Source organism: Bactrocera neohumeralis, chromosome 4 (assembly GCF_024586455.1).
Source record: "Bactrocera neohumeralis isolate Rockhampton chromosome 4, APGP_CSIRO_Bneo_wtdbg2-racon-allhic-juicebox.fasta_v2, whole genome shotgun sequence".
NCBI classification, from domain to species: Eukaryota; Metazoa; Arthropoda; class Insecta; order Diptera; family Tephritidae; genus Bactrocera; species Bactrocera neohumeralis.
Genome location: NC_065921.1, coordinates 32,911,899 through 33,023,808, shown reverse-complemented (window position 1 = coordinate 33,023,808; position 111,910 = coordinate 32,911,899). Strand labels below are relative to the sequence as shown.

The following is a 111,910-nucleotide window of genomic DNA, read 5'->3' as shown; positions in this document are numbered from 1 at the left end:
AAAAATTGTTCAGATCGGCTTACTATAGATATAGCTGCCATACAAACTGAATGATCGGAATCAAGTTCTTGTATGGAAAACTTTGACAAGATATATTTACGAAATTTGGTATAAATTATTTTCTAAGGCACCAATGTAATCTGTGAAGGGTATATTAGCTTCGGTGCAGCCGAAGTTAACGTTTTTTCTTGTTTTAATGGCCTTAAGGATAGGATCGTATTATATTTACATATAACATCACTGATGTTTCACAAATTGATTTCTAAAGTTTGATAAAGCGCTTGGTAGATTCCAAGGACAGTAATATTAAATTTCTTAAAGACACCCTTCAACAGATTTCTTAAAATAAATTGTGTACAAAATTAATTTCAAAAGGCACTTCCAAGATCAAGTGGTACTTGAGAGTTGAATTAGTAACATTAAACTGCTCGAATACGTAAGGTCTAAAAATATTTGTACAGAAAAAAGTTATGTGAATATTGTATACGAGTATTTATCTTTAAGAATCTCTCACTAAAAATTGAATTTGTATTGCTTTATTCTTTTAGTTAATTACTTTATACTTTTATTTTATTTGTCTAATCAGAAATACAATTCTTGAAATCTCCGCCGTTTGCATACTGTTATCATGCTTTTGGCAACTGTAGTACTTTGTTAAAATAGCGACTATGGAAACAGCTAAGTTTCCATTCGATAACGAGTGCGGAATTAAAAATAGAAGACCTTGGCGTCGTTGTGAAAATCCACTTGCTCATTCCTTTATTATAATGTGGCTGGTGATGGTTAACATAAAGTTCTGAAAGATTTGAAAAAGTTTTCGAAATAATCAGTATGGCATAGTAACATAAATGCTGAATGTTGTCCACCAGGCGTAAAAACAACCCTCCCCTGTCGGAGGCACGTTTTATATAAATTAAGCCAACTGATAGTTATTTTCCCAAGGAGTGTTTTCGTCCATGCGAACGTCATGACCTAACCAGCGTAGCCGCTGTCTGTTAATTCGCTGAACTATGTCAATGTCGTCGTATATCTCATACAGCTCATCGTTTCATCGAATGCGATATTCGCCAAGACCAATGCGCAAAGAACCATAAATCTTCCGCTGAACCTTTCTCTCGAAAACTCGTAACGTCGACTCATCAGATGTTATCATCGTCCATGCTTCTGCACCATATAGCAGGACGGGAATAATGAGTGACACAGGTGTTATTCTGCGTAGGATTTCCAGGCTGACGTTATTGTTGCTGTTGATACTGTTTCCAAGATAGGCGAAATTATCTACGACTTCGAAGTTACGACTGTCAACAGTGACGTGAGAGCCAAGTCGCGAGTGCGACGACTGTTTGTTTGATGACAGGGGATATGTGTTTCGTCTTGCCCTCGCTCACTACCAGACCCATTTGCTTGCTTCTTTATCCATTCTGGAGAAAGCAGAGCGCTGTTGTTGAGGCCATGCGGATAGACGAAATTATCTACGTCTTCGAAGTTATGATTTTCAACACTGATGTGGGAGTCTAGTCGCGAGTGTGCACTTTTATAGATGATACTCGTAGTACCTTCCCTATTTAGTTCTGCAGCTCAAATTATTTTCTCCAAGAGCAGATTGAAGAAGTCGCACGATAGGAAGACGCCTTGTCTGAAACCTCGTTTGGTATCGAACAGCACGGAGAGGTTCTTCTCGTTTCTGACGGAGCTTTTGGTATTGCTCAACGTCAGTACACAGCCGTATTCGTTTTACGGGGATACCAAATTCAGATATCGCAGCATAAAGGCAGCTCCTTTTCGTGCTGTCAAAAGCAGCTTTAAAATCGATAAAGAGGTGGTGAATGTCGCTCCTCTTTTCATGGATATTTTCCAAGATTTGTTCCTATCAGTTTGTTGACGGTGGCCTTTAGTCTTTCACACAATACGCTCGATAGAACCTTTCGTGCGATGTTTAGGAGACTTATCCCACGGTAGTTGGCGCAGATTGTGAGGTCTCCCTTTTTGTGGATTTGGCAAAGCACACTTAAATTCCAATCGTTGGGCATGCTTTAGTCCGAGCATATTTTACAAAGAAACTGATGCATGCTGATATCAGTTCTACGCTGCCGTGTTTGAATAGCTCGGCCGGCAATCCATCGGCCCCCGCCACTTTGCTGTTCTTCAGGCGGGTAAATGCTATTCGAACTTTTTCGTGGTCGGGCAATGGAACGTCTGTTCCATAGTCATCGATTGAGGAATCGGGATCGCCTTCTCTTGGCGTTATACTTTCGCTGCCATTCACTAGGCTGGAGAAGTGTTTCTTACATAATTTTAGTAAGCTCTGGGCATCAATCACTAGATCACCAATATGTAAGGAGCTTGAAATGCCGTCAGAAAGCAGAACTGCAAGTCGAGTTGAAAAGATCGTTCCTTGTGTTTGTTGGCGTGCGTTTTTTGCTGCACAGAGGCGGGTGCGTCTCTTGGCTGCAACAAGTTAGTGGTCCGAGTCAATGTTAGAACCTCGGAACGTCGCACGTCTAAAACACTGGAGACGTGACTTCCGTCTATCAAAACATGATCGATCTGGTCGGTGGCTTTTCGATCCGGAGACAGTCAGGTTGCTTGGTGAATTTTTTATTGTGGACAGTGGCGTAGCCATCTAGGAGCTAGACGAGGCAGTGACGCGGGGCCTTCAAGCTCAGGAGGCCCTCGAACATTTACCAGAAGTCTCATAGAACTGAACTTTTAGAAATTTCTCCCATTTTCAAAATAAACATGACAGGTTGCAACCCCACTTTAATCATGACAATGCAGTTGTGAGAATGATAATTTTTCCTGGGATTCCCCAACGACACTTGTATCGTATCATTGTGTTTCTCTTTCTTTTCATTTTACTTTTAACGTCTTCAGTGAACAGTGAGTACCTACCTTCTTGAGCACAATCTAATATTGTATTGTTTAAATAAATTAGAAAATTGAAATTATGGATAAAAAGAAGAAACCCAGTGGTGCATTTAAACGCAAACTACGCCAAGAAAGAGAATATAGTAAACAAAAGTTGTCCAAATTTTATAAGGTTTTTATTCAGTCTTCTGCAAGTATATCTGGTCAAAATATGTCTATTAATAGTGACTTAAATAATGTTATAACTGCAGTGTTGGTTGAGATTCGACATTTATCGCAATTGGAGGTACCTCCGCAGCCGACCATGTGAATGCGGATAATGTTTGCATGACACATGTAAGAGCGGAGGGTTTGGAGCAACCACAGACCTCTTCATTTTTCGAACATGTGTACGGCAAAACTTCTTATGACTTGAGAATCTTACGAACAAAATATCAAGCGATAACGAAAAACGTCAAATTCTTGATATGGGGCCTGTGCAGCCTTTAGGACCTTTTCCAACAGACATCAACCAGAACAATAGGTGTTTTTCTAAATCGTACCACGTTTCGTGTTCTAAATATGGGCGAGGAAATCGTTGGATGTTATTCCAAAATACAAGAAAGCCTTTTGTCAATCCCGCTGGTTATTTTTCACAAAGAAATAATGTTTGGTTGCGGGAATTCGAGATTGGAAGCATTTATTAGAAAGAATTAAACAACACAATTGTTCGAGTGGCCATTCAGAACAATGGGCTGTGTATGAATTTTGGAAAAAAAACGATACTAATACTATCGACAAAGAACTTGAAAATGAAACTCGCAAAGAAGCATTATTTTGGAAAATGGTTCTTCAAAGGTTATTCGACATCAAACTTACCCTAGCAATGTGTTCTTTGGCTTTGAGAGGCCATTAAAACGACCTAAGTCAGGAAGGATACCACGGAAATTTTCTGTCCTTTTAGAGCTTGTCACCCGATATGATCATATTTTGCGGCTAATTCATGCACCGTGTATTGAACAACATCAAAGCAGCCAAAACTTTACAAAAATGCAACCTTCAATTTGGGTGAGGCAAGTAAAGTTTTAGCAGAGACCAAAGCAAAGTTGAAAATTTATAGAAATGATATTGAATTATTCAAGTGCAAAGCCAGTGAATTTGCAAGAAAATTGGGATAAAAGGCAAAGAAAAGTTAAAAACAAAAAACATTTTAATGAATTAGCTGCTGATCACTGTATTCCAAACAGAGAAAAATATATAAATTGATATTTTCAATAATAGTACAGACACAGTAATATCTTAATCGTTTTATTGGTATGACTGCAGTCTGTCATATATTCGATTTTTTAACACTAACATTTTTATTATTATGCATGTTGATGAAGCAACTTTATTACAAAAGTGTGACGAATTCCAAAAAAAAATATTCAGATATAATAGGCCCTAGTTTTTTACTTCAATTTATTAATTTTACCTCAACTAACCACAAAATATGTAAAGAAATATTGAGCAAATACGGAGTGCTAGAATGCGACCTTGCGGAAGTATTTACAGTAATGTTATTATTCTTTACAATTCCTCTCATTTCTGCAGCAACTGAAAGGTAATTTAGCAAATAAAAAATTATTTAAGAAATAATATTAGTCAAACTCGACTCAATGGTTTTGTCTGGGTCAAATGCGACCTCTTTACAGTAATTCGATGCTACTTGACGCCAAGCGATAGCATACAGGAATTCCAAGAAAAGTTCGACAATATTGAGGACATAGCCAGGAGACCTAAATTCAAAAGCCTTAGAGTGGGGTATGCCAAACAAGGACTCGAGAGGAAAGCGCATTCTAGAAATGGCTGCGCGCCTAAGTCTAATAGTGCTCAACACGGGAAATGCAACCACGTTTAGAAGACCGGGATGCGAGGAAACTACACCAGATATTACTATCATAAGAACGCATGGCAGGTTCAATAAAGAAATGGAAAGTCCTGGAGGATTACACTATCGATACTGGAACAAACGCTAACCAGTACAGGAAAAACACTGCAACACCCATCTAGCAGCCCCCCAAAAAATGCAAGAAAAATTGTCGAGCACTCAATGCTTAACATAACGAGAATCTGTCAAAAATCAATGCCCACAGCAAACATAAGGCAGCAGTTTACTGGTGGACTGAAAATATCGCCCAACTCAGACGCACATGCCTCCGACTTACCCGATTACCTCAGGCTGTGGTGTGGTGGTGGTATAAAACTAGAGAAGGGTCACGGCAGATAGCGGTTACGTCAGGAGTAGCACAAGGATCCATTTGAGGCCCAGATTTATGGAACATTAGTTATGACGCTATATTAAAACTAGAAATGCCAGACGAATCACATTTTATTGGCTACGCGGACGACATTGCGGCAGTAATCACAGCAAGGGATGCAGAAGAAGCGCGAAGAAAGCTGAACCAGGTCATGATACAGACACAAGCATGGCTCGACGCACACAACACACAACCTTCAACAAGCCCATACATCTCGAGATAAGCATGCACACAACTACGGATATTATTCACAGAAAGCAGTAAACTACCTAGGCGTAAGACTGGACCCCAGACTAACCTTTTGGGTAAAAATTTTTCATTGGGGCACTTTTTAGGTGGAAGGTCCCAAACCCAACGCAAAACCCTATGAAGGGGATGCTTCGCCTTCTCACTTTAGCTCTCCTTTAAACGGATATTCTTTGGCTACCCAGAGGATATTTGGTCTAGGACCGGAAGTGGTGATCTGCTTGAGCTATATGTAAAATAATCATTTCTGGCCACTCCCAAGTGAATGGCAATCACAGAACTTTCCTCACTTGCGTGAACTTCTACACGTGACTCCATCCCCCATCCTTAGGGTGATTCAGTTTTATTAAAAACACAAGCCTACGAGCGGTACAAAGCCTTCAAAGACGGTCGAGAAATCGTTGAAGGACCACCTTGACCTCTTCAAATGATAAAAATATTAAAAAATTCAAAGATATGGTGCTTGAAAATCGTCAGGCAAGTGTTAGGGAAGAATGATTTTAGTGTATATTTTGAGTATGGAACGCGTTCTAGCTCGACTCGTCCCGATAAAGCTAAATTCTTTTCAAAAAGAGTACGATTGTGACCGAATTTAAAGTCAAAGACGCAATGAATGCTATCGATCAATCGCCGTATGCAGCAGTTTTGGCTGCGTGTGTCGCTGAAGAAGCTAAAGGCCATCACAAAAAGTGCTTCGAGGACTGGAAAAATCGTTGGCATAAGCGTATTACATTCTGGTGGGGATCACTTTGGAGGCGACAAAATCTGTATTGATGAATGATGAAGTAAATATTTGGGGTTTTGTTTATAATTTCCGGGTACTGTTTTGTTACAATGTACAAGGGCTTTCCAAATAAAAAGGACTTTAACTCAAAAGTTTCAATTGAAAAAACAAGTTTATGGCGATGATTGACTATCCCGTAGCAGAGTGCACGAGTGGCTTCAACGTTTTGAAAGTGGTCGTGAGGACATAAATGACGATCAACATGTGGGTCAATCAAAATCCGTGATCACCGGAAATTCCATCGAAACTGTGCGTGAATTCATCAAAAATTAGCCGAAATCATCATTGAAATTCATGGAAATGGAATTGAACACCTCCAAAACATCGATTTATCACATTTTGACCGAACATTTGGGCTTACGAAAGGTGTTTGCACGGTTTGTTCCGCACAAATTGACTGACGACGTTTGTTGCATGATAATGCGCCGTCTCATCGGTGTACCCTTGTGACCGATTATTTGACCAAAAATCACATTTTAATCATTAACCACTCCCCGTATTCACCGGATATGGCACCGTGCGACTTCTTCCTTTTCGGAAAAATGCATTTGCCCATGAAAGGAAAGCGTTACGCAGACGTAGAGGCCATTCAAAAGGCTTGCGGCATACTGGCGGCCATACCGGCCAAGAGCTAAAGCACTCGTTCAACATGCATTTGGACCGTGCAAAAAGCTGTATTGAAGAGAAGCAGACTATTTCGAATAAAATAAATTGATTTTGTCGAAAAAACCATTTGTTCTGTTTTTTTTAAGTCCTGTTTACTTTGGAACCCACCTTGTATATATAAACCTTGTTGTCTGAGCCTTTTTATCTTTCATATCAATGTTGTACTTATTACTAAAATTAATAAATTTCTTAATATCGAGAAAAGAAACTAATGCATTTGATCTTGAATAATCATATCACAAATAACTGGTGATACTGAACACTGCTTTAAATCGCTAATGAAATTTATTTTATTATTTTGATAATTTCGTGATTTGTGAGGATTCGACGCGTATATTAGTACCATTTTGTTCTTCCATAATATTTTTTTTTCTGGACACTATTTTACGATTTCTCTACTAAAATTACTCTAATGAATAAGTTGAATTGATCATAAATCATCACATACTTAATTTAAGCAACTGAATTTATAATCTTCCACTCAAATGACTAGTATATTGAATGTGTTGATAAGAAAACGCAAAATAGTGTCAGGCGTTCAAATACATATATGTATTTATTAGCCGTTAAAAAAATATTACCATAAATATTATAAGTATAGTTAGTTTACAGATATAAAATTTAAATTTATGCTTCATAGATTATAATTAAGAAAAACTGATTTTTGTATGTATTTATCCGAACATTGGCCCGACATGGTTCTATCGTTTTTCTGGTTGCCTTGTTCTTGCAACTGTTTCCTCTCAGGTATCGTTTTCTGTTTTTTCCTGTTAGGCATATTTGGTTGAAAGGCAATACAAACGTTCATTTCGCCGGTATAATTTTTTATACGATTTGTGAACACAGCAGAAGGGCGAGAAAAAAATATTTACGGTTAAGGCTTTATTTCTTGTAGGACAGCACTTATTATGGTCCACACTAATAATGCGCTATTTCTGTTTCTCCATTATTTCTAAATGCATACCTTCTTTACTAAGTTTTTAATTAAATGTTAAATAGTATTTCCTGTGAACTCAATTCCCTTCAGACGATTTCCGTTTCCTCTCAGCAAGTGCGCATGTCCAAAGTGCACATCCAATCGCACAAGTAATTTGAGTGCATTTAATTGAGTGAAATTTTAAACCCTCGGAATTTGAAATGTAAGTAGTAGTGAATATATGTATATAGTACTAAATTATATTGAAAAGTTAAAATAATATGTTATGAACAAAAAATTAAAAGCAAGTAAGGAAGACCTAAGTTCGTTTGGAATCAAACATTTAATAAGATAATTATACAAGATTCACACACATTAATCTAACTAACACATATCGCCATATTCATTATAACAGTGCTTTGTACATACATATCAACATCAATATTTATACCCTGAACAGGGTATATTAAGTTTGTCACGAAGTTTGTAACACCCAGCAGGAAGCGTCGCAGACCCAGTAAGTATATATTTAAATGATCAGTATGTTGTGAATGGTATATTAGCTTCGGTGCAGCCGAATTAACGTTTTTTCTTGTTTCTACTAGCCATGGACATAAAGCTAATAGAAATATTTTCGCTTAAGGGGGGATTCTTGTCTAGGATTTTGAAAAAATCGATTTTTTTTGCATATCTTGAACGTTTAGACTTTCAAAAATATGACCTTGGAAGGATTTTTCAAAATCCGACTTATTTTCGGAAATACAGCCGATTTTGTGACGTGGCGTCCGTGTTCACTAGAATTGTCTCCTAAACTTTAAATGCGTTTTCCTCAAACTGACTTTTTCCGAACGATTCCCTCGATTTCTCAGGTGCTACTGGACGATTTACTTGAAATTTTTATAGAGTCTTCTTTATAGGCTTGCCTATGGTTGGAACTAGCAACATCCCCAAATTTTAATTTTTATTATTCTAGATTAATTATCTTTTTTTTTGGTTTCAGATAACTAAGAGGGTTGAAATCATGGGCATGGTCACGTGGAAATTTTTAGACCCCCACTTCGTCAGCTCATAATTTTTGAAATTTTTTACTTTTTTTAGTTTTTAATTTTTTTCTGTACTCTTCTAAAATTAACAAATAACTAATAAAAAAATGGATACTAAAAATATTAATTGCCTTTTTTTACGACACTTTAAAAATTACCTGAAACTCATGCTTCTAGACCAGAATACCCCTTAAATTTATTGGGATATCTACCAAAGGGACGCCGATGCAGCGCTGCCAGCGCAATTTCAGCATTGAAGGCGTCACGGAAAGCATTCTCCATAATAGCCTTGAGAGCCGAGGTGCATGCTGCTTGGATCCCCTTTCATCGGCCTTTTCAGACAAGGAAACAAAAAAGTCCGGGGGGGAGGGCTCAATTTTTTTAGGAAGAGTAGCCCATTTGAGCGCCTCCCACCAGACGAACACAACGTAGAACATTATTGGCTTGACTACGTTTTCGGTTTTCAGAAGACCGCCTTTGGTCCTTTTCCCTATAGTTCCTCTGTAGCAAAATAAAGTAACCGATGCCTTCATAACTCCTTCCTCAATCGGGGAACATCCTTTGTCGAAAGAGGGGAGAGGCACCTTTGGGATCTTATACGTTCTAAAACCATTTCAGTTTTATTAGGGATGATGGCTATGCCGTTTTTATTTACCTATGTTGAGCTACCCTTTGTTTAGCTCGCAGACGGTATTTAGGAATTTTCCTTTTAACATAAGAACAACATCGTAACGACTTCATTAATAGTATGTCGTTAACCACTTAGATCCAAAGCAGTGGGGAAAGTATTCCACCTTGCGGAGTTCCCCTATTAACCTTTTGGGATATCTTTGCACTGCTCCAACCCACTACGACCGAAGACTCTAACCACCGTCGCTGGTCGTATATCGTTGAAAGCCCCATCGATGTCGAGAACTGTGTCTACAGCAAATTCCTTGTGCATGATTCCCTCCAGCCATGAAGGGCTCCCTCCAGCCATGACATTATATCGTGCAAAGCAGTGTTGACCCACCTTTAAGTAGATTTGCACATTCATCGTTTTCACTCTGTATGATGAAGTGTTAGAGAATTTCTAGCAAGTTAGCTGATATAGCTCCAATAGTTTGTGAGATATGAAGCACACAAGTCCTCAACTTAAGGACCAATGAAGAACGAAGTTAACAGAAATTAATTCGTTTCTCCACACTGATCACTAGTGATGAGTCTTAAATCAAAGATTACGATCCGGAAACAGACGATAAAACGGGTGAATATCGTGGCAAAATTGAGCCAAACTCCGGCGTGGTGAACTCCGAATTCCTTTCGACCGGCCAAGCTGTCAACAAATGTGCTACTATTTGAGTGTTAGGCCGGAATTGTCGACCAACAACTCTTGGATTTTGCCTGATTTAGCTCCTCGTGACTTCTGGCTATTCAGCAAACTCAAGCGACCCCTCCTGACCGTTTTGAATCAGCTGAAGGCATTAAACGTTAATAGCTACGCGCATTGAAAGCTATTCCGGAAACTGACTTTAAGAACTGTTTCGAGGGTTAGAAAAAACGATAGCACAATTGTATTGGGGCCAAGGCAGTTTAATTTGAAGGGGATGGCATATATTTTGAAGAACAAATTAAGAATTTTAAAATGATGATCAAAGTCTTACTATTTCGTGCTCTTAGTACATATGTATATGTATATAGATATATAAATATATTTTTATACTCTTACGACATGTTGATAAAGATTATAAAAATTATGTTCTCCTAACTGTTGGATGGAGTCATGTGTAGAAGTTCACGCAAGTGAGGAAAGCTCTCTGATCGCCATTCACTTGGGAGTGGCCAAAAACGAATCTTTTACATATGGCTCAAGCAGCTCACGACTTCCGGTCTTTGACCAAGTATCCTCTGGGTAGCCTAAGAACATCCGCTTGAAGGAGAGCTAAAGTGAGAAGGCGAAGCATCCCCTACACAGAGTTGTGCTGGGCTTGGGACTCCCCACGTAAAAAATAATATAGCAATGAAAAAGAATAAACAGCCTCGGAAGAGACCCCCCTTTTGATGACGAACATGGCAAACAAAATAAGGACTGCGATTTAACCTGGAATGTCCGGTCCCTTAATTGGGAAGATGCCGCTGCCCAGCTGGTTGATGTCATTCACCCCGGTGGATGAACTTCTGGCCACAATCCGCATCAAAGCGAACTTTTTCAACATATCGCTGATCTGCGCCCACGCCGCGACGGAAGAGAAGGACGATGTGACCAAAGATGCTTTCTATGAGTGTTTGGAGCACACCTATGAGAGCTGCCCTCGCCACGATATCAAAATCGTGCTTGGCGACTTTAACGCCAGGGTGGGCAAAGAAGGTATCTTTGGCACTACGGTCGGTAAATTCAGCCTCCACGACGAAACATCCCCAAATGGGTTGAGGCTGATTGACTTCGCCGGGGCCCGAAATATTTATCTGTGATACTAGATTCCAGCACAAGAAGATACATCAAGCTACCTGGCTGTCTCCGGATCGAAAAACCACCAACCAGATCGATCATGTTGTGATACGGAAGACACGTCTCCAGTGTTTTAGATGTGCGTACACTCCGAGGTCCTAACATCGACTCGGACCACTATCTTGTTGCAGCCAACAAACACAAGGAAGGTTCGACGTCGAAAAGCTGCAATCGCAACAGATAGCTGAACGATTTTCTACTCGACATAAGGGAACTATGGGACGGCATTACAAACTCCTTATGGACAGCTGCAACCGAAACCATTGGTTTTCGGAAAATGCAAAAGAACAGCTGGTACGACGAGGAGTGCCGTGTTGCAACGGAGAGAAAACAGGCTGCCTACCTCGCAACGGTACGACCGACCACAACACGTGGGGGATGGGATAGATACCGAGAGTTGAAGAGGAAAGAGAGACGCATTTGCAGACAGAAAAAGAAAGAGGCCGAAATGCGTGAGTATGAAGAGCTTGACAAGCTGGCCGACAGGGATAATGCTCGAAAATTCTACGAAAAAAGGGCGGCTAACAGAAGGTTTCAAGACAGGAGAATACTCTTGAAGAACCTCCAAAGGTGATCTAGTCACCGATGCCCAGAGCATACTAAAATTATGAATAGAACACTTCTCCAGCCTAATATCATCGGCCTAAACACCCGCGCCGTTAGTTCTGCTTTCTCCAGACTGGACAAGGAAGCAAAGCAAATGGGTCTGGCAGTGAACGAGGGCAAGACGAAGTATCTCCGGTCATCAAACAAACAGTCGTCCCTACTTGGCTCTCCTGTCACTGTTGACAGTCATAACTTTGAAGTCGTAGATAATTTCGTCTATCTTGGAACCAGTGTAAACACCACCAACAATGTCAGCCTGGAAATCCAACGCAGGATTGCTCTTGCCAACTGGTGCTACTTTGGACTGAGTAGGCAATTAAGAATGATGAGTCGACGTTGCGAGATTTCGGGAGAAAAGTTCTGCGAAAGATTTATTATCCTTTGCGCGCCGGCCACGGTGAATATCGCATTCGATGGAACGATGAGCTGTATGAGATATACGACGCCATTGACATAGTTCAGCGAATTAAAAGACAGCGGCTACGCTGGCTAGGTCACGTCCGAATGGATGAAAACACTCCAGCTCTGAAAGTATTCGACGCAGTACCCCCTGAGGGAATCAGAGGAAGAGGAAGACCTCCAGTCCGTTAGAAGGACCAGGTGGAGAAGGACCTGGCTTCGCTTGGAATATCCAATCAGCGCCACGTAGCGAAAAGAAGAAACGACTGGCGCGCTGTTGTTAATTCGGCTATAATCGCGTAGGCGGTGTCTACGCCAATAAAGAAGAAGAACTGTAATTAAGTTAGATAGATTATGTAGATATATATGATCAGACCGATCAGTCGCCGATGAATTTCGCCTGACTATCTGGCCGTCCGTCCGTATAAGTTTAACTTGCGTAAAACTTGAGATGTCGTAATACTCGACCAATATCAACCAAATTAGGTATATAGTATTACTTTAATAGTTCTATCTTACAAGGTGAAAAGACCGAAATCTTTCATTTCCCAATATAAAAATCGAGGAGTAATTAATATAACAGGATAAAATTTTGCACGAATAGGAATTGCCTTTGAAATATGCCACCTTAAGACCAAAAATTGCCCAAATCGAGTCAAAATGCTAAAGCCTTCAGGTACCGAAAAAAAAGCCACCTGCTATTTATCGTAAACATCGGTCAATGTCTGAGTTATATAATTGAAATTCAAGGATAATCTCCTCCTGACAATGGTATGTTTGTGTGTCCAAAATAGGTTAAATCAGGTCAAGTACCCTTATACCCATAAAACTAATACACAGATTTTCGAACATTCGGGGGACTTCACACTACATATGTGGGATAATATGTGAGTTATCTCAATGAAAATGGGAGAGCATGTTTTACCCATAACAGTGTACTGTTGTGCTGAAAAAGAATAACTTTACTCTTTTTTATTGGTGATTGTGTGTGAGGTACCTTAATGAAGCCTGGTAACATTTTATTGGTCTGTGGCATTTTGATTGTATCTCAAAAAGGATTTCCATCTTTTCACCTGTTTACCATAAACCGTTCAAGTTGTTCAAAACTTGTGATATTGTAATGTATCTAAATGGACAAGTTTTCTTAAAAATTATGTGGTTTAACGCTGCATTAGAATGGAACTGGTCTATACCTTGGCCTAAATCTCATATCACTAAGATAACGAATTCCGAACCTATGGTTGACGTCTACCACGTCAACAACATTATGTTAAATTTAGCCTCTTCGGTCGAGTTATTAGCACATATTACACATATCAATTGAAGAGGTTTTTAATATAATTTTAGCTTTCACGAATTTGATTTGATTCTTGCAAGTTGCAAGAGTATAAATGTTCGCACACGAAATGTCCCGTCTCAAGATCTTGTGAGATACATACATACATATACAAGGTCTGCCGCAAAAGAAACAGGCCTGTTAAAAAAACAGCAAAAAAAAATATTTTTCAAAAGTAATGTATATTTTTTTATTCAAAGTAGTTTCCTTGTGCTTCGATACAGCATTTAGCCCGGTCAATTAGCAGTTCAAATGAGTGTTTAAGGTCATTTTTCGGAATGCTCTTGAGAATATCGGTCGTCGCCTTTTGGATAGCTGAAATGTCCTGAAACCAGTGTCCTTTCATGGGCAAATGAAGTTTTCCAAGTAGATAAAATCATAGGGTGCCAGATCAGGTGAGTAGGGTGAGTGATTAATGGTTAATATGGAGTTTTTTGTCAAAAAATCAGTGACAAGCGTCGACCGATGACACGGCGCATTATCGTGCAACAGGCGCCAGGACCCTGCCTCACGGTATTGTGGTCGAGCAAGACGAATGCGTGACAAAAGACCCTTCATAACACCAAGGTAAAACACAGCATTAATCGTTTAGCCAGGTGGGACGAACTCTCGGTGTACAATACCCTCGGAATCGTAAAAACAAATCAGCATTGTCTTTATTTTTGACTTCTAAAGACGATCGACTTCTGGTCGTCACAGAGGTCCTCACGACCTTCTTGGAATCGCTTAAACCACTCATGCACATTACTACGGGATAGGCACTGATCACCATAAACTTTTTTCAACATTTGAAATGTTTCAGTAAACGTTTTCCCAAGTTTAAAACAAAATTTAATATTTGCTCTTTGTTCAAAATGCATTTTACGACCGATGACCAAAAGCTGCTGTCACTTTTTGATCGATAACATCGATTGTAGTTATCCAATTGTCTTAAAATTTTTACGAAATGTCAACAAGAGATCAAACTTTTTATTTCATATACCTACCAATAGGTGGCGCTACCAGAAATAGTTATATTTAAAAAGTTCTGTTTCTTTTGCGACAGACCTTGTATATACACACTTTCCACCAATCTGTATTACTTCTCGAATCACTTATCGCTAAATTACCTAACTATGAGAATTATTTTGCCATATGTACATATGTACACAACACTTGAGCTTATCTAATGTTCACATTCGCTATGCTGATAAAATCATTTCCCTACACATGTTAAGTATGTATGTATGAGTGAATTGTCGTGCACAGAACTTTTTGTCAACTTAAATTGTCGATGGCTTTCTTATCATTTAACATACTGGGGAATGCAAATTGAGTGAAGTCCGCGTTTTAGTGAGGCGCGTTCGAGCATTTCGAGAGAGCACTTGAGTTCTGCTCAATGTCGCTTGGGTGGTGGAATGAAAACTATGTAGTATACATATACAACCATTTCGTGCCTAACTTTACTATCAGCGCGGTAATCAGACATCCCTTGTTCTAATGGAGAATGCCAACTGCTGGGCCAAAGCTTATCACCCAGCCCGGCACTGCTTCATTTCTGTGAGGTTGAATTGGTTTGTTTACTTCACAAAAATTTTAGTATCAAACTCGGCGCCTTGGTAGTACATCGCATCGGTAGTATTTCTGAAATCTAATTGTGTGTTTTAAAGCTTTTTGACTTGTTTCGAAATATTTCGTTGCCATTTGACGCAAACCGTTACCTTTTCATTTTCATTCAAACAGTTATGTAAGTATTAGCAACTTTGCATATAGAATATTTTACGGACGGGTAAGTAGTGTTGACATATTTTGAAGTTTTTACGTTGATGAGTTGTTTGAAATGTTTACTTAAGTGCTACAAAGTGGCAAATTGTGTATGACAAAAGTGACAAATCATCATCCTCCAATTAGCGGTAATGTTTTGAAATATATAATAACTGAAATCATTAAAATGCTTACGTATCTCAGCTCGCAGCTGATAAATTCAAAATATAAGTGCATAAACACACATTTCAAAGTTCGAGGAAGTAAGCAATTTAACGGTAATGATTTACTGGTATAAAACTCACTGATATTATTGGTAATATAAGTGCAAACGCAGATATTGTTTATTTATAAGAATTTATTTAATTTGCGACATGCTCGAAAACCGAAAAATCCAGTGAAAAATCGCAAACTTCAAAATCAGCTGTTCGACCTGCACTTTTGAAAGTGACCCTATTTTCTTAATTAATTTGTTAACATTGATTCGCCCAAATTTAAACGATTTTTTTGCTGTCAACTTTTCAATTAGTCGGCGATCATTACATACATATGTTGCTTTGCTAAAAGGAATTATATTTTTCAGCAGAAGCTTTAACTTCTTTACCATGTCAAGTCTCAATTTGCGCTCCCAACTTCTTTTACTTTGCTGAGTATTTTGCATATTGTCTGATCACCACCTAATTGTCCTCAAAGTGTATTGAAGCGAAACCATTCAATCGGGTCGAACTAAAAAAACTCAATTAAATTAAGAATTAAAGAAAATATAAATAATTTGAACAAATAGTGCCGTTATTACTAAGTTCAGTTGAAATTGCCAATCTAAACAAGAAAAAACGTTAACTTCGGCGGCACCGAAGCTAATATACCCTTCACAGGTGCATTTCTTTTAGTAATTATGTGTTCAGTTTGTATGGAAGCTATATGCTATAGTAATCCGATCTAAACAATTCCTTCGAATATTACATTGTTGCCTCAGAAAATAATCCTTACCAAATTTGGTGAAGATACATTGTCAAATGTGAAAGTTTTCCATACAAGAACTTTATTCCGATCGTTCAGTTTATATGGCAGCTATATGTTATAGTGATCCGATATCGGCCGTTCCGACAAATGAAAACTGTAAAATTTCAAAACGATATCTTAAGAACTGAGGGACTAGTTCGAATATATACAGACGGAGACGGACAGACAGACAGACGGACATGGTTAAATCGACTCAGCTCAACATACTGATCATTTATATATATACTTTATAAGGTCTGCGACGCTTCTTTCTGGGTGTTACAAACATCGTGACAAACTTAATATACCCTGTTCAGGGTATAAAAGTTAAGAATTGACAGATAATTGGGTTGCTAAAACCGAAAATTTAGTAAAAGTTTTATAAAACGTAGAATTTTTTGTGTTGAAATAGTGCAGGGGTATATGTGATAAAAAATTTTGGAACTCAATTCGTAATCAGGACACCTCCAATACCCCACAAGGCCTCTTAGAAATCAGTCGAAAATATTTCCTTCAGATTTGTTGAGTAGTGTAACAGCTGCAAACTTTTAAACGAAAAATTAATTCGATTCAGTTATTGCTCATGAAAAGGTGAATAAATAATAAAATTGAAAAATGTTATAATTTATATTGAAAGAAATCTCGTCAAATGTGTGGAAGGATCGAAAGTACCTCCTAGGGATGTTTATAAAAATTATGCGCAGCTCTACATTTTTTTAGTCGACGGTAGTTATCAATGATGCAGGCGAAATGTTTTTACTTTGGACTAGCGCAACCTAAAAAGTCTATAGTTGCTAAGGACCCAAATGACTGAGGAGGAGCAAAAGCTTAATTTTTTTCAAAAAGTGCATTTCCACGAATTTCGCAAGATTTTCTACCATGCCGAACTGGGGTTTGCGGCAGCAAGGGGCACAGGCGGGCTAAAAATTTCGTTAAAATGGCCGTGGCCGCCGCCCTCTAATAGGTTTAATGTACATATAAACCACATTGCTAAAGTTACAATAGCCGAATTCGTTGAAGATAAATCCTATAAAAACGCCTACTTTTGTTACTACGAAAAGCGTGATAATAAAATCAAGAGTCATAAAATTTTACACCCAGGATGATACAAGAGAGCATAATAGGTCTACTTTCCATATAACACAATTTTAAATTCCATATGATTATTTTACTTTCCGGTACACAAATCAAGCACCAGTGAATATATTCAAATAAAAGTTCGAAAAAATTTTACTTTTGAGGTATGGTATGATCTAAAAATTGTCAAAATCGGATTATTACTCTTAAAGCCCCCACATACGGAATATGGGGACCACAGTGCGTATGGTTCTTTTTGCCGTATATATCGGTTAATGTGTGAGATATGTTATTGAAATTCGGATAAGGTGTTTCTTTGATAATAATGTACCCTTGTTAAAAAAATGGGATGAATCAGCTTGAAACTTCCCTTGGCCCCACATCCTTATATAAAGAACTTCCAGTGACAATTTGATTTAGCCTCCATATAACTGATATTTGGGGTTTTTGCGTCCTTTCAAGTACAATACGTTCTATATGTACTTATAATGTTTTAGGTTGCTCAAAATGTGTGGTTTTTAATGAAATCAGATTTATAGGTTTTCTTTAATGTTATAAAAATATATTAATGGTTTGGCGCTCAATAAAAATCACATTGACTCTATAAATATAGCCTCTTCGGTTGAGTTTATGTCCCAAACATATAATCTCATTTGAGGATGATTTAAGTATAATTTTCGCTGACGAGAAGTAAAATGTGGTAATAAAACTTCCAAAAGTGAGTTTATAACCTTCCAAATAAGCTCATATGATGTTATTGTAATCTATTCATGATTTTGTCAAACAAAGAGCTACGAGTATTTCGCTACATTTTTATACACTTGTAACATTTTGCTACAGAGTATAACAGTTTTGTTCACTTAACAGTTGTTTGTTTCACCTAAATAAAATCGTGTTAGAAATGGGGATATACATACATATATATGTATATATGTATATTGATTATATGATTAGTATGACGAGACGAGTTAAATGTCAAGTGGCTGTCTGTCTGCACCTAATAAATAAACAAAATCTCTTGAAGGTTTTTAGTATTACTCGTAGTAATCCAGGCACTGTGTTGCAAACAAAAAAGTTGACAATGCTTCAACTGATCGTTTTTTGTTGACGGGTTGACTTGATATCGTTAATACCAAGTTTCAAAACTTCAACTTAAATGGAGTTGGCTTGTAAATAGGGAATCGAAGTTTTTTTCTGATAAGCATGTCTGTATGATATTAATAAATGGAAACAGATGATTTGGTTAAATCTTCCTTGGTCAATTTTTAGCCCATTTAATTCAATTATAATGCTTTCAATGTACGCATATGTAGATGTTCATATGCTAAGCATCATAAGTTTACAACTAACAATCTGGGACTTCAACATGCTAGACTCTCAAACGGCTTTTTAAAAATCACCGAGCACTTTCAATGCATTATCGCCGCAAATGTTGCTTTTTGCTGTTTTCGATTCGATTTAACGGACTTTTCCTTAGCATTGACCAGTTACATACACGCCTTTTAGACGTCTTGTCCTCAACCAGGGCAATGACTCCTGGAGTAGAGCCAGACACTGATAAGTATTATGGTGGTATTCAATATTTATGAACGCATCCCCAAATATTTTATTTTGGAAACTTGTTCTTTTTATTATGAAAGAAATTTTACTGAACTTTTACGAAGTCATGAGTGTTGAGTACATCGCAGGCAAGGTGGTATTGGGCAATTCGGAAACCACTAACAACCAACGCGACCACAACAAATATACATACAACTCCATACACCCTCTTGCTATGTCCAAGTCTGGCGATATACTGTCCGAACTACAAGTCATTTCAGTGTGATTGTTTATTTTTATGTGTTGGGGGGAAATTATGTATACAGCAAAAACAGGTAGTGACTGTCAAGAAAACAATTTTAATATTTTTATTAAAAAATATTTATGTTATTACTCTGTTATGCAAGTATTTTTTTTAGAAAAATATCGAAAGCTTGTTTTTTTGGTTTTTGGATTGAGAGAATACTGGCAATGCTTCGAACAGAGTGTTTGCTACAAAGTATCGAACCTTGCGGAGACAATACTTTACCTTCCTTGTGTACCATTACTATTAAGGGTGCCTTTGGTTTTTCCAAATCTTAAATCCTTTTTGACCAGCTGAAGGAACTTTTAATTTTGTACCACTCGTCTGACTTTAATAGCAACATGTCTGATACACATGTTTCACCAATATGATATATGATTACGCTAGCATTTAAACATACATATCAAGTGTTGGTTTTCAATTAATTTGTCGATTTAATGCAAGCACTTCGAATGCCATGTCCTTATACAGATTCAATCAATGCTCTTTTATTTATTAATTCTTTTTCACTCCGTCTTCCTCATCAATCTGCTACATTTCGATCAGCCATGCACGTGATTGCTGACCACATTGCACTCTCCCATACACACACGCATACACGTGCCAAAGTCATACAAGTATTAAAGCCCCTAAGAGAACTGTGACATTCATTGTATCGGTGATTCGACAGCCTCAGCTGAAACAATTTTGCCATTACTTGGAACAAAGTTTCTATCATTTTCTTAAAGGTAGTGTGCCAAAACTGATGTAAAGACACGTATAAATGTGTGACTTTTCATCTCTTTTTAACACATCGATATTTGGAAGGAAGTTAACAATATATCCATACTGCTCGCTCTCAAGCTTTTCGCTCGAACATCGCTGACCATAAATCTATTTTAGCTGAAAATTGTCTGTTATAACTGTACATTTTTCACAAATGAGTGTTTTTCGCTGTATATAATATAAATTTGATTTCTTTAATAAATGTAAAACTTTTGATTAAAATAAGTACATATGTAGATATAAGAAAACAATGCATCAAAAATATAAGGAATTTTGAAATAAAATTGTACCTAATTTCATGCTGACTGCTCCCAACAACCCTGAGTGCATAATACTCCAATTCATGAATATTTCACAATTGAAAAATGCCTTAATAAAAATGAAAATTAACTAAAAATATTATAATTTAATTAAAGCTCCCATCTCACATAACCAATATATGTAGGTGTAATGGTGAACCCATCAGAAGTTTCCTGTAGGGGCTCGACTGACGCAAATATTTCTATTTTCAAATAAGTATACATTCATATATACTGGCTTGTTTGTACTTCATATAGTACATAATTAAATTACATACTCGTGTCCTAGTAGGGAAATTATTAGATTATAATTCTCTCTAATCCAGAAACATTTTCCTATAAAAACTTTTATTTTGAATAAAAATATTAGTCGATATGGAATCTTAGCCTGCACTCACATCCCGTGCGGCATACATACAAGTACATACATACATATGTATAGTCTAGTAGAAGTGGATAGCTAAGATAAGATTAGATTAAGTGTCGAGCTTTTTAGTGCGTCTGACATGGTTACAAATTATGTATAGAACGGTTTCCAATGAGTTATATTGGTCGGCTAATGTTTTTGCTCAAAAAATTTTATCAACATGTTTTTTGAACCGGTATGAGATTTATGGGTTTCTAACTGATAAAAAAAAGTTTTCTAACTATTTGAGCAAGAAAATGTATTTCTACTAGTTGTAAAGTAATCTAAAACTAGTTAATTTTACTGCGGCATATGTATGTATATACATACGTACATACCAGACATACTTATGTATGTATGTAATATCCGTCATTTGAAGTGCCCAATCCTGGATTACAATGTTATTCCAATTATTTCACTTGGATTAATATTGTATCGAATAAAGCAGATTGATCCTTTGGAATGTGAGCTGCCAAGTGTTGAAGCTTTGTATGGGCATGGGTACATACATTTGTATGTATGTGGTTGTGTGATTTTATTTACTCGTACTTACGGTACCATATACATATGTACATATGTATGTGAAAATAGATGGTTGCTTGTACACTTTCTCCACGGTTGGTTGCTTCCAACATACTATGTATATGTACATATATATGTATATGTATTTGATTTTGTGAGTTTGTAAGTTCATGGTCATTTACAGAAATAACCAGGGTCAACGGGATAGAAGAAGCAGTTAACTCTATTTGGATAAGCCTAATGAGTATATGTATGTACATATATATTTTCAATCAGATTGAATACATACATATGTATGTATGTATTGTATGTACATATGTATATCACTAAAATGACTTAAATCTCTGAGGATAACATTTGCTTGAAAAAATAGTTGAAGGTAATGTAAACAAGAAAAAACGTTAACTTCGGCTGCACCGAAGCTAATATACCCTTCATAAGTGCATTTCTTTTAGTAACTAAGTGTTCAGTTTGTATGGAAGCTATATGCTATAGTAATCCGATCTGAACAATTTTTTCGGAGATTACATTGTTGCCTTAGAAAATAATCTATACCAAATTTGGTGAAGATACATTTTCAAATGTGAAAGTTTTCCATACAAGAACTTGATTCCGATCGTTCAGTTTATATGGCAGCTATATGTTATAGTGGTCCGATATCGGCAAGTTGAATTCGCTGAGTGTAACGCTTGGCGAATTAAAAACAGCCATTATCTTTTGGTGCTATGGGATCAAGGAACCATGAAAAATGAAATCATAAAACGTTGGACAAGAAAAAAGAAAAATGGAAACTGGCAAATGAAAGATTCTTGAACAAAACAAAGGAAAAAATAAAATTTAGAAGATTGCTATAATATAGGTTTGTATGTATATTAAAATGAGATATATGTACATATACACTCAACAAGTAAGCAAGGCTAAGTTCGGTTGTGGCCAAAGATTTAAATTATCGCAACTCCAGGAGTAGGACCTTCAGATATTTGTTGAGATTATTGCGCTGATTTCATCCACTTTAGGCAAGAGGATAGACTGTTATTTCAAAGAGGCTCATTTTTGTATTTCATTGAAATTTCCGGAAATTCTGAATAATTTATATTAGGTATATGGGGCTAAGGTAAGTATTGAACCATTAAAGACATAAGGGCATACGTCGTCATAAAAAATATTTTCCCCGAATTTCAATACTGACCGCTATGTTCGGTAGAAATCAGTCATATATGGGCCGCACATATTTGGTGTCTGGGTCCTTGAAAAGTTGTAGGCTGATTTCAACAATTTTTGGGGCGTGATATGATTCATATTTCATTATACGAGTAAGTGGAATACTTTGAAGGCATTATTTATGCATAGTTATATTCTGATAACTTCATATGTATATATACTTATATTTGATTTTCTAGTGGGACACCCACACAATTTTTACACCCGAGTCTATAAAGCTCTTCTGTGCCTCTTGGTTGCGTCCAGTAAGCTATCGCATTTTTAGTAGTTCTCAACAAAACCGTCATATGTATATGCAGAGTGGTCGTGGTTACTATTGTTTTTTACCCATTTTCACAGTGTATGAAGAAACGCTAAAAAAACTCTTTCCAGCAAGTTTGGTTGAGTTGGCTACAGGTAGGGTATACGCTCACTGTAAGATTTTTGACCAACAGTTGTTCCTAGATACATGAATCCCCTCAACTAACGTACCTTAATTTGGAACTTAGTTACGACTCTTTGTAAGTTTTCGTTTTCTGGCATTTAGGTGATACAAAAGAAATCAAATATTATTGGATTGAGGTTCATGCCGTACTAAATAGTTGTAAAATTACCTATAACGGCCTAGACATATGTATGTATATTCTGATTTACAATTTATAATTGTAAATAAGTATATATGTACATACATATATCGCTCATTTGCTGCAAGACCGGCATAAGTCAAAAAAATCGATTTGCCAGAAAACGCGTTAAAAGTTTTCAACTGACTCCAACCTTACACCTCTTCTCAAGCGGAGCATATAAGAGGTATTCATATGAATTTTTCACTCAACATGAAGTATGATATAACGAACAATTCTGCATCCTTAACTCAAAAATCACGTTTTTTGAGTTATGACGACGTTGCAGCAAATGAGCGATATGTTGTAAATGTATATGTTTGTGTGTAATTTACTAAAGTGAGAATACAATATAAAACTCCTGACTTGTATATATTATATAAATGTATAAACAAATAATAAATTAATTTTTTTTTCCTTCCAGATCAGTTAAATAATTTTACTGCATGACAACTTTCACTTTCTAAAAGGAAGTATTGCTAAGAAATTCTTCAACTGAATTATTCAACTAGTTATAGTATGTACTTATGTATGAAAACACCAAATTTGTTTACAATATTTTTTTATAGTTATTGTGTCTCGCTTATATTATATTTATTTACTTATATACATACATACATTCTTAATTATTCTTGGCAAAAAAAGAAACGCTTTTTTGACAAATGTATGTATGTATGTACCTATGTATGTTTACGGAGGTGTGCACATATATTCATAAGTATGTAAGTACTATATGTACTATGTAGATGCAAGTAGTAAGTAAGCATGACTTATGTTAGTATGTATATTCGTAAATAAATTTAATTGTGCGAGAGTGTAAAAAAGGAATAATACATACATATAAATATGTCAGTTTTTGTATGTTATGCTTTTTCCTTCCATTACTATTTAGTTTCTAGAGTATCACTTTGTAATTTATCTTAAATGTATATTTATACCCTGAATAGGGTATATTAAGTTTGCCCCGAAGTTAGTAACACCCAGAAGAAACGGCGATCAGCATGTCGCGCTTAGTCGAATTAGTCCATGTGTCCCTCTGTCTGTATAATCGAACTGATCCCTCAGTTTTTGAGGTATTGAATTGTAATTTTGCATCTTTTCTCTCCAATAAGCTGATAATTTCGGAACCACCGAAATCCAACCACTATAGGGTTTAGCTGACACACAAATTGAACGATCGAGAGCATGTTCTTGTATGACAAACTCTTTTATTTAACGACACATACTCACGAAGTCTGGCACGAATTATTGTTTATAGCAGCAGCCCAATTCCCGATAAAATTGCTCAGATCGAACCACTATAGCAATAGCGTCATATTAAATAATCGATCAAAATCAAGTTACTATATAAAATCATTTGTATTTGTGAAGGGTATAATAGCTCCGCTGCAACCGAAGTTAACGAGTTTTAAGTACTAATAAAATTTCTAGCAAAATCTGATAAATTATGGAAAGATTTGGTGTCTTGCCTTAATATCTCATTAGTTTCACTTATCTTATCTCTCCTTAGATTCTGAACTTTAAGTCAACGGTTTTCGTTCGAAAAGATAGAGTTACTTTTTATTTAATGAAATTGATAAAAACAATTAAAAGTTAAAAATAGCTGTCTTCGATTCGGCAAACCTTACTTTTAGAGAATCGTTCAAATTATAGTACTTGTGGTGCAGGTTTACACTAGCATATTCTCAAACGCATGCGCCATAAACCTATTTCTTTCTCAGTGGAGAAATTATTTTTTCGCGTTAAAAAACATTGCAGTAACCATTTATTTTGGTTTTCTATAAATAATCATAAATGATTGTAAGTCTTATTTTTTAAAAATACAAGAAAAAAATAAACTTTTAGTTTCAATCGTTATTTGAACCATTCACAATAATGAAAGTGAGCTAAAGTATGCAAAAAAAAACTTGGCTACATTGAAAATTGCGAAATATCCGCTTACCCTCTTGCATCAATTCAACTCGATAACTTTGCTTTCACATATAATTTTCTTCACAAGAGAGCAGACAGCAAATATACATACATGAATTGAAATTTAAATCTTTGTATCTCAAGTGCCGAATTAGCTTTACACATAAAGAGTTAGAAATAATATGGGTGAACCGTTAAAGCGACATTTATTTTCAATGTTTGGTTGACATTTTTACTTCTTACATTTGTAACGACTTCTTGTTATACCCTGAACAGGGTATATTAAGTTTGCCACGAAGTTTGTAACACCCAGAATAAGCGTCGGAGACCCTATAAAGTATACATCTAATATATAAAATTCTCGTGTCACGGTGTACGTTATTGAACTCCTCTGAAACCGCTCGACCGATTTTCGTGAATCTTAGCGTGCATATCGGCTAGGGTGGAGAATCGGACAACATCTATTTTTTATCCTCCTAAATGTTAAGAGAAATTGGAAAATTACCAAAAAGTAACATTCCATACAAATTTTTTTTTCAATTTTTGTTTGTTTTGTTTTTCAATATTTTTATTTGTCAAATATTTGAATTATTAAATTTCGGTCGCCTGCTTTTTTTATTCCGGCTATATACATATACATATATAAGAAAGTTGTGTTAGTTACTACCATTTATAGTCAAGAACGGCTGAATCGATTTAACTGAAAATTGGTGGGAAGGTAGCTTAGAACCAGGGTAAGGACATAGGATACATTTTATCTCTTTTTGTCAAAATTTAATTCAACTCATATATGCAAAGATTATATTTCATATCATCCTCCTTTCCTTGAATATATGCGTACAATTTTAAACAGATTCGTCCTCAAAACTAATACAATTGCTAAGTATTTGGAATAGTAGAAAAGAACTGCAACCAAATACGCGTGAAATAGATTATAACTGGCTCAGTAATCCAGCCGATTTTATCGTCTTTCCGCGCCTGAAAACCGGTTCACCATGTGCAGTCCACTAGAATGACTGTCGGTTGAACTCCAGTGAGAAATGATGGAGCTATGTTGCTATTGTCACACACCGACGCAAAAATTCGGTTTTATTTCAAACACATCTCAGAATCAGTTATTCGTTGTTCTGTTGGATTATGAACTTGCGAGGCAACCACTTTGTACAGAGCTTTCTCCTCTTTAGAGCATCATTGTCCTCGGTTCCCCAAAAAGCAATGCTTTATTATTACACGAAATGCTTTATGATCAATTTTTTTGTAAACTAACACAAGTTGCTTCAGAAAAATGCTATATCTTATTAACGAATAGTTATATTGCAACTAATAGAAATCGTATAGATGGTAGTAGTAGTATTATCTATGTATCAGCCACAGCGAAGCGTGAACGGTTGCTCTAGTACAGGCCCGTCCAACACAATTTTGTGAAGGGCCAGGTTTACCTTCAGTTTTGGTATATTTATTTATTTATAAAAAGCAGCATCACATAAATCTTAATATATTATTATTAATGTAACTATGGCCTCAGCATATAAAGATATTCTTATTTTTAAAATCTAATTAATGAGATGTCTGACATTTTTTCTGTTTGCACAGCGCATCTATGTCAGCTGGAGTTTTAGAAGTGGCTATGCGCAAAATGCCTTTAAGATGGCTATCTAATAAAGATGATCTGGTTTTTGATTTGTTAAATTTCATGCGAGAAAACAGCTGCTCGCAAACTTATGTACTACCAAATAAAGAAATATGTTGAATAGCCAGCTTAGTAAGGTTTGGGTATTGACTGGGTGTAATATACTTTTTGTAAAATTCAATTAAGTTTGGAAGACAATTATTATATGCTGTTTTTAGATGAGAGCTGCTTTGCAATTCTATTAACTCCAGCTGTAAATTTAGCGCAGCGCTTTCAATTTCAACATCAAAATGGAGCATGAAAGTGTTTCAATTTCATGCAGGGAGTTTGTGATTTGAAGTCTGCGAATCTGTCGTCAAACTCGTTCCTTAATCTTTGTAACATCAACACGTACTTGTCAAAATCCAAGGTATCTTGCTTTCTTGTAGATAAGGTCTCCCAATGAATCAACTGCTTTTGTTCCAGCTGCTTTTCCAACAACAAAAGATTTTATGTGAAAGCTAGAACGTGTTCGTATAACTGTGTGCATAGTTGGTCTTTCCCTTGCAGTTTCAAGTTAAGATCAGAAAGATATTTAGTTATATCAACCAGGAAAGCCAGATCTTCCAACCACTCCTCATCAGTAAGGAAAGTAATTTCTTGGTCTTTGTTGCCAAGAAAAATCTTTAAGTCGTCCAGCAGGGAATATAATCGTTTTAGTGTAGCTGCTCTGCTGAGCCAGCGAACGCGACTGAAGTATACAATGTCTTCGTGATCTGAACCGACATCAGCCAGAAAAGCCTGGAACTGTCTGTGGTTAAGCCCTCTTGCGCGTATAAAATTAACTGTCTGCACTACTTTATCCATCACGTGTTTTAGGCCTATACAACTGGGATGCCCAAAGACTATAAGAGATGGCGGGCCGGATGAAGGGCCTATGCGGGCCGGATGGTGGCCCGGGGGCCGTATGTTGGACAGGCCTGCTCTAGTATATGTATATAAATGATCAGTATGTTGAGCTTAGCATGAGTATGTTAGTCTTCTAGTCTGTCTGTCCGTCCGTCCGTCTGTATATATACGAACTAGTCCCTCAGTTTTTAAGATATCCTTTTGAAATATTGCAAACGTCATTTTCTCTTCAAGAATCTACTCATTTGTCGGAACTGTCGATATCGGACCACTATAACATATAGCTGCCATAAAAACTGAACGATCGTAATCAAGAGCTTGTATGGAAAACTCTCGCATTTGACGTGGTATCTTCACGAAATTTGGTAAGGATTATTTTCTGAGGCAACAATGTAATATTCGAAGGAATTGTTCAGATCGGATTATTATAGCATATAGCTTCTATACAAACTGAACACATAGTTACTAAAAGAAATGCACCTGTGAAGGGTATATTAGCTTCGGTGCAGCCGAAGTTAACGTTTTTTCTTGTTTTTCTTTATGTTTCCAGTTACTTTATACAAGTGGTATGTGTGCTTTAGTATTCGCTAGCAAAACTTTTTTCGTAAGCATATTCAATCCCCTTTTCCTATTAGGAGAATGCGAAACTTTCGCTCAAAGTTTTCAAATAAACTTTGCGTTTTCGACAAATCGAAGAAAGAATAAAAGAAAGAGCATGTTTCTTCTTTTGCCATTAGGCTAATGACTTCATATGTACATTTATTTGTATATGTTTGTACTTATGTTCATACATACCAATTAGAACTGAAAAATTTAAGAGATTACATTCAGATGTATACAGACACTTTTGTATGTACATATATACATATGTATGTATGTGGTATATAGAATACTATTTGGATGCGAATTTCCGTTTAAAAAGCTTACTTTCCACTCTTACTATTTAAGTAAAATTAAAACGAGCGAATGTTCCCGCAAAAAATTGTCAATTTACATAGAAATACGCTCTTTGTAATACCTGGGCTCATCAGATAAGCATCAGCAAACTCATTACAAAAGCGCATAATGAAATATTGGCAAGAAAGCAATAACGGCTAGAATATAAAAAGTAATGAGCGTAATAATGCTGGGCGAAAGTATATATGGTACACCCCGTGACACAACTTTATCACCACTACAGTTGACTAATTAAAATACGTATTTTTTTTGTTTTCAACCAAATTTATTTTAATCTTAGTATTTAGTTGGATCTCTATTATTTTCCAACAAAGCAGTAATCTTTGAGGAATGCTGTTTTTTAAGTTGTTAAGCGTATCTCTTCTGACTCTATTCAAAGCTCTCAAAAATCCATTCTTGCTCTCTAGGAAGGAAGCATTCTTCTTACGCCAAGTCCTAGCTGCCCTACTTACATGAATAGTGGCGTTGTCCTCCTGGAAAAGCCATCTTTCTTCCCGTTTCTCTTGTAGAAAAAGGTAGGAGATTTTCTTGAAGGACACCCATATACTCTTCATTGTTCATAAATGTCCACTGGAAAACCAGTGGAAGCGTATCTTTACAAGAAAAATCATTCCACACCATAAGGCTGACGCCACCGAAATTTTAGAAAAGTAGGTTAGTTCCTTCCGTAAGTCCCTCCAGTTGCATTGGAACCCATCTGAACCATCTTCGTTAAATTTTTTTCATCAGAAACAATTACCTGTAAAAATTTACTTAGCGAAATCCAAAGCAATAATTTTTTTTGATTACTTACCTGACCCCAGTTAAGCATATGTTTTCTCTACCCTATTCGATACGGGCAACTTTATGACCACTGGTCAACTTTGGAACTGCTTTTAATTTTTCGTTTTTAATGTTGGCTTACATTAGAGATAACCCTATTTCGCGGTACGCTTTTATTTTGCCCATTTCTTCCAAAGATATGTAAGTATTTTCCTCGGAGCATGTTCGCTTTTCTTGTTTCTATAACGCTTCACTTAAACTCGCTTTTTGAACTATTCAACAATTTCAGCATTCCTTTCAATTAAACAGCCAAAAAATCAATGCTCAGATGGTGGTAATACAGTTGCGAAAAAATCAGGAAAAGCATTTTTCTGGGAAATTCTAAAAAAATCGTATTAAGAATGCAAATCAAATGCTGTTTTTCGTTGCTAATTGTGGCGCCACTCATTTTGCAGAACCTTATCTTACCTTGCAACCAGACGTTCTGAACTTGGCTGATGATTATAACCTCGCAACTCGATTTGTAAAAATTCTGAAATTGTTACATTAAATATTTAAGTAGTTGCCTAGTTACAACAATCACTTACTTGAAATCGACTTTAGCGGTTTTCTTGTAAGCACCGGTACGTATGCAAATATATTAATATGTGTAAGAGTATGTACATATACGCATGTATGTACTTATGTATATACATGAGACCTCGTAGAAACAGTCTACCGTGGCAAAAGAAAAACATCAGATGCGCAATCTGACAGCATTTTTTGCGTTTATTCCGCACATCCGTCGTTTTCCTCTTTGCCTTTTGTGTGAAAATTTACATAGCATTTTGTTGTTGGTAGAGAAGGCACGCTTCCCACCGGTGCACCGTTGGAATGAGTTGGTTGACTGTAAAAAAATCAATCTGTCAACATGTTTACAAAATACTTCCTTTTCGAAATTATAAACATCGTAATGGTCCTCCTCTAGCCTCTTTTTAAGCCTTTGTTGTTTTTGCTGGCTGCTCGTCTCGTTGCTGTCGGTTTATTTGATGATGACAGTTTATTTCTCCGGTAAGAGGGCAAAATGCAATTGCTACGTAGCAAAATTCAGCATGCTCTCATGATAGAACTAGCATTTAATGGACCACTCCCGTCTGTAAATATAAAGTGGCAACAGAAAACAAGTAACAAATATCAAAGATGAGATATTCCGAAGATAATTTATTTACAAATGCTAACTTTTCGGTTGTCACAATCGCACGAAGGGGAAAACGACCGCGAATTGCCTTCTCTGTTTTCGAACATAATATGCATTCACTTGTTGATAGAATAGATAGTGATAGATGGTACACGGATCAAAACACTGTGGGGTATTTTTTACCTTTGAATGGAAGAATGTTTGCCTGAGTGTTCAACCCACTGCCAACAGATTTTCACAATAATGTTTCGAATAGGAGAAAAGCCATTTAAATTGAATTGCAGATGGGGCAGAGCGCACTGGAGGTAAAAAATTACTTTATACGAGTTCGTTTATACTTTCTCTGCGTTCGATCTTTAAACAAACTGCCACAGCAAAGTTGAGGTCTTACATACATATACATACATATGTATGTAGTTAAATTGATTTTTAAAATAACCGCCTTTATTACTTAAAGGTTTGAATTTGTGGATTCACATTCAACATGAAATTAGTTTTTTTTAAATTATGAATGACCACAATTATAGCCACTGCATATACAAATATGGACGAAAACATTGTTGCTGCTAAAATAATGCAAGCGATTGCACTTAATTTAATTTTGAAAATGATTAATACAAATATTTTTCAATCGAAAAAATAATCAGTGTTCAATATCTAAATCGAAAATCGATATTTTTGGCTTTAAAACTTAAAACTTATTCATAGACATGGGGAAAGTCAAACTAGTGGGAAGCTGTAGTCTGCGTAGGCCTGGTTTTTTGTAACAAACTCATTTCTCTATTCAAATTGTCAGTCAAAATGGGTGCTTCAAGAATATTTCCCGTGATCCTTTTCATGATCAAAAGTTTTCTTCCACCTGCACCATCGAAAAATTTATCATTGCCATTTAAATCTTGCATTGTTCTATGCAATACTTCGAGCGGTTGTTGATTTTGGCATTTTACTAATTTATTGTATTGACTTTTAAGCGGGTATTCTACTCTAGAAGCATGAATTTCAGGTAATTTTTAAAGTGTCGTAAAAAACAGGCAATTAATATTTTTACTATCCATTTTTTATGGTGTTTTTATTGATATCTTAAGAATACAGAAAACAAATTTTACAAAAAAATATTAAAAATTAAAATAATTAGAGGGGGGGGAGAGACAGGTGTAAAAAAAAATGGCGCATCCTGGTGACATTGATCCTGACTCTCCTGGTGGTCTGAAAAAAAAAAATCAAAAGAAATTCTTAATCACTAAGGATGCTGTTATAGTCCCTACCTCAGGGAATACAAAATTTTTTTTTTTGAAAACTGGCGATTGCCTGAAAATACAAATCATTTTTTACGTTTTTTTGAAATTCCTGAATTTTTTTTAATATTAAAAAGAAAAATTTTGACACGATGCTTATAGGAAAGATAAAGGATTATATAAAGAAGGTTCACACAAAATTTCAAGTAAATCGGTTGCATAGAACTTGAGATGATGCCGGTATCGTGTGGAAAAAAGTAGTTTCGCGAAAAACGCGTTTAAAAAATTCGACACGGCCGAACCGGGCTAGGTACTGCGTCACTAAAGTAACTGTTGCTCTTAAAATAATTTTAATTTTTAAAAATCCTTTGAAGGATATGTTCTTAAGAGTCTAAACTTTAAACATATGGAAAAAAAAATCGATTTTTTTTAAATTCTAGAGTAGAATACCCCCCTTAACATAATTGAGTTGCAAGCTATTTTATCTTTTAAGTTGGATCAAACGGAATACAACGTGCGAAAGTTTACTAAAATCGGTTCAGAAGTTAAAGCATTTACTACAGGCAAAAAGTGACAAGTAAAACCTATAAAGTGCCCCTACTAATCACTAAATCAAAATAAAGAGCTGAAATTTTTCTAACATCTGGATTTTCGAATATACGGCTGACTTTACTCCATATGATTGGTGATGGCATGTATGTGATGTACCTTAATGAAATCGAGGAGCATGTAAATATGTAGTATGTGGTACTAGCAAAAATAGATAATATCAACTCCCATAATAATATAATGATTTTCGTTTTTCTAACACACCTTATGCCGAATGTCGGTCAGTGTATGAATTATACAAGTATAGCATCCTCTGGTTGACGTTTTCGCCCATTTTGCAAGTTGACTTTCTCGTCATCAGCAATAGACAAACGGCTTGGACATATCGAAGGAATCGAAAAGCGAAATTATCTAGTTCTAATAATCTAGTTGTTAAGTAAAAATGAATGTACCTTGAAATAAACCATCTGATCAAATTTGACCCGGACTTGCCTATTTAAACTATGCATGAAAACCTAATTATTAAACTATTTTTCCAACTTTTTCTATGCTAAACTCGAATCAAAATTACGAGTGGAGGTCGTAAAATAGATGCTTGGCAGCGTAGCTGAAGACCCTAAATTCATCAAACATATTATTAGTGGTCACGAGACGTGTGTTTGTAAAGTTGATGTCGAAACTGTCCAACGAAAACGAGAGAAAAGCGAAAAAAAAACATAATTCGTTGAAGGCATTGAAGGCCATTCCAGCCTAGGCTTACAAATATAAGGGAAATTGGACTAAGTCTTGGCATGCATTGGCTTAGGAGCTTATTTCGAAGACGACAATAAAGACTGGTATACAACGTCATAATTAATTTATTTTTGGTTAGTTCAGGTTAAATTCGTATACTTCGCGTATATATCCATATACAATTGGATTCGTTCATACTGCTAAATTACTGTGTGGCACCAACACCTTTAGCTATAAACAGTTTAAAATGGTGTTCTAAAAAAGCCTAAGAACTGATTTCATGAAATCAGTTAAGCCAAATCGATATCAAATTTTTTACAGTGTTTTCAAATTCACTACTATTTTATACACAATAATCTTGATTTAAAAGAATCATATTATACTATATGTATTGTTTTATTTATGCATATCTAGACTTTGATTTTAGCTAAAATTATATATAAAATTATAATACAAATTAATTCAAATATATTTAATTCGATATATTTAGAATTTCATAAAAACTTTAAGACAGTATTCAACATGAAACATTTTTGTTGTTATTTCATTGCTTTGATTTGATTTTGATGAACAAATGGCAAGAATGGAATTTGCGATAAAAATGTATCTCATACCTACATACATTATATTGGGCTTGTAACTGCAAAAGCAAAACGTAGTGCTCGTAATACCTACATACCGCTCATACACAAATAAACTAAATAAAGGGGGCTTGTAATATTTACTAAATGTGACACGATTATGTCGGTCTGGGGCAATGCCATGAGCAGTATCAATTTCAAGTACAACAATAACACCAAACTCAATGTGTTGACTATCATGCCCTCCGCACAAAGTGCACAAACAATCGACTACAAACTTCCTTCCCGGCAATCTGGTGCAATTTTGTTGGCAGCAACAAGCAACAATAAACTTGAGTTGGCTAATCTGTGAGTAGAAGAGATGCTAAAACCAACAATGGCGATGAATTCACCGTAGGCTAGCACATACATACATATGTATGGATTGTGTACACATTCATATATACTTATATATGTACATATGTATGTATGGACGAGTATAAATAAGCACTAACAATATTCGGAAATTTGAACAGGCAATGACGGTTTCAATTTAAAGTATCTGAAATAGCAATAATGGTGCATGCACATCAACGTAAAAAGGGTTTCTGATTTTGTATATTATGTGTGAAAACCGATGTAAAGTTTTGACTAAATCTGACTCGACTTAAGCGGTTATATTGTCTCACTATGAAAATACTCACGGCGAGGTATCCACACAAAGAAACTTCAAGTATAATCTTTTAACTAAATTAATAACGAGAAACCTCATCATGTACTGTCAAGCAGCTTAAGGTTGTTTTATACTCGGAATTCACATTAAAATGAGTCAGACTAAGCCTCAATTCTACTACATGTTTAACTTACCGATAAATTTAATTCCACTTTATTATGCCCTGAACAGGGTAGTTTAAGTTTGTTATAAGGTTTTTTATACAGAAGGAAAAATCGGGGGTACTGTATATATACATATATATACATATGTGTATATAAATGATCAGAGTAACAGGTTGAGCCAATTTAGCCATATCCAGTATATACGTGAACTAGTCGTTCAGTTTTTGAGATATAGATCTGAAATTTTGGACATAAATTCTTTTTCCCTATGCTTTTTTTATTTCTCGGAACAGCCAAGATCGGACCACCACAAACTGATCGATCAAAATCAAGAAAAATATATTTATAAAACCTCTTTTTTATTTATTAAGAAACCGTAATTAGACTTTAAGGTTGTTTTAGAGTATTATATTTTCGGTGTAGCCGTAGTTAACGTTTTTTTGTTTTTATTCCAAATTCAAATGCACACAATATACAAGGTGCGTTCCAAAGTAAACAGGACTTAAAAAAAAAATACAGAACAAATGGTATTTTCAACAAAATCAATTTATTTTTTTTTCAAAATAGTCTCCTTCACCTTCAATACAGCTTTTTGCACGGTCCAAAAGCCTGTCGAACGAGTGTTTTAGCTCGTTGGCCGGTATGGCCGCCAGTATGCCGGTGCAAGCCTTTTGAATGGCCTCTACGTCTGCATAACGCTTTCCTTTCATGGGCAAATACATTTTTCCGAAAAGGAAGAAGTCCCACGGTGCTATATCAAATGAATACGGGGAGTGGTTAGTGGTTAAAATGTGATTTTTGGTTAAATAATCGGTTACAAGCGTCGAACTATGAGACGGCGCATTTTCATGCAACAAACGTCGTCATTCAAATTGTGCGGAACAAACCGTGCACACACCTTTTGTAAGCCCAAAGGGTCGCCATAAACTTGTTTCATCAATTGAAACGTTTCGGTAAAAGTTTTACCAATTTGAAAACAAAATTTAATGTTGGATATTTGTTCGAAGCTCATTTTCGCACCGATAACACAAACATACTGATACTTAAAACGCAATAACTTCACTTCCAATCAATGAAATGTCATGAAATTCTCACTGGACAATCGATAAAAATAGCAGATTCTAACGCACAAGTCGACATATAGATGGCGCCACTAGGGGGCTAGATTCAAAAAGTCCTGTTAACTTTGGAACGCACCTTGTATGTATGTTATTAATAAGGGTGATGGCGTATTTGGATTGGATTGGATCAGTGGCGTAGCTACAACTTCGGGCGCCCGGGGCCAACGATGTTCTGCCGCCCCCCCTTTATCTATCTACCTACAAGTTTCATGAGGTGGTTCGAACAAAAGTGAATTTTTACAAAATATCTTCGATATTAAGTATATAAAATTTAGGAACTGGTGGTGGAACTTAGGTGTAGCTTCACAAACTCTGAAATTCCAAAATTCACACAAAACGGTTTTTGAGGAAATTGATAGTAAATTTACAAGGCATCTTATTAAAAAATTTTGACACAATTTGCAGGAATTTTTGCCCGAATTGGAGTTTTTAAATACCATTTTTGAAAATTTGGAGAAATAAAAGTATTTGTTACATTCAAAGCATAGGGTAACTATGAGAGTGACACGTCGCTAGACAAAGCTAGAAAAGTGCATCTTTAAGTTCTATCACTATTTTTAAGAAAGATATAAGACAAATTCAAAGACTGAAGAGTATTCGACTAAAAATTTATATTTTTCATTGTTATTCAGATTATTACATTGTGAGTGTACAACTCTTTATCTTTTATAATAAATTTTGTAAAAAATTTGTGGAAGTATTTTTCTGAATATTAAAAAACAGCGAAGATCGTTTTGCCGCCCCCCAAGACGTTGCGCCCTTCGTAAAAAAATAAAGTTTCTTGGCGTAAAAACAGCAAAGTAAGAATATATACCTAACATTTAAAATTTGAACATCGTTAAACTGAATTATTATTAAAACCCTCTTCAAAAAATCTACGCTACATTTCTTCATACAGTGAACCATTCCAAATATATTTATAAAGATTTTTACTTAATTTTATTTATTTAAATTTTTTTTGGAAGGCTACAGAAATAAGAAAAAAATGGTTTCCATGTAATTTATATGGCAAATGAAAAGTTAGGAAGGGGCATCCTTTAAAGGGGAAAGGTGGATTTCAGAGGTTCGAAAAAAGGGTATGCTAACAGCAGATCACATATTTAAACAGTATTTTGTGAAAATATTATTTAAGAATTCCGAAAACACAGCCGTTGGTACCTTTTATTTCTTGTGTGCGAAATTTTAACAAAATCGCTTTATAAATTTTCTAAAATTAGTATCCACTGACTTAAAACATTAAGCTGCGAGATTAACTCGACATATGTACCTGCAAAGCGCTACAATGACGTATATCACTTATAATTTTACTCGGATCGTTTGATATTGTAACAGAATATTTAAAACATCTCGTGTAGTACTATTTAATAAGACAAAAAATTGATATTTGAAATCTACCAAACGCCTTATAGTTAGACCAAGAAGTAAGATGAATCCTATTGGAAACGAGTAACAATTTATCTCGATTTCTTGTAAAACTACGAGTCCTATAAAAAGTTTGTATGACAATATTGTAGGTAAAGAAAAGATCTGTAGCTTTTGCATGAAGCCTTTTCGCATAATCAAATATTAAATTTTTTGAGTTTTTTATTTAAACCATCTTTTCCACCAGTTTCATCTCAAAACTATAGAAAAGGGATGCTTTGATGCTATTCCGCTTTTATTCAAAGTTTATTTTCATTTTGTTTATTGAAACTTAAAAGCTTGTAAGTATGGTTTGCATATGTGGAGGGTGATTTATTTAACTTCAATATATGTGAGAGAATATTGAGATCTTTAAAAGAGTTCATGAACGTTCACAAATGTTCCACATGATACTTTACAATTAAAGCCAGGCAAAGCTTATGCCGCCCCTTCCATTGCTGGCCCTGCAAATATCGCAGCTTCGATATCCGAGAATTTTGCATTGTGCTGCCTTAACTGCTGCTTCCGTATGGGGCCTTGGTGATATCACATACGCATGCGCTTCCTTTACTCGTGTATCCACACATTCACACTTTTATGTGTGTGTGTGTGTACACACACAGTTTTCACTTCACTAACTTTAAAGCGCATACGGTGCACTGCAGCCGGTGCCTGTGTGGACGGACAGTACGGAAGAGCGGAAATTCCAATTTAGCCATTGGCGATAGCAAATTCAACTATAACAATAGCAAAAACCACTAAGGCAACAATGGCAGCAGCTGCTATTTTGGTTTTGTTGACACTTTTTTGTTGTTGTTGTTGTGCATGAATTATTGCAGCCCATGTATGTATGTAGAATGTGCATAAATGGTCCACCATCTGCGTGGTTCGCACTCTCGTGCTGTGTTATCACTATTTTGATGCAATGTGGACTGGATGCACGTTGTTACGTTGGGGCCCTGCTGCTTGACGACGTACGGGTAGGTGGTTGAGTGTGTGGATGTGTGACTATATGTTGTGATGTAAACATTTTAATTGGTGACCGTATTCCCATATCCATTCCAACTTGCAAATGCAATTTATTCGACTGTTGGATATTTCAATCCATCTGAGTGCTCTCTGGGACGATGAAATGATATTGAAGCGTACATATGTATGTATGTAAAAAAAACAAGCTCGTACATATGTGTGTACATACATACATACATATATAAATGCGCTTTATGAATATTAATCTACCTGCCGGTGCTATAGTGATAGCAGAAATATATACTTTTGGAACCTAAGTGGGCTACAGTCTACTAGCGAATAAATTTCAAAAGAAAAAAAATTAAACAATTGCGTTTGATATTTCATTTTGTTTTGGTTTAAGGATTCATAATTTGTTCCTTTCGGAAAAGTTTGTACGGCGTACAAGGACATATCGAGGTACAATTCCAGGAATGTTTAATGATTGATGGTTATAAAATTTGATTGAAAAACTTGATGCGAATTAAAATAGTCAAACAGCAACAATTTTTTTTGAAAATTTTAGGGAAGTGACGATAAAAGCGTCCATTTTTATTCATCGAGGAATGAGTCGATGCAAGTATGTATCGAACAAAAACGGATTGACAACAGATTTCCAAAAACAAATTATTAAATTATTTTAATTTTAGTAAAAATTTTTGTTTTTACGAACTGTAACACAGTAATATGTATATGTTTTATACCATTAGAAAGTATGTACTTCCCCGAACATATGTATGTAAATCCTACCGACTTCTTAGGCAACTTTGATATTTTGAAATAGGTTTTTTCGATATTATGTCAATATAAGGAGAACTAAAAAATATTTTAAATAAATATTCGAACATAAGAATATAATTTTACCCCAAATTACATGGAAGAAAACAAATTTTTGTAAAAGAGAAAAATGAAATATCAAAAAACTGGGTTATGTGAATTTTTCACATAAATTTTGAGATTATGTGAAAAAAGTCTATACAAAAGTTATAGATTTTTTCATTATCTTCAATATTGCCATTCAACTTTTTTCTATAGGACTCGTAGTTTCGCCGGAAATTGAGATAAATCACTCCTAGCACATAAAAAATTCAGCCACGCCTCTCCCCTTCCTTTTCCCGATCTCAGATTGCCCGTCAATTTTTTTTGTCAGTTATTTTATCTTTTGTTCCCAATGGGTTTCTATGAATTTCTTTTTTTAATCATTTTAAAAGGTTTCTGCATAAATCTATATACCATATCCTTGTGAATAATTTTTTTTTTATTTAATCGTTTGTGATTAGAAAAATTATACGAGTTCTATGCTTTTACACACAGAAACACTGGTGTATATACTTTTTAACATTATTATTAAAATCTGCAGATATTGATCTAAGCGCTGCACATAATGCTCCGAGTTCATTTAGGAAGAAATGAAACATTTGAATTAGTTTTTCTATAATTTAAGCCTTCCCTTCCTATACTCTAAAGCAAGGATAAAAAATTTTTGTTTGTGGCGCGCTTTCACCAGACGCCAAAGTTGGTTTTTAAGTAGCAGTATTATGGGTATGGCTTCTCTCTCATGTATATATAATAATAACGGCGAATACCGAATTCTTATCGATTATTCATTACATCACATTAGCCTACACCCCCATTTATACAAATACGAGTAAATAAAGACTCATTCACATACAACTTTCCTCGCTTTGCGTGAAAGTTCATACTGAAGCAACGAAATGCAGCAAACAAAGGATATGCCACAATGAACGCTTTACTTCCAGTGTTTCTCTGTAATTAAAAAGGCGATTGTTGCTTGACAAAGCGTATAAAGATGAGAGTTGCCCAACATTTTCTTTGCCATCTCGTCGAAAACTTGCTATGTGTCTGAAGCAAAGCGAAGCCAAAGTTCTGTGTGAATTGACCATAAGAATTTTTTATACTCTTGCAACCAGTTGCTTCTGAGCATTATAGTTTTGTTCACCTAACGGTTGTACGTATCACCTAAAACTAAACGAGATAGATATAGGGTTATATGTATATATATATAAATGATCAGGATGGCGAGAGAAATTGAAATCCGGTTGACTGCCTGTCTGTTCGTCCGTGCAAGCTGTAACTTGAGTAAAAATTTAGATATCATGATGAAACTCGGTGTGCATGTTTCTTAGTACAAAAAAATTTGAGTTCGTAGATGCCGCGCGAACAAATCGCCATTAACCGAAAACCTATTACTGCCATTACTAAAATGCGCTCAGCACGATTATTACAAGAACTCCTAGCAATAGTTTGAAAATGGAAGAAATCGGATGGAAATCCCGTTCCTTCCCCATTTAACGGTACAGTTCAAAACTACAAAAATTGCGAAAAATCGATAATTAAATGCGCCAGAAACATAAAAATTTTCCGCCGGGATAGCATGATAAGGCTTTATAGGAACCGTGGTAAAAATTGGACGATGGGCGTGGCACCGCCTACTTTTTGGTGAAATTCCAAATCTCGGGACCCGACAAACCGATTTCAATAAAATTTGGAATCTGGCATTCTTTTCACATTCCTATGTTACGTTGTGAAAATGAGCGAAATCGGACAATAACCACGCCTACTTCCCATATAGCACAATTTTAAATTCCACTTGATTCTTTTAGTTTCCAGTACAGAAATCAAGAAGCAACTAATATGTATAATGGGATTCAACTTTGCACGAATAATTCCACTTTATGACAAAAAATTGTTCAAACTCAATCAAAACTATTCAAGACTCTATGTATTGAATGTGTGGACCCCAGTGCCTATAGTTGACTTTTGTCCGAAAATATGCAATATATATATACAAATTCAGACAAAATCCTTTTCCTGCAGTAGTAATTCTGTGTATCCAAAATGGGTGGAATCGGGTCAATACTTCCCTGAGCCCCCATATACTTAATATGAAGATTTTCGAACTTCCTGGTGAATTTATGCTGGAAGTATGGGCTAATATTTGAGCTATCTCAATGAAAATTTTAGAACGTATTTGACTCATAACACTATATCTTTGTAAAATGAATACAATTGGGCGAAAATTTCACCTAGCCTAAATATGACCATTACCTGGATATTTGAACATCCGAATACATATTGCATAGGTCAATTTATAAGGTATATATGGTGTATGCACTTGTATATATAAAATTGCTTAGATTCCGATCCTCTGGTTGACTTTTTACATCGTAAGGTATGTATTTCCCTGCCTTTGATTCCAGCAAGTTGCAAGAGTATAAATTGTGCGGTTGCACCCGAACTTAGCGCTTTCTTACTTGTTGTATTTTGATTAGTTGGATTCAGTGTGCGCACACAAACTTTCCAAATAAAATATGCTAATTTCCGCTGTTGTGCACTTGCAAAAGCTTTTGATTTACATTATGTAATTGAATGCAATTCAATTTACGACGTGTTTGCTTTTTAATCCCCACTTTAATTCCATTTGCATATTTATCATTTAATATTAAATGTAGAAATATCATCTGAGGTACGAGAATTAGTAGGAATTTTATTAAAATCGAAATATTTTTATACTGTCACGACAATAAAATATACTTAATAGATATGTTCACCTAACGGTAAAGTTCTGAATTATAAGATGAATTGAAGAAGCATTCTATCTGTCCACGCATCCACGCCCCCGAGACTCTCTTCCTGGAAAACAACAAATAAACATTAAGTACGAATTAAAGGAATGAAAATGTAATGCAAGAAGCTATACCCACGATCATTTCAAATAATATTATATAAAAGGTAAAAACGTGAGTGTTAAAATTAATCCAACTCTTAACATAAAAATCTCATACCAATGCTAGATACTAATTTTTACTCATAATCTTTACTTAACGTTGTATTCCAATGCTGATCACTTTCAACTAGACCTAATCTCAAACACGCTTCCCGATCAGTCTCGCATTCATTCTCATTGATAGTTTTTAACGCGGTAAATGAAGTTTGGCACGTACATAAGTCATAGCATCTTGGGCGTACTCGATCATATGACGAGGACTGCAGGTGTAGTGAAAATATTCCTCGGCGCGTAGCTTTCGTTGATTCAACCGAATAAAGAGAAGACGTTCACTTTCAATTTTTGCGTACATGTCGACCACAAATTGATGTAATAGTACACGTCATTTTACCAAATGATTAAATTCATTTCGTCGGATCATAAGGCGTTTGTCATAAAAGTTCATGCAAGAAACTTTTTTTGTTGACTCATTATTTAAATTCATCTTCGCCACGTGGAAAAATAACTGAATACTGTAATACATCATATGATCGGTGCGTTTCCGCAACGCGTCGAAGGATGATGATATCGCGTCGCTCGAATTCTGTTACGACCATAACCTAATCCATAACCATAACCACTGCAACGTTGTCTTTTACCGGTGCATTAAATCGTCGCTTATGCTCCCCGGGTGGTGTTTTGTCGGCTCTGGTCTAGAGCTGTTTGGAATGAACGTATGCGGCTGTTGTGTTCGTGAAACCTAGTTTGAAGTTCTAAGACGATTTCTCGTCTCACTTCAGTACTGACTGCCCAACGCCGATCAGCTTCATTACGGGTGAAATAAATTTGTAAAAACTTGGGATCTTCATCTTGAACTGGGTGTAATGATCCAATTCTGTGGCAAATTTGACCTTGCACTTTAAAAGTGGGCATGTAACCGGCATTGTTCACTATGTTGGTTGCTCCAAAGGACGTCATTTTCAAGCATGAATTAACTTTCGGATGTTTTTAAAAAAATTTTTGGAAGTTGAAGTGCGCTTAGAAATATAACTTAGAATTGGCTCAGGTAGCTTCATTAATGGTGAGAAAACAACTTTGCCGTTCGAACTGCACATTCCAGGGGATTCTTTAGAGAACTTCAAAGCACCACAATGTGTACAAAGTTTGTTCTTTGCACCGATCACTACGTCCTTGTGATTTCTGTAATCATCATCTTTATGGTAGTTGAACGTCGCAGGATTTAAATCCATTGTTTTTTTCGTAATTGAGCTATTCGGGTGGCATCACAAAGGACTAATTTGTTAGTCTACGTGGGATCTTTGATCAGCCATCTTACCTAACCTAACCTAACCAAACCTATTCGGTTACGATAGACATCAAGTCTTTGCGTAAGTTTTCGGATTGTCTCGGTAGCTCGCGATGAAGATTTTGTTTTCACTATCTTGTTGAGGCCGTGATTCATGCTCTTCTTTAGTTTCTATATTTCTTCTTGTAGATATTTTGTTACGATTTTTCTCAAGGCGTAACTCACGTTCATCTGCTGTTTCATTTGCTCTTTTTTCCTTAACATTCTTTGATTTGGAGGTTTTTTTTACCAATATTTGTTTATTTTTTGGTGCCATTTTTTATTTATTACAATGATTATGTGAAGAAACATGATTGGTGAAGAAAAATACAATTTTCCGTTGCAACAATCAATTGAAAACGCATCAGTAATTCCTAAAAATCCTTAATTATTTACTTTAATATAGTCCATTGTACTTAAATATGTTTCATATTGACATATACATATGTATGTATATCCACAACGCATGTGTCAACACAAGTTTTGGTTATAAAACAATAGAATACTATCATAGTAAATATAAACTGTATTTGACAGTTCAAAAAGTGCTCCGATTGTCACCAAACTTTACAGGATTACTCGTCAGGTCAATCTTAAGATTTCCTGTAAGTTTCATTGAAATTGGTCCAGCCGTTTCGGAGCCTACCCGGAACACACAGACATACTTTCTTTTATATATATGTATATAGATAGATAGATTCTAAATTTGTTGTAGAATTTAATAAGAAAAAAACCGATTTTTTGTAACCCGTAAACCTATGTAACCTCTTAATATTTTCTTACAAAACCAATTCCTATAACCGGGAATGACCGGACACCAACACTATTTAGGTAATATTTCGTTAAATTACCTTTGATAAACGGATAAGATTTCATAAAATGTGTACAGTTTTTGATTTCCGTTTTTTTTATTTCTTATTAATTTGTGGGATTGTACGACAGTTTTTTAAGAATTATACGCAAAATGATCAAAGCAAGAAAAATGACTTGCGCTGGCGCCGTTTAGTTCGTGTTGGCTCAACGGACATTAATGGCATTGGCTCGCATTTACGAGGTTTTCCAATACGGATTATATGACACTCCGCCATGAAATTGGTCAAACCTTTCTTTACACAACTCATTTGCATAGTGTATGGGGGGCATTACGCCCCAAATACCGCATTCGTGTGTGTGGGTTTGTGTTCTAGGTGTCGTTCCGGTCATTTTTAATATGTATGTATGCCAGGATCTGTAATTTTTTTAAATTGAATTCAATAATGTTTACAATTTCATCATGGAAAGATATACGCAAGAACAACGTTTACAAATTATTCAATTTTATTATCAAATTTATTATTCAATTGCAAATTGACAATTTGGCGTGGTTTTTCGACTGGTGGAAACATCAGTCTGTACTTCTTTCGAAATGAATCTGGTGACACCGTTATTGTCAATGGAGAGTGGTATAGATCGATGATAACTAACTTTTTATGGCCACAGTTGGAAGAAGTTGATCCAGACAACATCTGGCTCCAACAAGACGAGGCTTCGAGCCACACAGCAGTTTGGAGTTTCCATTATTTTAAGAAATTGTGATATTAAATGGTCTCCAAGAAGTTGTGATTTAACATCATTAAACTACTTTTTGTGGGGATATTTATTGGTTTTTAGCAAAACTAGCAAACTAGACTTTAGAAGATAAATTGAATGGCATACGATTTGATTTAGTGGAAAAAGTACTCGAAAATTGGGTCGATGAATCTTGTTCCTCTAAAAGAAGTCATAGAGGCCATTTGAATGATGTTATGTACAGAACTTAATTGTATCGATTTTACTTCACATAAAATGAAAAAACATTTGAGTTCCATTAACGATTAACATCATTGGCCGTGTGTGTTATATTGCCTCCGCCAGGTCTAATTACTGGTAGAACATTAGCATCAAGCTTGCAGTGCATTACATGGTGCTCATTTGTTACTGTTAATTATTTACATATATTTGCGAAGCATAAATTTTTATGTCGAACTTCAGCACGCGCAAAAAATTAGTCACAAGCTTGCTCCTAACCCATTTAACGGCACTCGTTCGAATATGTACAACTCGTGAAATTTACGACTTTCGAAATAAATAATGACAATCGAGCGAAAACAAATAAAAAGTGGCATTCAAAATAAGATCAATTTAATTTGTAACGCATTTGACTTTAGTAGATTAGCGTAGTCCGGTGGTCATGCCATTTTAATGGTTATCCAAACGTCACGACTATTTGCAACTGCAAAAACTCGCGTGTGCCCGGCCGTTTTCAAGAAAAGCTGCAAAACTATTTCTTCCGAGAGCGTCGACGTAGACGTGTTGTTATATATGTATGTGTGTGTAACATGCCCTGTAATGCTAGAACGAACTCGGTTGCATGTGTGCGTATGAACATATGCATATGTACTATGTATTACTCTATGGTAAACTCTTATGATTTACCTGAACATGAACATGCATATGGGGTATTCCAGACCAAATCGACCACTTTTCAACCCGACCCCTTTAGATTTTGCTGAAACTTATCCATCCTTTTCTACCCTTTGAAAAACATTTTTGAGAATTTTTTCAAATTTTTTTGTCCAACTTCAAAAAAGTTATGAATTTTTCAAAAAAATGGCTTTTTAATTTTCAAATAGCCATAACTTTTGTAGAAATTGACTTTTGGGGACCTTTTTTTTAAATTTTTGCTTTTGAATGAACTTTTCGAAAATATACACGAAAAAAATTTAACACGATCATTTATATAAAATAATCGGTTTTTTAAGTAAAATCGCAATTTTTTTTTGTAAGTTCGCCATTTTTTTTATTTTTTTTTTCCTCGAAAAAACTTCAATTAATTTGACAACTATCCCTGCTAATCCCGGAGTGAGCCGATTTTTTTAAATATTTTTTTTATACTTTTTTTCATTTTTGAAAATTTGACAATTCTTTTTAAAACAAATTTTTTTGGAAGTTCGCCATTTTTTTTTTTTTCCTCAAAAAAAATTTCAATTAATTTGGCATTGTATTTGTTACACATTTTTTGAGGTAAGGGAGCGGACAATGCATTTTGGTTCATCGATGTTGTTGACACAGCAACGGTATATGCCACTTGAAGATCCCTATTGTTGTAGTCTTAAACAATAAACACTTTTTTCATACTCTTGTAAAAAGTTGCTACAGAGTATTATAGTTTTGTTAACCTAACGGTTGTAAGTATCAACTAAAACTAATCGAGATAGAGATAGGGTTATATGTATATACATACATATATAAATGATCAGAGTAGCAAGAAAAGTTGAAATCCGGTTGACTGACTGTCTGTCCGTCCGTCTTGAGTAAAAATTGAGATATCTTGATGAAACTTGGTATGTAGGTTCCTTAGTACAAAAAAAATTCGAGTTCGTAGATGGGCGTAATCGGACTATTGTCACTCCCATAATTTTTTTTTTGAAAAAATGTGCTTGGCCCCGCCCTCTAATAAGTTTAATATATATCTCTTAAACTACTAAAGCTACAACAACCAAACTCGTCCAACACGAATATTACAAGAGTTTCTATCGACAGTATGAAAATGGATGATAACGGATAAAAAGCCCCATATAACGCTATTATTCAAAACTACTAAAAGCGCGATAAATCAATAACTAAATGCGTCCGAATATGGTATGTCTGTATGTCAAAACTGTTGGTTCGGACCAATATTGCCCTTAGTCTTCATATAACTAATATAAAGATAATCGAACTTCCGGGTGCCTTTGTACCACATATATCGGCCAATTTGTAAGTTATCTCAATGGAAATTACAGAGCAGTTTCACTCATAACATTATATCTTTGTGCCTAAAATAGATACAATTGGGCGAAAACTTGGCTTATCTTATGACTATGTAACAAATATCAAAAGGTTGACGTTTTACATCTTACGACAAACTCCACATAAGTATGTACAAAGCCGATATCTATGCACATATAGAAATGCATGTACATACATAAGTCCATGCCTCTGATTTGTACATATGTAAATAAGGTTTGTACATATACAAGTATACCCGCATATGTATCATTCAGTAACTATGTATGTAGTTACGAAATTAGAACAATTAAAATCAGCAAAAGCAATGATGAATGTGCTCGACTCTCGATATGCAAAGATCGAACGATTGAGTGTAATGGGAGCATGTTTTGAGATTGAAGTTCCGGTAAACCGTTTGACAGTGGCATTGTTGCTGGGAGATCAGACATTAAGACTGCCAACATTTTATTGCATTAGTCGGAACAGTCGGCTGGTTATTGGGATGCTTTGTTGTTTTCGTTGGAGCTGTGTGGAGTCAGTTGCAGTAGAACACCCTCTACAAGTCGTGTACCGGCTTATTCGCTCATTTACTGGTCACGAACTTTTAGTTGCCTTGGCAAACCGGCAGCACTGGCAAGGCAAACGGCACGTCATTACGGACTTTGATTTTATTCTAAACGTTTTACCTTCGTATTCGTACTGCACTCAAAGGCAGACCGTGGAAGGCCAGTGGACAATGTCAGTCTAATGTGACAATACTGCACTGAACGAAGCAGATACTTTTACAGTTTAAATTAAGTTTGACATGTCATAAATTTATCGATGGAGTCATCAAAGAACCATTTGGAAGTTCATGCAAATGTGTGCATGCACATATTATACATAAATCCACATGCATAAAAATATGTATGTTTTCATTTCCGACAGCTTTGGCATACATTTCGAGTTGCATGTATGTAAGTACTAGACTTATTTGCGTCGGCGAAACTATCCACGATTGGAGTTTTGCTTTACCTTATCTACATAAATATTACTTTATAATAATATACTAAGCAAAAAAGTGTGTGTACAAGGTAACAATAACAAATAAGGAAGGCCTATGTTAGCGTGCAACCGAACATGTTATACTCTTGCAACTTGCAAGAATCAAATCCCTACCTTAAGGTGTAAAACGTCAACCAGAGGATCGGAATACAAGGTACGTTCCAAAAAACAAAAGAACAAATGATTTTTTTGGCAAAATCAATTCATTTTATTCAAGATAGTCTCCTTCAGCTTCAATACAGCTTTTTGCACGGTCCAAGAGCATGTCGAACGAGTGTTTTAGCTCGTTGGCCGGTATGGCCGCCAGTATGCCGGTGCAAGCCTTTTGAATGGCCTCTACGTCTGCATAACGCTTTCCTTTCATGGGCAAATACATTTTTCCGAAAAGGAAGAAGTCCCACGGTGCCATATCAAGTGAATACGGAGAGTGGTTAATGGTTAAAATGTGATTTTTGGTCAAATAATCGGTCACAATGTTCGGTCAAAATCGATAAATCGATGAGATGTTCAATTCCATTTCCATGAATTTCAAATGATTTCGTCATTTTTGATGAATTCGCAACATGGAATTTCCGTGATCACACCACATGTTGTTCGTCATTTATGTCCTCACGACCACTTTGAAAACGTTGAAACCACTCGTACACTCTACCTCGGGATAGGCAATCATCGCCATAAACTTGTTTCATCAATTGAAACGTTTCGGTAAAAGTTTTACCAATTTTAAAACAAAATTTAATGTTGGCTCTTTGTTCGAAGCTCATTTTCGCACCGATAACACAAACATACTGACACTTAAAACGCAATAACTTCACTTCCAATCGATGAAATGTCATAAATTCTCACTGGACAATCGATAAAAATAGCAGATTCTAACGCACAAGGCGCCACCAGGGGGCGCTAGATTAAAAAAGTCATGTTTACTTTGGAACGCATTTTGTGCAAGCAACTGACCAAAATATTCGATATAAGGGGGTATTCTACTCTAGAATTTTGAAAAATTCGATTTTTTTTCATATATTTAAAGTTTAGACCCTTAAGAACATATCCTCCAAAGGATTTTTAAAAATTAAAATTATTTTAAGAGCTACATTTACTTTAATAATTTTGATTTCTTGACTAGAATACCCCCATAAGGTACGTTACTTATACATACATATGTATATGCGGTACCTATATGGCAGTTGGGGGCAGTATCGACCCGATTTTAGCCAATACTACATACTATTAACATGTCACATTCTAATAAAATGTTCCTTGAGATTCAGAAAGGTACCTCCCATGCCATCACCAATCATATGGAGTAAAGTCACCCGGATGTTATATATTTGTAATATTAGGGCTAGAACAAGTTTTAGCTTAGGAAGTTCTATAATCGTTGCATTAAGTATATGAGAGTTAAGGAAATTGTGGAACCGATTCAACCCAGTTTTGACATACAGAATACCATTGTCTGGAAAGGATTTTAAATTTTCAATTATATATATAACTTACACATTGACCAATATTTGCGGTAAAAAGTCAACTATAGGTGCAGGGGTATATTCGCTATCTGGAGGCTTGAACGTTTTTTTTTTTTGTGTTTGTATTTAATATATAATTTGGATATTTATATTAATTGCGTCTTTATTTGTAAACTGGAAAGGTAAGAATCAACTGAAATTTAAAATTGTGTCACATGGGAATGTGAGAAGAATGTCCCGTACCAAAATTTGGTTTTGATCAGTCCAGCAAAGTGAGCGGTTTCAATCTTATTGTCCAATTGTCCCCGACTCCTATAAAGCCTTCTCATAACATCTCGGGTGTAAAATTTATGTCTCTTTTAGTAGTTATTAACAGTCCCGTTATGTGCCGAGTGGACGGGGTTATTATCCGATTTCATCCAGTTATAATGTGTGTCGATAGGAGCTCTTAATTGATTTTTTTAACTATGCACTAGTTATACATAGCATACTATCTATTATACTCTGTAGCAACATGTTGCAAGAAATTATAATTTTTATAAAATTCAATTTATTGGATGTGCTTTATTATTAACCATAAATTCAGTTGAAGTTCCCTAACTCGAATCGACATAATCCAAAAAACTTCGAGTTATGGAAGGAACGAAACATACTCATACAGACGAATAGAAAATCTATTAGAAAAAGCAACAACTGCGAACAAGTACATAAGTAGAACAATATATTCTTCCTCCGAATTCTTCTTAAGTTGACTAGGAAGTCCGATATCTCTTACGTTTGAAAATTGAAGCTACGGGCTTTGGCGAAGATTAGAAAAGATTGGAAATTTTTGTAGAAGAGACTTAAGTGCGTTCCGCGTGGAGTTTATTCTTGAGCTTAGGCTTTGAAATAATTGTGCGTTGGCGGATTCCAGGGAATCCCTTACGTGCTAATTAGGATTCATAACTGGTGATTGTGGTGGTGTTCGAAGCTACCTGGCATCTTTGCAGAGTAACCATGTATGTCTGCTGTATGCTTCAAGTCGTTATCCTGTTTGCCTATTTACTGGACATACGAAGTTTATAACACCTAAAAGCAACCCTATAAAGTATATATATAAATGATCAACATAAGGAGGTGAGCCGATTTAGCCATGTCCGTAAGCCTGTCCGTCTCTATACACGCAAACTAATCCTTCAGTTTTTGAGATATCAATCTGAAATATTGCTTTGGCTTGCATTATTGTCTAAGGCTGTGGTGCAATCTGCGAAGAAATTGTTTAGTTGTCATACAAACTGACTGATCAAAATTAAGTTCTGGTAAGGAGTAATTTGCATCTTTGAAGGCTAATAAACCTTCGGTGTAACCGAAGTTAAAGTCTTTTCTCTGTTTTATAATCATAAGTGAACGGTTGTTATTCAAAGTTTTGCTTAATTTTGATCGCAGTGGACCTAAAAGTTGGACGATTAAATTGAACTTGTGTAATGCAGAAACTAGGACTGAGGTATTACTAAATAAATGTGAAATAATCCTTAGCCTCAACAGCTGCATAAATAGCGTGATAATAATAAAAAATACTTATAATTTGTCAATATGCTACTATGACTTAGCATTATATACATAGCATGCATATATATATGTTCGTAGCATTCAAGCAATTTGCATAAACCTGGTCTGAATTTTTAATAGTAAGTCTGTTTGGAAAGAACTCGCCCTAATTGACATGTGTAGATGTTTGTAAAAATCACGGAACTTGGTCTGTGCAAAAGTATACCTTGAGTTATAAATGTTAAAAAGTGATGGTCGTTTCGCCATATCCACACATACATATGAAGTCCTTATTGTAAAGCTGCTTTATTTGTTATTTGCTTATGTAATAGGTTTGCTAGATATTGAATCTCGGTGCACAAGATTGTTTGTTCGTATTCCCCGTCGCTTAAGATTATATTTATAAAATTCCACAACTTGCAACACCTTTCATTTTATTGAATTTAAAATTACATTTTATTAAATGGATTTGCCGCACCTTACTCGCACCACCTGTTTTGACTTTGAATAAAAGTTTGTATTTTTCCATGGGTGTAAAGCTAACAGCGAAAAAGAAAACTAATAAAATATGTAATAACAATAAAATAAAATAACAAATTAATGTTCAGAAAATAATATACATTATTTACATCTTGACGGCAAACACCTGGCGTTTTAACTACCGCTTAAATACTAGTCACCAAAAACAGTGTTGCCAACAACAGCGTTAATAAGAGTTTAAAATGTATACTACAATAAACGGAACATATAAATTTAATAATAATATATATACATATATATAAAGAGAGCACTTTTCCATTTAATATTGGAAGATGCGCAGTAAATTTTATTAAAATGTTTCACATTTGATAGATACATCTGGATATGTTTCCATAATTTTTCGATCGCCAAATGTATGTAAACTGTTAGTTTTAAGTTTTCTGTAAATATTTTTTTTTCATATATTATTATAATCTAAAAGATAGATTTGAACTCTCACTTGAAAGTGAGCGTATATACATATAGTATAGCATAATGAATGATAAGGATGGATTAGACCAATAATTGTGGCAAGTTTGGTAGATCTTTCATGAAATTTTTGTTTGGATTTCGGTCCGAGCAATTGCTTTGTGAATTTGTATTTCTTTATAAATATGTTAGTTTTTTTAAGAGAATCTTTTAAGCTTTGAATATTTAATCTGATATTCGGTGGAATTCAACAAATCAAAGGTCATAAGAATCGATCTTGATCGTTGTGTTATTTGTGTGGATTTACTAACATACGAGTATGTATATGTAAATACAAATCTACTAACTATATGTATATTATATAATATTTATAGTTATGACCTTTATCTGGCTTTGTAGTAATAATTTCTAAAAACAGTAAATTTAAATATGATGATAATCGATATTATTTCGCTAAGTCACTTTTCAGAATTGATTCAACCTAATGACACTTCAGTATACAATATATTTTAAGAAAAATTATTGATCGATAATTAGATAACACACTTTGATAATCTTCTCTCCCTAATCTATCAACAACAGAATATGGCAATTGTTAATGGCGTAAAATTGTATTTGTATTTTACGACGGGTCGCTTACAAATTTCCACACCCTAAATGGTCCAAATTGGAAATTTCCATATTATTTCTCATACGACAGAATTGCACAAAACTGGAACATACATACAAATGTATATGGAAAATGATGCGTAATCGGTCTGTAACAGCACTTGTCGCACATAAAAAAGTTTGTAGTACAAGTACTATATAGCAAATCCTTTCAACGAAACAAATTCAATCAGGAAGGGGTATTTTAATACTCATACGCATATTTTCAATCTTTCCACTCTGCTAGTCACTGCTATATTTATGGTCACTCTGCAATCGAATTGACTAACGGACTCACGATTGATCACATGACTTTTAATATTACTAATATTAATATATGGAATATATGTATGTATATTTTAATAAATGTATAATATTATCATGACCCAGCTGCTGTTACACGAATTATGATAGATATGCAAATACGTTTATTAAATAAATATGCAAAAGTCACTTTGCTGCAATTATATTGAACTTTTTTGCCAACTGAACTCGTAATATGCAGTTTTTATGGCAGTTAGTACTTCTTTCCAATTTAAGCTGTTCACATTTTTATACCCTGAACAGGGTATAGTAAGTTTGTCACGATGTTTGTAACACCCAGAAAGAAGCGTCGGAGACCCTATAAAATATATATAGAAATGATCAGTATGTTGAGCTGAGTCGATTTAGCCATGTCCGTCTGTCTGTCCGTCCGTCTGTCTGTCTGTATATATTCGAACTAGTCCCTCAGTTTTTAAGATATCGTTTTGAAATTTTGCAAGCGTCATTTTCTCTTCAAGAAGCTGCTCATTTGTCGGAAGGGCCGATATCGGACCACTATAACATATAGCTGCCATATAAACTGAACGATCGGAATCAAGTTCTTGTATGGAAAACTTTCACATTTGACAATGTATCTTCACCAAATTTGGTATAGATTATTTTCTAAAGCAACAATGTAATCTCCGAAGAAATGGGTCAGATCGGTTAACTATAGCATATAGCTGCCATATAAACTGACGATCGGGATCAAGTTCTTGTATGGAAAACTTTCACAGATTATTTTCTAAGTCAACAATGTAATCTCCGAAAAAATTGTTCAGATCGGTTAACTATAGCATATAGCTACCATACAAACTGAACACATAATTACTAAAAGAAATGCACCTGTGAAGGGTATATTAGCTTCGGTGCCGCCGAAGTTAACGTTTTTTCTTGTTTAAATTTACACTTTGCAACAACATTGTGTAGGGCTTCTGAATGTTTTACATGCATGCGAGCAGGAGGTCTACCATGTAAAATATACATACATACTGCTGAAATTAATACCAATCAAATTCGAATAAAATTATTCAAAAAGAGATCTACACACCACTTAGTAAATTCAATAATTCAATGTGAGAAAATTTGCAATTTCAATAAGATAAAGAGTTATAATTAAAGCAGACCTATTTCTCTCGGCTGCGATAAAGGGATATTATTCATTTATCAGATAGTTGTACCACAATATGTTAATTTTGTTTTATATTTCGAGTAACAGTTAAGATGAGAAAAAATTTGTTACATCACCTTTTTCTCACAACTAACGGTTTTACTATGAATAATAATCAAAATGCTAACTATTTGCTTTTCTCTAAAAATAGACTAATACTAAAATACTTTTGTCTTGCGTAATGTATGTTACGACAACTTTTTTTAAAATAAAATTATTGAAAAGTCTGTTCGTATTTCTAATCAAACTTCAACTTAGTTTTTTAAATTTATAATGAACTTTGTGGTTCAAAACCATTTGATGATGAATGTTAAGTTCCTTAGCGATGTCATGGCTGCTTAGGTGACGATCGTGGTCAATATTTTTCATAATTTCATCAACTGTTTCAACGACAGGACGACCAGAGCGAGGTGCACCTTTCATTTCATTGATAGCTTGCGTGGCATTCTTACCTTTGTTATGCAAAAATTTCCAAATATAGCGAATTACTTGGTTATTTTCGCTCATTTTTGTACAGATGTAACTTTTTTGAACTTCCCCGAATTTAATTTTTTTTTATTAAATCAAGCTTAACCTCACCTTTCCAACACTATATGGTATGACACAATGTGATTGGTAGACGATATCTATTGACAAAATACGAAAAGACTTTTTCGACTAACCAATATTTAGTTCATATTTACGTTACTTTTGATCACTTCCTGCCAATCAAATAGTTTTCAGAATCAGCTCAAACATTACTTATAAACTAAGCATTTTGTACATACAACTCTATGTGCGCCTAGAAAAATAAATTTCTGTAAAGGAGGATATCTGCCAGTAGATCTAAAATTTTTATAAATTTTTATAATTGATTTTAACATTATCTGAAACCAATTCTTGTTTAAGCGAAATTTCTACCTTCAAAAAACTTTACTTCACTCAGCGGTTATAAATCGGAACCAACAGCAAGCATGTTTTAAGTATTCAAAAGATTCCACGTGACACCCATTTTTGATTCAAATACCATTTTATTTGAAAACATTAATTATACTTGTAGTAGAATTTACTACATGTTATGTAATAGCTTTATGGTTGCTACAAAAATCTATAATTGACTTTTACTGCAGCTAAAATACAGAAAAACTACAACCGTGAGCTAAAATAAAAAAAGATAATAATAATTAAGTAAAATTCTGAATGCTGAGCTGGAGAGCTGTCAAAAGCATGATTTACTAATAATGCTTACTACTACACCGGACAAAAAATTGCTTCGAATTTACTAGCTGAAAGTTGTCTGTTGTCTGTGATAAGCACGAAATATACAAAATTGATTCCCGTTGCTTTGCGCTTTTTTTAGAAACAAATAAACAGGTGTTGATAATTCCAAAATAAATTAAAATTTACCAATTTGTGAGCCATTTGCATGCCTTGATTGGATAAAGATGTGTACATATATACCTAAACATATGTATATGTACATAGGCACATGAGTCATTACGCCAATCGGAAGATTTTGAAGATTTTATGGGAGAATTTACATATAGGTTGTCAAAAAAGTCTTGCGGTATTTTCGCTAGTTGGCGCTGAAAGTGCGTAGTTCTAGTTTTATTCGTCGAATCGGGTCATGCTATACCTTTTTGGAAAGCTCATTTCACGCGCTAACACGTGTTTGATTGATTGTCGTTTCTTTTAAGTCGTTCGTGAGTTATAGCGTCGCAAACATGGAGCAAAATAAAGAGAAAATACGGCATATTTTACAGTACTACTACGATGAAGGCAAAAATGCATCTCAAGCCGCCAATAAAATGTGTGCAGTTTATGGACCCGATACAGTTTCCATTGCCACCGCACAACGATGGTTTCAACGTTTTCGTTCTGGTGGAGAGGTGGTCGAAGATGCGCCACGCTCCGGAAGGCCTGTCGTCGAAAATTGCGACAAAATCGCTGAATTGGTCAAAAGAGACCGGCATAGTAGCAGCCGTAGCATCGGTCAAGAGCTGGGCATGAGTCATCAAAAATTCATTTCAATTTCAATAAAAAAAAAAAATTCAATAAAAATACCGCAAAACTTTTTTGACAACCCTTTACATCAATTATTTTCAGTAAAATTTTCGATGGTGTTGCCAACCCTAAAAATGAAGATTTGGCAGATAACTAAACAGCTGAAAATTTAAAAAAAGAGCCAAAACATTTTGAGACTGTGTTTTTTAGGCTGTTTCGTATTAATTTTGGATTGTTAAAACCGTATTTGATAGTAAAAATTTGCAACACGTAGAATTAATAAAATGTCTAAAATAGCCGTACGTGATGGATACATTTCGAACTCAAATTCATAATCCTGGCACCTCAGATATCTCACAGACCCTTTAGCACATCAGTCGACATTTTTTTTTTCAGATTTGTTGAGCAGTGTTATTAAAAGGAACATTATTTTTGATTTATATATATAATATATATTATAAGACAAACATGTTATGGCCAAAACTGATATGCTGGGCACAAGAAAAAGCCAGTAAGTCAAATCTATGTGAACTCGTTAACAAGCCAAAGTTTTACTGACAATTATATGGCTTTCAAATAGCATTTTTGTAATTAGATGAAAGAACATTACCACAAACTCTCCTTTTCCTGGCTTTTGGTAATTATGAAAAATGCATTTTAAATAAATTTAACTTTGGGCAGACGCATACGATATCTATGGTTGATAAGACGGTTTTAAATGTTATGAATACCATTTTTGTAGCGTAGTGGCTAAACCACAAATAACTGAAGAGGAGAAAAACGTTTCAAAAATTTATATTTACTCAAATATTTTTTACTATATCCCAAGAAATAGGAGATTGTAGCGACACTTTATGGTCAAAACGCTCCTTTCATTTTACTCTTACCAAATTGTAGCTTGCGTCTGCTAGTTTTGGGATTTTATTCCACGTTCTCAACAGAATTTTCAACTTGCTATGCATGTTTTGGTACAAAATAACTGATTAAAATAGTTTAAAATTATAAATACAATTTGTTACCCATTTTCCGTTTTCTATTAATATTTTGACATCCCTTCAACCGAAATTTCTTTTGACGGGTTGAGTTGAATCGTTAAAATAGAATTTCAAAATTTCAACCAAACTTCCTTCAGTTGGGTTGATACCTTAATAGTAGGTGCCACAATTATTAAAAAAAATATTATAATTAGTAGTACAATAAACAAAGTTAATTATTTAAATATTTTGTTGTTAATTTGAAAAGTTAGACACAACTGTTTTATTGTTAATGGTCATTGTAGTGACCAGATGGCTTTTGATAGGTCTCAATTAGAGAAACTGAGCTCCCCACTATCTACGGGCACAGAAATTGTTTGCGTTAACCTTATTGCCATAAATAAATTTGGCACGATATGCTTCAATTCGTTTGAATAAATTTATTATAAAACGTGCAGTGGTGTGCTGTTATGGGCAATTTTTCTGCCAATAACAATCCACCAATACCTTTTTTTAATTTTTTTACAATGTTAAAAAACTAGCTGTGTATGCAAGACCATGCAGCTGATCAATATTAGATAAAAGTCAAAAAGTTTTGGCAACTTCTTTCAACTGATCGTCTTATCTTTCATCGATGGAAGACAATACAGTATCAATAACGGCCAAATACTTGGTAATCAATTATAAAATTTTGCTTAGCATTGCGAATTGGCTCATCTTTCCCTTCATAACAGTTCTTCAAGGGAACTGAAATAAATTTAATTAAAAAAAATATGTAAAGAAAGTTTGTCAAAATGACGCCCTCAAATTCTTAGGCCCTAGGAATTGCCTAATTTGCCTATATTTATATCGATTAGTTTTAGATGATACAAACAACCGTTAGTTGAACCCTGTAGCAACATTTTTCGCGAGAATAAATATAAATAAATTACAAGATTTTTATATTTATGTATATTAACAAAAACTTTACTTTATATAAATACATACATATTTTCGTCGTATATGTACAGTGGCGTAGCTACAACTTCGGGCGCCCGGGGCCAAGGACCGCCCCCCTTTATCTACCTACCTACAAGTTTCATGAGGTGGTTCGACTAAAAGTGAATTTTTACAAAATATCTTCGATTTTAAGTATATAAAATTTAGGAACTAGAAGCCACGCAAATTCTGAAGTTCCAAAATTCTCACAATACGGGTTTTGAGGAAATTGATAGTAAATTTACAAGACATCTTATTAAAAGCCATAGAAAAAACCCATTTTCGCCCTATATCTTGTACACTTTTGACACAATTTGCAGGAATTTTTGCCCAAATTGGAGTTTTTAAATACCATTTTTGAAAATTTGGAGAAATAAATGTATTTGTTACATTCAAAGCATAGGGTAACTGTGAGAGTGACACGTCGCTAGACAAAGCTAGAAAAGTGCATCTTTAAGTTCTATCACTACTTTTAAGAAAGATATAAGCCAAAAGATATAAGAAAAATTTAAAAACTGAAGAGTATTCGAGTAAAAATTTATATTTTTCATTGTTATTCAGATTATTACATTGTGAGTGTACAACTCTTTACATTTTATAATAAATAGAATGCCAAAAAATGTTCACCGATTTCAACTCAAAGTTAATTGTGCGAAATTAATTGCATGAAATATTTTAATAAAAAGTTAAATTTCAAAGTAATGTAAAATGGTGAATAGTGTAGTCACTGACAGTTTAAAGTAATTAAATATCTGTGACGACTTAAACATAACATATTAATTATACCCACGTAGTATAATTACGGCGGTGCGAAAAAACACGCGCCTTCATACGTATTATCATTAATTAATGTTGAAAACAATCCAAAAGTCGCACCTGGGAAGAAGTGGATCTGAACCAAACTACGGATTAAATGAAACACGCTTCGCATAATTTGTTTACTAGTTCAATTTTAAACACATACTCACGCTAATCACTGAGGTGTGGAAAGTAATTTGCTACAGCAGCAATAATTTGACGTTTGCCGTTTTCATATTGACGACTTAATTAATCTTTGGCTGTCAAATTATCAAACATACATACGTTTCTTTACAGACAGCTATAAACACCCATTCAGTTGTACTTATTTATGGTAACATGTTCGAATTAGAAAATAATAGTAGGTATTATCAGGTGGCATAGCTGCCCATAGACTCATGAGCCATAACCAACATAACCACCATAATGCGCCTTAATACGTGATTTAATTGATGACAGGTGTCGAACACGCCATAAAAGCTAGCTATAGCCAATGGGACCGACGAACACATCACGAGTCATGTATGCAAATACAATCGAATTATTATATTAATGACTGTTCCTTGCGGTAATAAATTGTAGACGCTGAGTTTGGTCTGGTTTTTGAAAGCATCCGTAAATAACAGGAAGAATATTCTTCGTGTTGCTGAAACAGATGTTATAAAAAGCATTTCAACACGTGAAAACATTTTCTTACAAATTATTGACAATTTAAACATTTGTTTCGAAAATTATGGTGCCTTTAGCGTCACAAGCAAATCCATTCAGAATGAACACAAACTGGAAAGCGTCACACACTAGGAAGGCACAACATCTCCATTCGCAGGATAACAGTTGCGCAAAAATTTCTAAAGACATTTTGGTATTATAGCGAGTTTTATGATTGCAAATGTATTTACTTATGCATCTTTGGTTGGCACTCGTAATGCCCTACAAAGTACAGTCAAAGGTGCTTATAGCGAATCTCAATTGGACAAAAGTAAACTTTGCTATACATATAAGAAAATTCGTAATGCAATTATGTTAAAAGAATGTACAGTTTTATTTAAAGTAATACAATAAATGGGGTTATTTCCTCCATTTATGTTCAAGTGTTTAGTAGAATTTACTTTCTGTAGAATTGTTTGTGGTTAAGGTTATTACTTTGGTACACTTGCAGTGATATTGAAGTCATGTTAGGAGAAAAAAAAACAGCAAATACCAAGAATGGGGTGTATTAAGTTTCCAACGAAGTCTGTAAGAGTCAGCAGAAAATGTCGCTAACACGATAAAATATATACGAGGGCTGCTATATATATTCTGGCCTAGGGCAACACTAAGTGTTGCCAGGTGCAATCTGACATTTCCATTGGAAAGTTTGACATTTTTTAGCATAACATCACTCAGAACGTTTTGTCATTTAATAGTGAATTGTTTTATTTACAGGGAATTAAAAATTCATCTCGGCCAAAAAATGGAATTAACTCGTGAACATTTTCGTGCGATCATTTTTCACAACTTTCGACGTGGATTATCACAACAAGAGTGCATCGATGAACTAAAATCTTTGTATGGCTATGAAGCACCATCCTATAGCACTGTGAAAAACTGGTACAACGAATTCAATCGTGGCCGACGCTCGCTCAAAGATGGATTCCGTGAAGGTCGTCCAAAACAGCCGTTGTGCCAGAAAACATCGATGCCGTACGTGAACTGATAATGCAAGACCGTCATGTAACATACCTTCAGATAGAGGCATGCCTATGCATTTCTCCCACCAGCATACATTCGATATTGCATGAACACCTGGCCGTAAAAAAGGTTTGTTCTCGTTGGATCCCGCACAATTTGACAATCGCTCAAAAAAGGCTCGTGTGGGTTGGTGTAAAGAAATGCTGAAAAAATACGATCGCGGTGCTTCAAAAGACGTTAACACAGGTGACGAATCATGGATCTATGCGTATGAGCCCGAAACAAAACAGCAATCGAAAAAAAAAAAAAAACAAAAAAACATTTTCGTTGATAAATATGCCTATTTACATTATTAGGCCAGAAATATATATAGCAACCTACGTATAAGTAAATGATCAGCGCGATGAGCTCAGCCAATTTAGCCACCATATGTGTGTCCGACCATATGTGTCTTTGCATATGTTTTGCACCTTTTATCTCTAAGAAGCTGCTCAATTGTCGAAATCGCCGATATTGGCTATTATATAGCATAGAGCTGTCATGCAAACTGAACGATCAAAGTCAAGTTTTGATTTCCCAATAACAAGTAATTTAAGCTTCTGAAACCCAGTCATATCACAATCCACGTTTTCAGTTGTGATGGTGACGATTGTATTAGGGAGATTGAAAACTTGGTTTTCGAGTTATGGGTCTAGAAAAAAATCGGAGTATAGCAAAATTCGGCGCAATGAACTTCGTTATAAGGAGAGCAAAAACTTCTGAAAATTAATTCATTATAAAGAAAACTTCGTTGTATCTAATTTCGTAATAGGGAAGTTAGACTGTATTAACGATTTTAAAATTTATTATTTGGTAAAAAATGGAAGAGACACCGAGGTTGTCTTATGCCTAATGTACAAGTAAACAAAAAGTAAATATAAATTGAAAACAATAACCTTATTATTCGAAACATAACAAATTGACAACTTGTACGATCAACTTTAAATCTGCTTTGCACAATGGCGATGGCATGACAAATGCTAACCGAGCTTTTAGCACTCTTTATTTAAGACCTGCGAAAGCGATATTAAAAGCATAATCTTGAAAGATATTAATTAATCGTATCTCACCGAACGCGGCTTCATTTGCCAGAAGTTGATCATGGACATATCTAATCGCAAACCTTGCAATTATTACAATTCAATTGTTCAATTTACCAATCGCGAAATTCGACAATGGGCAATATTTCTTGCATTATCGCGGTGTCCCATCGAAATTACCGTTGTTCATATATAAGTATGTTTGTGTCGCAGCTTAAACCTATGTTATTATTCCCCACAAATTAAATATACATATTATATATACAAACATATATTTACCTACATACAAATGTACGTATTTGTAGATATATCTGTAAGTACAGTCGATTTGCATTTTCAAATAATGTGCAATTATTGAGGCAGGTAACAGAAGGCAACTGTCTATGTAGATTTTGAATTCCGTTAATGCTATTGTCATTTACTGGCATTGTCACCCGCAATAGTTTGCAGTGTTTGTCTATTAATTATTAACTTGATGTGTGGCACACCGTTGACTAATTATTTTGCCATGTCACCCTAGCATGCGCATACATATGAGTGTGTTTGTGCATACATTGGGCGCTGTCAAGTTGATAGATGACAGATCGCAGAAGTTTGCTTGCAAAAGCGGCCGCTCCACAACGGCGGCAATAAGCAGTTGAAGGTGCGGGGAAACCGCAAAATATGACAAGATATCTGTGCGACCTGTGTGCGAGTGCATGCACTTCTATTTTGTATTTAAATTTCGTTAATGCCCAAATGAGCAAATTAAAGCAAATCTCTTACATACTTTGTGCATATGTAGTATGTACATACATATGTGCCCGTCGACCGTGTCTGCGCTGGTAATGTCTCGTAAATAAGCAAAACTTGACAGTCGTCGTATCTGCACGCAACGAACAGCGGCTACCCACTCTGTAACTGAATCTATGAGTAGAAAGAAACAACCTAAAGTATAGGGACATTGATCCGTATACATTATCCTTGTACTTGTTTTTGCAAGTTTGAGGTTGAGTTATTCAAATTCATCTAAACAGGTTTAATTGCAACAACCTGCAACTAAAAAAACTTAAGCTATTAAAAGAAATAGTACTCTGAAAATTAAATCTTTTCATTCTTTTGAAGTAGAAATTTAACTAGAAAGCGGGTAAAACATAGAGACTTATGTATATATAATTAGGCACATATGTACATATTTCAAGAATACACAGTGAAATTAATATTATACTAAATTTCCGATGGCGCTAAAGAAAGTTCCTCTACTGCTGCAAGATGCCGGACATAAAAATTAAAAATTCGTTTTAAACGAAAAGATATTCTCCATACAATAAAAAAAAATCAGAAAATGGCAAAATTGCGGTGTTTTTAAAAAAGAATTTATTGCAATTTTAGTCGTTGTTGGGCTGGCAAAATTCGATATTTCAACAGATAATCAAATCGTTAGAGGTTGTATGTAGAATTATATATAAAACAAGCAGAAAATAATTTCATGGTTATTGGATCATTTGTCTTCGAGTTATCACTGCAGCAAATTCGAAAAATGCTGTTTCGAGAAAAAACGCGTTTAGAGATGAATTGATAGAGCTGATTGAACCGAGCGGCCAAACCAAGGACAAAGGGATGGCCAACTTATTCTTGTGGAAGAGAAAGTTGGGCATCTTTTTATCTCTGGGCCAAACTTTAGAAGGCTGCAGCACAAAAAATCTATTTGCGATAGGTGTGCCCCTAATGAAACAAATTCAATAATGCTCAGATATACGTAGGTTGCTATATATATTTCTGGCCTAATAATGTAAAATAGGCATATTTATCAACGAAAATGTTTTTTTTTTTTTTGTCGATTGCTGTTTTGTTTCTTATAAACGTCTTTTGAAGCACCGCGATCGTATTTTTTCAGCATTTCTTTACACCAATCCACACGAGCCTTTTTTTGAGCGATTGTCAAATTGTGCGGGATCCAACGAGAACAAACTTTTTTTACGGCCAGGTGTTCATGCAATATCGAATGTATGCTGGTGGGAGAAATGCATAGGCATGCCTCTATCTGAAGGTATGTTACATGACGGTCTTGCATTATCAGTTCACGTACGGCATCGATGTTTTTTGGCACAACGGCTGTTTTTGGACGACCTTCACGGAATTCGTCTTTGAGAGAGCGTCGCCCACGATTGAATTCGTTGTACCAGTTTTTCACAGTGCTATAGGCTGGTGCTTCATAGCCAAACAAAGATTTTAGTTCATCGATGCACTCTTGTCCTGATAATCCACGTCGAAAGTTGTGAAAAATGATCGCACGAAAATGTTCACGAGTTAATTCCATAATTTTAATTCCCTGTAAATAAAACAATTCACGATTAAATGACAAAACGTTCTGAGTGATGTTATGCTAAAAAATGTCAAACTTTCCAATGGAAATGTCAGATTGCACCTGGCAACACTTAGTGTTGCCCTAGGCCAGAATATATATAGCAGCCCTCGTAGTATTGGAAATATGAGATGTATTACCCAAGCCTGCTGTTAAATTTTTTCAAGAAGAAATCGGATTGTTACTGAAACTGTCCAAATGTTATTTATTTTATAGATAACCAGAGAGGTAGACCTGAAAAATTGTACTCCTTTTTTTATAATTTGTAACGCCAAAGCAACGTTGTTACACTTTTGAAGAATGATTATAATCCTAAGGAACTCAGAAAAACTTAAATTTGATTGCAAAATACAAATTCAAGTTTAATTTTGAACAGCTTGGTCTAATTTCCAAAAGGATACTGATTTTTTAGGAAGACTTCAATGTAGAATTATATATAATATTGCTCAAGAGTAAATCAATACAACAAATAGTGTTCATCAGATCAAGAAACTAAGCTGAACACTTTAAAACGTCGCTGCCAATACGGTTGGCATCTCCATATCAATGGGATTAGTTTTGTGTTGTTTTATAACATGTCAGCGTACCTAAATATTGAATGTATTGGTCCGATCAATTGGCGAGCCACAATACTTTAGACTAAATCTTCGGCGTCTTTATTTGGTTGGAAAAAATTATTAAAAGCTTTAGAATGAGTTGTTTGGTCGGACCCTCATTCTGCGCTATATATGTAGGTATGTATAGAATACTAACACATTAAATAAGTGACTATTTGTACACATACAGTTACAATTACAATTTTAAGCTGTTAAGGAAAAGTACACAACAAATCGAGCTGTTATATTAATCCACACACACATGCACATACACCGCCGATCCTTCTTCACATATTTGCATATAAAAAACATTAAAACTAGAAATTCACATTCTGTATGCGTTCCTTTATGTATAAGAGATGAATAAAAGAATGTATCAGAACCATTAAATATTCAGAATTGAACTTTGCAAAAAACCCACCACAAGCGACCTTGTTCCAATGTGGTTATTGTGACAATGGAGGCTTTGACATTTTATTAACAGCCGCACTGTCGAAAACCGCAGCAGAGTAAAATTAATATCCCATCACATGACTAGCCTGTACCGTTTTATTTTGTTTTGATTTGGCCGTTCGCTGTTACCTAATTTATTTTTCGTACCATTCTTAAAAACATTGCTGAACAACTGCACATACATACATGTGAAGATACATCTTACTTGAACTGCTTATTGCTTCCTTTAAAGCAAAAGCAAAAGTCAAAATATAAAACCGGAATGTTTGTAACAAAGGAAACGTCAGAGATCCCATAAAGTATATACTTATTTACGTTATATAAACGATCAATATGACGAGCTGAGACGATTTAGCCTTGTCCGTCTGTCTGTCCGTCCGGGATTAGAACAGAGCAATTATTTAAACACATTTAATACGACATCTCGTGAATGTTATAAAACAAGTTAACTTCTGAGGTGCAAAAAACTTTTATTCTTGAATGGAGCTCAATAATAATAGAAATAAACACTGACAATGCTTAACCCTCATCGAGACCCTCGGGTCTGGCCAGGCATATTTTGTTTTTAAATGCTATTTAAATAATATTTAGAGTGTAGCAAACGACTTGCGCTTCCAGGTAGCTTCCTAGAATTTTATTGTCTATAGAATTAGAACCATAGAAGCCGTTTTCGATTAGTCACTTTCTCTCCAAAAACTTTCCAGAGGAAGAAACACAATGTTATCTGGTTCAATTCAATACAAAATTAAACACAAATTTATTAAACTAAACAGTGGAAACTTTTTTATAGCTTGCTCTTCTACTTCAGTGTGAGTTATGCCAGCTGTTCGTTCGGTGAATAAAATGGGGTTTCATACATTATGTTCATATTTTGTTAATCAATCCGATCAAAGGGGATTTTATATTACTTTTTGAGCACAATTTAGATATTATTGTTTCTAAATATTTAACGATATCAATGAGTAATAATAGAGCTTAGGAACTTCCCAAATGAAAGAAACGAAAGTAAAATACAATTGATTGTAAGTATATTTATTCATTGTATTATTCATTAAGTCTTGATATTTATGCAAATTTGTTTAGTATTATCATAATTTTACTTGCATAATAAACTGGTTCAAAGCAATATCAAGCATGTCATCCATTTAAATCTCACGTTTAATCAAATTACGACCGCAAGACTGATAACGGATTAGTGCGAAGATACATTGACTTTAGGGATTCCTTACAGGCATTTCGATTTTGTATGCACACATTTTTATTAATTTTGTTTGCTTCGCAAATCAGTCCGTCACTTGTGTTTATCAACGAGTTTCATTGCCCTATATCCAGGCACTTTTAAATTTGTTTTATTCAGATTTCATTAAATTGAATTTATGGGCGATCAACATTTCTCAACTCATTAGTCATGCGCCCTTTCATGATTTTACATTATTGCACCGAATCAATATGTTACTAATTTTGTTCAAGTCCATGACTACATATTAGTGCACTTCTTGCAGTGTGGTCTACACTTTATAGTCTAGAAGAGCAATATTTAGAACTTTAGACTATCCTAAATCCGAGACTTTGATATTAAGAGGAGTTTCAAATGCGATTATATACACATGTATATTGTCAAGATCCAAAATTTCCGATTTATTCATTTAATTTGAATATGTATGTATATTTTAATATAATTCTGCGGTCATCTTTTCAAACTTTGGATTGAGGTATTAGCGAAATAATTGATTCTTTGGCCTACCTGTGAGTCTGCAATTCTACCGCGGCGCCACCTACATACTGTAATTTTACCAAACTGATGGCCCTCTACTAAGGGAGCACAGACAAACATTAATTTTTAATGAATTGACGTTTTTGAGATTCATAAATACATACATATGTACATATTTTTATAAAATCACTAAGAAAATCGTTTGTTGAGTTATAGCATTATTCATGAATGTTATTTATTGAATGAGAATAAGAAATAAAAATAAAGTCAAAAGAAGTATTATGTTTTGATAAATGGCTACAGCAAAGAAAAAACTAAACAAGTAAGGAAGGGCTAAGTTCGGGTGTCACCGAACATTTTATACTCTCGCATGATAAAGTGATAATCGAGACTTCATTATACGTCATTTACATATTTTTCAAATACCGTATTTGTTTAAAGTTTTATTCCGCTATCATCATTGGTTCCTAATGTATATGTATATTATACAGAGAAGGCATCAGATGGAACTCAAAATAGCGTTATATTGAACTCAAAATAGCGTTATATTGAACTCAAAATAGCGTTATATTTCATACATGTCATCAGGGTGTTAAGAAAATATTATATACCGAATTTCATTGAAATCGGTAGAGTAGTTCCTGAGATATGATTTTTGGTCCAAAAGTGGGAATATGGGAAGCAGAGGAAGAGGAAGACCTCCACTCCGTTGGAAGGACCAAGTTTAGAAAGAACTGACTTCGCTTGGAATATCCAATTGGCGCCACGTAGCGAAAAGAAGAAACGACTGGCGCGCTGTTGTTAACTCGGCTATAATCGCGTAAGCGGTGTCTACGCCAATTAAGAAGAAGAAGAAGTGGGCGACGCCACGCCCATTTTCAATTTTTAAAAAAAGCCTGGGTGCAGCTTCCTTCTGCCACTTCTTCCGTAAAATTTAGTGTTTCTGACGTTTTTTGTTAGTCGGTTAACGCACCTTTAGTGATTTTCAACATAACCTTTGTATTTGAGGTGGGCGTGGTTATTATCCGATTTCTTCCGATCCTTGTGCCAAATTTAACTTTAATATCTTTATTTATGGCTTAGTTATGACACTTTATAGGTTTTCGGTTTTCGCCATTTTGTGGGGGTGGCAGTGGGCCAAATTTTGCTCATCTTCGAACTTAACCTTCTTATAGAGCCAAGAAATACGTGTACCAAGTTTCATCATGATATCTCAATTTTTACTCAAGTTACAGCTTGCACGGACGGACGGACGTACGGACAGACAGACATCCGGATTTCAACTCTACTCGTCACCCTGATCACTTTGGTATATATAACCCTATATCTGACTCTTTTAGTTTTAGGATTTACAAACAACCGTTATGTGAACAAAACTATAATACTCTCCTTAGCAACTTTGTTGCGAGAGTATAAAAATTATGATTTATTTTGCTTTGTGGTAACAGAATAGAAATGAAAATAAACAATTGTTTTGAGTGGAAAATAAACAAAAATTCAATAACTGAAAAGTAGCACGCGTTCGTGGTCAACGTAGATAAATATGTGCGTGTTTGTGAACCTGAAGTCATTTTATTTTATTAGCAAACCCATAACTGAGCTGGTTATTTTCCACTTCGAACAGCTAAATTTAAAATTATTAGAAGACTAAAATATTTAATATCTAAATAGATGCACATACACACACCCACACATTTAATTAGAATTACATACACACATAAAGATATTAATCTTCCTTGTGCGAACACCTGTTGTAGATCGGAATAGCTCGCACCATTTTGATGGCGCTATTAGTACACTCAGGAGAAAAGGCAATAATACACCTGTACCTATTATTTTAAACCATTAATTATTATTAATAATATTCTAGATATGTATACTGCACCTAACACACATAAAAATTATGAACAGACGAGTACGGAAGCACCGAGTTCGGGTGAAACCGAACATTTTAAACACTAGCAATTAGATTACAGGCGGAGAAATACTCGCAGGTGTTGCAAAATTTTATATTAAAAACTGTTTCGAGAGAATGGTGAATGGATCACAATAAAATATATTCATATGTATGTATGTATGTTATTAACTTATATTAAATGAGATACATATACATACATATGTAACATAAATTCAACCCAAGTGGCTAAGTGTAATATCTTGAGTTGATATGCAAAACGTCAATCACAAGACGGGAATTCATTATATTAGAGATATGAGGTTTGGACCAGGGTCTATACCAATTTCATTCATATTCAGCGCTAAACCACATTATGGTTAATATGTAATTTTATTGAAATATTACACATTTTGAACAATATTGGGGAGAGAAGAGTATCTGTTCACATATTTGGTATCAGGGAACTTGAAAAGTTATTTTTTGATCTAGTATATTTTTGAAAAATTAAATCACCAATTTGACCAGCATTTGATATGAGGATTTAATTTAAAGTTACGAAGTGATTTTTTTTGCTGTTTTATAAAGTATACTCGATCATCAAAGTTTATATACCACGCTATCTACCGAACCTGTCCATCGGTTATCTCTCTTCGTCGGTTAACACGATTGAACCCGTGTTTGTATACAGTATACCTCAAAATTATTTGTGTTGAATTTTAAATTACCCAATATTAAGAAGACTCCCTAATAATGCATTTTATTGAATCAAGGCGGTGCTTAAGACGTTAACCCACAAATGGAGGATCGTACTAGTTTAAAGGGATTTCAAGGCTTAGTGATTATGTCGCGGCTGAAGCTAGCCGAAGAACAGTCTTTTGTACCAGCCTACAAAATGCTTGCTTGTGTATGTAGATACTTCCAAAAGCATCAAAGCTTACAGACCGAAAGTGAAATGCTAATCTCTCAATCGAGTTAATTCTCACTGGCTTAGCTGATTCGTCACAAAGATGTTTTCACATAAACGTATACTGTGTAATATATGTCTACATATGTATGTATGTATTTACATATTTACTTGGAGCAGAGCAAGTGTGCTTGTGTGGAAAACAATTGAAAACCAAAAAAAAGTGGCATAAAATTGAAAGCAAAAAATTTAAAGTGAGAAATTGTGTTAAGCTTTCCTCAAATGTTAGCACTCTACACAGCAAACATTTACATATGAACATACATTTATACGTTCCGAAATACTTGAAATCATAAAATGCAGATATGTATATTGTGACTGAGCGTATATATTGGTCTGTGTATTTTAGAAATACATATCATCACAACTAGTTTTGGGCACATAATTGTTTGAATTAAATCGAATTAAATTCCGAAAATAAATAAACTATTATTTAAATGTTATTATGTTGGTGTGTTATTTATCGATTTTAACATTGTTAAATTTGTTGTTTTTGTAAAAATAAAGAAAATCCATATACTCAATGTTACTTGATCCAACCGCATCAGTAAAGATTTTAACAAATCTCGCGATTAAAAGATCTGATGGAAAGAAATTCAATTCTGACTATCGAGCATTTAGTTATACATTCATATGCCTATTAAAGATGCTGAATACGTCCAGATAATACTTAAATGTAATTCGTTAATTTGGCCACAATAAACTATGACATTCGAAGTTTTGGATTTAGTAGGTATTTTACGCTTTTTACTGAAATACTTAATACTAGGTGTTCTCCATACACAGTTCAAGTGCCCTTAGTGCAAAGTGACCAGTGTTCGACCTCAGTCTAACGGCTTACTTTTTAGTTTTTATGACAGTTATTATAATTTAAGTATTTACAAAACCATTACACCGCATGCAACTGCTTCATACCCCACATCTATCTGGCTTGATTACAAGAGTACTCTTCTTAACGGCAACTTCGATATTCAGATTTCTTAGTTACATTTGCAACTTTACAGGTAAACGCTAACCGCTAAGTAGCGTGCACATCTTATTCGTGCTCACCAGCCGTTGTTGAGTAGAGTTCGTAGTTGAGAGAGGTTCTGATGTGCTTTTGCAAAATGACTATGTTAACAACAGGCGTTTGGCTGCAGCCAGCAGGGACCGGTAACATAGCTGGATCTGCGCGAATTTTCGCTAAACGAATATAAAACCAGCGGTTGCGAATATTTGCCCAGTCGTCGATCGTTTTCAGTGAACCGAGTGCGCAAAGCGATTTCCAATCGAGCAAAATCAATTTACGCTAAAATGTTCTGTTGAATAAATACATGTGTACGAACAGACAGACATAAGCATAACTAAATTAATTTGCTAAATTAAAAGGACATTCAAAAGCTTTTACGCTGCTATCCACTTCATTAGAGGTTCTAAAGATCAAAGTGTATTCAAATGCCGGTATAGTCGCGTAGTCGCGGGTGCGTGCGCGCATAAATTCGTGTGCCAGACAAAAGAATCGTATTAATCGTTTAAATTTTAAATAAACAAACAAAAATCTTAAGAAATTAAATTTTCGAAATTTTTCGTATCCATTAACGTCGTTGTGTGTGCCACAGTGATTTAGTGTTCTGGCTCTTTGACGCATCAGCACATATTGGAATCACCAAAAATCGGCGATAACGCGAGAATAGCTAAAATAGCAAAACAAATAAGAAAAACGCTAGCAAAACAAATCGTGCTGACATCGAATTTGAATAAAATACAGCCGCAGAATAAATAAATAAACATAACAAAATGGAAATACAGAATTTGCACGAGCCAACAATGTTGGGAAAGAAACAGAAACGGGATTTCGCGAAAAAAGACGCGATTATCCTTGAGGCGCGGTACACGGTAAGTGGTGTAAACGGCGGCAAATCTGAAAAATCAAACAAAATTAACCGAGTGCACTTAATTATTCAAGTGCATAGAAATCTATTTACATATGTACGTACTATGTATGTATGTAGGTACATGCAAATGTGTTGTCTAATATATGTACGTAAGAAAATATGTAACATTTGAGGTTTTATCACACTCCCCTTGGTTCGGTGTGCAGAGCGTGTTGACTGCGGCGCAATGTGTTTATTATTTCATTTCACCGTCAAAATGTAAACAATTCAAATTAATTAGAGTATGAGGCACGCGGCACCTGTCGGCGATTAATTCAAGATACAAAATTTAGATTATATTGAAGATGATGTGAACATTAGTTTTTGTTTATGTGATTGAAAAACGAAAGTTTTTGAAACCGATATTTTTCTTGTGGCATTGGAAATTTAATTTATACATATATACATATATTGAAATATACTACACTTACATATGTATATGTATATGTATATATAGTACAAGTCATTGGGTGTATACGCTTTTTTGGTTCATAAGAAATATGGGAAAACCAGAAGTAATAGCTGCTTGTTTCATGGCGATCGAAGAGGTATGTATGTATGTATGTATGTATGTGCATATGTGTGCAGTAAAACAGTAAGCTTTCTACGATTTAAACAGCATTCTGGGAGATCCTTACTTAACTAATTAGACCAATACCGCAGTTGATAATGGAAAATATACGAAAATTGAAGTCGAAATTAGATAAGGAGCCTTTAGCTTTACAATACATATATACATACATATGTACATACAATAATACTGTGAGAAAATAAAATTAAGTTTGAATGTGTTTATACCAAATATACCATATTTGTGAATAAGTTACAATTTGGAGGTAATACAGTTATACTTAAATACGAATATGCCCACAGATGTGTGCCAAAGGAGATACTTTTAGCAAGAACACTATACATATGTATGTGTCTTTCATTTATGATTTACTTTGGTAGCAACGACGCTAGTATATCCTTCACAAATAAAGAAGTTTCCATATAGGAATTTGGTTTTGATCGGTCAGTTTGTACGGCAGCTATAAGCTATAGTCAACTGATATGTACAATTTCGTCAAAAATTGCACAGTTGCCTTGGACAAAAGTCTATGGCAAGTTTTGTGAAGATAGCACGTCCAATACAAAAGTTTTCCATACAAGAAATTGGTTCCGAACGTTCGGTTCGTATGGCAGCTATATGCTACAGCGGTTCTGACAAATGAGCAGCTTCCTGGGAAATAAGGACCTGCGCAAAATTTAAGATCGATATCTCAAAAAGTGAGGGACTAGTTTGCGTATATGCAGACCCTATTTTATAGGATATCCGACCTTTTCTTCAGTCAGGATTTAATTGCACGAAATTATTTCGAGTATAACCGCTCTTCTAACTGACTTTTGTACAAAGTATGCTATATTTACTATAAAGAAGAAGAAGAAGAAAAATTCGTCTAGAAAGTGGTAGCTATAATTATGTGATGAAAGTTTTCTAGTAACCCGGAATTCCGAAATATTTTCAAAATACTGAATAAGTAAAAATTTCAAATTTTCCTTAAGGGTGTATTCTACTCTAGAAATTACCTGAAATTCATGAGGTAATTTTTAAAGTGTCGTAAAAATAAAGGCAATTAATATTTTTACTATCCATTTTTTTATGTTGTTTTTATTGATATCTTAAGAATACAGAAAAAAAATTTACAAAAAAATATTAAAAATTAAAATAATTAGAGGGGGGTGAGACAGATGTAAAAAAAAAAATTGCGCTTCCTGGTGACATTGATCCTGACTCTCCTGGTGGTCTGAAAAAACAATCAAAAGAAATTTTTAATCAGTAAGGATGCTGTTATAGTCTCAGGGAATACGAAAAACATTTTTTTTTTAAAATGGCGCCTGCCTGAAAATAAAAATCATTTTTTACGCTTTTTTTTGAAATTCCTGAATTTTTTTAAAATATTAAAAATAAAAATTTTGACACGATGCTTATAGGAACGATAAAGGATTATATAACAAAATTTCAAGTAAATCGGTTGTATAGAACTTGAAATAATGCCGGCACCGTGTGGAAAAAAGTAGTTTCGAGAAAAACGCATTTAAAAAATTCGATACGGCCGAACCGGGCTAGGTACTGCGTCACTAAAGTAACTGTAGCTCTTAAAATAATTTTAATTTTTAAAAATCCTTTGGAGGATATGTTTTTAAGGGTCTAAACTTTAAATATATGAAAAAAAATCGAATTTTTCAAAATTCTAGAGTAGAATACCCCCTTAATAAACTAATGCAACAAGCTATTAAACATTAATCTCTCACAGATGAAATACTCGAAGCAAAATCGTATGAAAGGTCTGGGGGCCTATTCTGTAACACGATTCGAAAATGTATTCTATTCGAAATTCGGATCTACTTTATCATTATGCGAAAGTTGTACCACCCTGTGCCAGAAAAAATACGTACAATATTCGTTTTTGCTTTCTACAACTCAAAAGCTAACGAATATTTTATTCGAAAATTGGCTTGAAAATTCGAAAATCGAGTTACAGAATAAAAAAAATCCGAATTCGAGTAAATTGATTTTCGAATCGAGTTACAGAATAGGCCCCCTGAAACTGTTTGCTTTCTATTTGGTAGACTTTTTCCACATGAGCAATTTCGCCTGCGAAAGTTTTGCTAATTTCATAAATTCATTACCTATCCAGTATGCACATGGTACTGGAATTGAATTTTGAAGGGAGCAAGGCGTGTTTACGTCTGACGTTGCATTTTTCTAATTGCATTCAAAGTTTCGATCACTTAACTTCATTAGTTGCTTACGCTAATACCAGATACATATATTGTATTATAATTTGTGGTCGTTTTACATATAATTTTATAGGTACACCTAATATATGGAGGTGCACGTGTTTTTGTAAAAATTATGTACGCTTATTTCAAATGACAGCTTTTTATTTGGTTATAGATTTCGATTATAATATATAATAATATTATTTTTCGTAATTTACGAGCAATAAATGTTTGAAATGAAATTGCGGAATTTTCGCCCATTCCATTTTTATTATAATAAGTTTTAAATATCCCTCTTGTCCTATTAATTGGACTTTATAATTGGTTGTGTGTTTTGGGTAGAAAAATGTATTACCTCCCTATTATCTCGAGCATATGAACAAAAGCACGGGCCGACAGTCAGCCGCAACTACATCACAGTTTGTAAAGTCACCAGCAACCGTTAAGAGGAAAAATCAAATGGCAAACATTTTAGTTACACTCTTCCTACACAGATTTATTCCCAGCCATAATTAAGTCTTACAAATACCGTTATAAAAAGTGATGGATGATTTACCGATTTTGTCGCATTGTGAAGTCTCATATAAGTACACAGTAGATATGTATGTATGTCACTTTGTTCACCGTGACATGTTAATTAATTTACCCAACAACAATTGTGATGGGAAATTATCCATAGATTACATTCATTTTCGTCATTATGTATATTACTATTATAAATAAGTAAAAACGTTGTTTCATAATTTGTTACTTTGCCTGAAAATGAAAACAGAAAATTGCTATTTTGAAATAATTCAATATCAAATATTTTGTATTTAACAAAAAAGTAATTTTATTCTGATATATAATATATATATATGTATGTGTGTATGTAAATAATTGTGATTTAGTTTGTAGCACGTGTAGGCATAAATTAAGTATTTAGAATGACATTTATGTGTTTAATAAAGAAATAAATAATAAGCTCACGAAATTTCGGTGTATATAGTATGTATGCGAATGTTATAAAATAAGAGCATGTGATACAGCCCTGAACTTAAAATAGTGATTTACGACTGGCGGTGTGTATTAACGCAATTTTCTGAGCACTTCAGGAATTTGGTGGTATACTTCAGTGCGAATGAAATTATGCGTGAAATTCTTAATTCAGGCACATTTTTGAATTGAGCTTTTCGCCAAAATTAATTAATATATTATTATATTTCTTTATAACACTTATGGAGAGGTACCTAATTTTAAATTAAATTCTTGATGTGAGAAACTAAAATGAATATATTTATACACTAACACACAAAAATATAAAAACAAAGTAAAACATTTCAAAATTCATTTTTATTATTTTAGTTGTCTGATCTTTACCCAATACAAAGACTAACGCAAAAGATGGATAATGTACTGAATGTAGCCGGCATAACGCAACCCAAGCCTCCAGCTTCAACTCCATATACAGTGGAGCTCATTACCGAGAAGGATAAAGAGGCGGTGCTGGCAATGCTTCGGAAATTTTTCTTCAAGGTATGTTTTAGTGGAAACATTATGATCCATTTATTAATATTTATTATACTTAATCGTTGACGATTCACCAAATTACTTGTGTCTCTACATGTGCGGTTGTTTTAAAGTTCTAAAATAGCTATAAGTCGGTAAATAATAGGAATTTTAAAAATTCCTTTGGGGAATATATTCTTAAAGGTCCAGTCTTTAAGAATATGCAAAAAAAAATCGATTTTTTCAAAATTCTAGACTGGAATACCCCCTTAAAGTTCTAGGAGGTGGCTAGATTAAGTTCGCGAAACCTCAAAGAAGTACATGGTTTTCCAAAAGGAGTTTTATGATTTCTCTTCACAAAGGAACACACTAGTTGTTAATGAAATTCAAATGATTTCCATTGAATGTGAATGTGATTTTAATCAATACAATTACGTTCTAAATATAACATCATGGCCTCCACGACTTTTTTTACAGAAACGAATTCGATGATCCCAATTTTCCACTAAATCAAGTGCTATGCCTGAATAACGCGTTCAATATTGACTTTTAAAGCTTGAAGAGAGTCTTGTGTATTGCTCAACACCAATGACTTCAATTTACCACACAAGAAGTAGTTTAAGTTAAATCACAACTTCTTGGAGGCCATTCAATATCACAATTTCTTGAAATAATTGAATCTCCAAACTTTTCTCGCAATAATTCGGTTGTTGCACATGATGTGTAGCACATAGCCCTGTCTTGTTAGAATCAGAAGTTGTCCAGATCAACCAATTGCGGCCATTAAAAATTCGTTATCATCGACCGCTCTCCATTGACAGTAACGATGTCACCAGATTCATTTCGAACGGGCCGATGATTTCATCAGATCAAAAACCACACCAAAGTGTCATTTTAGGTGAATGTAATGGTTGTTCATGAATAATTTGTGTATCTTTTTCGCAACAAAATCGACAGTTTTGTTTATTTACCGCACCACTCAGAAAGTTAGCCTCAACGGAGATGATTTTCTTAATAATTTAATATTATTTTGATAATATACTTGAATAATTTGTAAACGTTGTTCGTCCGTATATCTCTCCATGTTAAAATTGTAAACATTACTGAATGCAGTGAAAACATTTTCAGATCATGACATATTAAAAATGGCCGAAGCGTCACTTAGAAATAATGTCATCCCTATTGGAAACCTGATACTATTATATTTTACTTGTAATAGATTCTTCTATTCCTACTGTATAAAGAAAATACAAAAAATTTCCGTTAGTTTGTAAGGAAAAACCCATATTTTTCTATGGAGACATGAATACATATACATAGTACAGTAGAGGCCCACTAATCCGGATCAATTAAAACCGGCCCCTATCTGGAATATAAGGAAATCCGGATTACCAAAGACATATCAGAACCATGTATTATGAAAAAATATTTATAAATTTCTGTTTGTTTATTATAACAAATAATACACATGTTCCAAAAAAACAAAAAAACTTAAACCAATAAAGCATAAAAGCGAATGTAGTGAATAATAAACATGTGATCCGGATTAGAGAATACGGATAGAGAATACGGATAGAGAATGTCGGTCCGGATTACAAGGGACATAATAGAAATTTTGAGTTTTTTAACCCTGTCCGGATTACAGTGGAATCCGGATTAGCGGGCCTCTACTGTATAAGAAAATGGTATATCCTAATAAATATATGGATTACCTTTATTCGCAGATACATATGTATATGCGTACATATGTAAGTATATTAAAAACACATGTGTATTCGTATATAATTTAGCTTTCACGATGTGAGTGACCTCTGAGAAAACGGATGCGACTCGCTAGCTATTATGAGAGTGAAGGCGCAAAATTTATTAATTCTTTGGATAAATGTAAAAAGTTGGCTTATAAGCATCTCATGGAATCTATTTGTATAAGCACTTGCTTATAAAAAGGAAAGGTGTGAAACTTTGTATGCAAACGCATGTTTATAGCCAATAAAAAATTCGCGCCGCATGCAAATGAAGAGTAGAATGAGAATATTAAATATGCAATTACGTTCTACAACATACAATAACAGCAGGCGTCACTGAGAAGGCGGCAATAACAATAGTAATATGTATGAGGTACACTAACTATACATACATACATACATACATACATACTACATATGATCAAAGAGTTTTGCGATCTGCCATAAATATGTTCTTATGGTCTATGGTATAGTAAAATTCCTATTTCTTTTGTTGTATTCACGTACTTGTCACGATCATTTCTTCACTGTTTCAACTACATAGCGTCCTTCTTCGTTTTGTGGCAGGCAAAAAGACATTTTCCCAACTTAGTGCTTTAAGCACTAGAATTATTGATTTTTGAAAATTATGTAAAAATATAAACATCATCCAGGCATTATTTTTATTTCAATGGAGTATTAATTCCATATATTATGTAACAAATAAAAAACCGATTTTAGTCTCTAACGCCCTACTCAGTGCTTTATTTTGATCTCATATATAATTAATAACATCAAATAATTCAAAATACAAGTATTTACTGTATTTTACACAGAGCTGAACTGAAATTGGCTGGTTATTACATATACTTATTCCTATAGCATATTGAAAACTGTTAAGCAGCAGATACATATACTATATATGTATATATATATTTGTTTATTAGTCAATAAAGACAAATTGTCTCTTTTTACTCTAGGATGAGCCGCTGAATAAATTTCTGGATTTGGGTGAATGTAAGGAGCTGGAGGAATACACATTGAAATGTGTGAAGGATAACTGTTCTTTCAAAGCAGTACATAATAACGGTGATTTGATTGGCATTTTTCTTAATGGACTTCTGAAAAGACCCGTAAGTATCATAAACACAATAAATATCAAATTGGCGATTTTATCCAAACACATACCTAGACCTCATTTAGAGGTGTCTTCTGGAAAATTTGGAATGTATGTATCTGTTCTAGCGTGCCCACATAATATTAGATAAAAGGCGGTTAGCCATCTTACTGTGTTTGAACCTAACGCTTTTGTTGTAATTTATGCAAACTGTACGCAGATTCCTAAAGCTTTATCTTATAAACAAATATATACCGTCTTTTAGTGTTAACATCTGTTATAAAAAAAACAAGATGTAAGGTTCAAAAAGTACTCTTCAACGAATATGACTAGAGTTGATTTATAAAGCAAATACATGGACAATTTTCAACGATCCCATGACCCTCAAAACAAACTGCATAGAACATTCCCCCTTCAAGTGATGGCAAACTTCACAGAAATATGATAGTAGTATTAATATAGAAAAATATTTCCTGTTAGCAAGAACCGTTGAAATGTATTAATCTTTAGTTACTATAATAAATAGTCACAAAGACATGAAACTGGCAATCTTAAGTATTATATCTAAGTAGTAGCTCTGATAAATAAATTTATTTTTATCTAGTCTTGAAATCCACTTATCTAAAATATCATTCTTTATTTATTTATTCCGAATATAAAAATATTCTGGAACTGTCGATTTTTCGAATAACATTTATACATATTTCGGATTTATGAAAGAATGTAATATTATCAATCTTCCGTTTCAGCCGCCATCTGCTGAACCTTCTGAGAAAGCGGCCGATTCATGCCAGCATGCGAAGTTCAAGAAGATACTGGCTCTTTTTGATAGAATTGAAGAGAACTTTAATATTTTCGATTTGTACCCAGACATCGACGTTATGGTCGACGGTAAAATACTTTCAGTCAATTCTGAATATCGTGGACTTGGCATCGCTGGTTGCCTGACTGAGCGTACACTGGAATACATGAAGGAACATAATATTCCGGTCATGCACGTGCTATGTTCCAGCCACTATTCGGCTCGTGTTATGGAGAAACTTGGCTTCCACGAGGTATACAGACTCAATTATTCCGACTACAAAGTCAATGATGAAGTGGTGTTCACACCGGCAGAGCCCCACGTGGCCGCACGTATTTTGGTCAAAGAGATCGCAGATGTCAATCGAAAGAGCACGCTATAAATACTATTTCTAGAGTGACTGAGCAGTGTGGCCACTTTACTATGTCAATTGGTTGTAAACAAATTTTAAATGTGAAGAATAAATGTTATTTAGTATTAATATTAACCGTTCGGTGAGGGTGTAATTCAATTAGAAAAGTACAATAAATAAATGTTACTAACCAAACTTACATATTGATTATAATGTGCATCAATATCATTGGCTTTCCAATATCGTAATGAATGTACCTAAGGCCTTTCAGTTAATTATTTTAAAGCCAAGATTTAGTACCGTAAGTCAAGTTTATAATTAATTAATAATATTTTTTATTGTTTAAGATGTTAAACGTGTATTTGTACATATGTGTGTAGCTACATAAGTACATAAATCACAAAATTCGTAGAAATTAGAAATTATTAAAGTTTTTACTGAGTACATTCGATTCCTAATGAATTTACAACACACTTACAAAAACGTGTGTTGCACCCAATTAAATTGAAACTGTTTATTTGCTTTCTCGGCCTTGACATACCACATAATAAAATTTGTATTTTTTATTAACATATATGTTTTTATATATGGTATGTATCGTTATGGTGCCAACAATTTAATATTATGCAATTGATTTTTATTCTTACTTCTTAAATTTTATTTAACAAAAACCAATCGCCTGAAATAAATTGTTAAGTGAAAATTAATCTATGTGTTCTCTAGATTTTGTTTGCTGAGATTTTAGAGCATGAGTGGCATATGAATTTTAATATATAATTTGCTTTTTCCTTTAAGAAGAAACTATGTATACAAAGACTTTCGATTAAGACGTGTTGTTGTGCAGAGAAATACAATTTAAGTACCAAGAACTCTGATTACCTCTTACTCGTATTAACTCACTTCGATTACTCATTTTGTGTACTTTTAAAGAGCTTAATTGCGCACATCAATTCATAACTGATAAACATTCTACTTGTATTATTAATCATTACTATTGAGGATCCTTAGATTACATTTTTTTCTTGATAAAACTGTTTACAATCATTATGCAACTGTGATGTTAGAGGCTGTTTCTTGTTAATTTTGGGTTGCTGAGAATGATAGTAAATTTCCTAAAACGTAGAATTGTTTGTGTTGTAATAGTGAAGGCGTGTAGGGTACAAACCACCACAGTTTACTAAAATGTCAAATATAGTTCTATGTGATGAAAAGCTTCGAGAGAACAGAACACCCCAAATGCCTCACAGACCTCTCGGCACATCAGTCGCAAATTAGTCCTTCAGTGCTTATACGTAGGTTGCTATATATACTTCTGGCCTAATAATGTAAATAGGCATATTTATCAACGAAAATGTTTTTTTTTTTTTTTTTTTGTCGATTGCTGTTTTGTTTCGGGCTCATACGCATAGATCCATGATTCGTCACCTGTGACGGTCTTATAAACGTCTTTTGAAGCACCGCGATCGTATTTTTTCAGCATTTCTTTACACCAATCCACACGAGCCTTTTTTGAGCGATTGTCAAATTGTGCGGGATCCAACGAGAACAAACCTTTTTTACGGCCAGGTGTTCATGCAATATCGAATGTATGCTGGTAGGAGAAATGCATAGGCATGCCTCTATCTGAAGGTATGTTACATGACGGTCTTGCATTATCAGTTCACGTACGGCATCGATGTTTTCTGGCACAACGGCTGTTTTTGGACGACCTTCACGGAATTCGTCTTTGAGCGAGCGTCGGCCACGATTGAATTCGTTGTACCAGTTTTTCACAGTGCTATAGGATGGTGCTTCATAGCCATACAAAGATTTTAGTTCATCGATGCACTCTTGTCCTGATAATCCACGTCGAAAGTTGTGAAAAATGATCGCACGAAAATGTTCACGGGTTAATTCCATTTTTTGGCCGAGATGAATTTTTTAATTTCCTGTAAATAAAACAATTCACGATTAAATGACAAAACGTTCTGAGTGATGTTATGCTAAAAAATGTCAAACTTTCCAATCGAAATGTCAGATTGCACCTGGCAACACTTAGTGTTGCCCTAGGCCAGAATATATATAGCAGCCCTCGTAAGAACCTGAATATAACTTGTTATAGTTTACCTAAGTACCTTGAAGTTTCCTCAGACAATTTTACCTAAAATGATTGAAGTAGTCTTGATTTTGTTTTGAGTTACCTGTCAAAACTAGCAATTATTTTTGTAGAAACAGAAATGGATATATGCTTTTCTATCTGATAATAGGAAAAAAATAGAAAACTGTTAGAAGGAGGTCCTTCGCCGCAGAATTAAGAGCTCATACTTGGAGAGTCTTTCCTAAAGGTGTCTATCAATCAATTTTTTAGAGAACGAAGCGGAAAAAACATTAGTGTTGACCCACCCTAATGTACATACTTACGTAGTTTTTCTGAGTGAAAAATGCACCCAAATACATTTGTTAGTGGTGATAATGAAATTATTTTTCGAAATTTTGAAAAATTATTGTAATTTTTTTAAAACCGGTGCATATACTTCACGGAAAGAAGCAATCGCTATTATAACTGGACGAATTTGTTCCGAAAAAGAAGCATAGATATAGGTAAGGGCTACCATTCCCCGGGATTCAAAAGGAGTAATTTCCATCCACTATATGGAGAAGGGCATAAGGGCCACAGCACTCTGCTATCCCGAATTATTAGGCCTATTTGACAACAAACTATTAGAAACAAAATGGTCTAAAAGATGATTTTCCCCCACGAATGCACCAGTTCACATATCCCACTTTAATTTTGGTCAAAGTAGGCTATGAAGTGATGCCCCATCCACCGTATATTTCAAATTCGGCGATTCTGCTCACTTTTCACTGAAATTTCCGTTTTGAACATTCTCAGAAAATCTCTTTGGGCTCGGTTGCGCATTGATGAACAAGTTTCAACAAAGATATCGAGAGGAGAAAAGGACGTTACGGAAATTTCAGATCGACGTTTCAAAAACAGAGGAACTAGTTCATATATATACAGACAGAGACGAACACAGCTAAATTGACTCAGCACATTAGGCTGATCATTCATGATGAGGTCTCGACATTTCTGTCGGGGTGTTACAAACTTCGTGGTAAACTTGATAACGTATCTTATGATATAAACATTTTGATATCCAAAATTGACGAGTTCTCCTCTCCTCCTTTTCGGCTGACTCTAAAAAAATTAACGAGTTGGAAGTATTTTTAAATAGAATTCAAAATTGGTCCGTAAAAAATATCAATAATTTCCTCATAGTCTGATTGCAATTCATGCAATGAAGATACTATTTTTTTAACTTTAATATACAATGTATCGAATGATTGAAAAGAATATGTTTTGTTAAAACAATTTCAACAACATTTTTTAAATATTATATATTTTGATGAAATTCATTAATAAAAAAAAATATATATTAAGTTTGTAAGCGTTGTGAGAGAGAAATCAGCTGCCACGTTTCTACGGCAAAAATCCAAATGCCGTGAATTCTCACGTCATCCCACATCAAAGAGAGAAGGGAGTAGCGTTTTTCACTGTTCAGTTACATTGCGCGCCCATAAGATAGGTCGTGCCAGCTGACACGAGCCATGATTCTACGTTTTTCACTGGTTGTGCTATTATGTTTCATTTCCTCATTCCCTCATAAATTTCTTTGTATTTAATTCAAACTAAAAAAAGATCGGTACTACTAGAGGATTCTTTTAAAAAAATCTAAAATAACATAACAATTGAGTAAAATAAATCAATAAATAGATTAAGAAAAAATTATTGACGTGATTATTTTCTCATTATTATTTTCTCACATCTAGTACTATGGGATCATCCAGCAACTTGAATTTCATTGACTTAGTATCAAATGATGTAACACGATCAATCGGCGTTGTATAAGTAATTGTTCGTCTAACAATGCAATTTGTAGGAATGATATTTAAATCAGCATTTTTATTGTTTATAGATTGACTAAAGCTACAAATCTGAATAAATGTAATTTTATTATTTTTTTTGCGTTTACTTTGGACTCATCAATGCTTTCGAATTAGTGACAAGCGAGTTTGTACTTACGAGGTTTGACAATTAAGTAATGAGACTGATTTTATTGCCACGCTTGTGGTAAACCTGTGACTTTGAAATTCCCTTTCTCTTTTTCCGGCATCCCTCCCCTCTCCATTGATATATGTACCATCGCTCTAGCTTGTTTAGTTCGCATGCTGAGTCAAGTTGAGTAGACGTGTGTTTGTAGTGCTCGCCACGAAAATGGAAAAACGAAATCAAGAGCAACTCGTCGCGATAAAATTTTGCGCCAGATTGGGCAAAACAGCTTCGGAAACGTACGCTAAAATTGTAGGAGTGTATGGATAGTGCTCTTAGTCGTGCCCAGGTGTTTCGATGGCTCAAAGAGTTTAAGGAGGGGCCCCCCGCCCGAAAAAAGCTCGCATGAGCAAGTCGAAGGTGAAAACGATGGTTATTGCCTTTTTTGATAACCGTGGAATCGACCACAAAGAATTCGTTCCACCGGGGAAAACTGTGAATCAAGTCAACTATTGCCAAGTACCCGAAAGATTGCGAAAACGAGTCAACAGGGTGCGCCCAGACATCGCACGTAACTGGATCCTTCATCACGACAACGCGCCGTACCACACCGCCCTCAGCTTGTCCCAGTATTTGGCCTCCAAAGGGATCGCCGTGTTGCAACAGCCGCTTTATTCGCCCGGCATGTCACCCTGTGACTTTCTTTTGTTTCCTAACACAAAATTGGTGGTCAAAGGAACCCATTTTGAATCGATTACGGACATCCAGGCGGCCGTGACGAGGGTACTCGCGGACATCCCGAACGAAGCATGGAAAACGCGCTGGAATTGCTGTATAGCTGGCCTAGGGGACTACTTGGAAGGGGATGGCAGAGTTGTAAAATAATTTTAAAATATACGGTTTTTATGGAATCAGTCTCATTACTTAATCCTCGTATTGTTCTTACGACTGCTTGAAATACAAAAGTCCTATACCAAAATATTCAAGGGTACGAGAACATCAAATTGCAGAAACTGAAATGTAACATTTGCATACGGGTAATATGCAGGCAAAGGGTTTGCCCACGCGATATTTTCTATGGCGATTGAAAGTCGTTCTGCCGCAAAACAGAAAACTGGTTTAAGGGTTCGTGTCAGTGTGAGATTGACGTTAGACATGTTTTCTCCAAATTGAAACTAGATATCTTCAAAGCTCTTCCTTTAAGAGCGGAAACCGTTTTGTGAAACACCATTCTGAGAAAAACGCGTTTAAAGATAGAATCCCCTTTCTATAAGAAACACTGTAGCGCCCGTAATAATTTTAATTTCGATTTCAAAATTTGAGAGAATGTTTATTACAGTGTATACTATCAGATAATGCAACAAACAAAAATCCATTTTTCGAAAATTCCACACTCAGACGATCCCTTAACACGTTCTACTCTTCACAAGAGTGCATTTACGTCTTTAGTTCAAACTTTTTACCTAACTTTGTGCAAAAGATAACTTGCGGCTTCTCAGGAGACAAAATCTTGATGTGCTGATGGAAGATTTGAGGGTACTGAAGTCACCAACTCCGGCAAGGAGGATGATAGCCAAAACGATATTCTTCAAATAAATAAGTCCGCCGAAAACATATTGTACGAAATTTTCGTGCAAGTTGGATGGGACGTAGGTTGCGTGTTCCTTCGCCTCAAGCATTGCCACCCGACCGAAAACAATAAAAATACGCTAATAGAGCGATAGGTGGAGAAAAATCCAGTAGAGATCCTGGTTGCCATACTGAAGCTCCAAGACGCTGGTAATGAAGAGCCGGAAATTCAACCTGACTCCCAGAAGAAACTCAAACTTAACAGTGAAGACTTTTCAAATAAATCTGCATAAAGGAAGGTCGCCTATGTTGAACTCATCTTCAATTTAAAGAGGATTGGCTACGATATGGCATAAGTTCAGGAACCATGTATGTGTAGCCACGCGAAACGTGGTATTTGGATTAAAGTCGCCAAAATAGTTTGCATATAACAAACAATTTGAGAACAGCCATACTTGTAAAGAAAAGAATGCATTCATATGATTATCTAAATTTCTTTTCGCGATAGGGGTATCGGAGATGTCAAAGAAAAAGGTGAGTATTTACTAAATTAATGATTCGCAACATAGCTATAGCTAACCCGGTGAGAAAGCAATATACAAGTATATCAGATCCACCTCAAAGAACTTACAGTAAAATTGTTTTTACACGGTCGTTTTTTACACGATTTTGAAATAACACGGTTGGTCAAGAAGAAATTTAAAGTTTTTCCAAATGGCAACTCTACTTCACGGCTTGTTTACTTTAAAGGAAATACCCTCTTTATTTAACATATCAGTTTGCTTGACGCAATACATAATTTCCATAAAGTTCTTAAAGTTGAAGTTTAAGTTAGTTATTTTTTATAAATTGAAGAGGCAAACAGTTTCATTAGAAACGAAAAAAAATCTAGACTGTCTAAGAAGTGGCAAAAGTTTGCATCTGTTGGCAAAGCTTTTAGTTTAAACGAAAATGAGATTCCATTCGACAATCATTAATTTCCGGGTCAGCACTTAGTTCAAAAAAACTTCTTACAGTCGAAATTCTACTTTGGAGTATGCTGAAAAACATATGGTGTTCTGGATTGAAGATTTACAAGAAAAAATATTCTATAGATTAGAAATTTATTAAAGAGAAAGCGTTTAGAATATGCAATCGACTTCTGGAGTTAGAACCATCAGTATCCCATCAGGGAACTAATAAAATTGCTTTCAATGCAAGTCAGTGGCGTAGCTACAACTTCGGGCGCCCGGGGCCAAGGATGTTCTGCCGCCCCCCTTTATCTACCTACTTACAAGTTTCATGAGGTGGTTCGAACAAAAGTGAATTTTTACAAAATATCTTCGATATTAAGTATATAAAATTTAGGAACTAGAAGCCACGCAAATTCTGAAGTTCCAAAATTCTCACAATACGGGTTTTGAGGAAATTGATAGTAAATTTACAAGACATCTTATTAAAAGCCATAGAAAAAACCCATTTTCGCCCTATATATTGTACACTTTTGACACAATTTGCAGGAATTTTTGCTCGAATTGGAGTTTTTAAATACCATTTTTGAAAATTTGGAAAAATAAAAGTAAATAAAGTTACATTCTAAGCTTAGGGTAACTGTGAGAGTGACACGTCGCTAGACAAAGCTAGAAAAGTGCATCTTTAAGTTCTATCACTATTTTTAAGAAAGACATAAGCCAAAATATATAAAAAAATTGAAAAACTGAAGAGTATTCGAGTAAAAATTAGTATTTTTCATTTTTATTCAGATTATTACATTGTGAGTGTACAACTCTTTATCTTTTATAATAAATTTTGTAAAAAAAATTTGTTGAAGTATTTTTCTGAATATTAAAAAACAGCGAAGATCGTTTTGTCGCCCCCAAGACGTTGCGCCCGGGGCGACGGCCCCCTTCGTCCCCTCCCTAGCCACGCCACTGATACAAGTCATGATTTTCTGAAAAGACACCATTTTCAAAATGTAAAAATTCAAGGAGAATTGGCATCAGCAGACCAAAATGCTGCAAAAAACTGATCTGATAAATAGCAAAAATAATTCAATAGGGCAGATATACTCCAGATAAAATATTTAATGCCGACGAAACGGCATTGTTTTGGAAGCAAATGCCAAAAAGAATATTCATAGCAAAATCTGAAAAGACAGTTGGTGACGTTGAAGCCAAAGATCGGATGACCTCTTGCTTTGCAGTAACACATCTGGCGATAAATGTTGAAGCCACTCTTAATCAACAAATCCCTTATGTCAAGAGCTTTAAAAGGTAAGGACATTAAACAACTTCCAGTTTATGTTATGGCGAATAAAATGGCATGGATTACGGTTAATCTATTTAAAGATTGGTTCAATAACTGTATTTGTGCCAGAAGTCCCGAAATATATGACACAAAAAGGGTTTAGAATTCAAAATTCCACTGCTGGTACATTCGAATATTTAGTTGCTTTGCCGCCTAACACCACTTCTCTGATTCAACCACTCGATCAGGGTATTATAACAGTGGAAGAAAACAGTTCGAATGTTATGGAAGCATGGAAAAAGTTTAAGATTTTGGATTGCATTGCATATGTTTCCTTTGCCATTCAACAGTTGCGGCAATCAACCTTAAATGCTTGTTGGAAAAACATTTTACCAACTTTCGTTCAAAGTAGAACTTCGGTGATGCAAAGAACAGAAATTTGTTCTAAGTTTATAAATTTTTCAAATAATATAGGTAGGGATGGTTTGACACAACCAAACGGCTGACTTCGAAGAATTAATGCAAGAAGGTCCTATTGATGATGACGACTTAATTGAAATTGTGGCTATCAATGAGAATAAAGATGTCGATATCAACGAGGACAAAGGTGAAGGTCAGGTTTTAACGGATAATTTAATTCGTGTGGGCTTGAAATTCGCTACAAGTTTGGAAAAACATTTTCTTGCTCATGATCCTGACATGGAGCGTGTGTTACAATAAACTAAAATCTTGTGTTGCTGGGTATCAAAAATTATCTAAACAACTGGAGAAACCAAAAAAACAACTTCTTTTAACAGACTTTATAACAAAAAGCCTATAGAGGCCGATTAATAATGCAAATAATTCTGCATTAGAACAAAACCCAACAGTTTGTTACAACAGTGCTATTTTTAAGCCAGTCCATAATAAACGTACACGATTTTTACCAACTAGCGATAACCAGTTGCTACAGACTATTATACTGCTGTTCACCTTACGGTTGTACGTATCACCTAAAACTAATCGAGGTAGATACAGGGTTCTATATATATAAATGATCAGGGTGACGAGAAAAGTTGAAATCCAGTTAATTGTCTGTCTGTCCGTTCGTGCAAGCTGTAACTTGAGTAAAAATTGAGATATCTTGATAAAACTTGGTATGCAGGTTCCTTAGTACAAACTAGAACTAGAACTAGAGGAGCGGTCAGCCACGCTCACTAACTTTCTCAAAACGAATTGTAACTAGCGCCCTCCAGTGCATGCAAAGGTGGTGGAACAAGAAGCCCAGAACACGTAGGCATAATGCTAAAGAACTATTCAAACTGGACAAGATGGCCGATGAAAAACCCCCAAAGCTCAACGGGGTTGAAAAACATGCATGTAAGAAGATGCTACTCTTGTAGAACTCCTAGTGGTGATCTAGTGTCTGATGCCCTGAGCATACTGAAATTATGGAGGAAAACTTCTCCAGCCTGCTGAATGGCAGTGAAAACAGAACACCAGGAGATGGTGAACCCGATTCCACAATCGATGAATATGTAGCTCTAATAGCAATTACCCGTCTGAAGATAAACAAAGCGGTGGGGCCAATGGATTGTCGGCCGAGTTATTAAAATACGAGTGCAAAAACTGATAAGAAGCATGCAACAGCTTCTTTGTAGAAAGATGCGTAAGATTTATGGCCCTTTGCGCATTGACAACGGCGAACACCGCAGTCGATGAAACAATGAGCTGTGTTAAATATAAGACGACATTGACATAGTTCATAAAATTAAGAGACAGCAGCTACGCTGACTAGGTCATGTCGTACATATGGATGAAAACACTCTAGCTCTAAGAATATTCGACGCAGTACCCGCCGGAAGAAGCAGAGTAAGAGGAAGACCTGCCCTCAGTTGGAAAGACCAGGCGGAGACGGACCTGGCTGCACTTGGAATTTCCAATTGGCGCCAAAAGCGTAAAGGAAGAACGACAGGCGCGCTGCTGTAAACTCGGCTACAACCGCGTAAGCAGTGTCCACGCCAATAAAGAAAAGAAGATGCTAAAGTCTGCATGGTAGGGATGAGCGATATTTCAATACCGGTGATTTTTCCACTGTGATTGAAAAACGCGATTTTTTAAGAGAACAGTTTAATAGGGTTACTTGTAATCATACTTGTATTAGCAGAAAAGTAGCATGTATGGTAAATAAATATATATTAAATATATATTAAATAAATTAATTAATATTCATTCTTCATTCAGAGGATACTAGTTTTCCTGATTGGACTTCTGGGAAACGATTCTTTTACATATGACTCAAGCAGCTCACGACTTCGGTCTCTGGCCAAGCCTGGGTAGCCTAAGAACATCCGTTCTGCGAAACAATAGGGTTGTGCGCTGGGTTTGGGGCCCGCCACGTAAAAAGCTCACCCCAATGAAAAACTACCAATTCATTTTACTATTTGGTCTATTTTGCTTTGGACTTCTGGACATCACTTACTCTTCTAGCCATGTATTCTGCAAAATTTTTTGTAAATTCTTGGGAGATTTTGCTCCATTCTTCAATCAAAGCCTTATTTAGGTCGTCCTTGCTTGAAATGTCCTTCTGCTTAATTTTTCGGTCAAGGTGCTCCACAGATGCTTGATAGGATTAATGTCTGGGGTCTGAGGAGCGTTATCCAGAGTTTTGGTGTTCGATATAACGGCCACTCAGTAACAAATTTGGACTTGTGTTTAGGATCTTTGTCCTGTTGAAAGATTCAGTTTCCTGATAGGCCTAATTTTTCAATGCTTTGAGCAACGTTATTTTTTAAAATGATGAAATAATCCAATTTGTTAATCGTGGACTCATTCAAAACCAAATTCCCAACACCGGCTGCTGCCATACAAGCCCAGTCCATAACTGAGCCTCCACCGTGCTTTACGGTGTTGCTAACACGGTTATCATAAAAGGCTTGTTTTTTGGATCGCCAAATTTTAGGAGGTTTTTTCGACTCAAATATTTCGAATTTGCTTTCGTCCGTATAAAAAATGTTTTCCCAGAAGTTTGCAGCCTGATTTATATACTTTTTTGCAAATTCCAAGTTCATCTGTTGATTCGCCTTTGATGTATAGGGCATTGGGCGTAGTACTAGTCCATGCAAACCGCTTTTGTGCAATGTTCTCCTGATTGTACTGGCACTTACTGGTTTAACCGATGTCTCCGCTATATCTTTTGATATTAGAAAAGCGTTTGAAGCTGGTTTTGTTTTTACTTCTCATACTATTGATAGCGCAGTGTCAATAAGGCTCTTTGGTCGGCCCGGTCGTGACAAATTTTCAACAGTCTTATGTTTACCATATTTATCAATAATTTTTTTTATTGTGCAATAGTGTCTTCCAACTATTTCTCTGATTTCATGCAAAGATTTACCTTTTTTATGCAAATCTAATATGATTTTTTAACCGTTTCAGTGGTTGTTCGCTTACCCATGACAAATTTTGATATTTTAACGACTTAACCTCAAAAAAGACAACAATGATATAAAAAAATATGTTTTACTATACTCACTCTCTAGGATAGTAACGGTTTTCAAAGGATATTTGGCGTTGCCCCGAAATAAGTATTAAAAACAAACAACGGTTGCTGTCATGATTACTTTTTTTTACGCGAAAAAGTGTGAGAATTTTTAGTTTAAGTGAATTATTTTGGCTGTGTTTAGTTTTTGATTATTATTGATACTAATTTAAACTCTTATAATATGGGCCTTGAATTCTTTAATAAAACTTTTATTATTGTATTAAAGATTGCGTTGTAATAAACACTTTAATTTTGATAGAATTGCTGTTTACTTATTACTGGAGTGTTGATATTATGATTTGAGATATACAAAAATATTTTTGAAGCATTGCACAGAGCAGTGCAATATTTAAACGGGAACGATGAAGTATATATGCGTACAATTTCAAACTGATCCTTCCTAAAAATAATAAAATTGCTAAACATTGGGAATAGTAGAATAGAACTGCAACCAAATACACAGTGCAATAAATTAAAACTGGCTCAGTAATCATTCGGTGAATAATATATCACGTGCATCCCAAAAGACTGATGCCATAATCTTGCCAGCCGATTTTTTGTCTTTCCACGCTTGATTTCATAATATGCAGCCCACTAGGCTGACTATCGATTGGACTCGGTTGATTTCACTGGTGCACAGCCCAAATTCAACAGGATTTTTCCCCCAAAAACCAATGCGTTATTAACGCACGAAATACTTTTAGATTAATTTTTTTTTGTAAACTAACACAAGTTCACCAAAACTAATACAAGGTCTGTCGCAAAAGAAACAGGACTGTTAAAAAAAAAACAACAAAAAATTAAAATTTTTCAAAAGTTATATTTTTTTATTCAAAGTAGTTTCCTTGTGCTTCGATACAGCGTTTAGCACGGTCAATTAGCATTTCAAATGAGTGTTTAAGGTCATTTTTCGGAATGCTCTTGAGAATATCGGTCGTCGCCTTTTGGATAGCTGAAATGTCCTGAAACCAGTGTCCTTTAATGGGCAAATGAAGTTTTCCAATTAGGTAAAAATCACAGGGTGCCAGATCAGGTGAGTAGTGTGAGTGATTTAAAAAGTCAGTGACAAGCGTCGACCGTTGACACGGCGCATTATCGTTCAACAGGCGCCAGGACCCTGCCTCACGGTATTGTGGTCGAGCACGACGAATGCGTGACAAAAGACGCTTCATAACACCAAGGTAAAACACAGCATTAATCGTTTGGCCAGGTGGGACGAACTCTCGGTGTACAATACCCTCGGAATCGTAAAACAAATCAGCATTGTCTTTATTTTTGACTTCTGAAGACGACCGACTTCTGATCTTCACAGAGGTCCTCACGACCTTCTTGGAATCGCTTAAACCACTCATGCACATTACTACGGGATAGGCACTGATCACCATAAACTTTTTTCATCATTTGAAATGTTTCAGTAAACGTTTTCGCAAGTTTAAAACAAAATTTAATATTTGCTCTTTGCATTTTACGACCGATGACCAAAAGCTGCTGTCACTTTTTGATCGATAACATCGATTGCAGTTGTCCAATTGTCTTCAAATTTTTACGAAATATCAACAAGAGATCAAACTTTTTATTTCATATACCCACCAATAGGTGGCGCCACCAGAAACAGTTATATTTAAAAAGTTCTGTTTCTTTTGCGACAGACCTTGTATGTATACATTTTTATACCAGACTTTCAGGAATACAAAACCAGACTTAAAATGAAATTGGGATTTTTTGATTGAAAATTAGAGTTTTTTTCGATATTACTTCAACAAAGGGAGATAATATAAACATTTTAATAATGTGTTTGGGACATAAGAAGGTAAGGTTCTACCAAATTTCCTGAAAGTAAAAAACATTTTGTAAAGATAAAAATGAAAAACCCAAGAGATTGCTTATTTCAATTTTTCACATACATTTTGAGGTTAAGTGCAAAAAGTCTTCATACAAAAGTTATAGACTTATTTATTACCTGCAACATTGCCATACAACTTTCTTATATATATGTCGTAGTTTTTCTGGAAATCGAGATAAGCCATTCTTAACCGTTAAAAACCAACCACCCGCCTCTCCTTCCTTTTCCGACCACAAATCACCCGGAAATAATTTTTGCTTTTATACATTATTTGCTATTTTAATTTAACGGTTACAGAGGTATTTGCCGATTGTTTTAACTTTTAATTTTTTTAACTTATTTTCTTTTAGTTTCCTTAAAGATAAATGATTTGGGGCTGTTTTCATACCGTGTTTTGGGACCTCTTCATTATTTGATGGAATAATGAATGCACAAAAATATGCGACATTGGTTAGCAATTTTTGAGTACCCCTAATCTAAGAGCGTCATACCATCGTACAAAAGAGCTAAATTTAGGTAGGAATCAAATCGTGTATAAAAATCTATACAATATTGGTGTATATGATCTTATTCAGCTCGAATTTTTATTTTAGTTGGCTAATACATTCAAGGATCTAAAGATTCAACGCTTTGATTGGCCTCGAAACTCGCCCGATTTAAACCGTTAAGTTGCTAAACAGCAAACAACAAATAAAAGTCAATTGATAAAATTTTAGATCTGGTTTTATATGGTCCCGTTATAAAGAAATCAATTGATATCCTAGTGAATCCCATGCCTTCAAGAATTACGACAGTTATTGAGCTAAAGAAGGAATGACTCGTTATTAGAAGAACTTATTTTGAAGTCTATATTTCTACCGTTAGTGGTGAAAATGATTTAGTCGCCTTAAATGAACTTCACATTGTATTCTTTTTATTAATCTATACTTTTGGGACTCTTTAAATGATCAAGATGGCGAGACGAGTTGAAATCCGGATCTCTGTCTGTCCGCCCGTCCGTCTGCCTACTGCCGTCTGTAACTTGAGTGAACATTAAGACATCGTATTGAATCGCATTCATAGAAGGACGTAATTCGACAACTTCCACGCCCACAAAACGCCATTAGACGAAAACTTATAAAAAGTCATAACTGAGCACTAAATTAAGGTATAGAACTGTACTTTAAGACAGAGAATCGCAATAATAGGGGTGGGCTAAAAATTAAATAAAAGTGAGCGTGACCTACCCGTCAAATAGGTTTAATGTAGATATCTCCTAAACCACTAAAACTCCAACAACCAAATTCACCTAAATAGAAAAAATATTATGATAACCCCGACCACTCCCCTTATATCGGTTCCGTTATAAGGTACTAAAAGATAAATCAATAACTAAATACGTTAGAAACATACAATTTTTCCCCCCAGATCATAAGAGAGGGCTTTAAAGGAGCCGAGGTCAAACTTGGGCGATGGGCGTAGCACCGCAAAGTTCGGTGTAGTATAACATTCTTCTTAGATTCCTATATTAATGTATTAAAATGAGTAGGCTACAACCACGCCTACTTCCAATATAACACAATTTTAAATTTTAATTGATTCTTTCACCGTCTAAATAAAGGTGAAATTAATATAACGGCATAAAACTTTGCACGAATAGTGCCTTTTAAGTTAGTGTTACCTTATAACCAAAAATGTCCTAACTTTTTACCGAAAATATCAGTCAATGTGTGAGATATATGTGGCCTGGTCTACGAAAAAGGAACTAACGTGCGAAAACTAGTTTTCTGGGAAACACCGCTATCTCGTTATTTCTCCGTTCACCGTTATTTCTCGGTATCTCATTAATTTTGACACCTAAGCCCCCTTTCCGTAGACCAGGTCACATATGTATATTGAAATTCAGAGAGAAAATTTCAGTTTTTTCTTCATGGATGCCATTGGAGCGATAAATCTCGCAAGCAACAAAATACTTTTACTTAAAAAAATTCACAATTACAGCTAAAGGCTTAACCAATACTTATATAGTAAGAATTTGGAGGCTCTGTGTTTTTCATTACTCTATAAAAATTTCGAAAAAATCGCCGTCACACGGGATAACTCCTTTAATATTATCTAAGCTTGTAAAACGAGGTCTCTTTGAGGTTCTTTTTTGTTTCTAAAACAGTAAAAAGTCACACGGAGCCATGTCTGGTGATTTTGGAGACTGGGACATCGATACATCTTAGTATGTTGACTAAATACGGATTGACAAAAAAACATGTTACACTCAATTGCTCTTCGAGATGATGTTGATCCTTGTTAATTGTGACAAAGTGGTATGCATAAATATGATGTCTATCTAGAAAATCATCTTAAAGAATATCGACTGTCTTCCATACCTCCTTTAGTTTTTCAAGCACAATATCGTAAGTCAATAGATTCGGAAAAAGACTTGAGTATTGGCATTCAACGCCTGTAACTGATATGTAAGTAAAGTTCTGAAATATATTAATGAAATCCGGAGAAAATATTTTCCTCATAATAGTGTGCGCTTGTTCTAAAAAGGGGTAAAATCGGGTCAAAACTCTTTTAGCTCTCATATACCTCATTTAAAATTTTCGAACTTCAGGTTGACTTTATCTATACTAATATTATAATGAGGAAAGATTTCATTGAATGTTTGCTTGCATTGAATCCGAAACTGCTTGACGATTTGAAAAATTCTTTTACTGTTGGGAGTCTACACTATCTGTGGAAAGCTAGGGATCCATACTAAAACTCTAATAATGTAAAACAAGGTGTAAAAAAATTATCAAAAAACTTTCTTAAATCGAAAACTATTGATTATAGAACAAAAAATTTGAAAGTACAAAATGTTTACGTCCTTGATGTTTAGCGCATTGAACTAGAATTTTGTACAAGAAATTTTGATTACAATATCACATGTATTTTTTTTATTATATAATATAAACAATTATATTAAAATATGTGCAGAATAAATTCCATAGGTCGTTGAACTTATCTTTCGTCCTTTGACATTCGATTCAGCATTCGCCGTAGTTGTTCTTCATTGCCATATTTTTCAGCGTCCGCACGAATCGCCGCATGATAAATCCCCGCCTCCGCTGATTTAGCATCTAATTTTTGGCGATTAAAAGTGAAGGAGTGACTGAAGAAATAATAAGTGCTATGTTATATATAATTGGTGGATTTATCTTGAATGATGGATCTACATATGTTCTTACTTTACGGAAACAAATCCAAATATTGCCCCAGCAATTCCTAAAACTGCAAGAGCAATGGCTACTTTCAAATTAGATACTCGCTCTAAACCTTTCACCCCATAGTAAGGCCCGGGATTTGGATCGAAGTTTGGTTTTATTTCCCATGGCCTAAAACGAATTCACTGGTTCTAGAGATGTACAATTTGGATATGTATACATACCTATGTATTTCAGCGGAGTGCATATTTTTTACAGCTCCGGACCTCGATCTTTGACCAGGCCGTAGCACACCTGCGTCCCATAATCGTTGGTCATATGCTGAACGTGATTTGGGTTTGCTGAGAATTTGATAAGCTTCTGAAATCTTTACAAATTGCGCTGTTTGTTTAGGATCTGGGGTGATCCCTTTGACATCGGGGTGAAACTGGAAGATATTTATATACATTATTATTTTAGAGATATATTGTATATTTTAGACGTACCTTTTTTGAAAGTTGTACAAAAGCATTTCGTATTTCTTGGTTACTACAATTTTTCTGCACTTTAAGTATGTCATAATAAGTTTCCCCATTTTGCACACTACTGTGCCGAATTCTATGTGTAAGAAAAATAATTTGAATCTGTTGCAGAAGTACTAAGTATATCTAATTCATCTTACGCAGTTTGTATACGCCTCCAATACGGGCTTTTATTACAGATAATATTTTGCATTTTATAATAAATAATTTCAAACTACTTGAAATTTTATAAAATTTTAAAGAAATTTAAAAATAACACTTCCGTAACAAAATACAAAATTAAAAATAAAAAGGCAATCAGCTGTTACAGCAAACAGCCTGCTTTGCAAAAAATGTAAACAGTATATGCAGTGATGCCAGAAACACGAAATTTCAGCAATGCTTCAACATAAAGTACCTTTCTACCAATCTTGAATTGACATAGTTAGCTCTGAAACAATATACCGGGTTTTCCAATAGGGATGATATGATTTCTATATTTTTGCATTAGAATCATCTTCTCCGATTACGATAACTTTCATCTGAGTGGTGCGGTAAATAAACGAAACTTTCGATTCCAGTGCGAAGAAAATCCACAAATTATTTATGAACAGCCATTACGTTTACCTAAATTGACAGTTTGATATGGTTTTTGGTCTGATGGAATCATCACTCCGTTGGAAGAAGCTAATTGCCAAGAACGCGGCGGAAAAATTAAACGCATGTTTTTTAGATTTCAAATGTATTGAGAAATTAGATCTCTTAATAAAGATATATCAACATCGAGCAAAAAACGTTAAAATAAAAAAATAATAACATAAAATCAAGAACAATATTTTTTGTTGGTTCAATTACGTCAATGTTGTCGTAACCTGATTTATGCATCACACTTTTTAACGAGAAATAATCTGTAAATCTGTTCCATTCTAATAATTTAGAATGTTTTTGTTGAACCGAGAGCTTAGACCATTTATCTTATGTGATTGACTGTGTTAAAAGCTTTTGACTAGTCTAACGCTACTAGGATTTTCCTCTTACAGGTAACGATGGGAGTAAGGGAGTGATGTTCGATTGGAGATTGTTGCGGGGGCAGCCATATATATGAAGTGTTGCTTTGCAAATTATTTTTTCAACTGTCTCTAAAGTGCAGAACATAGCAAGAGATGGATGGATGAATAGACTCTGTCCGAGACTACATCACAAATAGAAGTTTTGAACATGGTTCAATTTTAGAAGGTTGTGTCGATACTGAGCGTGCTTAGGAAAAAAGTGTTTGCCATGAGGTGCGAGTTTTCGAGAGGTTCTGCGAAAGATTTATGGTCCTTTGCGCGTTAGCCACGCGAATACCGCATTCGATGGAACAAATACCTGACGAGATATTTGACGACATCATGGTTCAATTTTAGAAGGTTGTGTCGATACTGAGCGTGCTTACTCTTACGAAAAAAGTGTTTGTATTCATAATGTCAAAGTCAGTTTTTTGTTTTTACATTTTGATGATTTAGTGTTATTTACAATCTCTTCGTATTCAGTTAACACTCGAAAACCATATTCATTGGTTGAAACCTTTGAAATAAATTTTTCAATAAAAAAAACAACACAGTTGATTTTGACATTATCAATTTCTTTTGACAAATTCTTGTTTTTGATCAATCGACACAACCTTATATAATTCAATCATGGTTTTGAATAATGAAATAGTTTTTTTTGACAAATTCTTTGTGATAAATCTATAAACAAATTTAACAGTAATGTTCGTAAATTTTAGACTTGTTTCTTATGTGGTTTAATTCTAGCAAAAAATATTAATATGTACATACTAGAGCTAAGTGAAACATTCAATAAAAAAATGTTGTAAAATTATTCGTTTAAAAAATAGTTTTTTCTTTCCTTGAAGAACGGATGTCTTTTTTACAAATTCAAAAACAAGCAAAAATCAAAGGTTGTTTGAATATCAAACAATTTTAATTTATTTAAATACTCACAGCAGAGCAACTTTTCGAATAGTAATGATCGAGTAATATTCATACGAACGGTTACAAACCGGATATTCGAATCATCGGTTTTCAAGATATTCGAATAATTTTAAGAGTTCTAGTACACATATACATATGTATATATATTCTTATCTAAAAAATATGATTTTTATACACTGAACAGGGTAACACCCAGAATGAGCGTCGGAGGCCCTATATAGTATATATATAAATGATCAATATGTAGAGCTGAGTCGATTTAGCCATGTCCGTCTGTCCGTCTGCCTGTCTGTATATATACGAACTAGTACCTCAGTTTTTAAGATATCGTTTTGAAATTTTGCAAACGTCATTTTCTCTTCAAGAAGCTGCTCATTTGCCGGAACGGCTGATATCGGACCACAATAACATATAGCTGCCATACAAACTGAACGATCGGAATAAAGTTCTTGTATGGAAAGCTTTCACATTTGACAATGTATCTTCACAAAAGTTCGCACAGGTTATGTATGTATATTCTAAGGCAACAATGTAATCTCCGAAGTTCGGATTGGCTTACAATAGCATATATGTAGCTGTCATACAAAGCGAACGATCGTAATCAAGAGCTTGCATGGAAAACTTTCGCATTTGACGTGGTATCTTCACGAAATTTGACATGGATTACTGCTTAAGGTAATCATATAATCTCCGAGAAAATTGTTCAGATCGAATTACTATAGCATATAGCTTCCATACAAACTGAATACATAGTTACTGAAAGAAATGCACCTGTGAAAGGTATATTAGCTTCGGTGCAGCCGAAGTTAACGTGTTTTCTTGTTCATTATAAATTTTGCATTTTCTCTTTGTCAAAATGTTTTTATCTTCACTTAAAGCGAGCGAAATAAAAAATAAAAACGGAATGTTAAAATTACTTATTGCGTATATGTACATTATTTACTTAGTAAACTGATTAAAAAATAATTTAACTTTATTTATATATTTGAAAATTTTTTATAAAACTCATACTAATGTTTTTCTTATCATATCTCACTCTATCCCCTTCTCTTCCTTTTTATAGAGTTCCGACGGAAAACCATTGGTAATTCATTATTTCTCTAAAAGTAAGTTAAGTCAATTATACGAAATGGCAGTGATTTCCTTGATTCATGTGATTTTCTTTAATTCCTCATAAGCAATTAAGGCCCCTATTACCGTTTTCAAACCAACTGTATGATGCAGAGGCATGGACTATGACAACCTCTGAGAAGTCGACGTTAAGAGTTTCGAGTAAAACGTTCTGCGGAAGTTTTATGGTCTTTTGCGCATTGGCAACGGTGAATACCGCAGTCGATGGAACGATGAGCTGTAGGAAATATAGGACGACATTGACATAGTTCAACAAATTATTTACGAATTATTACCATAAAATTGAAAGTGTATTTTGGGGAACAACCGAACTATGCAAGTGACAACAATTGAAGGTTTCCGTACCTATTTGGAAATGAAAACCAACCAACCAAATACTGTGTTTACTTCTCTAAATGTATTAGAAAATTATATTGTAGAAGAAAAGCGGAAAATGTACTTCAAACCAAAATAACTGACTACTACAAATGAAAAATGTTAAAAGGAACAAAATTGATTTTTTTCTATATAGCGAATTTTCTTTACAGCGAAGTAAATATCCAGTCCCTTGGAAATCGTTATAGGGAGTTTCGACTGTATATCAAAACTTATTTCTTTTTTAATAATTATTCACCTTTTTGTGAGCAATAACTAAATTAAAGTGCTTTCATATTATTTTAAAAATTTTCAGCTTATTAATTATTTGTCAAATCTTAATTTTTACAAGCAAATTGTAATTGAAAATCATAATGCGAAAAAAAAGAGTTCGGTTGAATTTAAGTTGAATGTTTCTCTTATTCGAATCAGAATTTAGATTCATTCGAGTCCATGACAGTTGAAAGTTGGTTCCAAAGCAGAACAGAACCGATTATTTCCATTTGGATTCGGGGTCTTGTCTAGTCAATGCAAGTCAAACCGGCGCCATTCTTCGCAATTATTTTGTAGATTTTATTTTGTTGGCACAATTACTATTAGAAGAAACACTAGGATCATGAGCAAACAAATTATTTAGATAAAAACAAAATTAACGGCACTTTGAAATATTTACTCTTTTTTATTTTACGCGTACTGTGTATGTTCGTATTAATTTGTATTTGCATATATGTATAATTTATAGCTTTTATATATGTATACATTAGAGCACAAATTATGAATTTTGAATATTCACGGCACAACATGCGGTGATGACTATTTTAATTGTGACAATATGTTGAATTACATGCAAACACATGAATATTATTAACGGTCCAAATATGTATATACACATATAATTTTTGTTTTGTGTTGCACAATTTTTAATCTCGATGTCAAATACCAATAACTAAAATATATAATTTCTAAATAGTGGAAAGTAAAATGTGGCAAAAATTGATTTTTCTTCATATCTTTAAAGCTAATTTTAACATTTATTCCGATTTAAAAACTGAAATTTTTTCGTGTAATTTCTATGCATAGGCTTAAACTATTCCCCTTATGATGTAATACAGCTAGATCAAGTATTATATTCCTTTACCATAAGAATCAAATGATTAGACGATGTACATGACTTGGGTTTATTGACTGTTGACGTTTTACCGTGGTATTGCCATCCACTGTCACCACGTTAACAACATGACTACTTGGCTGGTGATGCGATTGCAAATGGGTATGATGGTGGCTAATGTCCCCAACAGTACTGGTGTTACTACTGCTTGGATGAAGTAGTGACGTTGTGGCTTTGACTCGTCTATGTAAAATGCGTTTACCCTAATAAAAAATAAATTAGTATACAGCAAGTAAAATCAGAATACAAGAGTATACCTGTCGTGTTTTGTTTGATTTGGATTCTTCTATTAGACTATTTGGCACTTGAAATAACGCTTCTCCACGCGTTATCAGCATATTGGTAAGACGGCAGCACTGTGCAGCCATTTTCACTTGTTCCTCAATACTATTTTTGTCCGTTGGGTGTATGTAACGTGGCGGGAAAAAGGATGGTGCAATTATTGTTGCAACATTGTGCATATTCATTTTATTGTAATCTTTTTGTTCAATAATGTTGTTCAGAAAACGTATCAGAGTCCGCAATGTGTTTCGATTTTCATGTGGTAGCATCTGAACGACAATCGCCAGAGCTTTTGCTTGATCTGCTAGTGGCAAAGCATGGCATTGATAGAAAAGTTGAATTAGTTCATTCGTGAGCAGTGGTTGAGGAAGCTCCCGTAGCCAACGCTTGAGTAGGGCACTTAGATCATGCACACTAGTTGAACTCAATAGTTGCGTGAACTTTTTCGGCTTCTGATAGAAAGTCGACTCTAGCTCATTGTAAAGGATTTCAGTCTAAATTTAAAATTATTAAATCAAATTGCATATAATATTCATCGGGAAAAGAAAATTACCTTTTGCTTGTGCCCGGCAACGCGCAGAATACCTTCCTCTTTAGCACCCCGCTTATTTAGTTCCTCTAGAAGGCCTTCTAAAAACAATGGCACCAACGTGGAGTCTCTACCAGTTATTTGCTGATCACGCCGTATAAGAGCATTTAAAGAAACGCCAAAGAGGTGACCCTCTTCTTTTCGACGTCTTTTAAATGGTTTCCGCTTATCAAGCGAAACATGATTTCGATCGAATAATGCCGCTAATTCTAACCAGAAAACAGCTTGAAGACGTTTCAAATCTGTTTCGTTAATGGTATCTATGTCTGTACAAAACTCCAATGAAGCGTCACTATTATCCACAACATCCTAAATAAAAAATAAATATTGGAGAAAATCAAATTATACGCTTTTCCTAAATTAAATAGCATTAATCTAGTTCAGCCACTTACCACTCCATCTTGACTAGAAGTCTCACGGAACATATTTTCAAAACTAATACCGTCCCTAGAAGATGGCGAGTTCTGTACACTTTGTGGGGGGGTCTCCAAGTGTATTTTTTGCGGAGTGCTCTCCGAAGAAGAAGAGCTCGACAGGCGCGCAGTATTAGATAGACATTCGTCACTCGATTCTCCTGAAGCGTTGGTATCACTGTTTGAATATTGTATAAGTTGACCGTGTACACGACTAAAATGGAAAAATTTCGATTTTTAATTGGTGAATAAAAAGCTTCGAAATATACAAACCCCACTGAGCAGGATGGATCCGAACCAGAACGATTTCGTGGGATATGGATGGTGCCAATACGAGAAAAACCTAACAACTCAATGCCCTCTGCAGCAAACATTGGAATATCACAGCGAACGTGTGAACCTCGAAAAATGTCTTGCGAACCTTTAAGTGGAGCACTTGGCGTCCGGCGGAGTCGCTGTTTTTGATTTTTGCCCAATTGTAATGTCTGATGGCCGTTTCCTGAGTCTGCAACTGAGCCATGATCGAAAATGCTCACAAAACTTGGTCTGCATAAAGAAATTAAAGATGACAACATTTTTTTTATTAAATTTATTAAAAATGTATGTATTTAATTTATACACATACGTATGTATGCTTGATTAATTTCGACATTCAAGACGTGTATTTTCTGTTTATTTAGAAATTACTTACATCGATGTGTTTCCCCAAACTTCGTCTCCGTGGATAGAGTCTAAGGAGTCAGGAGTAGCACTGCGAGATCGTGTTCCTGTACTGGATTCCTACAATTTATATTATTATTTTAGCAAAGAAATATACAATTGTATCATGTCTTTTGCTTACATCAAAATCTCGAAAGACATCCCTAATATCAGGTTTGCGTTTTTGGCGATTTTTCGTCCGACCTCTTACTGTGTGGTTCAGCGCCCGAACGCGCTGTTTTATTGCTTCGGCGTGAGGCATAGATAGTGAAGCTAATATCGGTTCCAATTCCGAAGTTCGTAACTCGAGACCCTTTATATTAAATATAAAACATTCGTTGCGTTATCAAATACTTTTAACTATACATATACCACTATATAATTAATGGCTTCCTCACATAAATATTTCCCGCAACCATTAAAAAGTAGTAGGAGACAATGTAAAATAATTTCTGTACAAAGTTTTGTGGCAAGTGTTTTAAATAATTGGACGTAATATTTCGTAAACAAATTTAATTTAATCAATTGACCATAACTGATATATGGATGGTATCAACGAAAGTCGATAAAAGATGTTTGAACAAGTTGCGAGCAGAGTTGTATTCTCGTACAGAAAAGAAACCTGCAGTAATAAGCTGATGACTATAAAATATTACATTCCCTTCAATTCAATTACAACTAAAATTTAATGATGATAAATATAAATTATTAATACAAAAAATTGCGATTGTAGCTACTTATATCATAAGCAGCAAAATCGTCTCAAGTAGCAAAAATTGTCTTTAATTTACCGTGTGATTCTGTACTGTCAGTTAGTACAGTCTCAAGTCTCTAAATTTGAGTTTTTAATAGCGGGATTCTGTAACCAGTCTCTAGTTCCTATTTGAGACATTTTGAGGTAAAGTCTCAATTTGTGACTAGTTACTATTCACTAAACAGTCTCTAGCATTAGTCTCAAACTATTGCCTCAAATTTGAGACCTGGTAGTTAGCAGGTCACAAAACTAAAAAGAACTCTTGTCTGCCATTTTGAATATACTGAATAGAGATCATCATAGATATTAATCGATTGTCGTTTCTTTATATTTTGTAAGCAACTCAAACACGAAAAGGTTAAAAATAAATCAATTTTATATAAATTTCGTAAATATTATGAAACAAAGTCAACATATATTTTTACTTTTATTGATAATTATGTTTTTTGACTGTGTTATAGAAAATTTAATATTTGTTATCGACATATTTATTTTTTCATTTAAGTTTAAAAACATCTCTGAATAATGAAATGTAATAGATTTTGTGATTGTCACTTACAGAATAGCAAAATCGTCTCAAGTCTCAAAAATTGTCTCTAACTCAAAATCTCAAATTTAGAGACTTGAGACAGTATCACAGTACAGAATCGCACGGTAAAACTGATATTTAATGATGATAAATATAAATTATTATTACAAAAAATTGTGATTGTAGCTACTCATATCATTAGTAGCAAAATCGTCTCAAGTAGTAAAAATTTTCCTCTTATATGAATCCAAAGGATTGTACTTGAACTTTAAATTTGCATATGTTTAAACGAATAAATTTCATTGGAAAAAAAAAACGAATTTAGGGCTGCTTTCTTAATGTCTGGTTACCAGCGTTTCTATCCGCTTAATAGCTTGTACTTAATAAACATCAACAAATTGTTGGACCGGCCAATGTGCATCGTTAATGGAGATGTCCGCTTAATAGAGCTTTCATTGTATTTTTTTATTTATGAATTGTTTTTACTATCCTATCTTCTAAGTTGGTTCGAACTGAACACAACGTGCTAAATTTTGCTAAAATCGGTTCAGTAGTTTAGGACCCGTAACATTTTATATATAAACATATTGTTTTTTATACCTTGAAGTTTTCTTGTTTTTTTCTTACATTTTCATTGCAAATAAACTTATTTGGAGAATTTATTTAAATGGAGTTTTTACCTGCTCAAATGGTTTTATGAGCTGTGGAAAACCAGCGGCTACCAGCCATTCAGCTTCCAATTCACCCTCTATAAATAATAGTAAAATAATTAAATTTTGTATTAAGTTTAAAAAACATAACTCACCTTCATAATGCGCCTCAGGTTCATTATGTGGCGAATTCGTCTGATACTCATTAAGAAATTCGCTGTAATCTTGATCGGATGTGTTGTCTAAAGATGTGTTGCTACTTGTCATTTTAACATGTTGACTTTTATTTATATTTGGAAAATATGGCATATTGTTGCTTTGATCACTTTAGCGAAGAAATTAGAAGTTTAGAAAATTATTGCACAGTGTTGGGCCTATCAATATTCCTGTGCCGTTTTATTTCTATTTACAGTGCAAGACACGTACAGTCTACTCCATATTGACAATGCTGTGTTCGATTTGGGTGCCGTTTGACGTTTAAGTAAACTGCTGCTAAAAGAAAAGAGTAAAATCTTCATTTAATCAAAATATTTATGTTTTAAGCACTATATATGTATGATTTTTAAGAGCTTGATAACTTTTTAAAAAAAAAACGCATAAAATTTGCAAAATCTCATCGGTTCTTTATTTGAAACGTTAGATTGGTTCATGACATTTACTTTTTGAAGATAATTTCATTTAAATGTTGACCGCGGCTGCGTCTTAGGTGGTCCATTCGGAAAGTCCAATTTTGGGAAACTTTTTCGAGCATTTCGGCCGGAATAGCCCGAATTTCTTCGGAAATGTTGTCTTCCAAAGCTGGAATAGTTGCTGGCTTATTTTTGTAGACTTTAGACTTGACGTAGCCCCACAAAAAATAGTCTAAAGGCGTTAAATCGCATGATCTTGGTGGCCAACTTACGGGTCCATTTCTTGAGATGAATTGTTCTCCGAAGTTTTCCCTCAAAATGGCCATAGAATCGCGAGCTGTGTGGCATGTAGCGCCATCTTGTTGAAACCACATGTCAACCAAGTTCAGTTCTTTCATTTTTGGCAACAAAAAGTTTGTTAGCATCGAACGATAGCGATCGCCATTCACCGTAACGTTGCGTTCAACAGCATCTTTGAAAAAATACGGTCCAATGATTCCACCAGCGTACAAACCACACCAAACAGTGCATTTTTCGGGATGTATGGGCAGTTCTTGAACGGCTTCTGGTTGCTCTTCACCCCAAATGCGGCAATTTTGCTTATTTACGTAGCCATTCAACCAGAAATGAGCCTCATCGCTGAACAAAATTTGTCGATAAAAAAGCGGATTTTCTGCCAACTTTTCTAGGGCCCATTCACTGAAAATTCGAAGCGTTGCTCGTTAGTAAGTCTATTCATGATGAAATGTCAAAGCATACTGAGCATCTTTCTCTTTGACACCATGTCTGAAATCCCACGTGATCTGTCAAATACTAATGCATGAAAATCCTAACCTCAAAAAAATCACCCGATACATATCTATTTACATATATAACTATTTAGTACATACATTTATACATATTACAATTATACATATGTACATACGCAAGTACAGCAAGGTGTTTCTGATATAATAGCGTTTAAATGCTGAATATTTTTAATAATGCAAAGTAATATGTAGTTATGAACGTATGCCACAACAACAGCAGTAATACTTTTCCAATACCAATCGGAAACCAACATGTTGCATGCGTATGTATGCATTCAAATATGCACATTTGCTGTCAACTAAAGCTACTCGACGAAAAAAATCTCTGTGGAGCGCAAAGTGTGTCTATAGGTTACATTTCCGTTTGCGACTAGAAATATCTGCATACATACATATGTATGTGTGTACATACATATATTCATATGTGCGACTCATAATTATTTTACAACTAATTAATAATAATTATAAATAACTCATTACAAAATCGTTTTATTATTTGAATTTGTGTTTAGTGTTAGTCTGTCTTTTTAGGACTAGTCGAAAGATAGTACTTATAACCTAAAAATATTTTCTTGGGGACTTAACTTTACGCTAGGGTGACAGACTTTTCAAACACTGATGTACATACATACATGCATATGTATAAGGAATTATAGCGGGTTAATTTACAAATCTGAAAAATGGCGTTTGCCAGATATGTTCTACGGATCATTCTAAATTTTGCCTAAGAGACTATGAGTCTAAAACCGGTTTTGAGTCAGCGATGTTTAATGCGAAGTGTTTTAGGGATCATAGAAATGATCAAAGAAATGTTCGTCAGTTTTTGAGATGTCCGGATAAAATTTTATGCAAACATAGGTGCATTTCGATATTATATTGATTATTTGTCGGAATCGGCGGACATATTTCACATATTTTCTATACAACTGTTTATTCAGATTTTTTAAACTTAGTCTTAAAAGTCATGGGCTTAAAACCAGTTTTAGAACCATGGTCTCTTAGGCAAAGTTGTTTAGAATAATCCGTAAAACATTTTCCGCATACACGATTTTATAGAAAATAAATTGACCCGCTCTAATGTACATACATACATACATACCGACGTAGTGGATGCGTACTAATGCGCAATTGCGCCGTCGTAATGGTTAATTAGCGCGCTCTCCTACACTAAGTATATATATAAAGGGTTGTCAAAAAGGTCTTGCGGTATTTTTATTGAATTTTTTTTTTTTTATTGAAATTGAAATGAATTTTTGATGACTCATGCCCAGCTCTTGACCGATGCTACGGCTGCTACTATGCCGGTCTCTTTCAACCAATTCAGCGATTTTATCGCAATTTTCGACGACAGGCCTTCCGGAGCGTGGCGCATCTTCGACCACCTCTACACCAGAACGAAAACGTTGAAACCATCGTTGTGCGGAGGAAATGGAAACTGTATCGGGTCCATAAACTGCACAAATTTTATTGGCGGCTTGAGATGCATTTTTGCCTTTATCGTAGTAGTACTGTAAAATATGCCGTATTTTCTCTTTATTTTGCTCCATGTTTGCGACGCTATAACTCACGAACGACTTAAAAGAAACGACAATCAATCAAACATGTGTTAGCGCGTGAAATGACCCGATGCGACGAATAAAACTAGAACTACGCGCTTTCAGCGCCAACTAGCGAAAATACCGCAAGACTTTTTTGACAACCTAATATATACAGTGTCGGACAAAACATATTGGACTCAGACTTACGAATTACATTATCGTTCCCTATTCTCGCAATTATCATTTTAAATATAAACAAATCACTCATATATGAAGAATAACTATTTATTTTATGAAAACATACAAAACCGTAGAAATTATTTGACTCCATGCCATTTCATACGAAAAAAATTAAACATATTCAATATTCAGTGCGACAAAACATATTGGAATAATTATTGTTATTAATAATATTTTTGCTATTAGATTGTTAATAACTTCTTGTGGAACGCTTAACCAGGCTTGTTTTGCAGCTTCGAACAATTTGTTTTTATCTCCATTCACTCCTTCTCTGTCTATCCTTCTATTTATTATCTCCCAAAGATTCTCAATAGGATTGAGATCCGGCGATTGAGCTGGCCACTTTAGGACATTAATATTTTGAGCTACGGTATAGTTTGTCACAAGTTTCGACGAGTGCTTTAGGTCATTGACGTGTTGAAATGACCACGAAAGTTGCATATTCCACTCGGCATGGGGAAGCATCACGTTCTCAAGGATATCCTTCTCCATGAATCGATCCATAATACCATTTGATTCGATGAAAAGGTCCATATACCAAAATGAAAAACATCCCCATACCATAATGCCACCTCCTCCATGCTTAACCGTGCCTTGACAGTATCGGGGATCCAACCTCTTATTTTTTGGTCGGCGAACTCTTCTCATTCCGTCTGAATATTTCATATTAAATTTTGATTCATCTGAGAAAAGTATTGTTTTCCATCGTTTCACTGACCAGTTTATGTGTTCCCGAGCTAATTGTAATCGTTTTATTACAATTATGTATGTAGGTATGTAAATAATTATAAGGAGTATGTGCATATGTACATATATGTTATGTATACTGAAACATCCTGAGTGAAATTCGGACAGGAAATCTATTTATTGAAGAATTTTATCCTAAGTAATATTCATTTTATAAGTTGTTCTCATTGAGAATGGATAAAATTCATGGCATAGGCATTGTTGGTTCATAATATGGGCAGTTATGCAGAGTTAAATGTGCATGTGAATTGTGTATGTAGTATGTATGGTGGATATTTATGTAAATGTTGTCGGAATAATTAAACGAACATTGATGAATTATAACACAAATGTAACTATTACAACAAACTTTGTTGATTTGGCCATGGAAACCTCATCGCATTCGTAAAACTTTCAAAATTAGCCAAGGCAAAGATGTGGTAGCTCAAATAAAAAGAGAAAAAAAAATCCCAAAAGCTGCAATTTGTTTCGATTTTGGTTTTAATGTGGCGCTAATTTCAGTTCATATGCTTCGCCCTATGCAATTGTCACTTTTTTACTCAGTAATCGGATTTAATTTAAAAAATCAATTAAAACATGTATTTATTTTATGGGTAAATAAAAGGTTACGAAATTATGTTACCTGCTTGCTGTACATACATACATACATAGACCTACATATGTATGTATATATGTAGGTATTTTTGGTCAGATTTGCAATTCATGCAATTCATGCAACTGCGTTGCTCTGCATTGTTCGCCGTTGTCGAATTTTGAATTGTCTGTTTGCTCTACAATTGTACAAGAGCAGTACATATGTACATACATACATATGTATATGGTACATAATACATCGCATACATATGTACATATGTAGGCATCAAATGGAAGTTTCAATGCAGATTTTAAAAATTAGAAATTAATATACTTATGTATGTACATACTTATGTATCTTTTTCCAGGGATAGATAGTAAAAGGTTGCCTAATGAAAGCATAAACTTAAAAAAAATAAAAAAAGTTTGGTTTAAAAGTAAGTTTAGTAATTAGTATTCCATCTTTGTTCTGATTTACTGCACGAAGACGTGTTGGCATAACTCGAACCAATAGACGCTTCATCTCTAAGAAATATGATGGCAATTTTTTTGGCAGCTTTTTGGTATTTTGGAATCAAAAATTGACCACAAATGCTCGATTGTATTTAGATCCAGTGACTGAGCTGGCAAGTTCAGTTTTTCTTCAAAAAAAGCGAGTAGCCAGGCGAGATGTGTATTATCTTATTGGGAGACAAACGGCGCCAAATTCATTTTTCGCAGTTATTGTCAGATTTTCGCTAAGGTCAACATATGAAGCACCCGTCAATCGTCCGTCGATTTTAACTAAACTAGCCGCACCAAACTTTGAGAAACAGCACCAAACCATGAGAGAACTTCCTCCATGCTTCACTGATGATTATATGCACTGTGGTTTTAAGCGATCAGAAGGTTTACACCACACACGCGGCTTACGTATTTTTGAAATCCTTGTTCGAATTCGGATTCACCGGACCAAATAACTTTATGCCAAAAGATAGATATTGTTTTGCAAACTCTAGTCTTTTGTCCTATTCGCAATGGAAATCATAAGCAGTTTTTTTGCATAGTTTTTCAAACCAAATATTCGTAATTTCCTTTGCACTGTACTAAAGGAAATATCCAAACCAAAACTTTCGATCAACTCCCTCGATTAAAATTCAGTGCATTCAGCAACTTTTCTTCATACAAGTCGCTCAACGTGTATAGAAATTTTGGGCTTTGGACCCTCACCGTGTTGAGTCTTGCATGACTTCCTTTTCTTGAAGTTTGAAAAATCTTTTTTGCCCCTCCGATCGAAATGGAATGGAATTTCTAAGCCAAAAATTTTAAATGATTTTTACATATGTATATACATACATGTATAAATAATAGATTTTTAGGTCTGAAAACTCACTGAAACTGACATACATATCTAGTTCCTTAGTAAGAAAACTCTTGGGATTCGATTATAAAATACTATTGTTGACGATTATTATTGCAATCTAAATCGCTACTTATCGACAATATTAGTGCCTGCGACGCAAAATTATAGCTAAAACGGTAAACCCTAAGAACACTGGAAAATAAAGTGTTTCGAATCATAATTTTTTTTTCAATATGTCTTATGCTCTTCCACGTCTATAATATGGCAAGTAAGGTTCTATTTGCAGGCTAGCTCATTTCAATACTTTACTGTTCTTCGCGATGCTCTAATCATCACTATTGTCATTGTTTTTCGTGTTCTTTGGGGTTCTCAAATTCTTTCATCGATTTCGCTTGGTTGCCAACTAAAAATGCATCAGTATTCACCCATTCAGATGCAAAAAAAATGCAGACATCAATGTTGTCAACAAAAACAAAGGCAAAAGACATTTTGTAGCCTCTGGTTAATGCAAAAAAATGTCTTAGAATCTTTTGAAAGTTAGCTTTTACATTTTATATTTGTTTTTATTACCTTATTGGCGCCGAAGCCCTCAGAAAAGTCAATAAAAGTAAATCTCAACTATCTTAATGCGCCGGAATACTTCGAATACATGCCTCAATATTCACACACACGCATACTTGTACTTGGGTCTTCTCTGTTGCCTTTGCCACCCAGCTAATTTTACTTAACTCGAAGAATCACACTTTCAAAAGCAATAAAACGAGCTCCGGCACAATGACTAATCGAAATGTCGCGATGACCGCATAAGTGGAAAAGATTTTAGGGGACAATGTGGTATGTTAAATTAAATTTCCAGATTATTTTACGCATTATTACGTACACTTCATAGATGAGTGTGTTTCGTAGAGCGAATACTTGCCTTTATCCCTTTAAGAGTATAAAATGCTTTAATAACTTTGGACTCATGATTTTAGGTATGAGAATGAGAGTGAGAAGAAAGGGGTCCATGAATACAGAAATTGTATAGGAGATGAGCTGAGGGGATATATATCGGCTGTCTGTATGTCGCATCTTAATGTCTTATAGCCCTGACAGATGAGCACAATTAATACGCATTTAGCAACGCTAATACGCTTTGCAATTTTATGGTGACAGACGGC

General features: G+C 34.8%; 3 protein-coding genes across 11 annotated transcripts in view; 1 reads left to right on the top strand and 2 right to left on the bottom strand.

The window, feature by feature from the left end:
* The first annotated feature begins 15,197 nt into the window (after positions 1-15,197).
* Positions 15,198-80,164, top strand: LOC126755045 (arylalkylamine N-acetyltransferase 1). Of its 3 annotated transcripts, none has more exons than XM_050467326.1 (4): positions 15,198-15,357; positions 75,319-75,489; positions 78,167-78,319; positions 79,053-80,164. In XM_050467326.1, the coding sequence occupies exons 2-4, from the start codon at positions 75,358-75,360 to the stop codon at positions 79,485-79,487; spliced, it is 720 nt and encodes a 239-aa protein (XP_050323283.1). In that variant the 5' UTR covers positions 15,198-15,357; positions 75,319-75,357; the 3' UTR covers positions 79,488-80,164. The 3 variants fall into 3 exon arrangements, with proteins under 3 accessions (XP_050323283.1, XP_050323281.1, XP_050323282.1); XM_050467324.1 differs by lacking the exon at positions 15,198-15,357 and adding an exon at positions 70,511-71,170; XM_050467325.1 differs by lacking the exon at positions 15,198-15,357 and adding an exon at positions 71,694-71,756.
* Positions 80,165-95,531: 15,367 nt separating this feature from the next.
* On the bottom strand, positions 95,532-96,650 carry LOC126755048 (dnaJ-like protein 60). Of its 2 annotated transcripts, none has more exons than XM_050467330.1 (5): positions 96,489-96,650; positions 96,313-96,424; positions 96,052-96,254; positions 95,852-95,998; positions 95,532-95,793 (listed from the first exon to the last, which is right to left on the bottom strand). In XM_050467330.1, exons 1-5 carry the CDS (start codon positions 96,539-96,541, stop codon positions 95,625-95,627), a joined length of 684 nt encoding a protein of 227 aa, XP_050323287.1. In that variant the 5' UTR covers positions 96,542-96,650; the 3' UTR covers positions 95,532-95,624. The 2 variants fall into 2 exon arrangements, with proteins under 2 accessions (XP_050323287.1, XP_050323288.1); XM_050467331.1 differs by having other exon boundaries at positions 95,532-95,775; positions 96,489-96,649.
* Positions 96,651-100,447: 3,797 nt separating this feature from the next.
* Positions 100,448-111,910, bottom strand: part of LOC126755037 (rho GTPase-activating protein conundrum) — a 37,337-nt gene continuing 25,874 nt past the window's right edge. For 3 of the 6 annotated variants that reach the window (XM_050467309.1, XM_050467312.1, XM_050467310.1), the window contains exons 2-10: positions 105,028-105,364; positions 104,903-104,970; positions 103,082-103,252; positions 102,932-103,020; positions 102,514-102,786; positions 102,220-102,454; positions 101,792-102,136; positions 101,214-101,732; positions 100,448-101,159 (exon numbers count right to left, since the gene is read on the bottom strand). In XM_050467309.1, the coding sequence (XP_050323266.1) occupies positions 100,935-101,159; positions 101,214-101,732; positions 101,792-102,136; positions 102,220-102,454; positions 102,514-102,786; positions 102,932-103,020; positions 103,082-103,252; positions 104,903-104,970; positions 105,028-105,181 (2,079 nt within the window). In that variant the 5' untranslated portion in view covers positions 105,182-105,364 and the 3' untranslated portion in view covers positions 100,448-100,934. Of the gene's footprint in view, positions 101,160-101,213; positions 101,733-101,791; positions 102,137-102,219; positions 102,455-102,513; positions 102,787-102,931; positions 103,021-103,081; positions 103,253-103,337; positions 103,598-104,902; positions 104,971-105,027; positions 105,365-111,910 lie in introns of those variants that run through there. The other 3 variants (XM_050467308.1, XM_050467311.1, XM_050467313.1) reach the window with 2 other exon arrangements.

Coding starts and splice junctions, on each gene's coding strand:
- LOC126755045 (XM_050467324.1), top strand. CDS start 71,072: ATGGAAATACAGAATTTGCACGAGCCAACAATGTTGGGAAAGAAACAG. Junction 75,490..78,166: donor TTCGGAAATTTTTCTTCAAG/GTATGTTTTAGT, acceptor TTTTTACTCTAG/GATGAGCCGCTGAATAAATT. Junction 78,320..79,052: donor ATGGACTTCTGAAAAGACCC/GTAAGTATCATA, acceptor CTTCCGTTTCAG/CCGCCATCTGCTGAACCTTC.
- LOC126755048 (XM_050467330.1), bottom strand. CDS start 96,541: ATGCAAAATATTATCTGTAATAAAAGCCCGTATTGGAGGCGTATACAA. Junction 96,425..96,488: donor TGGAGGCGTATACAAACTGC/GTAAGATGAATT, acceptor TCTTACACATAG/AATTCGGCACAGTAGTGTGC. Junction 96,255..96,312: donor TTGTACAACTTTCAAAAAAG/GTACGTCTAAAA, acceptor AATATCTTCCAG/TTTCACCCCGATGTCAAAGG.